The sequence below is a fragment of the Perognathus longimembris genome, chromosome 2 (assembly GCF_023159225.1).
Source record: "Perognathus longimembris pacificus isolate PPM17 chromosome 2, ASM2315922v1, whole genome shotgun sequence".
Classification (NCBI taxonomy): domain Eukaryota; kingdom Metazoa; phylum Chordata; class Mammalia; order Rodentia; family Heteromyidae; genus Perognathus; species Perognathus longimembris.
The window spans coordinates 26,787,751-26,902,926 of NC_063162.1; the positions used below are offsets into that span (position 1 = coordinate 26,787,751).

A 115,176-nucleotide genomic window follows, 5' to 3' on the forward strand; every position below is an offset into this window, starting at 1 on the left:
AGATTTGTTCCCATGGGTTGTAGTGGTCCTAAGGGTAAGAGAGGCACACAGGAGGAGCAGGACCGAATCATGTGTTTGCATTGTTGGTGCGTTAAATCAGGAAATAACTGTTTGATAGTGGTTGCTGGTAAGTGGAAGCGACCATGCAACGCTCGGGCCTGGTCCATGGATGTATTGGTGAGTAACACGGCTGGGGTGACAGCATGGTCAATAGCCTCATTACCAGCAGCTAGGGGTCCGGGGAGGTTAGTATGAGATCTAATGTGTTGAATGTACCAGGGTTGGGCACGATTGTCTAGCACAGTCTGAATTTTGAACATTATTTGTGTTACATCATGACCATCATCCCTTAATAAGGCTCCAGGAAGAATGGCAACTGTCTGTACAGCATATAGACTATCAGAGAAAATATTAAGAGGTTTATTGGGAAAGGATGCAAGGGCAACGAATATGGCTAGTAATTCAGCAGCTTGAACAGACAGGGAATGCTGTTGAAGCACGTATTTTTTAGTGTCAGCATTATAAAATCCATAAACAGTTTTGCTAGCATCTGTAAAAAGCACAACAGCCTGAGGGATGGGTTTCCCTTTTGGACGGGGAGGGCACCGCCATAAAAGTGGCAGCTCTTGGGTAACTCTTAACACAGGGTTTTGGGGCATTTGATTATCAATGCTAAAATAGTAGTGGATGACCTGTAAGGCTAATTCCTCTTCAGTTGTCAGGAAATTAAAGATGGTTTTTCCTATAGGCCAGATAAGATGGTCTGGGAATCTGCCATAAGTTTGACGGCATTGTCCCTCACCCTTTATGGCTAAATTGCATAGTATGGTAATAGGCGTGCTAATTTTTGGTAGCTGGGAAGTGGCTAGATGTATCCGTTGTAATATACCATGGGGTTGAGTTAAAGCTGCCAACAGGCCATTATTATTTATTATAATTAGGGTGATTACTTGAGTGGCATCTACAAACACCAAGGGGGTCGACCATAATTGGTCAGCAACCTGTTGTAGAACTTGTTTAGCATCAGGGGAAAATACACTAAGAGAAGTTGGGTCAGAGGGTCCTTGAAGTAACTGAAACAAAGGTTGAAGTTGCTGGGTAGGGAGACGCACAAAGTCACGCACCCAATTGATATGCCCACATAATTGCTATAGTTCAGTTAAAGTATATTGGGGTTTAATAACAAATACTAGGCCAATTTGGGGTAATTGTTTGATCTAAATGGTATCCAAGATAAGTGTAAGGGGCTTTAATTTGAATTTTCTCAGGGGCAATATGGAGGCCCAGCACTGCAAGGTTTTCCTTGAGTTGTGTTAAACAGGCTTGCATGGTGGCAACATCTTTATGTGCCAACAAAATGTCATCCATATAATGGACGCAAAAGGACTTAGAAAGTAAAGGCCTGATAGCACGGGCAACATACATCTGACATAATGTAGGGCTGTTTTTCATTCCTTGAGGGAGAACTTTCCATTGATATCAGTGAGTGGGTAGCTGACAGTTAGGTTCCCATACCGAGAAGGCAAAATATTCTTTATCATTAGGGTGTAAGGGGATAGAAAAGAAGCTGTCCTTAATACCAATAATGGCAACATGCCAGCCTTTGGGTATTGCAGAAGGGTGTGGGAGTCCAGGTTGGAGCGTTCCCATCTTTTTCATATGACTATTAATGGAACGTAGGTCATGGAGGAGTCTCCATTTCCCTTGAGCTCTTTTATTTATTTATTTATTTATTTATTTATTTATTTATTTATTTTTGACAGTCCTGGGCCTTGGACTCAGGGCCTGAGCACAGTCCCTGGCTTCTTTTTGCTCAAGGCTAGCACTCTGCCACTTGAGTCACAGTGCCAAATCTGGCCATTTTCTGTATATGTGGTACTGGGGAATCGAACCCAGGGCTTCATGTATATGAGGCAAGTGCTCTTGCCACTAGGCCAAATCCCCAGCCCCTTGAGCTCTTTTTTGGATAACAAAAATAGGGGAGTTATGGGGGCTGGTGCTGGGTAAAACTAGATATGTCTGCTCAAGAATATAAAGTCCCCAGTGGGGAATTCCCAGGCTGGCCTAAACGGCCTAAAGAAGTGGTTGGGTGGACTTCCTGGGATTGATAGTGTGGGGGAGGCGGCTTGGAAAGCATAGCCGGCTGGCACTCTGAGTCACGAGATGGCAGAAGTTGTTGATCCTCCGCCATCTTGCTGGCATTGTCTGCTGTGCCACAAGAAGACAGAAGTGCCTGAGCAGCTCCGCCATCTTCTGCTTGTTCTGCCTCCTCTTGCAGTGAGGCGTTGAACGCCTGCAAAGTTTCTCCCTCCTCTCTCCCCGACAGATAGGCTTGAATTGCTACTACAATAGGATAAAAAGTCAAGGACAGCTCAGTGCCTTCGCAGACTTCATTTTTATGAGCCGCTTGAAGGACACGGGACCAGCTGTCTGGATCCCAAATGGCCTTGGAGTCAATCCACAGATACAATGCACTATTTCCCATATCAAACTAGCTTCTTTTTCTGATACTTTTATCTGACTACTCCGAAGCAGGGCAACAAGTGCTAAAGATTGAGGCTCCCACGCTGAGGGTGGAAGGTTGCCCATGGAGGCGCTTACCTTGCACTAGACCATCCGTCTGCCGAAAACACTCAAGCCCCACATTGGGCGCCACTTGCGGGGCTAGATCTCTGGCAGGAGGTAAGCGTGAACGAGCGCACAGGAACACACACCAGGAGGACAAGCTTGAAGCAGGTCTCGTTTATTGTTGTGCAGATCAGGAATTATATAGCCCCCAGCAACCCCCACCTCCTGAGTCCTCCCCGGCCAATCACCTAGCGGGGAGTTTAAGTAAGGCACAAGTGGCGGGCACCAATTGGTCCCCTGGGGGAGTGTGGGGAGCATAGACAGATCATGACCTGCAAGCCGGGCAGACGTGCCTGTGGGATATGTCCCCAAGAGCAGGAAGTGTGCTTCTACTGCTTCTGCAGCTGACTCACCAGACCTGTCCAGCTATACCGACAACAACTTAACTTCACACCACCTTCTCAGTCCTTGGTAGTGCTTTATCCATACTCTCTCCTTTATACCATGACAAGGCAATGTGAACACATTTTGACTTCATGGTTTAGTGTCTCTTCAGCTCATGCATTTCTAGTAATCCCCTCACAGGTTCCCTAGACCACCTGATTTGGTGTTTCCCGTCTGCTGGCTATCTTGTTTGGATGAAGCCATTCTTACTCCTTGTGACTCTGAGGTTTTTCTGCCTTTTAGCATTTTCACAAGCAATATTGGACATATGTAAAATTTTGATACAAGAACTTAAATTGCAACCAGGAGTTCTTGAAGAGGCTGAGATTTAAGGATCAAGATGTGAAGCCAGCCTGGGCACAAAAGTCTCTGAGACATTTAGCTCCAATTAACTAGAAAAAGAAAAAGGGAAGTGGAGCTGTGTTTCAAGTGGTTTAGCACTTGCCTTGATGAAAAATGCTGAAGGACATTACCCAAGCCCTGAGTGAGTTCAAACCAGGATCAATAACATAATTGAGGATTCTTGCTTGGGGCTTATCTATAACATCTCTGTCACTAATTTTCCTACTTCTATTACTCAATTTTCTGGTCTTTTAACAATTTGACAAAATTTAGTTATTAGTGTCTTAAATGAGTGGTGAGTTCCATGACCTCAAATACAGTCAGTACCATATGAGTTAGAGTAGGGACAACACAGTAGCCCTGAAACATTAGGCTCAACTAGTGTAACACCCCCACTGTGGTCATTGTTCATTTCTCTTAGTCCTTTTCTTTCCAGGTTAAGCACTGTGAGATACTGTATATTCACTGTCATCACATGGGCTGGTAAATAATATAATTGTATCAAATCCTAGGTGCAGGAAAATCACAAAAAAACCATCAGAATTTACTAAGGAACGTTTGACAGTTGTTGCATTTGATTTATTTGGTGCTAGGACAGAAAAAACAAGCACAACACTGAGATAGGCCCTGCTGCTCCTGACGAAATACCCCCATGTCACAGGTAAGAACACAGGTAGAGACCTAGGCAATTTTCAGGAAAATACAGGAAAGATGCTGCTAGTGATTTTCATTGTCAGATATGTCTCAGAGTTCAACATCCTGTGCCACCAGCTGTAATCAGACAGAAGTGATGAGAACAAGGCAGGGGGAAAGGCAATAAGACTCTGTTCTGGTGTCTGGGTTTGATGGCATGTAATTGTTGGAAAATAGCTCTAGCATAAGTTGACATAAGTTATATATTGGTTCTAGATGAAAATTCCAGTTTTTTCAACAGATAAGTTCTTCTATATACATTTTGTTGGGGTCCATCTTTCTCGTCTTGATGGAAGGGGCTTGATGCACCTCCCCCAGCCCTGGGGAATGAGGCCCTTCTACCCCCTCTGGATTGGAATCCAGAGGAACTGGTTGGGCAAACAGCCCCCAACCTTCTAGCCAGCCCGGCGCGCTCGAGTGACGTTAGCCCTTGGGGGTCAGGTGATACCTTTCAGCCTATCGACATCCTGGCCAAACCCCTCCCTCGGAATCATCTCCCCTTGTCCTTCTCTCAATAAAGTTAGTTCGCTCTAAGAAGCTAGCCCTGTAGCAAATGTACGCCAGCGTCCAGGGAAAGGAGGCGGACACAACTACGGCAGGCCACGTGCTTGTCAGGTCGGAGCGACCCCCACGTCCCACTCTAACTTACCTGCAGGCCGAGGGTTAGGGGAGAGGACAAAGGAGGGTGGAAAGAAAGAAGGAAGTGTCTGAGCCCGGAGGGGCAAAAAACCCCAACACATTTCCTCATTCTGACAATTCTAATTCTGCTATAACTCAAAGGAAACTTTTCATTTATGCATAAATAGTAGTCCTAGAAATTAATGAGGGAGAATGAGATAAATTCCACTCTGGGTCATGTCCTGAAAACAGAGTCTCACTAGCGAGATATTATTGAGGCAGAAGCCATACCTGATAAATGTTACCATTTCAGAATTCTATTTCTGTAAAACTTACGTTTGTGCAAGTTAGAATTTTACAAGGTATTCATAAGTTTATCCTTTACTTATCTTACATTTAAAGTTCTTGTTGTAGAAATAGTGATAAAATAATTTTAGGTTGTTTTTTTTAAACTGTATTTTATTGTTTTCTTTCTTTCTTTCTTTTTTTTTTTTAGTACTGGGGATCGAAGCCAGGACGTTGCACTTGCTAGGCAAGCTCATTGCCACTGAGCTACATCCCAGCCCAAGTGATAAAGTCATTTTAAATGATAATTATTCCTCTGAGGACAAAAAAGAATGGAGACTAGTAAACAGATACCAATAGATACCAAATTACCAAAATTCTGACACATAGAGTGTATGTAATTGTGTGAAAATAACTGAGTCAGACACATGGTTCTTTCACCTAAATGTGGTAACCGGAAAATTTCTGAGGGAATTTCTGTAGTCAGAATGACTGAAACTGGGACGACTTGTCAAATATTATATCTAGTATATAGTTATTAATGAGTTGAGGGGGAATGTGCATATGTATGTATCTCTATGTGTCTATTTGTAGATGTGGCTAAATAAGTAAGACAGAGATGTGAATGCACATTGTGATCTCACATATTAGGAATTCAATAAATATTCTCTAAAAGTGATTAAAAAATTAACTGGACACTGGACACCAGTGGCTGAAGCCTGTAATCCTACCTGATCAGGAAGCTGAGACCTGAGGATGGAGGCTTGAAGCAGCCCAGAGAGGAAAGACTGTGGGACCCTTATCTCCAATAATGAACCCAGAAAAAGCCAGCAGTGGGCATGTGGCTCAAGTGGTAGAATGCTAGCCTTGATCACAAAGAAGCTTAGGCATAGCGCCCAGTCCCTGAGTTCAAGCCCCAGGTCCAGCAACAAGAAACAAAAAGAGCAAAAGGAATGATCATTATTTAGAAATAGGAAAATAAGTGTCAGGAGCAGATATTAGAATGCCCACTATGGCTATCATTATAAAGTGGTTGGATAATGGTATTGTTGTTGCACATTGCATAAAAGCATACATGAAAATACACACACTACTTAAACAGTGTTTTGATAATTATTAACAATAAAAATTAATATTTATTTCTTGTTTTTCTTTGAGCATCATTCCTCCTCCTCCTCCTCCTCCTCCTCCTCCTCCTCCTCCTCCTCCTCCTCCTCCACCTCCTCCTCCTCCTCCACCTCCTCCTCCTCCTCCTCCTCCTCCTCCTCCTCCTCCTCCTCCTCCTCCTCCTCCTCCTCCTCCTCCTCCTCCTCCTCCTCCTCCTCCTCCTTGCCTGAGCACTGTCCCTGGCTTCTTTTTAATCAAGGCTACCACGCTTCTGGCTTCTATATTCGTCCACAGCTTCATGTGTAGGGGGCAAGCACTCTACCACTAGGCCATATTCCCAACCTCTATTATTTCTTCTTCTTATAGGTGTTCATTAGTATATATAAATTGTATAAAACCCTTTAATGCTGGTACTTCCATACATACACAAAAATATTTGAGCCACAGGGCCACTTCCGGCTGTTTTCCATAGATGTGGTGCTGGGGAGTTGAACCAAGGGCTTCATGTATATGAGGAGAGCACTCTTGCCACTAGGCTGTATTACCAGCCCCCTTTGGATTAATTTTTAAGACAGGATATGAAATATGTACCCCAAACTGGTTACCAACTGGATTCTTCTATCTTAGCCTCCTGTGTTGAAATTACAGGTGTGTTCTGGAATTCTCAGATTTACAAATAATTATTTACAAATAATACTTTCAATGATGTATTAGTTAACCGAGTATCTGTATTGCTTTTCACCTCCATAAATTCATTTGCCATGAATTTAGTAATTCATTGAACAAACACTGACAGTTTCTTTTTACAGTTACTAATGCAGTGAATCATTTGCTGACAGTAACATACAAGGAATCATTTCCTGCTTTGATTTTCATTTTTTTTAAAACACCAATTTCAGGCAAACGGATATGTACTGGAGAAGGCCTGGCCCGAATCCGGTGTTTTTATTCCTGACCACCATTTTACAGAAATTCAGCCTGAAAGCTCTGGTGGATCCGCAGGACCTCAAAACCCGTCCAGTCCTAAATGGGTTTAACTCTGTGCCCCCTCCACACCAGCTCTGCATCCTTCCAGTGTAGAGAAGAGCTCTGCTGTCTGCCTCCAGCTGTGCAGTAACCCGCAATTCCCTCCTGTGAGCCATCACTCACCCCCTTCTCCTGTGAGGGATGCCTTCCTGTCCTCCCTTCTCATTTCTCCCCACTCCCTCCAGATCCAGGAAGGTCCAGTCTCCAGTTTGGAGGGCTTCCTGTGTCACTGCATAATCAAAACTGTAGACCCCTATGTTGTATAATAAATTTAAGTGCTAATACTTACCTAATGCTGATTTACTAATGATCTAGTACCACAAAATAATAAAATAATTACCACATGACAAATCAGACTCATTAGTCTGTATTTTCTCAATAATAAATACTTTTTTTCATGCCTGGTGTCATTCTTGGATTGTCCTACTTTGTTTAAAATTCAATGAAACAATGATACAACCTAGAGGCCCACAGTAGCATGTTGTCTACACTATGACAAGCACTGGGAAAGGGAAGGGGAAGGGGAAGGGGAAGGGAAGGGCAAAGGGAAGGGGAAGGGGAAGATGTAGGAAAATCCTTTGTCTATGTCACTTGTCATATGGGGAGATGTGGATTTAGTGAATGTCCAGAGCAATGTCCAGAGCAGCTTCTTGTGTAGTAAAGTACTGTGAGACCCAGATATAGACCGTAATAAACATGAAAGATTAGAGTCCATGTCTCTGGTATTAGTGTAAATAAGAAATAAGAATTGGAATTATTTTTTTGAATTAATGTTTCCAAGTGCAAGCAAGGTATGAGTTTATGTTTTTATATCGTTATCATCTGCTCTATTATTTTATTGATGTACATCACTTGTACCTTTAAAGATGTTTCATATATGTGTATAATACACGTTGACCATATCATTTATTTCTTCATTTTTGGTAGTACTAAGGTTTAAATTCAGAGCCTTGTTCCTCCTAAACCAGAACTCTACTGATTGGACCATATCCTGTGTCTGTTTTATTACTTTGTACACACTGTTTTACACTGGACATGAATGTGATAACAATTATAATAATGGCACTGAAATGATTTCTATCATTTCATTTTTCAAACATTCACAATTGTTCATCTGATGCACAAGTTCCCCTTCCTTCTACTGTGTCATGAATCACATGAGAAGTAAAATCATTCATCCCCTCTGCTGGACTCCTTCCCTGGAGGAAGCCCCTTGGCTCAGCAATTTTTAAGCTAGTATATTAAGGCCTAAATGCATACACAATCTGCACATCAATCAGTGAATAACTATGCATCCTTATATACACAATATGTGTTAATACAGGATATAAACACACATTATGTATGGTTTTTCATAAAGGTATATTGAGCAGGTACTGTTGGCTCATGCCTGTAATCCTAGCTACTCAGGAGACGAAGATCAGAGGATCGTGGTTCCAACTCAGTCCAATAGGAAAATTCATGAGTCTCTTATTTCCAGTTCATCACCAAAATGCTGTTGTGATGTTGTGGCTCAACTGATAAAACAATATTTTTGAGTAAAATTTCACATTAACAGTGCCCTGGCCCTGCATTAAACCCCAGGACCTGCTCCTCAGCCCTTAAAAAGTTATTTTGTACAACTTACTGTTTTCCAGTTGAAAAATATGGCAGAAAACGCTCAAGATATGGAAAAGTGAAACATGCATGTTTTGTATTTGAATTAACTAATACATAAACATACAAAATTATATTTATGGAGCATCCTGTTACTATTTTTGGTTGAATTGGAATTTGAACTTAGGATCCCATATTTGCTAGGGAAACTTTCTTTGCTGGTGTTCTACCACTTGAAACATAACTGTAGCCTGGCTTTTGCTAGTAATTTTGGAGGTGGAGTGTCATGGACGTTCCTGCTGAGGCTGGCTTCAAATTGTAATCCTCCAGATCTCAGCCTTGTGAGCAGTTACTAATATAGGCAAGAGCCAGAAACCCAAAGCTCCATGTTAGGTTGTAATAATTGCATACACCACTCAGGATTTAAATCAGGTACATCTGATACATCTCTTGGAACATGCAGGATATCATATCTCATTTATCTATTTTAAAACCATTCAAAAAACCCTTCTTTGGATCGTAACATGATCTGCAGAATGAGAATAGTCATAGGGAATAAATAATCTACAAAACTTTAGTTTATCCAAACTAAAAGACTGATCTATTGTTGACTTAGAGTGTAATGGTTTAGAGTTCAGAGCTTTCTGAGTTGCAAACACTTTTTTTTTGATGAATGAACCTAAAAAGTTACTGCTTATTTTTATCCTGGATAAAGAGTTCATTTATCATACAGTGTTTGCAATTTCTCAAGATGAAAAGCACCAAATGATCCTAACCCCCATTTCAGTCAATGGATACTGCAATTATGAATCACTTACTTGTTTTGAAAGTCAATGAATAGAGCTGGCAGTGTGGCTTAGTGGTAGAGTGCTTGTCTTGCATGCATGGAGCCCTGAGTTCGTATCCTCAGTACCACATAAACAGAAAAAGCCAGATGGCTCTGTGGCTCAAGAGGTAGAGTGCTAGCCTTAAGCAAAGGAAGCTCAGGGACATAGCCCAGGCCTGAGTTCAAGCCGCTGGACTGGAAAAAAGAAAAGAATTAAAAAAGGTAAAAGAAAGTGAATGAATAGCATGAATACTGAGAAACAGTACAAACTCAAAGAAGATTTAACTTGTTTTAACTGAATATTTTAACTTCAGGGCAGCTCATGAGACTCTGGGTTTTGGGGGTTCTAATTTCACCTCTGCCTCTTGCAGCTCCATAGACTTTGTGTTGTTTTAAAATTAGCCTATCCCCAGAGAAATGTTCCACAGTTATCAATCAGGAAGCTCCCAAATTGAAGCACACTTAAAGAGAACTATCAGTAGTAGTTCTTAACATTTAACAGTGCTTGAACAATGTTTAATTTCCATCCAGTTTAGCTTCCTGCAATGATGTCTGTTCTGCCTGGTGAACTGTGCTACTATTAGAAGGTATTTTGCCATCACAACCTTTGAATGTTTTTATTTGTATTTTAGTAGAAATATTGTTGCATTCACTCTTAAATATATATTAATAACTATTTTCAGATTAAATTTTGCTTTTATTATGGGATGTTAGTTGGGCTTCCTGTTTTTTGTATGCTTCTTTATGAATTTGCAATTGTTTGAGTCACTTCTTTTATGTCTAAAGAAACATTTTCATATATAGTTAAAATGATTCAACTGAGGGTTTTAAAAATGGTATTATAAACATGATTTATTACAAATTTGCTATAGAATTTTACAAATGGTATAGAACTTTCCCCTCCTCTCTAGTAAGACAATTAAATCTAGCTAGGCTTGGGGCTCACACCTGTAAACTGAACTATCTGGGAGGCTGACAGCACAAAGCCCATGGTTCAAGACCAATAAAAGGAAAAGTAAAGAAGACTTCTTAAAAAAAAATGTTGAGATGGGAGGGCACACCTGCCTTTCCAAATGCACTAGAAATAAATAGTAAGATTGCTGTTTAAGGCTGGCACTGGGAAGAAATGCACGATTCTACCTGGAGAAATAATGGAAGAAAAAAAGGGCTTTTCGTGTGAGCCTGCCTAGAAGATGTAAGGCCCTGGGTTTAGTTCATAAACTTGGGGACAGCACCCAGGCCCAGCGTTCAGGCACAGGACTGACTAAATAAAGAAATAAAATGAGTCAAGAGATGCAACTTTGTAATTGAAAGTGAAAACTTAAAAGCACAATAAATCCAATAACAGAAAACACTTGGTTGAAATCCCTACTGATAGGCAGGATCAAGTCAAAGAGGGAAAATCAAAAATTGAAGACCAGAGGGATGAATTCACATATTCAGTGACAAGACAGAAGAAAAGCACAGAGAGACAGATGCAAAAGAGACAATTAGAATATATTTCCAGGCAATGTTAGTTGTTCCAAGTGTGTTAGAGGAATCCAAAGATACAATTTCAAGATAAGTCAGAGGCCACTGTCAAGACTCACAATGCGAGCCCAATAGTCAACATGCCTCTTGCAGAAAACTTAAACACAAGGTGGGGATTTGGGGAAATAGTGACTACCTTGTTGTGCAAAGCTGACCTCTTTAAAGACAAGTGTGTTGTTGCTTCTTTGGTCTCAGGGGGTTATAAGAAAGGGTAATCTGCTGAGACTGAGTTACTTGCAGGCTTGAAAACAAAGTCATAGCTCAGGGAATGTTAGGAGAGCTTACAACAGTGTTTGTGTTGGTGGTGGACAGGGAGAAGGCCTGACACAGAACCACAGTGAAGTTTCAGCAGTTCAAGCAGTGAAGGGTGCAATGGTCAGATTCCTGAAGTTCAGTGTGGAGCCCAAGCACTGAGCTGGTGACTGGTGCAGTCAGTACTGAGGGAGAACAGTCAGTGGGCTGAGTAGAGCTGACTTATTTTGGAGTTTTCTGGGGCTCAGACAGTAATGAAATCTTTCTGACAATCAATGGTAGAACAGAAAAGTGATCTCTGAAAAATCTGCCAAATCACCTGGTTATAATCTTATCTTTAAGGAAAAACATGTAAAAAACAAATTTAGACTACTTGGTTGGTCTCAAATGTTGTTCATATCTTTGCAAGAGGAAATGGTGGTGTGGAGCCCTTACTTCAGCAGAAAGAAGACAAAGCAGAGAAGGGATATCTATTTCTCAAGGCATAAAAAATGCTAATTTTCTACCAAAAACTACTGAGCTGGTTTTATGCAAAATAAGGTGGTGGGATTCTTCATTCATTTAGAGCCAGCTGGGTCAGGCAGCAGGTTAGTGCTCACTTCATTCTACATAAAGGGCTCCCAGGATCTGGGGTCACTCAAGTACTAAAGGCTATACATGCAGACTTTTATGACCTCCATATTAATTATTAACTGAATGTGTATTTATTTGAATGTCTCTAAGAACAAAATCGAATATTTACTCATAGTACACAACTAGCAAATTTTTTGTAAACTCATTTGAACTGAAAGTCTTCCTCAGAGGGGTGGGTATAACACATAGGAGATGTGTATTTTAGCCTCAGCTCTACCAACAGGGGTTTATGTCTTTCAACAATGTCCTGAATATCTAAGACTTAAATTTCTAAGCCATTTAAGAAAAATCATTTACAGTAGGAAAAGAAAAATGAAAGAATGAAAATGGTAATGATAGCCACGTAAGATCTCAGAATCTTTCTCGAACAAACTGATAAAATTGTAGGTAACTGGATTTAACAAGTCTTAAATTTGCATACCAAGAAAGATATGATGAGGCCCAGTACAGTGGCTCAGGCCTGTAATCCCATCACAGAAGGCAACTGCCCCTTAGGAGGCAAAGATTCCGAGGACTGCAATTTTTGGCCAACTTGAGCAAATACCCAAACCCTGCTTCAACAAACAATCCAGACATGGTGGTGTGTGCTCGTAGTTTTAACTTTGGTAGAGGGGTAAGTGCGAAGATTATAGTCCAGAATAGCTTTACTAAAATTAAATATAAGACTCTGTTTTTAAAGAAATAAGAAAAGCAAAGGCAGTAGTATTTCTCAAGGGCTATAGCACTAGGGAGTGCAAGGCTTTGAGTTCAAACCCCAGTACCACCAAAATTAAAATTCCAAATTATATGATGTAGGGGGGCTGGGAATATGGCCTAGTGGCAAGAGTGCTTGCTTACACATGAAGCTCTAGGTTCCATTCCCCAGAGCCACATATATGAAAAAAGGCCAGAAGGGGCGCTGTGGCTCAGGTGGCAGAGTGCTAGCCTTGAGCGGGAAGAAGCCAGGGATGGTGCTCAGGCCTGAGTCCAGGGACCAGGACTGGCCACCAAACAAAACAAAACAAAAAAAAACAACCCTATATGATGTAGTCAATTTAGAGCAAATATGGTATCCTTACAGACATACCTTTACTTAAGCATTACTTCCCTAACAGCTTATGCTATTTTAGTAGTTTCTGAGTCATTTAGTTTTGCATTCTCTGGTTGTTTTGTACTTGAGTTTAAACATCCTTACAGCCCATGGTGACTCAATTATGTCCACAATTAAGTATCTATTGCTCTCTATACTGTCCCTTCTTTACTGTGTATTTTAATTGGCATCAATTAGTTATACAGGAATATTTCATATTGACATGTCCAGTCATGCAAACGTTGTACCTTGTTTTATTTTCATTTCCTTAAAATGAGAGACCCAAATCAGTTTAACATCTTTTCTGGTTGTGAATGAGAAGCAGAGGAGCCATAATTCCCCTCACCTTGCCTTTAAATCATATGACATAGGCTTTCCCCTGGGTTATTCTGAGCAAGTTTCAACTCCGTAATGATGGGAATAGAATTCCAGGACCGTTCTTCAGGAAGCTGTTGTGCACTGCTATAGCCATGAGACAATCTCACTGAAACCCTACATCTTCCATGTACAAGTAACATGGCATCGACACTTCTCCTGTACTCCTGATCGTCCCCACCTCATTAGAAAAAGAAAAACAACAATGATAGTATTTTTCTGTAATGTAATGATCAAAGATCTGCAAATTTGGGTCAGTACTCAATATATATTTGGCTTTTTAAAGGGGATGACTAATGCTAAGTGTTTCACATATACATAGAAATAAAAATGACGAGTCTACTAACTTGTGGAAAAGTCCCAGTAGTGACAGCACATCTCTAAGTGTTGTAGTGAGCACAAACAAGCTTAATTACATGTTTTATAGAGCCATAGAAGATCCTCAAAACCATCACTTCCCAACTTGTCTGTAATCAGAGAATCAAGATTTTCTTTGTCTAAGTTATGTAATGCTAACCCCTCTGTACATCACCTTTCTAATAACAATAAAAAGTAAAAAAGGAGAAATAGGGTTTGAGTAATGTTCTCATATATCAAGTCATTAATTACGGCACTTCTCAATCATGACTGTACACTGAAAGCATGTAGGATTGTATTTTACTTTAGCAATATTTGATCACTAACAAGTACAACTAAACCACAGTCTCCCGTGTGCCTTCTGGAGAGAGGGACATGTGTGCAGGTCATTCAACCTTTATTTTGTGATTAGGACAATGTCTAATCGAAACAGATTGGAAAGTATCTACCTACTTCATTACTAACCCATTGAAGAGGCATGCCAGGCAGTTTTGGGAGCGCGATAAAAGGGAAAGTGGGAGGAGGGAGGGGTGTATGAGGGACAGGGTAACCAACAGTACAAGAAATGTATCCAATGCATAACGTATGAAACTGTAACCTCTCTATATATCAGTTTGATAATAAAAATTTGAAAAAAAAATAAAAAAATGAACGGTCTGCACTGGAAGCTCACAGTGCTCTCAGCAAGAAGAGAAGCCTCAATGGGTCCAGTAGTTGTCCTGGTGCTGGGCCTCTCCTGCCTGCTTCTCTTTTCCATATGGAGACAGAACTCTGGAAGAAGGAAGCTCCCTCCTGGCCCCATTGCTTTCCCAATTATTGGCAATATACTGCAGCTTGATATTAAAGACATCACTAAATCTTTAACCAATGTAAGTACTCTTCATGCTCCCTTCCCCCGCTGTCCCTGACAAGAGATAAATTGAATCATATTTTAAACCTACTGCTGAAGATACAATAGCACGATGAATTATTATAAAGCAAAATCCTTGTATGAAGTACTATATGTCTGATTTTCCAGTTTGTATCTTAATCATGGAATGAAGTAATGTATTATGTGAGTGTGTTATTGTCTATTAGAGTCTCAACCATAAAGTTGCAAATATTATGCTCTGAATTCATGACCCAGGACTGGCAAAAATAAATAAATAAATAAATATTTTATCAAATCTCAATAAAAAAATAATGATGGTGTCTGTTTTGCTCAGGCTCACTTGAGAAGTTAATATGACGTCTTTCATTGATAATTTATCTTCTCATTTCCAGCTCTCCAAAGTGTATGGCCGTGTGTTCACTCTGTATTTTGGCACGAAGCCCAGTATGGTGCAGTATGGATATGAAGCAGTGAAGGAAGCCCTGAATGATCATGGGGAGGAGTTCTCTGGGAGAGGCAGGTTCCCACTGATTGAAAAAGTTAGTAAAGGCCTTGGTAAGTGTACATATGAACGTGTGTGCCTGTGCGCACCAGCAGTTCCCTCTTGTGAACTATCACTCACCTCCTTCTCCTGTCAGGGTTGCCTTCCTGTCCTCCCTTCTCACTTCTCCCAACTCCCTGCAGATCCAGGAAGATCCAGTCTCCAGTTTGGAGGGCTTCCTGTGTCACTGCATAATCATATCTGTAGACCCCTTTGTTTTATAATGGATTTAAGTGCTAATGCTTACCTAATGCTGATTTACTAATGATCTAGTACCACAAAATAATAAAAGAATTACCACATGACAACTCAGACTCAGTGCTCTGTATTTTCTCAATAATAAATACTTTTTTTCATGCCTGGCGTCATTCTTGGATTGTCCTACTTTGTTCAAAATTTAATGAAACAATGATACAACCTACAGGCCCACAGTAGCATGTTGTCTACATTATGGCAAGCACTGGGAAAGGGAAGGGGAAGGGGAAGGGGAAGGGGATTGGGAAGGACAACGGGAAGGGGAAGGGGAAGATGTAGGAAAATCCTTTGTCTATGTCACCTGTCATATCGGGAGATGTGGATTTAATGAATGTCCAGAGCAATGTCCAGAGCAGCCTCTTGTGTAGGAAAGTACTGTGAGACCCAGACATAGACAGGAATAAACATGAAAGATTAGAGTCCATGTCTCTGGTATTAGTGTAAATAAGAAATAAGAATTGGAAATATTTTTTGAATTAATGTTTCCAACTGCAAGCAAGGTATGAGTTTGTTTTTATATCGTTATCATCTGCTCTATTATTTTATTGAAGTACATCACTTGTACCTTTAAAGATGTTTCATATATGTGTATAATACACGTTGACCATATCATTTATTTCTTCATTTTTGGTAGTACTAAGGTTTAAATTCAGAGCCTTGTTCCTCCTAAACCAGAACTCTACTGATTGGACCATATCCTGTGTTTGTTTACCTACTTTGTACACACTGTTTTACACTGGACATGAATGTGATGACAATTATAATAATGGCACTGAAATCATATCTATCATTTCATTTTTCAAACATTCACAATTGTGCATCTGATGCACAAGTTCCCCTTCCTTCTACTGTGTCATGAATCACATGAGAAGAAAATCATTCATCCCCTCTGCTGGACTCCTTCTCTGGAGGAAGCTCCTTGGCTCAGCAAATTTTAAGCTAGTATATTAAGGCCTAAATGCATACACAATCTGCACATCAATCAGTGAATAACTATGCATCCTTATATACACAATATGTGTTTATACAGGATATAAACACACATTATATGTGGTTTTTCATAAAGGTATATTGAGCAGGTACTGGTGGCTCATGCTAGTAATTTTGGAGATAGAGTGTCATGGACTTTCCTGCTGAGGCTGGCTTCAAATTGTAATCCTCCAGTTCTCAGCCTTGTGAGCAGTTACTAATATAGGCAAGAGCCAGTAACCCCAAGCTCCATGTTAGGCTGTAATAATTGCATACACCTTGCAGGATTTAAATCAGTTACATCTGATACATCTCTTGGAACATGCAGGATATCATATCTCATTTATCTATTCTTTCTTTCTTTATTTATTTATTTACTTTTTGGCCAGTCCTGGGCCTTGGACTCAGGGCCTGAGCACTGTCCCTGGCTTCTTCCCACTCAAGGCTAGCACTCTGCCACTTGAGCCACAGCGTCGCCTCTGGCCATTTTCTGTATATGTGGTGCTGGGGAATCGAACCTAGGGCCTCGTGTATCCGGGGCAGGCACTCTTGCCACTAGGCTATATCCCCAGCCCCTCATTTATCTATTCTAAAACCATTCAAAAAACCCTTCTTTGGATTGTAACATGATCTGCAGAGTGAGAATAGTCATAGGGAATAAATAATCTACAAAAGTTTAGTTTATCCAAACTAAAAGACTTTGATCTATTGTTGACTTAGAGTGTAATGGTTTAGAGTTCAGAGCTTTGTGAGTTGCAAACACTTTTTTTTTGATGAATGAACTTAAAAAGCTACTGCTTATTTTTATCCTGGATAAAGATTTAACTTGTTTTAACTGAATATTTTAACTGTAGGGCAGCTCATGAGACTCTGGGTTTTGGGGGTTCTAATCTCACCTCTGCCTCTTGCAGCTCCATAGACTTTGTGTTGTTTTAAAATTAGCCTATCCCCAGAGAAAGGTTCTGCAGTTATCAATCAGGAAGCTCCCAAATTGGAGCACACTTAAAGAGAACTATCAGTAGTAGTTCTTAACATTTAACAGTGCTTGAACAATGTTTAATTTCCATCCAGTTTAGCTTCCTGCAATGATGTCTGTTCTGCCTGGTGAACTGTGCTACTATTAGAAGGAATTTTGCCATCACAAGCTTTGAATGTTTCTATTTGTATTTTACTAGATATTTTGTTGCATTCACTCTTAAATATATATTAATAACTATTTTCAGATTAAATTTTGCTTTTATTATGGGATGTTAGTTGGGCTTCCTGTTTTTCATATGCTTCTTTATGAATTTGCAATTGTTTGAGTCACTTCTTTTGTGTCTAAAGAAACATTTTCATATATAGTTAAAATGATTCAACTGAGGGTTTTAAAAATGATATTATAGACATGATTTATTACAAATTTGCTGTAGAATTTTACAAAATGGTATAGAACTTTCACCTCCTCTCTAGTAAGACAATTAAAACTAGCTAGGCTTGGGGCTCACACCTGTAAACTGAACTATCTGGGAGGCTGACAGCACAAAGCCCATGGTTCAAGACCAATAAAAGGAAAAGTAAATGGGGCTGGGGATATGGCCTAGTGGCAAGAGTGCCTGCCTCGGATACACGAGGCCCTGGGTTCGATTCCCCAGCACCACATATACAGAAAACGGCCAGAAGCGGCGCTGTGGCTCAAGTGGCAGAGTGCTAGCCTTGAGCGGGAAGAAGCCACGGACAGTACTCAGGCCCTGAGTCCAAGGCCCAGGATTGGCCAAAAAAAAAAAAAAAAAAAAAAAAGGAAAAGTAAAGAAGACTTCTTAAAACAATGTTGAGATGGGAGGGCACACCTGCCTTTCCAAATGCACTAGAAATAAATAGTAAGATTGCTGTTCAAGGCTGGCACTGGGAAGAAATGCAAGAGGTAAATTGCCTGCCTAGAAGATGTAAGGCCCTGGGTTTAGTTCATAAACTTGGGGACAGCTCCCAGGCCCAGCGTTCAGGCACAGGACTGACTAAATAAATAAATAAAATGAGTCAAGAGATGCAACTTTGTATTTGAAAGTGAAAACTTAAAAGCACAATAAATCCAATAACAGAAAATACTTGGTTGAAATCCCTACTGATAGGCAGGATCAAGTCAAAGAGGAAAAATCAAACCAGAGGGATGAATTCACATATTCAGTGACAAGACAGAAGAAAAGCACAGAGAGACAGATGCAAAAGAGACAATTAGAATATATTTCCAGGCAATGTTAGTTGTTCCAAGTGTGTTAGAGGAATCCAAAGATACAATTTCAAGATAAGTCAGAGGCCACTGTCAAGACTCACAATGCGAGCCCAATAGTCAACATGCCTCTTGCAGAAAACTTAAACACAAGGTGGGGATTTGGGGAAATAGTGACTACCTTGTTGTGCAAAGCTGACCTCTTTAAAGACAAGTGTGTTGTTGCTTCTTTGGTCTCAGGGGCTTATAAGAAAGGGTAATCTGCTGAGACTGAGTTACTTGCAGGCTTGAAAACAAAGTCATAGCTCAGGGAATGTTAGGAGAGCTTACAACAGTGTTTGTGTTGGTGGTGGACAGGGAGAAGGCCTGACACAGAACCACAGTGAAGTTTCAGCAGTTCAAGCAGTGAAGGGTGCAATGGTCAGATTCCTGAAGTTCAGTGTGGAGACCAAGCACTGAGCTGGTGACTGGTGCAGTCAGTACTGAGGGAGAACAGTCAGTGGGCTGAGTAGAGCTGACTTATTTTGAAGTTTTCTGGGGCTCAGGCAGTAATGAAATCTTTCTGATAATCAATGGTAAAACAGAAAAGTGATCTCTGAAAAATCTACCAAATCATCTGGTTATAATCTTATCTTTAAGGAAAAACATGTAAAAAACAAATTTAGACTACTTGGTTGGTCTCAAATGTTGTTCGTATCTTTCCAAGAGGAAATGGCTGTGTGGAGCCCTTAGTTCAGCAGAAAGAAGACAAAGCAGAGAAGGGACCTCTATTTCTCAAGGCATAAAAAATGCTAAATTTCTGGGGCTGGGGATATAGCCTAGCAGCAAGAGTGCCTGCCTCGGATACCCGAGGCCCTAGGTTCGATTCCCCAGCACCACATATACAGAAAACGGCCAGAAGCGGCGCTGTGGCTCAAGTGGCAGAGTGTAGCCTTGAGCGGGAAGAAGCCAGGGACAGTGCTCAGGCCCTGAGTCCAAGGCCCAGGACTGGCAAAAAAAAAAAAATGCTAAATTTCTAACAGAAACTATTGAGCTGGTTTTATGCAAAATAAGGTGGTGGGATTCTTCATTCATTTAGAGCCAGCTGGGTCAGGCAGCAGGTTAGTGCTCACTTCATTCTACATAATGTGCTCCCAGGATCTGAGGTCACTCGAGTTCTAAAGGTTATACATGCAGACTTTTCTGACCTCTATATTAATTATTAACTGAATGTGTATTTATTTGAATGTCACTAAGAACAAAATCGAATATTTACTCAAAGTACACAGCTAGCAAATTATTTGTAAACCCATTTGAACTGAAAGTCTTCCTCAGAGGGGAGGGTATAAGACAAAGGAGATGTGTATTTTAGCCTCTGCTCTACCATCAGGTGTTTATGTCTTTCAACAATGTCCTGAATATCTAAGACTTAAATTTCTAAGCCACAAAAGAAAAATCATTTAGAGTAGGGAAAGAAAAATGTAAGAATGAAAATGGTAATGATAGCCACATAAGATCTCAGAATCCTTCTCGACCAACCTGATAATATGGTAGCTAACTGTATTTAACAAGTCTTAATTTTACATACCAAGAAAGATATGATGAGGCCAAGTACAATGGCTGAGGCCCATCACAGAAGGCATCTGCCCCTTAGGAGGCAAAGATTCCGAGGACTGCAATTTTTGGACAACTTGAGGAAATACCCAAACCCTGCTTCAACAAACAATCCAGACATGGTGGTGTGTGCTCGTAGTTTTAACTTTGGTAGAGGGGTAAGTAGGAAGATTACAGTCCAGAATAGCTTTACTAAAATTAAATATAAGACTATTTTTTTTTTTTTTTTTGGCCAGTCCTGGGCCTTGGACTCAGGGCCTGAGCACTGTCCCTGGCTTCTTCCCGCTCAAGGCTAGCAGTCTGCCACTTGAGCCACAGCGCCGCTTCTGGCCGTTTTCTGTATATGTGGTGCTGGGGAATCGAACCTAGGGCCTCGTGTATCCGAGGCAGGCACTCTTGCCACTAGGCTATATCCCCAGCCCCTAAGACTCTATTTTTAAAGAAATAAGAAAAGCAAAGGCAGCAGCATTTCTCAAGGGCTATAGCACTAGTGAGTGCAAGGCTTTGAGTTCCAACCCCAGTACCACCATAATTAAAATTCCAAATTATATGATATAGGGGGGCTGGGAATATGGCCTAGTGGCAAGAGTGCTTGCCTACACATGAAGCTCTAGGTTCCATTTCCCAGAACCACATATATGGAAAAAGGCCAGAAGGGGCGCTGTGGCTCAGGTGGCATAGTGCTAGCCTTGATTGGGAAAAAGCCAGGGATGGTGCTCAGGCCCTGAGTCCAAGGCCCAGGACTGGCCAACAAACAAAACAAAACAAAACAAACCCTATATGATGTAGTCAATTTAGAGCAAATATGATATCCTTACAGACATACCTTTACTTAAGCATTACTTCCCTAACAGCATATGTTATTTTAGTAGTTTCTGAGTCATTTAGTTTTGCATTCTCTGGTTATTTTGTACTTGAGTTTAAACATCCTTACAGCCCATGGCGACTCAATTATGTCTACAATTAAGTATCTATTGCTCTCTATACTGTCCCTTCTTACTGTGTATTTTAATTGGCATCAATTAGTTATACAGGAATATTTCATATTGACATGTCCAGTCATGCAAACGTTGTACCTTGTTTTATTTTCATTTCCTTAAAATGAGAGACCCAAATCAGTTTAACATCTTTTCTGGTTGTGAATGAGAAGCAGAGGAGCCATAATTCCCCTCACCTTGCCTTTAAATCATATGACATAGGCTTTCCCCTGGGTTATTCTGAGCAAGTTTCAACTCCGTAATGATGGGAATAGAATTCCAGGACCGTTCTTCAGGAAGCTGTTGTGCACTGCTATAGCCATGAGACAATCTCACTGAAACCCTACATCTTCCATGTACAAGTAACATGGCATCGACACTTCTCCTGTACTCCTGATCGTCCCCACCTCATTAGAAAAAGAAAAACAACAATGATAGTATTTTTCTGTAATGTAATGATCAAAGATCTGCAAATTTGGGTCAGTACTCAATATATATTTGGCTTTTTAAAGGGGATGACTAATGCTAAGTGTTTCACATATACATAGAAATAAAAATGACGAGGCTACTAACTTGTGGAAAAGTCCCAGTAGTGACAGCACATCTCTAAGTGTTGTAGTGAGCAAAAACAAGCTTAATTACATGTTTTATAGAGCCACAGAAGATCCTCAAAACCATCACTTCCCAACTTGTCTGTAATCAGAGAATCAAGATTTTCTTTGTCTAAGTTATGTAATGCTAACCCCTCTGTACATCACCTTTCTAATAACAATAAAAAGTAAAAAAGGAGAAATAGGGTTTGAGTAATGTTCTCATATATCAAGTCATTAACTACGGCACTTCTCAATCATGACTATACACCGAAAGCATGTAGGTTTGTACTTTACTTTAGCAATATTTGATCACTAACAAGTGCAACTAAACCACAGTCTCCCGTGTGCCTTCTGGAGAGAGGGACACGTGTGCAGGTCATTCAACCTTTATCTTATGATCAGTACAAAGTCTAATCAAAACAGATTGCAAAGTATCTATCTACTTCATTACTAACCCATTGAAGAGGCATGCCAGACAGTTTTGGGTGCACTATAAAAGGTCTGCACTGCAAGCTCACAGTGCTCCCAGCAAGAAGAGAAGCCTCAATGGGTCCAGTAGTTGTCCTGGTGCTGGGCCTCTCCTGCCTGCTTCTCTTTTCCATATGGAGACAGAACTCTGGAAGAAGGAAGCTCCCTCCTGGCCCCACTCCTTTCCCAATTATTGGTAATATACTGCAGCTTGATATTAAAGACATCACTAAATCTTTAACCAATGTAAGTACTCTTCATGCTCCCTTCCCCCGCGGTCTCTGACAAGAGATAAATTGAATCATATTTTAAACCTACTGCTGAAGATACAATAGCACGATGAATTATTATAAAGCCAAATCCTTGTATGAAGTATTATATGTCTGATTTTCCAGTTTGTATCTTAATCATGGAATGAAGTAATGTATTATGTGAGTGTGTTATTGTCTATTAGAGTCTCAACCATAAAGTTGCAAATATTATGCTCTGAGTTCATGACCCAGGATTGACAAAACTAAATAAATAAATAAAAATTTTTTAAAAATCTCTATTAAAAAAATAATGATGGTGTCCGTTTTGCTCAGGCTCACTCTGAGAAGTAAATATGACATCTTTCACTGATAATTTGTCTTCTCATTTCCAGCTCTCCAAAGTGTATGGCCCTGTGTTCACTCTGTACTTTGGCATGAAGCCCACTGTGGTGCTGTATGGATATGAAGCAGTGAAGGAAGCCCTGATTGATCATGGGGAGGAGTTCTCTGGGAGGGGCAGGTTCCCATTGATTGAAAAAGTTAGTAAAGGCCTTGGTAAGTGTACATATGAATGTGTGTGTGCATTTGCGCGCTTGAGTGCGTGCGCACGCGCGCGAGCGCCTGTGTATGTGTGTGTGTGTGTGTGTGTATTGAGCAGAGGATATGGGGATAATGAGGACTGAAAAAGAGGCCTGAAGGCTTCTGTAGTCAGAGCTTGCACATCCCTGTGGCTGCCATCTGCTTCTTCCTCTTCCTTGCTAGTGTTCACCATCCATGTTTCTGCTTCCCTTCATTCAGGAATTGTTTTCAGCAATGGACACAGATGGAAAGAGCTGAGGCGCTTTACACTCATGACCTTGCGGAATTTTGGGATGGGGAAGAGGAGCATTGAAGAGCGTGTTCAAGAGGAAGCCCACTGCCTTGTGGAGGAGTTGAGGAAAACTAATGGTCGGTGCTGCTATAAATCACTAATTAGACAGGGATATGAAAGGCTCTGTTAATGCCCCTCTGTCTCAGATATGGAATCTTTTGTTTTCAGAAATCATGACTATGAATCTTTTTGGTTTTAAATTGATCCTAGGAACTTGAACCCTGGGGTCTAAATACTTGTTCAGCTCATGGCTGGTGCTCTACGTGTTGAGCTATACCTCCTGTTCAAGGTTTTTGATAGTGAGAAAGTACAGGTGTCATAGATTTGTATCAAATTGACTTCCCGGGTTGAATACCAACCACAGTTGTCAGATTTAAGCCTTGTGAGTACCCAAGGGTTCCAGTCATGAACAATGCCAGTGTCTGAATAGATTATTTGAGTTTCTTTTCTAAAGGAATAATGCTTCTCTCCCAACATAATTCAGTGTACCTAGTGTTGTCATAACACAGCAATGATTGCTAAATGAGCAGGGTGGTAAGGGCCCTCTCAACCCTCAGAGAGCCCCACACAAATGCAGGTATATGGTGCCCTCATTTTCAGAGACATTTCAGTGATTCCTCAGTGCCCATAACTGTAATTTTGGATAGTCATTGTGTAGTGTAAGGTACAATTTTATTTCCTTTATTTTCTGAATATAATTTGTGTCAAAGGTTATTTCTTTGCAATAATAGTGCAGTTGCTACAGATCAATCTTAGTTATTTCTTCTTACCCAGTACTTCATCATGAATCTCTAAGCCACACAAATTGATTAGACAATTCAACTTGCTAGATTCCAACTATTATGATCAGTTCTTTACCCAATCTTCTCTTAGCACATTTGAGTTCAATTTTCAGTGTTGCTTATCATTGTATTCCATATTTCTTACATCTTATGTTAAAAATCTCTGCCAATCATTTCTTTAATTAACTGCTTTTACCTCTAGTCACAATGAATAGCATTGACAACTTGGATTCTAAATGTCCTAGCCTTTAAATTCATTCTTCCAAGTAAAATTAAGGACTGATAATCAGACTTTACCTGTGAATGAGACACAAATGCAATCACAGAAAAATCTCATCAATTTGCCATGTAACCTTCCCTTTCATAGTAAAAATAGAATTTTTCTGAGAGCTTTGCCCCAGTTCAATTTTTAAGTAGCCTTCATGCGTGCAACTAACTCAATGATGATTGGATAATTCTAATGACCAACACCAATTCACAATTCACTATTTAGGTTCTATGATTTAAACCCAGTAGCACCTTACACATTGGTTATTTGCTCATAGCGATTCCACTGTATGGAGAGTGCAAAAAATGATCATTTTCTTTAATTTATCTGTCAAAAGGTAGAATTTCAGAGATAGACACATTTAAAATATATGGACCATTTATGCCAGAATTCCAAAATTTCAGCCTTGTTCATAAATTAATTTTGGTGTTTGAATAGACGTTTTTCCTAAGGAGAGGAATTCACTTTTAAATATTGAATGCTCCCATTTATTAATTTTGTGTTTTTGTTTGCCTTACCAGAGATTTACATTTAATAAAAGGTTTAAATTTAGTTATTACGTTTACTTTGTCATACAACATGAATGCATTCTGCTTTTTACTTTGGTTCTCTCTAGTGTTTGAAGGTCTGATAAAATCTCTCTCTTTAGTTTCTCTCCATTCCTGATCTTAAAAAGCTACAGATACTTGATAGTCTCTCCTTTTCTTTCTCAGTGCCGTGAGTCTATAGGTTTTGTAAACAGGTACATTAGTACTTAGAACAGTTGACTATTAGGTATATAAAAGCCTTCTTTTTCCAAAATAGCATACAACTGGGATTGAAAGACTTTAGGTAAAGGCAACTAGGAAGAACTGTTGTTATTTTGCTGGTTAGTTTGTACTGGCCAACTTAGGCTTCAGGTAAAGTATTAGGCCAGTTTAATTCATATTGGATATATGGCTGTTAGAGGAATTCATAAGTAACACAGTAATAAAATGCTAAAGATGACAAAGGCTAAGTATTTGATATGCATATTTCACTTTGTTTCTGACTCCTCAGGCTCACCCTGCGACCCCACCTTCATCCTGGGCTGTGCTCCCTGCAATGTGATCTGCTCCATTGTTTTCCAGAATCGTTTTGATTATAAAGACCAGAATTTGCTTAACTTGATGGAGAAATTGAATGAGAATGCCAAGATTCTGAGTTCACCATGGGCGCAGGTGAAGCCAAGATCTTTTCTTCCTAAGAAAAAACTTCTTTCTTTTTCTTTCCCTTTCTTTCTTCCTTCCTTCCTTTCTTCCTTCCTTCCTTCCTTCCTTCCTTCCTTTCTTTCTTTCTTTCTTTCTTTCCTTCTTTCTTTCATTTTTTTCTTTCTTTCATATCTTTCTTTCTTTCTTCCCTCCCTCTCTCCTTGTCTACTTCCCTCCCTCCCTTCTTCTTTCCTTCCTTCCTTCCTTCCTTCCTTCCTTCCTTCCTTCCTTCCTTCCTTCCTTCTTTCCTTCCTTCCTTCCTTCCTTCCTTCCTTCCTTCTTTCCTTCCTTCCTTCCTTCCTTCCTTCCTTCCTTCCTTCCTTCCTTCCTTCCTTCCTTCCTTCCTTCCTTCCTTCCTTTCTTTCTTTCTTTCTTTCTTTCTTTCTTTCTTTCTTTCTTTCTTTCTTTCTTTCTTTCTTTCTTTCTTCCTTAAATAAAAGAAAAACTGACCCCAATTAAATAAAGAATAATTAGTTAAGTGAATACCTGGATAAGACAGTTCTACCTAAAGAATTGTAGAAGGCTGTTCAGGAAATTACTCCCTACGCCAATATTGAAAGTTCATTTTTGGTTAACTTTCCTTCATGTTAATACAGGGAAAGAGACAGAAATCTAGTTCACGTTTTGAAGTTCCAAAAATGGATCAATGATGGTTTTTCTAATTGGTTTGAGAAGCAGACAAGTGAAAGATGAGGGAGAGTAGCAGAGGAGCTGAGTCTGATCTAGGTATATTGTATGGCCAGGCCCTTGTGGCATATGTTTAAAATCCCAGTTTCTCAAGAGACTGAGACCTAAAAGATCAAGGATTGGAGCCAGCCAGGGAAGAGGTGTCTGCCAGACTTCATCTCCCAGATAGCCAGCAAGAAACAGTGCAGGAAATGGAGCTCAAATAGTAGAGCACTAGCCATGAGCAAGAAAGCCAAGCAAGACCCTGAGGTGCTGAGATCAAGCCTGGTACTGCCACCAAAAAGAAAGATATATTTTATTTACACATGGATATGTCAACATGAAAGCCTTTGACAACTAACTGATGCAGATAAAAATGAAAGAAAATGAGTATAAAGTAAACATCTGAGAAAAAATTCTAAGCCTAAATTTTATACCCACTGAAAAAAGTGCAAATATAGGATTGACTCAAGCTAATGAACTCAAGCAATTAATTTGATATTTCTCATAAATCTCAAAGACATATTCTTACAATTGGCTTTGTTCAGTTCCAGAAAGATAACTAGTAGATCTGTGGATATCCAGGTCCTTAGTGAAAGCTTACATTTCCCACAGGTTTGTTTTCCCTACATCTTGTAGTCATATGATTATTGGACAGAGGTATTTTCCTCACAATGGAAGCTACTATGACTGTCTGAGTACAGTCAGAGTGTTTGTTGATTCCTCTGTGATTCTACATGATGAGGGAGCCTGGGCAAAAACAACAAAGTTGAAGTATAAAAATCCTCACAAGGTTGTTTTTTGTGTTTCTTTGTACTGATTTGGCATGCACCAAATTCAGTAAAAAATAATCCCTATATGATCATGGAGAAGTTGGTTAGGTGATCTGGCATGAGGCTGAGTTTTAGGGCATCCTTGAACCCCTCTCACTTTATATGTTCCATTAATGTTTCCCTTCAAGATGAAAACCATGTAACATTTCTATTTACAGCCAAGTTCTCTATAATATGTGTAGTATGAATAGCCGAACATATTTTTATTTAATAAATGAATGTTTTACATTTAGATCTACAACCTTTTCCCTGGTCTCATTGATTACGTACCAGGGAGTCATAAAACTGTACAAGATAATGCTGATCATATTAAAAGTTATGTTTTGAAGAAAGTGAATGATCACACGGATTCACTGGATGTTAACAATACCAGAGACTTGATTGATTGTTTCCTGATTAAGATGAAACAGGTAAAATGAAAAAAATATGCACATTTACTTGAAATCTTGTGCATTTTGGGTCACCTGGAATATTCTGTGTTACTAGAGATGTTTAAACAATTAGACCACCATGTTTGAAAGAATAAGTTATCAGTTATGTAAATGAATCTACACTATGCATCCTGGGAAACTTAAAATTAATTTAAGTAATTAGAATACATTTAATTTTGTCTTTATATAAATTTATATAATAAGGAGAAGCAGAATGCCCAGGGCAGGTGAAATAGAAACAAATACCATGCAAAAAATTGTGCTATTTTATGGAGATGTGTATAATTACTATATACTGCACAGAATAGGAGACCTAATTAGGGTGGACTTACTGCATGTTCTGTAAGTTAGAATGGGCCTTGAAGAAATAATTCTGGAATGATGCTTAATTGGTCATGGTTTTTCTGTTGTTTTTGACAAAAATTACATATTTAATATGTGTGGTAACCCTAGTATTCATCTATGATTATTACCTAATGAATTTCCTTTAAAAATGTATATAAATTAAATGACATTGAGTACAAAAATATAATAATATTAATATCCATATTTATCTGTAGGTTTATGTTCAATAAGGAAATGTGTTTCTTAATTTGGTGTTGATTTATTTTTCAACATGCTTCAGCTGACTCCCCTTAGCACTTTTTTTTTTTGTTTGCCAGTCCTGGGCTTGGATTCAGGGCCTGAACATGGTCCCTGGTTTCTTTTTGCTCAAGGCTAGCACTCTGCCACTTGAGCCACAGCACCACTTCGGGCCTTTTCTATATATGTGGTGCTGGGGAATCAAACCCAGGGCTTCATGTATGCGAGGCAAGCACACTTGCCACTAGGCCATATTCCCAGCCCCCTAAGCACTTCTTGTGTGATAGATCTCTTCATAACCGACTCTCTTCTCTTTTATCTTAAGAGCATTAACTTCTGCACTGTGGTAGGATATGAGATAAAATCAGTGTTTTAGTCCACAACATGGAATCATTAAATTTTTCATTCATTTAGATTTTCATCATTTTTTTCAACATTTTTACAGCCTGGATTATAATACGCTATGTACCCTCCAACTATTAAATCTCCAAATTCATTTTGACATATGGAAATTTTATTATTGGTGTTTGAGCACACTATTCTTGAGTAATTTTACCTTACGATTTAAGTGTAATTGTAACTGGATGAACAAAGCAAAGTAAGCAAAGTTGATGTTAACAAAGTCAATTTAACATGACAAGCTTAAAAAGCTCCCGAAGTTGATATTGTCAAAGGAGATGGCTCTTTTCCTAGCAAGTACAAATGTTGAGAGGTTCAATTTATTTTAATTATCATATTATATACTATTAGATACACTACAGGTAATCAGGATATTATAAAAGCATGATGGATTTAATGCTGGCCAGGGACCAGCTAGAAAAATGATATGATTTGATCACTTAATGATTTTCTCATTCAACATTTAAAAGTGAAGACTTGTTGACAACTTAATTTTACACCACCCACTCGGTCGTCGGCACTGCTTTATCCATACTTGCTCCTTTATACCATGACAGGGTAATGTGAACACATCTTGGCTTCATGGTTTAGTGTCTCTTCAGCTCATGCATTCCTAGTCGTTGCCTCACAGGTTCCCTAGACCACCTGACTTGGAGCTTCCCATGTACTGGCCCATCTTATTTGGATGAAGTCATTCTTATTCCTTGTGACTCCTAGGTTTCTTCTGCTGTTAGCACTTTTTACAAGCACTATTAAACATATGTAAATATTTGTTATAAGAAGTTAAGTTGCAACTAGGAGTTCTTTCCTGAAATCCCAGCTCCTCAAGAGGCTGAGATTTGAGGAACAAGATTTGAAGCCAGCCAGGGCACTAAAGTCCTCAAGACTATCTCCAATTAACAAGCAAAAAGTGAAAAGTGGAGCTGTAGATACTGTAGATTCACTGTCTTCACATGGTCTGGTAAATAATATAATTGTGTCAAATCCTAGGACCAGAAAAATCACAAGGAACCATTAGAATTCACTAAGGAAAATTTGATAGCTGCTGCATTTGATTTATTTGGTGCTGGGACAGAAACAACGAGCACAACACTGAGATACGGCCTGCTGCTCCTGATGAAGCACCCCCATGTCACAGGTAGGTGCACAGGTGGAGACCTAAGTGAATTTCAGGAAAATATAGGAGAGTTGCTGCTACTGATTTGCATTGTCAAATATATCTCACAATTCGACATCCTGTGCCACCAGCTGTAATCAGAGAGAAGTGAGGAGAACAAGGCAGTAGGGAAAGCAATAAGACTCTTTCTGGTATCTGCATTTTATGTGAGGTAATTGTTGGAAAGCAGCTCCAGCATAAAGTGACGTAAGTTACATATTGATTTTAGACCCAAATCCCAGTTTTTACATTAGGTAAGTTCTTCTATATACCTTTCCTCATTCTGACAATTCTAATTGTGCTATAGCTCACAGGAAACTCTTCATTCATGCATAAATAGAAGTCCTAGAAATTAATGAGTGTCTGAGATTAGTTCCATTCTGGGATATGTCCTAAAAGCAGACTCATTAAAGACGTATTATTGAGGCAGAAACCATATCTAAAGGAATTTAAAAATTTTAGAATTCTGCTTCTGTAAAACTTATGTTTGATAAAGTTAAAGTTTTACAAGGGCATTCATAATTATTATCTCTTACAACCTTATTTTATACTTAAAGAGTTCTAGTTGTGGAAAAACTGTGTTAAGTTTTAGGAAATAATGATAAAACAATTTCAAATGAGAATTTGTTTTCTGAGGAGAAAAAGGAGAGGAGAAGAGTAAATAGATGAGAAGTCGTAACCAAAATTCTGCCACTCAGAGTAGATTTTTTTTTTTTTTTTTTTTTTTTTTTTTTGGCCAGTCCTGGGGCTTGGACTCAGGGCCTGAGCACTGTCCCTGGCTTCTTTTTGCTCAAGGCTAGCACTCTGCCACTTGAGTCACAGCGTCCCTTCTGGCCATTTTCTGTATATGTGGTGCTGGGGAATTGAACCCAGGGCCTCATGTATATGAGGCAAGCACTCAGAGTAGATTTAATAGCGATAAAATAACTGAGCCAGATACATGATGCTTTCATCTAAATGTGGTAACAGAAAAAGTTATGAGGGAAGAAAAACCAAGCTATGTCTCTATACTTCCCATATAGTTTCCTATTTAGAAATAACAGGTGTTCAAGAAGATTAAAAAAAAAGAATTTAGAAAACAGACTCTCCATGTTCAAATTCTCGCCACAGCTCCATTTATTGGGTAAAAAACAAATTTGAAGCTGGGAAGCTCTGTACTCAGAAATGTGTGAAGAGGAGCGGTCCAGCACAACCCCTGGTGGTTTGTGATGCACAGCTTTTTTTCTCGTTCCCGGAAATTCTTCCTGAGTGAAGAATTATATGAGCCTCTGTATTTTACAATTTGATAGAAAATTCCCTCCAAATGTCCAGCAGAATAAAGGGAATAAAAGCATTCGCTCAACCTAAGGTTGTACCATTCCAGAACACCAGGATTAGAGAGATCATCACAACTTTCAGAAAGATACAACTAGGTCTTATACAAAGAGACCATGAAAATTGCATCCCAATTATTTTTTTTTCAAATTTTTATTATCAAACTGATGTACAGAGAGGTTACAGTTTCATACATTAGGCATTGGATACATTTCTTTTACTGTTTGTTACCTTGTCCCTCAAATCCCCCTCCCTCCTCCCCCTTTCCCCCATGAGGTGTTCAGTTCACTTTCACCAAACAGTTTTGCACGTATTGCTTTTGTAGTTTTTTTTGTCTTTTTTTACCCTGTGTCTCTCAATTTTGGTATTCCCTTTCAATTTCCTAGTTCTAATACCAGTATACATGGTTTCCAATATACTCGGTGCATCCGAATTCTTTTTTTTTTTTTTGGCCAGTCCTGGGGCTTGAACTCAGGGCCTGAGCACTGTCCCTGGCTTCTTTTGCTCAAGGCTAGCACTCTGCCACTTGGGCCACAGGGCCGCTTCTGGCCGTTTTCTGTATATGTGGTGCTGGGGAATTGAACCCAGGGCCTCATGTATACGAGGCAAGCACTCTTGCCACTAGGCCATATCCCCAGCCCTCGAATTCTTAACAGTAACAGGTACCTATGCAGTGATGAAAAAAGGTGGGAGAATTAGACTTCCATATCAGTCATAAAGTTTATGTCCCATTTTCTCCTTTTTCACAAAATACAGTATAATGCAGCTCATTCACTTATTTAAAACCAAGTGAAAGGAATCATGGACTCTAGAAACTGGGAAAGAAAGGTCGTGGGGTACTCTGAGACAGACACTGAGGCTGCTGGGAACTCAAGTAGAAAACACCCACATCAGAACAAAGCAGAAACAAATGATGCAAGGAGAGAGGGGAGATACTGTTAAAGAAGGAGAATTGGCCAAGTGTCTTACATTTCCCACTTACTGACCATGTATTGCTAGAAGTTTTAAACACTTTTTTGTTGTGTTTTTCCAAATGGATTCTAACTCAGGATATGGAAAATCATGAACTGATGTGAAAAACAAGGGAAGTATAATAAATGAAGAGTAAGTCTACTTTTCACCCTGGAAACAATATTTCTGTAGTCAGAATGATTGATACTGTGACTACTTGTTAAAAACTCAAATATTATATCTAGTATATTGTTATTAATGAGCTGAGGGGGAATGTGCATATGTATGTATCTCTATTTGTCTATTTGTAGATGTGGCTAAAAAAGTAAGACAGAGATGTGAATGCACATTGTGATCTCACAAATTAGGAATTCAATAAATATTCTCTAGAAGTGATTAAAAAATCAATTGGATGCTGGACACCAGTGGCTGAAGCCTGTAATCCTACATGATCAGGAAGCTGAGATCTGAGGATGGAGGCTTGAAGCAGCCCAGAGAGGAAAGTCTGTGAGACCCTTATCTCCAATAATGAACTCAGAAAAAGCCAGCAGTGGTCATGTGGCTCAAGTGGTAGAATGCTTGCCTTGATCACAAAGAAGCTTAGGCACAGTGCCCAGTCCCTGAGTTCAAGCCCCAGGTCCAGCAACAAGAAATAAAAAAGAGAAAAAGAAATGGTCATTATTTAGAAACAAGAAGATAAGTGTCAGAAGCAGACATTTAATGCCCAATATGGCTATCATTATAAAGTGGTTGGATAATGAAATGACTATTGCACATTGCATATATGTACACACAAAAACATAGGCACTATTTGTATAATGTTTTAGTAATTATTAAAACTAAAATTAATATTTATTTATTATTTTTCTTTGGGCACTATTATTTCTTTTTTATATTTACATTAGTGTATATGAATTGTACAAAAGCATTTAATGCTGTTACTTCCATTCATACATACAAATATTTTCTTTTTTCATCATCATTGAATAGTTGTACAAATGGGGTTTCAATTCAACACATGAGCTCATGAGTTACAGTGCACCAATGTCTGTACTTATAATGTACATTGACCAAGGTTAATGTCAGTTTTTATAATGTACTTTCATTCATATTTTTACTTATAGCCTGTTTTATTTTTTTGAAATATACTCCTCTACTCATATCAAGTACAGAAGCTAAACTCACTTTTAAAGACACATCATTTGTTCTTTAAATTAATATGATCTGAAAATCATTTTATAGTAATTTCACCTCTTATAACAGCAAAAACATATCTGAATTATAACAAATTAAGAATAATATATTAACATGCTTAAGTTCATACTTAGAGTTATTTATGTAGCTGTGTAGCCCATGTATTACCATTAATATTTGTGGAGATTTGTGAAATCTAGAGACAAAAGTGAAGATAACAATGTCCCCCAAATATACTTTCATTGTGAATGTTTAATTCCCCTTATTTTGTAATTATGATAATATGCTTCTTATATGTTAAATAGTTATTTTACTTCAATATATAAAGAATAGGCACATGAACAGTTTTTGGGTTTTTTTAACAAAACGCTAAACTCTATGGATATATTAATACATTATAAGACTACTTAATAGTAGCGTTATGTATATATATATTGAAGTATAAGTATTCCATTGGGCATATATATATTTCTACCTTAAATCTTGTTGAAGTTCATTATGACTCTTTATGTAGTAGTTAATAACTGTGACCAATGTGCCACTTTCGTCCTATTCTGCCATTTTTTATTTATGTCTCAACCAGCTAAAGTGAAGGAAGAGATCGACCGTGTGATTGGCAGGCACCGGAGACCCTTCATGCAGGACAGGAGCCAAATGCCCTACACAGATGCTGTGATTCATGAGATCCAGAGATACATTGATCTCTTACCCATGAACCTGCCCCATGCAGTGACCAGGGACATTAAGTTCAGAGGCTACCTCATTCCCAAGGTGGGCTTGTTTCTTCTGTGCTGAGCCTCCACAGGGAGCCTGAGTTCCTGAGTTCACTGTGGGATTCTGCTCCTCCACTAAGCATGAGAGAGCTGAAAAAGTCTCACAGTTGACTGTCTGGGAGAGTTTGTGATATGGGAAGTTTGGGGTATATAACCATGCAATGATAGCCCTGGTATCTAGCAGTGTGAATTTTCCAATTTTGTTCTGCTCCTCTAATTGTTTTATTTCTGTCTTTATTCCTTGCTTTTTGTTAAAGGCTATGCTTAATTTGTGTACTTCCAAATGAATGCACAAGTTTATGTCTATCAATTTCCAAAATACTCTGCTGGCAAGTTTAGTATGTCTACAGTAAAATTATAGATAAATTTTGGGGGAAATGTTACTTTGTTTTCTTCAATTCATGAATAAGTCATTTTCCCAGTTTATCTATGCTTTACTTTATTTTCCAAGGAATAATTTGTTTTCAATAGAGTGGCTAAAAAATATTTTCACAGACCTTCTGTAAATACTGAGTGTTTCCATTGTTATTATTTTATTTTGTTTTTGTTAGGCTTGAACTCTGCAGTTGTCTGTCCCTGAGCTCATTTGCTCAAGGCTAAAGTTCTCCTACTTTGTGCAACATCACCATGTTCACTCTTGTGCTCTAATTGGAGACAAGAAACTCAGGGACTTTCCTGCCTGGGCTTTCCATGGCTTTATGCTCTCCTTGCTTTTAAGGTTTCTGCTCTTGAGAAATCTCATGTTATGCTGATGGGCTTGCCACCATAGATAATAACTTGCTTTTCTTTTGCAGCTTTCAGGACTCCTTAATTTTTCTGAACATTTAAAGTTTAACTATAGTGTGTGGTGTGGTGATTCTTTTCTGATCTGGCCTGTTTGTTGTCCTAAAGACCCCATGTACCTGGATTGCTAAAGATTTAGGAAACATGCTCCTATTAATTTATTGAATATGTTTCCTATTCCTTCATCATGATCCTCTTCTCCTTCCTCTATACTTACGTTTGACAGTTTTGATCTTTCAAGTTTCCCAGGTGGACCTATGTGTTCTTTTCGTACTTTACTTTTCACCTAGTTCTTCATCTGACTATTCTAATAGATCTACTTTGTCCTTGAGCCCTGATATGCTGTTTTCAATTTGATCTACTCCTTTCCATTGAGTTTTTATTTGATTTATATAGCTTTACATTTCCCACAGTATAGTTTCATTCTCTTTTTAAAAGATTTCTGTATGTATGTTGAATTCTTTATAGATATATTATATTCTTTCCTTAAGTCATTCAGATGTTTATTTGTATCCTTTTCATATTCTCTCATTTATGCATTTCATTTCACATTTTACTTGATCATACTTGTAATTATGCCTAAGATTTCTTTGGGCTTTCTTCTTCTTCAATATCCGTGGTGTCTTTTGCTAAGGAATTGTTAAGCTTTGGATGTACTTGCCTTTATTTCATATTTTCTGTGTTGATATTTATGGGCTCTGAAGCCAGTTCATTGGATGAAAGTGTCCATCACCTGTAGACCTAAAGATTGAAATAATTACTTTTCAGTGTTTCTGTCACCTCTATAATTCTTGGTTTTGTTTTCTTTTTTTTTTATCAGTTTGTGGCTTGAACTCAGGCCCTGGGTGCTATCCCTGTGCTATTTTGCTCAAAGCTAGTGGTCTACCACTTTGAGCAACTGCATCACTTCTTTTTCTCCTGAGTAATTGGAGAAATGAGTCTCATGGGCTTTCCTGTCAAGGCTGGCTTAGAAGTGTGATCTTCAGAATTCAGCCTTCTGAGTAGCATAGATTACAGGTCTGAACCACTGGTACCAGGCTTTGCATATATAATAGTAATATATGTAAATATTATATATACTACTACGAATGTATATACTTATATACATATATGTGTATCTGTCTATCTATCTGTCTATCTATCTATCTATCATCTATTTATTAGTCTAGCATATCTCTGTGTATTGTTCCCAGGGTACAACCATACTGACATCATTGACCTCTGTGCTAAATGACCACAAGGAATTCCCCAACCCAGAGACGTTTGACCCCGGCCACTTTCTGGATAAAAGTGGGAACTTCAAAAAAAGTGATTACTTCATGCCTTTCTCGTCAGGTAATAGAATTTTATTTCTATATCTCAAGATTATTTAGGTTTGGAGGTTCAGTTGGAAGCTCTATTGGGGCTGGTATAATTGCACTTTAGTTCATGATTAGGAGCAGCACTCTCCATTCCCACCAACTTTCCTTGTCATGGTGGATCCTTACTGTTGGATCAGATTAGTGGGGCTTCAGTTCTTCTGTGCATTTCTTCCAAATTGAGCAAGGTAAAGCACAGATCCTTTGCATTCTTTCTTTACATATATGATAGTGATCTCTTCTAAGTGAGTTAACTTCACTTAGACAGCAATCACTCACAGTGGGAAAGATGGTCTCATCACAGGACTGTCCCACATCATTTTGTGGCATTTTTCATTGTCAGGCTCCTCCATAGAATGAAATGTCTCCCAAAAGACACAGAAGAGCACCTGGGGTAGCAAGGGAAAAAAATCACAAATTACCAGATAAAAGGATTTGCAGAGGGAGTATTAACTAAGTCATAACTTTCTCATACTCCTATACCAATCATAAAATGGAGGGAGCAATGTTCTCAGACATTCGAGGTACTTCAAAGGGAACAGTGACTGGACAGAAGATAGAGTCAAGCATTATTGGCAAAGCAGTGAACCACAAGAGCATAATACTGACTCTCAAGCAAGAGTGTCTGAAACTGTCAAATAATCTTATGGACATATAAGGAACGTGTAGCAGTTACCCTACACATATCACAACACACCCTGTTCCTCTTTCAACCCAAGAGATGTGTGTTGTATATTGTATCTCCACACCTGCAATATGTGTGCTTTGTGTTTGACCAAGGAGCAGCCTTCCTTCTCTGATGCTGTGATTTTTGTCCTGTTTTGTTTGTCCTTTTTTCTTTTTTCCTGTTTGAGGTTTGGCCTCATAACTTGGGCCTTGTCCCTGAACTTTTTTGCTCAAGGTTAGCACTCTACCACATTGACCCATAGCTCTACTTATACTTTTCTGGTAGCTAAAAAAATTGAAGATAAGTGTCTCATGAACTTTCTTCCCCTGGATTGGCTTTGAATCACAGATCTCAGCCTCCTGAGTAGCTAGGACTGCAGGCATGAGACACTGACAACCAGATAATGATGTAACTTTTGAAATCTGTTACATATTGGCACTTGAAAACCATGGGGAAAGACATGGATCTCCATTAAAAAATTCACTTGCTTTCCACAAAGAAAAACTTTTTAAATAATGAGAACATTATGTGTTCAGATGATTTTGTGCTTCAGTGAAAATCTGAATATGATATTTGGGAAACTGAATGAGGGCAAGATTTTATTGCTTGAAGGGACACAAAGCACAAAAAAGGAAACGACAAGTGGTCTGTGTCCTGATGTCTACAAGGAAAATGCATCAGAGCCAAAAGGAATGCATATTATAATACTTTAAACTTGTGTACGGTAGAATGATAAAATGGACAGTTAGGCTGTAAACATTAAAATGCAAAAAGTATTCACTGAATATTTTCTGGGAAGAGGTCACATAATCAAAATGTATGTGTTTTCTTAGAAAAACACATGTGTTTCTAGAACATACAAATTTTATCCTAGAAATGTGAAACTCAAATTTTGTATAAATAAAATAATGAAACCCTCATTAATATATAATAAAGAAAAATCGATTATTACATTAATTCCTCACCAACACTGCATGAAGGAATCATTAGCATGCCCATTTAATATATGAAGAATCTAAGGCTCAGATAGTTAAGTAACTCAGCCATGTGGTTAATAAGTTTCAGAATCAAGATTTGAGTCTGTGACTTGGAAAGCCCTGTTTCTCACCACCACTGCCATGTGAGAAATTTCACGTGGAGTCTAGGATAGGTCTATGTCCTCTATCACTGTGTGTATATCACTCCACAGACTCCAAAATGTGGAGGAAATCCCAAAGTCATGGTCACATGGACAATACTAAGAAAGAAGGACTGAGAGTAGGCCTTTTTGGGTAAGGACAAACTGTATTAAAACGTCATTTCAACCACAAGGAAAAAATACTATTGGAAGTATAATTGTCTTCTAGAACTATGATCCCTCTCTTTAGCAGAAAATTATATATTAGAGTAACTGACATAATAATTTAGCAACCTCAACACAGCATAGAGAGAAAGAGAAAAGGGGAAAGAAAGGAGGAAATATTTTTTAAAACAATATTTATCATGTATAATACGTAACAAAATGTTTCCATATAGATGGTAATCTGTTTGTTTAACCGTAATTTAGTTAAGGATGGTTTACTTTTCGATTATTTTTGAACACAGGATCGTAATTATGTAGCTCAAACTGATTACCAGCTGAAGTTTCTTCTATTTTAGCTTACTGTGCTGGAATCACAGGAGTGCTCTGGAATTCTCAGATTAAAAAAAAAGTTTTCAATGATGTATTAGTTAAGATAACAAATTCATTATGAATCTTTAAAAATCTTTCATCTCCATGAATCCATCTGTCAGTAATCCATGAATCAGTAATCTGTCATGAATCCATCTGTTCAGTAATTCACTGAGCAAACAATAATATTTGCTCTTGGCAGATACAAAGTCAGTGCTTCACGCACTCACACTTACATACAAAGGAGCCTTTCCTGCTTTGATTTTCTTTTTTTCCCCTCTCTTTCTCTCTTTCTCTCTCTCTCTTTTTTACAAAAAAAAATTTCAGGCAAACGGATGTGTGCTGGAGAAGGCCTGGCTCGGATGGAGCTGTTTTTATTCCTGACCACCATTTTACAGAACTTCAACCTGAAAGCTCTGGTGGATCCACAGGACCTTGATACCCGTCCAGTGGTGAAAGGGCTTCTTTCTGTGCCCCCTCCATACCAGCTCTGCTTCCTTCCAGTGTAAAGAAGAGCTCTGCTGTCTGCCTCCAGCTGTACAGTAACTAGCAGTTCCCTCCTGTGAGCCATCACTCACCCCCTTCTCCTGTCAGGGATGCCTTCCTGTCCTCCCTTCTCACTTCTTCCCACTCCCTCCAGACCCAGGAAGATCCATTCTCCAGTTTGGAGGGCTTCCTGTATCACTACACAATGATACCTACAGTTCTCTATGATGTATAATAGATTCATTCACCACCCCAAGCCCTCAGCTTATCTAATGATAATTTTCTAATGATCTAGTACCACAAAATAATAAAATGAACACACTATGGCATTACTCAATGACTCATTACTCAATAATAAATATTGTTTTAATCGTAAATATAATTTTCTCAATAATACATATTATTTTTCATGCCTGGGGTCATTCTTGGACCATCCTAGTTTGTTCAAAATTCAGTGAAGCAGTGATACAAACCAGAAGTCCAAAGTAGCTTTTTGTCCACAATTTACTGAGCATTGGGAATGGGAAAGGGAAAATGGTAGGAAAACCCTTTGTCTATGTTACCTGTCTATCGGGCGATGTGGATTTAATGAATAACAGCAATGTCCAGAGCAGCTACTCTTGTAGGGAAATACTGTGAGACACAGACATAGACAGCAATAAGCATTAAAGGTTAGAGTTCATATCTTTGGTGTTAGTTTAAACAAAAAGAAAAATTGGAACTATTCTTTTCAATTAATGTTTCCAACCGCAAGCAAGGTATGAGTTTATGGTTTTGTACAGCAGATCATCTGCTCTATTATTTTTATTGGTGTATATCACAAGTCCTGGGCCTTGGACTCAGGGCCTGAGCACTGTCCCTGGCTTCTTTGTGCTCAAGGCTAGCACTCTGCCACTTGAGCCACAGCACCACTTCTGGCTGTTTTCTGTATATGTGGTACTGGGGAATCGAACCAAGGGCTTCATGTATTTGAGGCAAGCACTCTAGCCACTAGGCCTTATCCCCAGCCCTCACTTGTAACTTTTAAGATGTTTCATATATTTGTACAATGAACTTTGACCATATTTTTTTCTTCATTTTTGGCAGTCCTAATGTATAAATAAAGGGCCTTGCTCTTCCTGGACAAGAACTGTACTGATTGGACCATGTTCAACACTTGTTTTCCTACATTCTACACATTGTTGTACACTTGATATAAATGTAATGACTATTATAATAATGGCACTGAAATCACTTCTCTCATTTCATTTTTCAACCATTCACAACTAGATGCACCCAATTTCCCCTTCCCCCTACCTTAGAAAGTATCAGTACTGAGACCATTACCTTTTAAAATAGATACACTTTAGTTTGATTGAGAATATTACCCCTTTTTTATGATAACAGATTTTAAGCATCAAAATATCAGATAATTTTGAACATGCTTACACACATACACACACATATACACCTTTGTACTCAAGGTTTTTAAGGCACACATATGTTTTCAAAATAAAAATTGTCCATAAATTGTTTTGGAATTCCAATGGCAAATGTTATTTTTGCCCAATATGATAGAACCATGTGGTATTAGACAGACAGATAACATAAAACAAACTAAGAGAGAAAGCACAAAACATAAAGTTTTTGTTAACAATAAATGGCATTTTTATAGATGATTAAGACCTAGATGGTAAAGAACATACTATGTTTAGGCAACTTTTTTGGCAAGGCATATTAATATATGCATCAATCGTTGCATATTTTAACGTATATCTGAAACATTTTATCATATATAGGATTGTCATTTGTAGCCTCCATGGGGAGCAAAGCCTCTAGTTTACCAAATTAGCATTATCAAAAGTAAATGTTTGGAGAAGTAAAATTTTCAAGTCAATTTGTAGTACAGCTTTACAAAGATTGTCTTTTAACCTGGCTATGAAATCAACATAAGGTTTCAGGCCTCCCTGATTGATTTACAGAACAGATAGCTGTTTATCCTGCTTCTGTTATCTCTTTGCCTGCTCTGCCCTTCTGATTGATTACTTGATCTCTGTATTGTCCATCAGCGGGGGGCTTGTCTTAATTTTGGGCTGCGGGCTTCCTCATTCCACCACATTTGGATTCGTAGATGTTGACTGGGTTTTTGGCAGGTTATGCCCAAGATTTTCCAGTTGTGGAGAATTAGACGCTGGGCCTCTGCTAACCCCCTGAGAAAGCCCATAGTGTCAGGGGATGTGGCCTTATAGGTGCTTATGGCCTGTTTATGGAAGCAGCATTTAGTGGGATCTTTACCCCCCTCTTATCTAAGTGGTTGTAACTTAATGGGCTCCACCAAAGGCATTTTAATGTGAGCTTCCAGTTCCCCTTGTTGTTGATCTATAGGCCGGGCAGATGGCTGTACAGGAAGGCATGGAGGGGACTGAATCTGGTTACATGTCCCATCCTGGCAGGAGCCAGAAGAAGACTCCTCTTGACCGCCCTCCCAGGCTTCACAGTCCTCATGTCCCTTATTACCAGATCTTAAGCCTTCACTCACATCTTCCTGACTTTTGCTCCAAGACTCCAGGCTTTCTGTCACGCCCTCTGCTGACAAGTGGCCAAAAGGAGATGATGCATGGCAGGAGAGAAGGGGAGGCCCCAGCCCAGCCCGATCTAGAGCAGGGGCAGAGAGGTGTGGCCAGGTGGATTAGGATGTGACCTCAGGGAAGGGGGAAGTAACTGCCTCCAGGTCTGCCAGTAACACAGGTAGCTGGTGGAGACAGCCAGATGGGGGCATCTGCATGGAGCCCTCCCAGGGCGGACCTTACACTACATGTTTCACAAATAAGATTATATTTGTGTATCTGTTTAGTACTATATGTTCTACAAGTGTCCTATTTTTTTTTTTTTACCATTCATCTTTTGGTGCTTGTGCAAGATGTCTCTGTCTTATGCATAGCATTATGGGCTACACTTATGTCATCAACATAATCTTTAATTTTCTCTTGTAATATAGAAGCATTGGGACTGTTGGATGCTATGATGGTTCTTTATTTTTTTTAATTGCTGAGTTCACAGACCATTTTATAGAATGTCTATAGTATTTCAAATTCACGCCAGTATGTATAAGACTTCTTAATCAAAACACTAACCAGCACTTGTTTTGTATTTTCTTTTTGACAATAACAATTCTTAGGGAGATGAATTATTATTAGATGTGTTGTTTGGGTTACTTTTACCCAACTTAGTCTCAAAAAAAATTCACAAGTGTGTTGAATTATTGGATCACTAACTTTCATAGTGTGATACTCTGAGTTCAAACTTCAGTATTGTTAATATATTATTAAGTTATTAAAAATATATGCACATATTTATGCAACAGAAAGAAGATGTGGTGGATATCAGTGCTTTACTCCTATAATTGTAGTTACATTGGAGGATGAGATCAGAGAATTTTTGGTTCAAAACTGGGGAAGGAAAGTCTATGAGACCCTTATCTCTAATTAGCCACTAAAAGAAATTAGAAATAAGGCTTTGTGCCATGACCAAAAATGCTCAGGGACAGCATCCAATCCTAATTCAAGCCCCAGGACTGCCGCAAAGAACAGAAAGAAGAGATAAGATAATAATGGGTGATGTTGCTCACCATTCTTTCTTTAAACACACTCAATAGACACTCTTTACTCTCACAACCAACTGGTGACAAAGCTGCTGTGGAAGGAAGTGCTGTTGAAAGGTAGTTTTGATTTCATCAGCAGTCATGAGTGAGGCCATACTGAGGGAAAAGGAGATCCATAGACTGTGGAAATAGAAGCCGCGAGGCTCACTCAGAGGGCCCTGAGGCCTGAGCACATTCCATGGGAGGACACCCCCAGCTCAGTGGAAAGCCAGCTAGACACAACAGACAATACACAATGCATACATAGGAACCTATGCTGAGTACTGTAACACGCAAATATCATATGTATGTATTATTAATCTATCAGGAAGAGTAATATGACTACTTTTGCAAAGAAATAAATAGACCTGGAAAAAATTCGCATTGAATGAGTTAAAGAAGCCTCAGAGAGACATAAAATGCATGCTTCTCTCACATATGAAAATTATACTTAAATATAAATATATATTAAAGCATAGACAGGAACACATACACATATACACAATCACACAAAATAACACATGGTCCCCATGGTGTAACAACTTTGAACATTGAAGTGAAAGTTCAACAAAATGTCGGAAGCTGAAACATGTCATTTGTGATCCAGGGTACAATGGAATGGTAGGAACAGACACATGGACTCATGGAGAGAGGACTAGAAAGTGAATGTTGTCCTGTCATGCCCTGAGAATGGAACCAGAAAACTGGAAGAGAATCATGGGAACTGGATAGATGGGAGAGAGAGAGGGAGAATGAGGGAAGGGCTAACTGATCCTATGCATCACACACATAGAGGGGTGGGTTACATGAGAACTCTTTGATACATCTAGTCAAATGTAATAAAAATGCTTCTAACTATAGTGAATGGCATCAAAGAGGCCATGAATAAATGAGTGAGCTCAAAGAGAAAAAAATAAACAGCTACATAACATTAAGAAGACATGGAAGATAGAAAGAGTGGCTCAAGGAAGTGGTGCTGTAACTGAAATGGAAGAGGGCTTTCCTTGAGCAAAAGAAACTCAGAGACAGGGCCAAGGCCCAGAGTTCAAGCCCCATGATTGGCAATAAATAAAAATTAACAAACAAAGAATGAATAAAGAATGACTCAAGAGATGTGACTTTGTAACTGAAAGTGAAAAATTTATAGCACAACAAATCAAGGGAAAATACTTGGTTGAAAGCCCTACCAATGGGAGGAGGAAATCAAATAGAACAAATTACAAATGGAAGATAAGCAGTATGAAATCACATATTCAGGGACATGTTAGAAGAAAAGTGCAGAAAGACAGATGCAAAAGAGATAAGTAGAAAATAGTTCCAGGCACTGTTAGTTTTCCCAACAAGTGAGTTAGAGGAATCCAAAGACACAATTACAAGATAAGACAGATGCCACTAGCAAGATTGAAAATCTACCCACACAGTAAACAGGCCTCTTAAATTTAGGGTAGGGATTTGGTGAAATATAGACTACTTTGATGTATACGGCCGATTCTCTAAAGAAAAGTGTGTTGTTGCTCCTCTTGTCTCAGGGGGTTATTACAATAGGCAATCTGCTGTGAGTGAGTTAGTTGCAGGCTTGAAAACAAAGAATCATAGATCAGGGAATCTTAGGATCGCTTGCACCAGTGTCTGTGTGAAATCTGAACAGAAGAGTTGGCGGTTGGTTGGTTTCACATTCAATCTAAATGATGCCAAGAACCTAAGTTATTATCCCATGAACCTGCAGACTATAAACAAAGTGTACATCTAAAACCTAACGGCAATTCATTTCCTTTCTCTTTATCTTAAAATATTAAATGTAACATAATTGCTTACTCCACTTCCTTTTCTATCCCAATGGGAAAATCTTTTTCAGGCAGCTTGTAGTTAACATTTGTGTCTATGTGGATATGCACGTTTGTACATACCTGAGTACACAGACACAGATCTACTTGTTATACATGTTCTTTATAGATATGCTTTTATAAGTATAATTCTTTGCCAAAATTTATAGGTCCTAGTGCATGAGGCTTTGTACAATGTGTTGTTGGCCACTTAACTATATGCCAGAAAACCTTCACATTATAAATATATCAGACATGATTTTAATATTTAAGCTAATTTCAACTGATATATTAACAAAGTATTTAAACTTATGGTATGTTTTAGATTTTTTTGAAGCATATTACGAAGTGCATTGTACAAAGTTCGTATCAAGTTAAACATTGGCATCCTTACATATTTATAATTTCTTTGTGGTTAATCATTCACAGTTACTTCTTCTATCTTTAGAAAATAAGCATTGTATTATCATAATGAAGTTCATCTACTGTGATAATACATTATGGGTTTTTATAACTGTGTGTTTTTTGTACTAGTCCAGGAGCTTCACCTCAGAGCTTGGGAGCTGTTCCAGACGTTTTTGCTCAAAGCTAGTGCTCAACCACTTGTGCTACAGTTTCACTTCTGCATTTTGATAGTTAATTGTTGTTAAGAGTCTCACAGATTTTCTTGCCTGGGTAATTTCAAACCATGGTTCTCAGATCTCAGTCTCCTGATTAGCTAGGAACACAGGCATGGACCACTGGCACCCAGTTGTTTTTATTCCTCTCTAATTCTCACTTAATACCTTTAATCAAACATCCCAAACTCTCATTCTATACAACAATCACCATTTTACAATCATTATCAGAGTTCAATAATGCAATAATTATGTTTATGTCTAGGCTATTTCAATAATGCAATATTTCCACTTCTGCATGTTTCACCAATAAAATTAAATTTGTATGTCTAGTACTATATATGGTATACATGTATCATATTTTTTTTACCTATTCATCTTTTGGCGCTTTTGCAAGATGTCTCTGTCTTAGGTATAGCAATATGGGCTACAGTTATGTTATTAACATAATGTTTAACTTTCTGTGGTAATTTGGAAGCACTGGGATTTTGCAACAGTATGATGGTTCTCTTTTAAAAATAATTGCAGAGCCAAGACAATATTGGAGAATGTCTGTACTACTTCAAATTCACACCAGTATGTATAAAATTTCTACTTAATCCAAAACTCCACTAGCACTTGTTATGTATTTTCTTTTTGAGAATAACAATTCTTAGCTGTATTGTTTGGGTTAGCTTTTACCTGACCTAGTCTCAAAAATAATTCACAAGGAATTTGAGTTATTGGATGACTACGTTCATAGTCAGTGTGATACCTTAAGTTCAATCTTCAATATTATTATTATATTATTAATTTATTAAATGTGTACACACATATTTATGCAAAAGAAAGAAGATGTGTTGGTTATTAGTGGCTTACTCCTATAATTGTAGTTATATTGGAAGTTAAGATCTGACAGTTGGTGGTTTAAAACTAGGGAAAAGTCCATGAGACACTTAGCCCTAATTAGCCACTAAAAAAATGGAAATAGAGCTTTGTCTCCAATGGAAGGGCACTAGCCATGAGCAAAAATACTCAGGGACAGAATACAAGTCCTAAGTTCAAAACCCAAGGCTGGCACAAAGAATAGAAGAGATAAGATAGTAATGGGTGATGTTGCTCACCATTCTTCCTTTAGACACACTCAATAGACTCTCTTTACTCTCACAACCAACTGGTGACAAAGCTGCTGTGGAAGTAAATGCTGTTGAAAAGTAGTTTTGATTTCATCAGCAGTCATGAGTGAGGCCATACTGAGGGAAAAGGAGATCCATGGACTGTAGAAGTAGAAGCCCCGAGACACACGCAGAGGGCACTGAGTCCTGAGCACTTTCCATGGGAGGACTGCTCCAACACAGTGGAAAGCCAGCTAGAGACTCAGCAGACAATAGACAATGCATACAGAGGAACCTATGCTGAGTACTGTAACATGCAAATATCATATGTATGTATTATTAATCTATCAGGAAGAGCTATATGACTACAGTATTTACAAAGAAATGGATTGACCTGGAAAAAATTCACCTTGAATGAGTTCAATAAGCCTCAGAGAGACATAAAGTATGTGCTTTCTCTCATGTATGGAAATTACACTTAAACTATAAACATATATTAAAGCACATACAGGAACACATACACATATACACAACAACACTGAATAAAACATGGTTTCCATGGTGTAACTCTTTGAACATGTAACAGGCAGTTCAATGAAATGAATACTAGGAAGCTGATACATGTCTTATGTGAGCCAGGGTACAATGGAATGGTAGGAGCACACTCATGGACTCCTGGAGAGAGGACTAGCAAGTGTATGCTGTCCTGCCATGCCCTGAAAATGGAACCAGGAAACTGGAGGAAAATCATGGGAATTGGATAGATGGGAGAGAGAGGGAGAATGAGGGAAGGGGTAACTGATCCTTTGCATCACACACATAGAAGGGTGGGTTACATGAGAACTCCTTAATACAACTAGTTAAAGGTAATAAATAATGCTTCTAATTATAGCCAATGAATACAAAGAGGCCATGAATAACTGAATGAGTTCAAAGAGGAACAGCTACACAACATAAAGAAGACATGGATGATAGAAAGAGTGGCTCAAGGAAGTAGTGCTAAGGCTGAAATGTGTTGGGGCATCGGCTTGGCAGGTCCTGAGAGATCGCCCCTTTCTCCCACCCTTGGGCTGTGTGGCTGTTAGCCGCTTCTACCCCCTTCTGGGTTGGAACCAGAAGAGGCCCAAAGCAGCCCCACCTCTCGTCTCGGAGCACGCATGAGTGTGTCAAAATGGTGCTGGCTGGAGCCCAGGGAGCGGTCCTGTGGGCTGTGATCTTCGCCTGGGGGGGAAGTTCCATGACATCACTATGATGGACAGCCCACATCAGCCTATCCCTCCTGACTCAAGATCCGTCCTCTTCCTGCTGCCATTACTGTCATATAATCCCCTCCCCTGAGTAAACTGGTGGATTTCCCAGAAGTTTTCCTGAGTCAGCCTGGGTGTCCTGCTTCCTTATTCTTAGCAAGTGTGTGTGTGTGTGTGGGGGGGGGGTTGTCTTCTGGCCACATGCACCAAGGCTTGCACGTAGCCCTCCCTCCAGCTTTGCCATCTGCGGGACAGGTGGCTTACGCTTGAGGGTGAAAGGGGACTACACAGGAGGTAATAAGGCCGACATAATGGCACTGTAACATGGAGCAAAAAGTCCACGGGGAACGTAGACTGAGCTACCGGTAAGCCCTTGGTTCGTGGAAGGTTTTTCAGGTGTGGGGTCCCCCCCATGGGCAGGGAGATGGGGCAGAGCCAAAGTAGATTCACGCTCCAAAATACCGGATTGGACGTGTGGGACACTTGGGCAAAGGACTGAGGGATTTCAGAACATGATCCTGGCCTTTTTAAATGGGCTGCTAGGGAGAGGAACAGATTTTCTGCTGCCTGGGGGGACAGGCTAGCGTGCCGGTCCCACCACGGCTTCAAGGCGAGCGGGGCAGGCGATGCAGATCCCGCGTCCAGCGCGGTGGAGAGGCACTGGGGGTGGTGGCGGCTGAGGCGCTAGTGGCGGCCAGGGCCCCGACGGTGCCTGGGGCTGGCACGGTGCACAAGGCACAGACAGCGGCAGTGGTTGAGTGTGGATAGTGCCGCTCCCGGGCCGCAGGCACGGAGCAGGTGTTGCTGGATCATCGTGCTGTTTTTGGCCCGGCAGCCCTGGAAAGCGGTGGTGGTGGAGGCTGGAGGCCAGCCACGCCTTATGGCCCGGCGGAGCTGGGGTGTCAGAGGCGTGTACCGAACTCCCGGATGGGCACACGCCACTCTTGGGCTGCCTTGCCCTTGCGCTTGATCCCTTCTCCCCGCACCCCCCCCCCCAGGTCTGCTAGACAAAAAAGGCTTTAGATTTTTATTGTTAATGTTTGATAGGTTTGGGGGTGGCCTCCTCCTGCCCTCACCCCAGGTGATGGGCGTGCCAAATCCCCCAAGGCTGGGCAGGGGCTTAATGATGTCTTGCTGTGTTACGCCATGCCACGTATCTGTCCTGTTAGTGTCTCGTCTCCCATCTCCTGGACCTTCTCCGGTCGTAAGAGCTGAACTGGCTTTTTCAAAATGTGGCTTCTTCATTTCCTTGCCAGATAAACTGTGAAAGTTTTTGTTTCCTAGGAAAGGTTTTTTTTGCCTTTTTACTGACCACATGGTTCTAAAATATAGGCAAAATAATATCAGTTTGCCACTGGAATTCCAGTAGACTTACATGGCCAATTCAGATATTTTTCCTAAGAGCGCTCAAACCCTGTGCACAACCGTTTGTCTGTGTATGTCTGTCTATCCGTTTGTCTGTGGATAAAAGCATATAAAATCTAGCATCATGGTTTAAAAATAACTGTTTCTTTAACTACTGTGTTAACCTGCTTAAGTTCTGTGTTAAACTCTCCCTTGCAGCCTGTAGGTAGGCTTACAGCAAGGAAAAACCCCAGGTTTTTAACCCAAACGGATTGTTTGGGGGGCAAGCAAACATGTCTAAGAAAAACTCCAAAAGGTTCTAATATACAGCAATGAGTGATTGACTGGAATCTCTAAAACTGCCCCTTGAGAGATACTAAGAATTGGAAAAGGTTTTCTTTTTTTTTTTTTTTTGGCCAGTCCTAGGCCGTGAACTCAGGGCCTGAGCTCTGTCCCTGGCTTCTTTTTGCTCAAGGCTAGCACTCTGCCACTTGAGCCACAGCGCCACTTCTGGCCATTTTCTGTGTATGTGGTGCTGAGGAATTGAACCCAGGGCCTCATGTATAGGAGGCAAGCACTCTTGCCACTAGGCCGTATTCCCAGCCCCGGATAAGTTTTTCTTAATGGTTAAAAAGTTTATTTATCTGATGTGATTTGATTCCTATGCTATTTTTGTAATTTAGATATACTGAAAACACAAAGATGCTGAAACCGGATTTCTTGTGTTTGTAATTCCAGTGAACACTGGTAAAAGTACTTTTGTTACAATTGTTTTGGATATCAGTCTGATGATTCAGGTACTAAATTATATGTGTATACTGTGATGTTAATGAGTAAGACTCCTAACTACGTTAAGTTACATATAATCAGGCAAGTATTTTAAAGTATGTATAATAAACTAATGGGGATAAAAGTAAATTCTCATTAAATCTGTATGAAAAAAATGGCAAAGCAATCTAATGTTTCTCACTAATTTATTGGAAAGCTGAATGGATAAGTGTTTCTAATTTTGTAATTGTAATTCTTGCATTAAGGAAAAATTGTCATTTGAGTTCAAAGGTCGTACAGTAGCTGGGACTAAAGAAAAAAAATGCTTCTTTTAAAACAGGCAGCTAGGAGGCTAGATGCCCCCTGGGTTCCAGAGTTTTTCAGATGCAAATAAGGCTGAGGCAAAGGTGTAAAAGCCTCTCTCTCTACCTTTAAGGCTTAAAGTACATTTCTAGATAAAGAATTTGAACAACCAGAGTGCTAATATTTTGCTTCATAGAATACAGGTTAACATGTGTGCTAGCAGTGTGGATTTTGTGACTAGGGAAATCTTTCTACCCTGCTTGAACCAGAAGGGCATCTGCCTATGAAAGCCAGAGAGTACTCAGAATAAGCAACCAGGGAATACTGGGAGATTTCAAATAACCAGTCTGTGTAGAATTTTGCAGACAATCCAGCAGGAGGTGACAATCTATCCAGAGGATTCCAAGAGGTGCCCCTACAGCCTTGCCCAGATCTCTCCTGCCTGGCTCCATCACATGTGGCTAATAAAGCCTGCTAATCCAGGATGGAGGACACAGACACTGCTAAAACTGAGACTTTTACATTATCCTGAACATTTTCCCTCTCAATTGTTATTCATTTGTGTTCTCTTCTATCCTCCAGTAGGGTTAAATGATGATATGATTTGATAGCACATGGATCTCATTCATCTCATTCAGTCTGCTGTTCTCTGAGTGTAAACTCTGACAAGTGGTTGTTGGTCAATTCTCGACAAGCTGCAGGTGAAACTCTGTTCCTATTGTTCTCCTTGTTGCTTTAATTGGACAGAAAAAGGGCTCTTATGGCTAGAACTCCTTGGATTGCAGTTCGAAGCCAGCCCGGGCAGAAAATCTCTCTAAAACTCCATCTCCCAATTAACCGGCAAAGAGCCAGGCTGGAAGCTTGACTCAAGAGAACCAGAGAAATGCTGAAAGTGGCATCGTGGCTCAAGTGGTAGAGCACTAGCCTCGCATAGAAGTGCTCAGGGACAGTGCCCAGGCCCTGAGTTCAAACCCCGTGAATGCCAATGGGAGCATGCCATTCCAGCAACAAGCACCTAGACCCCTGGGACTCAGCCAGTCCAGGGAACAAGGATCATGGAGAGGAGTAAGAGGAGAATGATGGTACATCCTAAACGGAGTCACCCTTTCAAAACTAATCAGAGCTGGGAGATCAGGAGGAATAGTTGGTCACCTACCCAATGCCCATACCTGTCCATTTTCCTTTTGATTACTGGCGTGCGCCACCACGGCTGGCCCACTAGCCCTAAACACTTCCTTCAGTTATTCCTCCTTCCTTGATAATGCACCACAATTGGGGTTATGTTCTGAATGGAACTTTTCTGGCTATGCCCAGGTTATGTTGTCCTATGTCATTCATGTTAACTGGTCCTGTGAACTTGTCAGCCTTTTGCCTGACCTTTTCAAAAGTCTCTTTTAACAGGATAACATCCCTCACTAAGGTCACCACCTGGGAACTTGCAGTTAAAGGCCATCATCTTTCTATACTGCTGTTCCCAGTGCAGATCTGGACCCTGGAGGCCCCCAGCCCTAGGGACTTCCTAATGTGCCTAAGCTACAGAAGGTAGCCAGAGGAGACCATGACACCCTCTGGCCCTGATAACCATTCTCGTGGTAATAATGAGGACTTTTACCAACCACACTGGATGGCACCAGGCCATATGACAAATCAGGAGCCCCTGACTACTTCGCTCCCTTTCAGCAGGAAGTAGTTCCAGAAGAAATGACCTCTGCCCATACTCCCAGCCTGGTGCCCTCCTCTATTATTAATTAAAAAAAAGGGGGGGGGAACAGCCCCCATGACCAGTTAAGGACAACTATGCTTACATTAAATATCTTAAATTTACACACACAAAATTTTTTTAAATCTCTCCAAAACAGCGCGGGAAGGGGTTATATGTCTTCCTGATCGGGAAACTAAGCCTAGAGCACTTGCTCTGGAGAAATGTCTTCTTCTTGTTTTCTCTAGGAAAACAAGGGCCGTGGTGGGTTCCTCCCTGTTCTTCCATGGAAATAAGGGAAGGCTGCCTGCTTGCATCAGCGGTAGACGACACCAGAGATAGCCAGCTTCCCTTCCCTGTTTGCTCCCTGGGCTCCGCCTTGGCGTCTTTCTGGTGCAATGTTTTGTGGTGGCAATATTGCCAATGGCGTTGCAGAAGAACTGGAAAGGAATATTGTTTACCTTTTGCTCTCCCCCTGCTGCTAAACTTAGGGGGTTCCCCCTGGAGGGAAATAGGAGCTGAGGGTTTTGATACCTTGCTTCAATGTTCATGATAAAATATTTACAAGATAGGCGTAAGGATTTAGCACCTTGCTTCAATGTTTATGGTAAAGTATTTACTAACCACATGTGTGTTAAGTTACCAGCGCCTAGGCTGCTGTGGACCACCAGAATCGCCGGAGCTCCAACCTGCTTCTACCTCACCGCCAGAAGAGGGGAGTGTTGTATGCATTATCTTGAGTGGCACAGAAACAGGCTAAGGACTCCAATTTCTCTGGACTGAGCCAAATGGATGGCCCCTTCACCTACCACTCCTTGTGGAAGAGGCCCCACATATATCTTATGTCAACATTTGCCTCATGCCTACACATGCCTTATGTATACAGCACCTCCTGCTATTTAAAAAAAAAAACAAAAGGGAGGGATGTTGGGACATCAGTTTGGCAGGTCCTGAGAGACCGCCCCTTTCTCCCGCCCTGGGGCTGCGCGGCTATTATCCACTCCTACCCCCTTCCAAGTCAGAACTGGAAGAAGCCCAAACCAGCCCCGCCTCTTGTCTTGGAGGATGCACATGTGTGTGTCAAAATGGTGCTGGCCGGAGCCCAGGGGGCGGTCCTGTGGCTGTGATCTCTGCCTGGGGGGTGGGGAGGAGGAGTTCTGTGACATCACTGTGATGGACAGCCCAGATCAGCCTATCCGTGGTGACTCCAGATCCCTCCCCTTCCTGCTGCCATTATTGTCATATAAACCCCTCCCCTGAGTAAACTGGTGGATTTCCCAGAAGTTTTCCCAGAGACAGCCCAGGTGTCCTGCCTCCTTATTCTTAGCGAGTGTGTGTGTGTGGGGGGGGGAGTCTTGTGGTCACACACGCCAAGGCTTGAACTTAGCCCTCACTCCAGCTTTGCTGTCTGCGGGACGGGAAGCTTACACTCGAGGGTGAAAGGGGACTACACAGGAGGTAATAAGGCCCGACAAAATGGAAGAGGCTATCCTTGAGCAAAAGAAACTGAGAGACAGCACCAAGGCCAAAAGTTCAAGCCACAGGACTGGCAATAAATAAAAATAATCTAACAAAGAAAGAATAAAGAATGACTCAAGGGTTGCAACTTTCTAAATGAAAGTGAAGTTTTTAAAGGACAATAAACCAAATAAAGGAAAATACTTGGGTGAAAGCCCTACCAATGGCAGAAGGAAACCAAATAGAGGAAATCAGGAATGCAAGACAAGTGGTATGAATTCAAATATTCAGCAACAAGTCAGAAGAAAAGCACAGAGAGACAGATGCAATATAGACAACTAGAACATAACTCCAGGCACTGTTAGTTTTTCCAACAAGTGGATTAGAGGAATCCGAAGACACAATTACAAGATAAGACAGGTACCACAGGCAAGATTGAAAATCTACCTGCATAGTAAACATGTCTCTTCCACAAACCTTAAACCCAGGGTGGGGATTTGGGAAAACAGAGACTACTTTGAAGTGCAAGGTTGACTCTCTAAACAAAAGTCCTGTGTTTTTGCCCCTCTTGCCTCAGGGGGTTACAGAAAGTGCAGTCTGCTAGGACTGAGGTAGTTACTCAGGGAATCTTAGGTCGCTTGCACCAGTGTTTGTGTGAAATCTGAACAGAAGAGTTGGTGGTGGACAGGGAGAAAGCCTGACAAAGGATCACGGTGAAGTTTCAGCAGTTCAAGCAGCGAAGGGTGCAGTGGGCAGAAGCTCTAAGGTCATGGTGCAGAACAAGCACTGAGCCTGTGGCTGGCGCAGTCAGTACTGAGGGAGAACAGTCAGAAGGCTGAGTTGACTTATCTTCAAGTCTTCTGATGTACATACAGTAAATACAGTAATCAAGTGTTTGTGATAATCAGTGGTAGAACAGAAAAGTGATAGATGAATGAAAGCCTAAGATCTTTGAGAAATCTCTCAAGTCATTTGGTGACAATCTTACCTTGTGGCTTGGGCTTATTCCTTAGGGAAATATTTAAAAACAAATTTAGACTGCTTGTTGGTCTCAAAGTTCGTTCATAGCTTTTTGTAAGAGGAAAAGTTCATGTGGTGTCCTCATTTCAACACAAACAAGATGAAGGAGAGAAGGGACATCTATTTCTCAAGGCATAAAAAAATGCTACTTGGTGGCTCAAGCCTATAACCCTAGCTAATTTGGAGGCTGTGATCTTAGGATCAGGTTTCTTGGACTTTTATCTCTAATTAGTTCCATAAAAGAGCTGGAAGTGTAGCTGTGGATGAAAGTGATAAGATATTCACCTAGAGCAGAAGAAATTTAGGGACACTATCCAGCCCCTGAGTTCAAGCCCAAAAGCAGAAAAAATAAATAAATAAATAAATAAATAAGATGCAAAATAGTATACAAGTTTGGAAGAGAAACCCTTTCCCTCATGTGTACAAATGATAGGATCATGGAGAACAGAGGGTCATTTGGAATCTGCCTTGGCATAGTGACTGATTAACCAAGATGGGATGGCAATTTGGTATACCACTCGTTGTCTCCTGGCGAGTTGGGAAAAGCACATGGGGAGGTGCTTCCAGGAGGATGAGGAATTCATATTAGTCATTTAAATGACTAGGCGAGATGGTTTTTATGTATGTATTTATTTTAGAATGAAGAGCATATTTGTGTGTTGCCCCATTCTGCATGAGACTAGCATCACACAAGGTGAACACCTGCCTGACAGCAGGTCAGGTCCTCCTGGTGGGCCACCCAGGAAGATATCGCCTGGTGCTCTTTATTCTGGAAACCATGCCTTGTTCCCTCAGCCTGTCTGGGCAATAAATCCTGCTTATTGCTTAGTGAACAACAAATGCTTACTTCTTCCCAAGTGACATGTGGTGAGAAGAATGGCAGGTTTGTTATACTGCTCAGACATTTTGGGTTTTCTTCCTTTTTCTTTGCTGTCCCAGATTCTCCCTCCTGCCCCCCTTCTAGGCCTACTTTTTAACATTTTTCTTTTCTCTTTCTTGGAGGTACTGGGGTTTGAACTCAGGGATTTGAGCTTACCAGGCAGATGTTCTATCACTGGAGCCTTGTATACCTAAGTCCTTTTATGTTTCCATTATTTTTCCAATAAGGATCTGGTGTGTTTGCCAGTCTTACGTTTGCCTCCCTATGTTGCTGGGATTACAAGCATGAGCTGCCATTATAGGCCTTGATGATAGTTTGGTTTCTCTCTCATATGGTCCTAAGCTGAAGTTTTTCTATGATGTTTCAGAAATTTTTCCTGCCATTCTACCTGTCTTCTTCCTCCTCTCAAATGAGACACAGCAGATAGTATTCCCCAAAGAGAGAACTAGGCCAGTCCCATATCTCTTAAACTGCCACTAAAAATATGTCTTGCACTTGAGGTTAGAAGACTCCATTACAGACTAAAATCTTACACATTTTATGGTGAAAACTTTACTGACTTTTTTTTATGAATATAAGGCTTGGTGTGATTATTTATCAGATGAGGATATTGTTTTGCTGGACATGATAGCTGGAGGAGAACTGGATTACATAATTATTTATGCAGGCTTCACACTTTGATGTCCATTGTGGTTATTATAAATGTGCAAGGAGAGGTTATAATTCTCCTTTTAAATAGTTGATACAATGTTTTATAAACAAAATAATGCATGTGAATTTAAAAAATGCTACTTCAAAAACTCCTGAGCTTGTTTTACACAAAATATGGTGGTGGGATTCTTTATTCATTTAGAGCTAGCTGGGTCAAGCAGCAGTTTAGTACTCACTTCATTCTACATAATGTGCTCCCAGATCTGGGGTCACTCAAATTCTAAAGATTATAAATGCAGACTTTTCTGACCTCTATATTACTTATTAGTTAAATGTGTGTTTATTTGAATCACACTGATTACAAACAAAATCAAACATTTAGCCCTAGCACACAACTAGCAAATTATTTGTAAACCCATTTGAACTGAATGTCTTCCTCAGGGAGAAGGATATGTAGGAAATGTGTGTTTTAACCTCAGCCCTACCAACTGGGGTTCATGTCTTTCACCAATATCACTTAATATCTAAGACATAGTTTTTAACCTCTAAAAGGAAAACAATTATTTACCATAGGCAAAGAAAGTTAATAGAATGAAAATGGTTAGGATACCCACATTAGATCTCAGATTCCCTTTCCAACAGGCTGATAAAATGGTAGGTAACTGAGTTTTAACAAGTCTTAATTTTGCATGCCAAGGAAGATAAAAGGCTCTGGTCCATGATCTCATTGTAAGAGGCAATTGCCACTTAACAGGCAAAGATTTAGAGGACTATAGTTTGAGGCCAACTTGAACAAATAGCAAAACCCTGTCTGAACAAACAAGCCAGACATAGGGGTGTGTGCTCCTAGCTTTAATTTTGTGTAGTGATGGATAGGAAGATCACAGTCCAGAACAGCTTTAGAATAAATAAACATGAAGCCATTAAAAAATGACTAAAGCAAGGACAGAGGTATATCTCAAAGTTTATAGCATCTTTCACTCAAGAATGCAAGGCCATGAGTTCAAACCCTGGTAACACAAAAATTAAATTTTAAGGGAACTGGGGATATGCCCTAGTGGCAAGAGTGCTTGCCTCGTATACATGAGGCCCTGGGTTCAATTCCCCAGCACCACATATACAGAAAATGGCCAGATGTGGCGCTGTGGCTCAAGTGGCAGAGTGCTAGCCTTGAGCAAAAAGAAGCCAGGAACAGTGCTCAGGCCCTGAGTCCAAGCCCCAGGACTGGCAAAAAAAAAAAAATTAAAATTAAAATTATCTGCTATATTTAATTTAGAACAAAGATGATATCCTTATAAACATACTTTACTTAAACATTGCTTTCCTAACAATGTGTGTTACTTTAGTAGTATTTGAGTCTTTCAGTTTTGCACTCTGTAGTTGTTTTTACTTGAGTTTAAACATCCATGTGACCCAAGGTGACTTAATTATGTGTAAATAATTAAGTAACTACTTCTCTATACTGTTGCTTCTTTACTGGGTATTTTAATTGGCAGTAATTAGTAATACAAGAGGATTTCTTATCGTCCATTTATACAATCGTTGTTTCTTGTTTTATTTTCATTTCCTAAAAAGGAGAAACCAAAATCAGCATTACAGCTTTTCTGGTTGTGAATTAAAAGTAGAGAGGCCATATTTCCTCCTGCCTTGTCAATAAACCACACGACTAAGGCTTTCCCCTCAGTTATACTGAGCAAGTTTCAACTCTGAAATGATGTGAATAGAATTCCAGGAGTATTCTTCACGAACCTGTGGTTCACTGCAATGGCCATGAGACAATCTCACTGAAACCCCAGCTCTTCCACAAGAGCTACGCGGCATTGAGAGTCCTGTACTCCTGATTCCCCCTCACCTCATTAGAAAAAGAAAAATAACAATAAAAGAAGCTTCACATTTTGTGTTATATTATGGCCAAATAACTGCAAATTTGGGTCAGATCTTAATATATATTTGGCTTTCCAAAGTGCATGACTGATGCTAGGAATTTTACACTGTGATTCAAAAATTTTACATATACTTAGAAATAAAAATTGTTGATTCTACTAATTTGTGGAAAGGTCCCCCAGTAGTGACAACACATTTGTAAGTGTTATGTAGAGCAAAAAACAAGTTTAATTATAGGTTTCATAGAACACACAGAATATCCTCAAATCCATCACTTTCCAACTTGTCACTAATTTGAGAATGTTTGTGATTCTAACCCCTCTGTACATCACCTTTGTAATAACAATAAACAGAAAAATAAAGGAAAAATAGTTTTTGAATAGTTTTTATATATCAAGTCATTAACTTCAGCACTACTCAATCATGACTGTACACTGAAAGCAGGTAGGTTTGTATTTAAAGTTAGCAATATTTGATCACCAACAAGTGCAACGAAACCACAGTCTCCTGTGTGCTGTCTGGAACGAGGGACATGTGTGCAGGTCATTCAACCTTTACCTCTATCATCAGGACAAAGTCTAATCAGAAGTGATTGGGCAGTATCTACCTAATGCATTACTAATTCATTAAAGAGGCATGCCCTAGAGTGTTGGGAGCACTATAAAAGTCTGTGCTGCAAGATCACAGTACTCTCAGCAAGAAGAGAAGCTTCAATGGGTCCAATAGTTCTCCTGGTGTTGGGTCTCTCCTGCTTGCTTCTCTTTTCCATATGGAGACAGAACTCTGGAAGAAGGAAGCTCCTTCCTGGCCCCACTCCTTTCCCAATTATTGGAAATATACTGCAGCTTGATAATAAGGACATCACTCAATCTTTAATTAATGTAAGTACTCTTCATGCTCCCTTCCCCAGGTGTCTCTGATAACAGATAAATCAAACCATATTTTAAACCTACTGCTGAAGGTACAATAGCATGATTGAGTATTATAAAGAAAAATCCTTGTAGAAAGTATTATATGCCTGTGATTTTCCAGCTTGTATTTTAATCATCAAAGTAATATATTAAATGAGTGGGTTATTGTCTCTTCAATCTCAGTCACAAAATTGCAAAAGTTATGCATCCTTCTCCTCATCTTAGTCGTGTTTATTTATTTATTTATTTGTTTTGCTGAATATCCACAGTAAGGAAGGTTTGGTGTTTAAATGTTCAGTTCATGAAAACTTATACCTTATTAGACATGGCTTTTGATTCAGAATCATCATGGAAGTTAACTTGTCTGATAAGCAGTGGATGACTGAAAGGAAATATCTGTGAAGATGAGATAATATAAATGCATAAGACCATTTAGGGGAAATCCTGACAGTGTCAGAATCCACTTGGATTATTGCACACAACCTTTGCCTGGGGCCAAGAATACTGCTTGGTGAGAAGTATTTTTGGAAGATGTGTCACATACATGGGCTGTCTCTGTGGGCCCAACCTCTGTCTTCAATGCCCGTAGATCCCAAAGTATACTTGGCTATAGAAGCAGCTATGCTGACTTTAAAATGCCATTTTCTCTGGTTTTCCTCAAGCAGAGATTCTCAACAGTAAGAGCTTCACAGGTTATCCCCAAGTAGTCATCTGGCTACTGGTTTGTGTTCAAACAGAATCAAACAGTTCTCAAGAATGGAATGTTCAATAAGCAGAGGTTCAACTATGAGTCTCTATTCACTTTCCATGGGGCTCTAGAAATGAATTTAAATCCAAAGATCTCTCTTTCTTTCTTTGTGAAACAGGATAAGCCTGCTCTGTGTTTTGAACTGAATTACTGCCTGGGCCATACATGGCACATTGTAGGCCATCTCTAATTGGCAGCTATACAAATATCACTTATAATGCATGAATTTCAGAAATAGAGTTGTATTGGAAAAAGAAAAGAAGCATAAAAAATAAAATCATGGTACGTGTTTTACTGAGGCTCACTCTGAGGAGTAAGTAGTAATATCTTTCCCTAGTATTCTTTTTTCTTCTCATTTCAAGTTCTCAAAAGTGTACGGCCCTTTGTTCACTCTGTATTTTGGCATGAAGCCCACTGTGGTGCTGTATGGATATGAAGCCCTGAAGGAAGCCCTGACTGATCATGGGGAGGAGTTCTCTGGGAGAGACAAAGCCCCAATGGTTGACAAAGTTAATAAACGCCTTGGTATGTGTACATCTGCATGTGTCTGTGTGTGTGTTTGTGCGTTGGGAAGAGAATGTGGGGATAATGAGGATGGAAAAAGAGGCCTGAAGGGTTCTGTAGTCAGAGCTTGTTCAGTTTATTTTAATTATTTTATTACATATTATTAGACATACTACAAGTTATCTTGATATTGTGAAAGCATGGCGGATTTAATTCTGACCCAAATAACAGCCAGAAAATGATTCAGTTTGATTATTTAATGATTTCCTCATTCAAAATTTAAAACTGCAATCTGTTGACAACTTAATCTCATACCTTCTTCTCAGTCTCTGTCACTGCTTTATCCATACTCTCTCTCCTTTATACCACGACAAGCTAATGTGAACACATTTTGTCTTCATGGTTTAGTGTCTCTTCAGCTCATGCATTTCTAATCATTCCCACACAGGTTCCCTAGACCACCTGACTTGGAGCTTCCCATCTGCTGGCCCATCTTGTTTGTATGAAGCCATTCTTACTCCTTGTGGCTCCTAAGTTTTTCCCCACTTGAACATTTTCACAAGCAATATTGAGTATATGTAAAATTTTGATACAAGAAATAAAATTGCATTGGGGAGCTCATGGCTGTAATCCTAGCTACTCAAGAGGCTGGGATCTGAGGATCAAGGTTTAAAACCAGCCTGAGCACAAAAGTTCCTGAGACTCTTATCTCCAATTAGCTAGCAAAAAGTTGGAAGTGGAGTTGTGGTCAAGTGGTTTAGCATTAGTCTTGAGCAAAAATATATCAAGGACAACACCCCATCCCTGAGTTCTAACCCTAGGATCAGTAACATCAACAACAACAAAAAGGTTTAAATCCAGAGTCTTGCTTCAGGCTTATAAGTTTCCTACTTCTGTTACTCACTTTTCTGATCCTTTAAAATTGGAGAGAATTAAGTTATTGGTAGTTTAAATGAGTAGTGAGTTTGGTGTCACAAATACAGTCTCAGTACCATATCAGTTAGAATGGACAGCACAGTAGCATTGAATCATTACTCTCATATTGTGTACCACTCCATTATGTCATTGTTCATTTATCTTAGTCCATTTACTCTCTAGGTTTACCACTCTGAGATACTGTAGATTCATTGTCATCACATGTGCTGGTAAATAATATAATTGTGTCAAATCCTAGGAACAAGAAAATCACAAGGAACCATTGGAATTCACTAAGGAAAATTTGACAGTTGTTACATCTGATTTATTTGGTGCTGGGACAGAAACAACAAGCACAACACTGAGATACGGCCTGCTACTCCTGATGAAGTACCCCCATGTCACAGTTATACAGGAAAGATGCTGCTAGTGATTTTCATTGTCAGATATGTCTCATAGTTCAACATCCTGTGCCAACAGCTGTAACCACACAGAATTGATGAGAACAAGGCAGGGGAAAAGGTAATAAGACTCAGTTCTGGTCTCTGGGTTTTATGTCAGGTAATTGTTGGCAAACAGATCTAGCATAAGTTGACATAAATTAGACCAAAATTTCCACCTCTTATAGTAGATAAGTTCTTTCCTTATCCTGTACCTTTCCTCATCTTGACAAATCTAATGCTGCCATAGGCCATAGAGAACTCCTGTCAATGATGCAGAAGTTGATGTCCTAGAAATTAATAAGGATATATGAGAGAAATTCCATTCTGGGACATTTTCTAAAAGGAGAGACACATTAGAAAGAATTAGTGAGGGAGAATCCATGCCTGAGGGAATTTTAATTTCAGAATTCAATTTCCATAGGACTTATGTGTGATAATCTTAGCATTTTTACAAAGGCATCTGTAAATTTTATCTTGTATAATGTTATTTTACATTTAATGACATCTACTTGTAAAAACATGTAAGGATTTAGGAAATAATGATAAATAATAATAAGGAAATAATGTAAATGATAGTTTGTCCTCTGAATACAGAAAGGAAGAGGGGATAGAAAACAGATAAGAAATCTTCACCAAAATTCTGACACATAGAGTAGATATAATTGTGATAAAGACATATGATGCTTTCAACTAAATATTGTAACAGGAAAAGTCCTGAGGGAAGAAAAACCAGGCAATGGTTCTAAAATTCCCATAAAATTTGCTACTTAGAAATAATGAAGTCAAATATCCTTCAGAGTGAAGTACTATATGAACCTCCATATTCTTCCAATTTGATAGAAAATTCTCTCCAACTGTCCATCAAAATAAAGGGAATAAAAACCTTCACATAGTATAAGGTTGTAGGATTCCAGAACACCAGGATTAGAAAGATCATGGCAACTTTCAGAAAGATAAAGCTAGGTCCTATTTAACGAGAAAATAGAGATTGCACTAGAATATCAAGTATGACTACTACTTATGTATTGATGAAAAAAAGTGGGAGATTGAGATTTCCATATCAGCCATTAAATTATATACTCCATTTTCTCTCTCTTTTTTTATTTTTATAAAATATGATTAATGCATACCATTCTTTTGAACATGTAATAGGCAGTTCAATGAAATGACTACTAGGAAGCTGATACATGTCTTATGACAGGAGCAGACTCATGGACTCCTGGAGAGAGGACTAGCAAGTGTCTGCTGTCCTGTCATGCTCTGAGAATGGAACAAGGAACCTGGAGGAGAATCATGGGAATTGGAAAGATGGGAGTGAGAGGGAGAATGAGGGAAGGGGTAACAGATCCTTTGCATCACACACGTAGAGGGGTGGGTTACATGAGAACTCCTTAATACAACTAGCCAAAGGTAATAAATAATGCTTCTAATTACAGTCAGTGAATTCAAAGAGGCCATGAATAACTGAATGAGTTCAAAGAGGAACAGCTACACAACATAAAGAAGACATGGATGATAGAAAGAGTGGTTCAAGGAAGTGGTGCTGTGGCTGAAATGGAAGAGGCTTTCCTTGAGCAAAAGAAACACAGACATAGTGCCAAGGCCCAGAGTTCAAACCCTAGGACTGGCAATAAATAAGAATAAACAAAGAAAGAATAAAAAATGACTCAAAGGTTGCAACTTTCTAAATGAAAGTAAAGTTTTTAAAGCACAATTAATCAAATAAAGAAAAATAGTTGGTTGAAAGCCAATGGAAGAAGGAAATCAAATACAGAAAATCAGGAATGGAAGACAAGTGGTATGAAATCACATATTCAGGGACCAGATAGAGAAAAAGCACAAAGAGATGCAAAAGAACTAGAAAATAGTTCCAGGCACTGTTAGTTTTTTCAACAAATGGAGGAATCCAAAGACACAATTACAAGATAAGAGAGATGCCACTTGCAAGGTAGACAATTCTACCTGTATAGTAAACATTCCTCTTCTACAAACCTTAACCCAGGGTGTGGGGGGGGGGGTTGGTGAAATAGAGACTACTTTGATGTATTCAGCTTATTATCTAAAGAAAAGTGTGTTGCTGAGGGTCTCAGGGGGTTATTACAAAGGGCAATCTGCTGAGACTGAGTGGGTTGCAGGCTTGCAAACAAAGAGTCATAGATCATGGAATCTTAGGATTGTCTGCACCAGTTTTTGTGTGAAATCTGAACAGAAGGGTTGGTGGTGGACAGGGAGAAGGCCTGACATGGACGCACAGTGAACTTTCTGCACCTCAAGTGGTAAAGGGTGCAGTGGACAAAAGCCCTAAGGTCATGGTGGAGCACAAGCACTGAGCTCGTGGCTGGCGCAGTCAGTACTGAGGGAGAATATTCAGAGGGCTGAGTTGACTAGTCTTCAAGTCTTCTGGTGTTCATTCACTAATCAAATCTTTGTGATTATCGATGGTAGAAAAGAAAAATGAGCAGAAGATTGAATCTCAGGGGCTGAAGATTCCCTAGAAAGTATGGATAGAGATGAATCATCAATACCAAACCAATCTAATTGACAAAACAGATCATTCCATGTGCTCCAAGATGTAATCAGGAAGCCCAATTTAAGGCTAATAGGTATTGAGGAAAACCTGGAAAAAGAAGTTAATGGAATAGGCAACCTATTTAACAGAATATTAGCTGAGAACTTCCCAAATATCCAGAAGGAAAAGCCTATACAGATACAAGAAACATTTTGAACCCCAAACTGACAAGACCAGAACAGGACATCCACCGACATACTGTGATCAAAACAGGATCAATAGAGTCCAAGGAAAGAATCCTTAAAGCTGTTAAGGAGAAGAAAACAATTACATATAAAGAAAAAGCAATCAGAATTACCCCAGACTTCTCAGCAGAGACCATGAAAGCAAGGAGAACCTGGAATGAGGTATACCAAACACTAAATAAAAATAACTACCAACAAAGAATACTGTAACCAGCTAAACTCTCATTTATAGCCAAAAGTCAAATAAAAGTCTTCCACAGTAAGGAAAAAGTGAAACAATATATCTCCACCCAACCAGCTTTACAGAAAATCCTCAAAGATGTACTATACAGGGAAAATAATCAAGATCCCAATACAGACAGAGAAATGAACCCTAAATAGTAAACCAGAATATCAGATCAAAAAATGGGAAGACACAACTTTTAACAAGATAGTGACAATGAAAGGAACAAACGATCATCTCTCAATCCTAACTCTCAACATTAATGGACATAATTCTCCAATCAAACGACATAGGCTCATAAGTTGGATCAAAAATCAAGATCCATCTTTCTGCTGCCTCCAAGAGACACATCTATCCATCAAAAGTAAACATCTTGTAAAAGTGAAAGACTGGAATAAACTCTATCAAGCAAATGGCCCCCATAAGCAGGCTGGAGTTGCAATCCTAGTATCAGACAAAATTGATTGCAAATTATAAAAGGTAAGAAGAGACAAAGAAGGTTACTGCATGTATCAGACAAAATTGACTTCAAATTAAAAAAGGTAAGAATAGACAAAGAAGGTTATTACATACTAATAAAGGGATAACTCCTACAGGAAAATATAGCCATCCTAAATATCTACACACCAAATATAGGAGCACCCAATTTCATCAAACAAACACCCCTGACTCTAAAAACTCTCATAGACCCAATCACATTGATAGTTGGGGAATTTAACACTCCACTGTCACCTATGGACATAGCAACATGCCAAAAACTGAACAAAGAAACCACAGAACTAAAGAGTTGCATAGACCAAGTAGACTTAACCGACATCCACAGAATATTCCACCCAGCAACAACAGAATACACATTCTTCTCAGCATCACATGGAACATTCTCCAAAATAGATCACATCTTAGAGCATAAAGAAAATCTGTAAAAGTTCAGAAGTATCAAAACCATTCCCTGCATTCTCTCAGACTACAATTCAATAAAATTAGAACTCAACTCAAACAGCCACCACAGAAAATCCTACAATTCATGGAGACTAAACAACACACTGATGAACCATCAGTGGTCATGGAAGAAATTAAAATGGATATTCAAATGTTTATGGACTTCAACCAAGATGAGGACACAAAGTACCAGCTCCTTTGGGACACAGCAAAGGCAGTACTCAGAGGAAAATTTATATCTCTGAGTGCATACACCAACAAACTGGAGAAACAGCAACTCAATAATTTAAGAAAGCACCTTAATTTCCTTGAAAGAGAACAACAAGCCAAACCCCAAGCCAATAGACGGAAGCAAATAATTAAAATCAAATCAGAGTTGAGCTCTAATTTTATTCCATTGTGGTCTGAGAGAATGCAGGGAATGGTTTTGATACTTCTGAATTGGTACAGATTTTCTTTGTGCCCTAAGATGTGATCTATTTTGGAGAATGTTCCATGTGCTGCCGAAAAGAATGTGTAATCTGTCCTTGCTGGGTGATAATTCTGTTGATGTCGATTAAGTCTAGTTGGTCTATGTAATTGTTTAGTTCTGTGCTTTCTTTGTTCAGTTTTTGGCGTGTTGATCTGTCCAGAGGTGATAGTGGAGTGTTAAAGTACCCAACTATCAATGTGTTTGGGCCTATGAGTGATTTTAGAGCCAGTAGCGTTTGTTCGATGAAGTTGGGTGCTCCTGCATTTGGTGTGTAGATATTTAGAATGGTTATTTCTTCCTGTAGGAGAGATCCTTTTACTAGTATGTAGTAACCTTCTTTGTCTCTTCTTACCTTTTTTAATTTGAAGTCAATTTTGTCTGATACTAGGATTGAAACTCCAGCCTGCTAATGGGGGCCATTTGCTTGATAGATTTGTTTCCAGCCTTTCACTTTTAGAAGATGTTTACTTTTGCTGGATAGATGTGTCTCTTGGAGGCAGCAGAAAGATGGATCTTGATTTTTGATCCAACTTATGAGCCTATGTCATTTGATTGGAGAATTAAGTCCATTAATGTTGAGAGTTAGGATTGAGAGATGATGGTTTGTTCCTTTCATTATCACTATCTTGTTTAAAGCTGTGTCTTCCCATTTCTTTATCTGATGTTTACTAATTAGGGTTCATTTCTCTGTCTGTATTGGGATCTTGATTATTTTCCCTGTATAGTACATCTTTAAGGATTTTGTGTAAAGCTGGTTTGGTGGAGATATATTGTTTCAGTTTTTCCTTATTGTGGAAGACTTTTATCGTGGAAGGTCAACTTCAGCTATGAAGGAGAGTTTGGCTGGGTACAGAATTCTTGGTTGGTAGTTATTTTTATTTAGAGTTTGGTATACTTCATTCCAGGCTCTCCTTGCTTTCATGGTCTCTGCTGAGAAGTCTGGGGTAATTCTGATTGCTTTTCCTTTATATGTGATTGTTTTCTTTGCCCTAACAGCTTTGAGTATTTTTTCCTTGCACTCTGCTGAAGCTGTTTTGATCACAATGTGTCGATAGGATGTCCTACTCTGGTCTGGTCGATTTGGGGTTCTAAATGCTTCTTGTATCTGTATAGGCCTTTCTTTCTGGATATTTGGGAAGTTCTCAGCTAATATTCTGTTAAATAGGTTGCCTATCCCATTAACCTCTTTCTCCAAGTTTTCCTCAATACCTATTATCCTTAAATTGGGCTTCCTGATCCTGTCTTGAATCTCCTGTAGTGATCTGTTTTGTTGATTGGACTGGATTTGTATTGATTTTTGATCTTTCTCCATAGAATCTAAGGAATCTTCAGCTCCCGAAATTCGATCCTCTGCTTCAGTTAGTCGGGACTGTAGGCTAGTTACTTGATTTCGAATCTCTTTTGCTTCTGACTGGTCTTTCCTGATAATTTCCATGTCATTTCTTAGGTCTTGTATGGACTTCTTTACTTCATTAACTTCATTACTTTGGTTTTGAGAGTTGTCTCTCAAATCGTTAAGCTGGTTAGCTATCTTTTCATTTGACTCTTGAAGTTCATTTATCTTTCTATTTGTGGATGCAATGAAATTCTCCATTAATTTTTGCTTTGCCTCCTCACGCTCTAGAATAATTGACTGAAGAGATTCGAACTTTCCATTTATCATGTTTATCATAAGACTTTGTAGAGCATTTTGAGGGTTCTCTTCTATGTCTTTGATTGGCTGCTCTGCTTCCTGCTTCTTTTGATTGGGGGATAAGACTTCATTGTTTGCCATCTTTCTTGTGTTCCTTCTGCCCATTTGAATTGGGACAAGGTAACAAACAGTACAAGAAATGTATCCAATGCCTAACATGTGAAACTGTAACCTCTCTGTACATCAGTTTTATAATAAAAACTTAAAAAAATACACTAAAATCAAAATTGAATCAATCAGAGACAAAAAAAAAATCATCGAAAGAATCAACAAAACAAAGAGTTGGTTCTTTGAAAAAATCAACAAGATAGACAGACCCCTAGCAAACCTGTCCAAAAAAGGAAGGCAGCACACAAATAAACAAGATAAGAGATGAAACAGGTAACATTACAACAGAAACAATCAAAATTCTGAATACAATAAGGGACTATTTTGCAAACCCTTATACCAACAAATTCGAGAAGCTGGAAGAAATGGATTATTTCCTCAAAAAAATTGATATCCCCAACCTCAACCATGAAGATTTAAACCTTCTAAACAGACCCATATCCAGCATTAAAATAGAAACAGCAATAAGTGATCCAAGAAAAGCCCAGGTCCAGACGGATTCACAGGTGAATTCTACAAGGCCTTCAAAACAGAACTCACACCAATATTTCTCAAAATCTTCAATGAAATTGAAAGAGAACGTTCACTACCGGACACATTCTATGAAGCTAGTATTACCCTCATCCCAAAACTGGGCAGGGACTCATCACGGAAAGAGAACTGTAGACCAATTTCCCTCATGAGCACAGACGCAAAAATTCTCAACAAAATTCTGGCCAATTGACTTCAACAGCTCATCAAAAGTATCATACAGCACGATCAAACTGGATTCATTCCAGGGATGCAAAGTTGGTTCAATATATGCAAGTCAATTATTGTAATCCACCACATCAACTGGAGCAAGCTAAAGAACCACATGGTTTTATCTCTGGATGTGGAAAAAGCGTTCTATAAAATCCAGCGCCCATTTATGCTAAAAGCCCTGGAAAAGCTGGGATTCCAGGGAACACTTCTGAATAAAATAAATGCACTGTATGACAAACCAACAGCCAGCATAATTCTAAATGTTGAAAAACTAAAGCCATTCCCTTTAAAATCAGGAACAAGGCAGGGATGTCCACTCTCTCCCCTTCTCTTCAACATAGTAGTAGAACTCCTAGCCAGAGCAATTAGGCAAAAAGAGAATATAAAGGGGATACAAATAGGAAAAGATGAAGTTAAACTTTCTTTTTTCGCAGATGAAATGATCCTATACCTAAAGAACCCCACAGACTCTACCCCCACGCTACTAGAGCTGATCCAAAACGTTGGCAAAATTGCAGGATATAAAATATGCCCTCAAAAATCAATGGCATTTCTATATGCTAATGGCCCAAACGCTGAGGCAGAAATCAGGAACGCAATTCCTTTTGCAATAGCCTCAAAAAACATAAAATACCTAGGAATAACCTTAACCAAAGAAGTGAAAGAACTCTATGATGAGAACTTTAAAAACATGAAAAACGAAATTAAGGCAGAACTAAGGAAATGGAAAAACCTCCCATGCGCCTGGATTGGGAGGAATAATATAATCAAAATGGCAATACTGCCAAAGGCTATCTACAAATTCAATGCAATACCCATTTATATCCCAACACCAGTTTTAAATAAAATAGAGGAAACAATCCAGAAATTCATATGGGACAATAAAAGACCCCAAATAGCAAACACAATCCTAAGCAGAAAGAACAGTGCTGGAGGAATTACAATACCCAACTTCAAGCCGTATTATAAAGCTATAGTAATAAAAACAGCTTGGTATTGCTCCGGGACAGGCCTGAAGACGAATGGAACAGAATTGAAGACCCAGAAATGAACCCACAGATCCACGCCTACTTAATCTTTGATAATGGAGCTAAAAAAATTGTCTGGAAGAAAGACAGCCTCTTTAACAAATGGTGCTGGCAAAACTGGTTCAAAACATGCAACAAATTACAATTAGATCCTTATATATCACCCTGCACCCAAATCAATTCCAAAGGGATTAAAGACCTTGGAATCAAAACAGATACCTTGAAAACTCTAAAGGAAGGAGTAGGAGAAACATTGGGCTCCTTGGCACAGGACAGAACTTCCTTAACAAAGACCCAGAAAGGCTACAAATCAAAGAAAGGTTGGACCAATGGGACTGCATCAAACTGCAGAGCTTCTTCAGGGCAAAGGACATAGCGCGCAAGATAAACAGAAAGCCCACAGTTTGGGAGAAGATCTTTAACGGCCATACAACGGATAAAGGCCTCATATCTAAAATATATGCAGAAATAAAAAAATTATATTACTCCAAAACAAAACTGCAAAGAACCAATAGCACCCTCATCAAGTGGGCTAAAGACTTAAAAAGAGACTTCTCTGAGTAGGAATTGAGAATGGTCTAGAGACATATGAAAAAGTGCTCTACATCACTGGCCATAAAAGAAATGAAAATCAAAACAACATTGAGATTTCATCTCACCCCAGTAAGAATGTTCTATATCAAGGAAACCAACAATAACAATTGTTGGCCGGGATGTGGCCAAAAGGGAACCCTATTTCATTGTTGGTGGGAATGTTAGCTGGTTCAGCCACTCTGGCAAGCAGTATGGAGATTCCTCAGAAGGCTAAACATAGAGCTCCCCTATGACCCAACAGCCCCACTTTTGGGTATCTAGCCAAATACCACAAACATAATCACACTAAAGCCACCAGCACAACATTGTTCATTGCAGCACAATTTGTCATAGCTAGAATCTGGAACCAACCCAGATGCCCCTCAGTAGAAGAATGGATCAGGAAAATGTGATACATATACACAATGGAATCTATCAGAAAGAATGACATTGCCCCATTTGTAAGGAAATGGAAGGACTTGGAAAAATTTATACTAAGTGAAGTGAGCCAGACCCAAAGAAACAAGGACTCTGTGGTCTCTCTTATAGGGAATAATTAGCACAGGTTTAGGCAAGTCAAAGCAGATGATCACAAGAGCCCAATAGCTATACCCTTATGAACACATAAGATGATGGTAAGTGAAATGAACTCCATGTTATGGAAATGAGTGTTATATCACTGTTGTAACTACTTTCAATGTGCTATATATAACTGTAGCTTCTATTATTGATGATCTTCATGTATTCCCTTCCTGTGGTAGTACCTACACTATCTCTGTATCTTATCTGAGTATATTGGAAACCGTGTATACTGGTATTAGAACTAGGAAATTGAAAGGCAATACAAAAATCGAGAGACATAGGGTAAAAAAGACAAGTACAAAAGCAATACTTGCAAAACTGTTTGGTGTAAATGAACTGAACAATTCATGCGGGGGGGGAAGAGAATGTTGCAGGGGGAGGGGGAAATGAGGTACGTGGCAACAAACAGTACAAGAAATTTATCCAGTGCGTAACGTATGAAACTGTATTCTCTCTGTACATCAGTTTGATAATGAAATTTTTTTTTTTTTTTTTGGCCAGTCCTGGGGCTTGGACTCAGGGCCTGAGCACTGGTCCCTGGCTTCTTTTTGCTCAAGGCTAGCACTCTGCCACTTTAGCCACAGCGCCCCCTCTGGCCATTTTCTGTATATGTGGTCCTGGGGAATTGAACCCAGGGCCTCATGTGTAGGAAGCAAGCACTCTTGCCACTAGGCCATATCCCCAGCCCACAAAAACTTTTTTAAAAAAGAAAGAAAATGTAAACAAAACAAAGCCAGAATATTAACAGGTAGAGCTATATTTGGCATTTACGTCCATTGAGTTACATTTTATTTAAATTAGGCTTCTAAATCTCTTACTAACGTGAGTGCAAATAGCAAAGTGAAAAAAGAAGTAACATTTACCCAAGCTCTAAAATGAAGAGTAATTGTACTCCTTTTGATTACCATCAAGTCTATAGGCTTTAGCTTTCATGTAAATTAAGTATTGAAGAAGGATGGATTTATTTGACAGTTTGTTGAGGAGCTCCTCGGAATTGCAATATTTTTTGTTGATATGCATGTGTATGAGACCAATGACTTTGAAATGTATCTCTGGATCTCATGAATCACAGCATCTGTGTAGGGCATTTATCTCCTGTCCTGCATGCAGGTGCTCCAATGCCTGCCAATCACATGGTCGATCTCTTCCTTCACTTTAGCTGGGTGAGACATAAATAAGAAATGGCAGGGGGGGCTGGGAATATGGCCTAGTGGCAAGAGTGCTTGATTGGTATAGATGAAGCCCTGGGTTCAATTCCCTAGCACTACATATATAAAAAATGGCCAGAAGTGGCGCTGTGGCTCAGGTGGCAGAGTGCTAGGCTTGAGCAAAAAGAAGCCAGAGACAGTGCTCAGCCCCTAAGTCCAAGGCCCAGGACTGGCCAAAAAAAAAAAAAAATGGCAGAATAGGAGGAAAGTGACACATTGGTCACAGTAATTCACTACTACATAAAGATTCATAATGAGCTTCAACAAATTCAGGGTCGCCTCCTCTGGCACGGGGGGTCAGGCTCTATTCTACTCTAATCACTCCCTTTCTCACCCTCTCCCCTGGTCACCCGACCTGCAGGTAAGGCCAGAGTGGAGTGGGGGGCTCAGGAAGGACCTCAGGTGCACGTGGCCGTTCGAGATTGCTTTACCTCCCTCCTTACCAGTGAAGAAAGCCAGGCAAAAGCGTATCTCGGAGACGCTTCAAGAGCAAATCTGATTTAATAAGGGAGTGGCTAGCAGTTGATATATTAGTGGGCAACGAGAGAAGGGCCTGACTGGGCCCTGAAGCTTCCTGTAATTACTGTCAATGTGAAGCTTGAAGAAAATGCAGTCTAAAATAATCAAGGTAGCCAGAGAGACTTCATTTGACCAGAGGTCAGTTAAAGGTAGGATGGTTTAGCCATTGTTTGTAAGACGTTTCACTGCCTTGTTTGATAATTGTGCTGTGTACAGGAATATGTTTCTCATAGCTGTGATTAACTACTAACAAAGTTCTGTTACTATGTAAGGGCCAATAGCTTCCCCTCACCTCAGTGACAAAATGCAGACTCTAGGAAACTAGTCAAGGACCCAAATTCCAGGAAAGGTGTAAACTCCCCAAGCAACAGATCAGCAGATAGATATTTGAAGTTCCAGGTGCTCCACCAGGCAATTAAGATAATTATTAATGGGATTCTGAACAAGTTACTGCCCCAATAAGTAACTAATGCATACATAGTAGGAGGGGTCTGATGCCAAAAGTCCCTTGCAGTACCCCCCCACTAACAGTCCTGAGGTTGATAACAGGAGAAGGCTGATGCCAGATGTCTTTTGCAAACTTTGACTGTCTTGCTGTCCAGCTAATCAGGAATAGATAACACACTAAGGGTTAACCAATTACCTGTCTTTTTAACTGGGAATCCCCTAGACTTGTTTACTATAAAAACCTGGTGTAATCTGTGCTGGGGGCCTTCGTCCATCTTGGCTGTGTCCATGTGTGCATAGGTCTGAGCTCGAGTTTGCTAATAAATGACTCTTTGCTTTTTCATTGGAATCGGCTTCTTGGTGGTCTTTGGAGGGTGGGTCTTGAGTTTTGGGCATTTCAGCATCATTACAATAGTCAGAATGAGGAAAAGTATATAGAAGAACTGACCTATTTTAAAAGCTGGAAATTTTGGTCTAAAATCAATATGTACATGTATGTTAATTTGTGCTGGAGTTCTTTTCCAACAAGTACCTGACATAAAATCCAGAGGCCAGACGAGAGTCTTATTGCTTTCCCTACTGCCTTGTTCTCATCATTTCTCTCTGATGACAGCTGGTGGCATAGGATGTTGAATTGTGAGACTTACCTGACAATGCAACCCCTAGCAGCATCTTTTCTATATTTTCCTGAAATTCACTTAGGTCTCTACCTGTGCACCTACCTGTGACATGGGGGTGCTTCATCAGGAGCAGCAGGCCGTATCTCAGTGTTGTGCTGATCGTTTCTGTCCCAGCACCAAACAAATTCAATGCAACAATTGTCAAAATTTTCTTAGTAAATTACAATGGTTCCTTGTGATTTTCCTGCTCCTAAGGTTTGATACAATTATACTATTTACCAGCACATGTGATAACAGTGAATCTACAGTATCTCACAATGATACAAACCTGGAGAGTAAAGGACTAAGAAAAATGAATAATGACATAGTGGGGGTGGTACACTAGTTGAGGCTAAGGCTTCAGGGCTACTGTACTGTTCCTACTCTAACTGATATAGTACTGAGACTGCATTTGAGGTCAGGACTCACCACTTATTTAAACCACTAATAACTAAATTTACTCTAATTTTTAAAGGATTAGATAATTGAGTAATAGAAGTAGGAAAATTAGGGACATAGGTGTTATAAGCTTGAAGCAAGAATATGCAATTAAACCTTGTTTTGTTGTTATTGATACTAGGGCTAGAACTCAGGGCTTGGGTGTTGTCCTTGAGATTTTTTGCTCAAGGCTAGTGCTAAACCACTTGACCCACAACTCCACTTCCAACTTTTTGCTAGTTAATTGCAGATAAAAGTCTCAGGGACCTTAGTGCTCAAGCTGGTTTCAAACCTTGATCCTCAGATCTCAGCCTCTTGAGTAGCTAGGATTTCATCCATGAGCTCCCTGTTACAACTTAACTTCTTGTATAAAAAATTTATATATTTCCAATATTGGTGGTGAAAATGTTAAAAGGCAGCCAAACTCAGGAGTCACAAGGAGTAAGAATGGCTTCATCCAAACAAGATGGACCAGCAGATGGGAAGCACTGAGTCAGGTGGTCTAGGGAACCTGTGAGGGAATGACTTGGCACGCATGAGCTGAAGAGACACTAAACCATGAAGTCAAAATATGTTCACATTACCTTGTCATGGTATAAAGGAGAGAGTATGGATAAAGCAGTGCCAAGGACTGAGAAGGTGGTGTGAAATTATGTTGTCAACAAGTTTGCAGTTTTAAATGTCGAGTGAGGAAATTAATTAAACGATCAAATTACATCATTATCTAGGCAGTACCCGGGCCTCCATTAAATCCATCATGCTTTTATAACCTCCAACGACTTGTAGTGATGTCTAACAATGTGTAATAAAATAATTAAACTTCATCTCTGAACCTTTGTAGTTCCTGGGGAATGTCATCTCCTTTGATAATATTGACTTCATGTGCTTTCTAAACTGGCTAAATTAAACAAACTTTGGTATTATCCAGTTTCAGTATTTTCTAGGATCATCACATTGTCATTGTCTTAAATCTTAAGGTAAAATTACTCTAGGATAGTGTGCCTAACCACCAATATTAAAACTTCCATCTGTCAAAATGGCCTTATGAACACATAAGATGATGTTAAGTGAAATAAACTCCATGTTATGGAAACGAGTGTTGTATCACTGTTGTAAATATTTTCAATATGCCATGTGAAATCATAGCTTTTTTTTTTTGTTGATGATCCTCCAGTATCCCCTGCGTATGGTTGCCCCTGTGCTGTCACTATATCTCATCTGAGTACCCTGGATACTGTATATACTGGTATTAGAACTAGGGAAGGGAAAAGGAATATCAAGATTGAGAGACAAAGGATAAAAAGAGAAATGACTCCTAAAGCAATACTTACAAAACCATTTGGTCTAAACCAACTGAGCAACTCATGGGGGGAGAGGGTAAGAGAGAGGGGGAGTGGGGAAATGAGGGAGGAGGTAACAAATTGTACAAGAAATGAACTCACTGCTTTACATATGAAACTGTAACCCCTCTGCACATCACTTTGACAATAAATAAGTAATTATTAAAAAAATTGGAGATTTAATAGTTGCAGGGCTCATAGCCTATTATATTCTGGGCTGTATAAATGTTAACAAAATAATGAATATCTAATGATTCCATGCCATGAACTAAAACACTAATTTTAGCTCATATCCTTATGAACATGCAGGGGAAGTTAATACTCCTAAGACAAATAAAAGAAGAGAATCTGTCATGAATAGATCTACCATAGTAGAAGTGCTAAGGGGAGTTAGCTCAAGTAGAAACTAAAGCCTATTGAACAATAAATCAACACAATTTCAAGAAATGTATATGCTTATTAAATATTACCTTACACATAAAAAAAGGATGTAATTGTATTATATATTTATTCAACCACTTTTTAGTTCATATACATTTTCAAGGAAATGTATGGGACAATAATTATGGATGGATGCTATGGGTACCCAATACAACAAGGATGTAATTTGTGAGAAAAAAAAAAAAAACTAAGAAGGTTGAAGTTTAATTTGCGGAGGATTAAATGTGTAGCCAGAAAGTAATTTGCTGTAATTTCGCACTAGATTTTCATAAATTTGTTATAGTTGTCCCCATGGTAACTAATAAGGAATCAGCTGCACTTAGTTGATTTCAGAATATGTATATATACACACACAAATTCACATATGTATAGTACTACATATGAATTATCTATGTGCATTGTACATCTATGTTAGATATATAGTGTATTCATTGCATGTTACGTGAAAATATCATAATGAAACTCACTAAAATCTATATACAAAGAATAAAGAGGACTTAGGAAAAATAGAAAAGGTGAATTTGACTAAAATACCCTATATGCACATAAAATACCATAATGTAAGTCTTTGTTCAATTAATTTGTCCATAAAGTATACAATAATGTGACACATATATACATATTTTAATTAAACAATGAAAAGAAAACTTTGTAAGGATGATGAACCATGACCAATTAAGGATCATTCCAGAATGATTTCTTCAAGGCCAATTCTGACTTACAGAACATGCAGGAAGACCACCTTAATGAAGTCTTCTATTCTATACATCATAAAATAATGACACACATCATTATATGATACAATATTTTTCATTGCAGTTGATTCTATTTCACCTGTTACCACTTCATTCTGCTTATCCTTATTTAGATTATTTTTATATAAAGAAAAGAGTGTATTTTAATTAATTAATAAATTAATTTAAAGTTTGCCAGATAATTAGGGTATACTCAGTTACATAATTGAGAACTTATTTTTACAAGCACTGCTGGTGTGATTGTTTAAATATCATTAGTAACACTAACTATTCAATGTGACAGAATATGTTCAAGATTTCAAATAACTGTGAGGATTTTTCACATTTTACCTGTTTCATTTTCATCAGGAAACAATCGATCAAATCCCTAGGATTGTTAACATCCAGTGATTCCTCATGGTCTTTCACTTTCTCCAAAATATAACTTTTGATATGATTCAAAATTTTTATTACTGTTTTCTGACTCCCAGGTACATAATCAATGAGATTGGGGAAGAGGTTGCAGATCTAAAAATAAAACATTATTTATTGAATAAAAATGCATTTGCAATAAATACTATACATATTATAGAAAACTGGGCTATAAATAGAAACATTCTATGGCTTCCATCTTGGAGGGAAATACTGATGGAACATATAATGTGAGAGGGGTTCAAGTATACCTAAAACTCAGCTCCATGCTGGAGCATCTAGTGAACTTCTCCCCGACCACACAGTTATAATTTTTATATTTTATATTACATTATTATTTTTATATTTTATGTTACATTCTTATAGAAATTAGGTCATGCTGAATCAGTACATGAGAAAACACTGTGAAGATTTTTTTGGGAGGGGTTGGGTGATAGTTTATTGGTCCTTAGCAATGCATCTTAATTACCAAGATAAATAATTCACATGAACAACTGCAGGTAAAAACATGTCAAATCATATAAAAAGAAATCAAAGGCTACTTTTATATATTTACTGTATTAAGTAGCAAAATAAATACTATAATAAGCAAACAGTTTTATACTGTGAGGATTATTTTAGAATTCAATTTTGTCATTTGTTCCCAGACTACCCAATCATCTAGGACCACAGTGGAATCACCAAATACTCTGATTCTACTCAGTGATTTCTAATAGCTTCCATTGTCCCAAATATGCTTGCTCTGTGAGGGAAAATACATTTGCCCAGTGAACATGAGAAGTCTGATTGGAAAACAAATCTGTGGGAAATATAAGCTTTCACTAAAGACCTGGATATCCATGGATTGACTAGGCATCTTTCTGGAACTGAACAATGCCATTTATAGGAATATCTCTTTGTGATTTAATGGGAAACATAGAATGAATTGCTGAGTTGACTAGCTTGAGCCAATCCTATATTTATATTTTTCAGTGGGTATAAAATATTGACTTAGACATCTTTCTCAGATGTTTATATTCTTTTTCTTTCGTTTTTCTTAACATAGTTACTTGTCAAAGGCTTTCATGTTGACATGTCCATATACAAATGGAATACGTCTTTCTTTTTGGTGCTAGTATTGGGGTTTGAACTCAGGCCTCAGAGTTTTGTTTGGTGTTCTTGCTCATGGTGGGCACTCTACTATTAGAGCTGTATTTCCTACCCTAGTTTTTGCTGGCTATCTGGGAGATGGAGTCTGGCAGACATCTCTGCCCTAGCTGGCTTCAAGCTTTGAACTTAAAGGTCTCAGTCTCATGATTATATAACATTTTAGGCATGAGCCAACATGGACGGACCATGCAATATATCTAGATCATACTCTGCTCCTGTGTTACTCTCCCTCATCCTTTCCTTCCCTCCTTCCCAAACTAATTCCTACAAACATCATTGATCTATTTTGGAACTGCAGAAAATGAACTACAAGCTTACCTCATGTCCTGTGGTAATATCAAATGAACGATGATCAAGGATCTTAACATAAAACCTGAAACTTTGGAGATACTACAAAAATACAATGGGAAGACCAGATGAACACGTTGGCCTAGGCAGTGACTTCCTGAATAGTACTCTACAGTTCTTTAGGTTGGACTGTCATGTCCAGGTAGTCACCTTACTATTTGCTTTTTATTTAATTTGGGTCTGTTAAAATAAAAAGTAAAGATAAGTGCTTTCTTAGGAAGAAAAGACCTTGGCTTTACCTGTATCCAGGGCAAGCTCATAATCTTGGCATTCTCATTTAATTTCTCCATCAAGTTAAGGAAGTTCTGGTCTTTATAATCAAACCGATTTTGGAAAATAATGGAGCAGATCACATTGCAAGGAGCATAGGCCAGGATGAAGGTAGGGTTGCAGGGTGAACCTGAGGAATTAGAAACAAATTGAAATATACATATGAAATGCTGTATTTAGGCTTTGTCTTCTTTACCAATTTTATTACTGTTTTATGTATAAATTCCTCTAACAGCCAAATATTCAATATCAATTAAACTGGTATATCAATTTACCTGAAGCCTGAGTTGGCCAGTACAAACTAAGTAAGAAAATAACGAAAGTTCATACTAATTGCTTTTACCTAAAGTCTTTCAATCCCAGATGTATGTTCTTTATGGAAAAGAAGACTTTTATATACCTAATTGTCAATCATTTGGGCTAGTAATATATCTGTATGCAAAGCCTGTAGACTACATGACACTGAGAGAGAAAGGGACAGAATATTAGGTGCCTGTAGCATTTTTGAAAAACCAATGGAGAGAAGTGAAAGAGAGAGATTTTTAGCAGAGTTCAAATACTAGAAGGAATCAAAGTAAAAACTTGAATGCATTCATGTTGTATGAGAGAAAAATAATAACTAAATTTAAACCTTTTATTAAATGTAAATCTCAGGTAAGGCAAACATAAACGTAAAATTAATACACGGGAGCCTTCTTTTTCATTTCAATATTTAAGAGTGAATTTCCCCTCCTTAGGAAATAGACAGTGAGTCTAATTAAACACCAAACTTAATATATGGACGGGGCTGAACCTTTGAAATTCGGGGATGAATAATACTTTACATATATTTTAAATTTGTCTGTCTGTGAGATTCTATCATTTGACAGATAAGTTAAAGAAAAGGATTATTTTTTGTACTTTCCATACGGTGAAATTGCTGTAAGCAAATAATAAATATATAAGTTGCTACTGAGCTTAAATCATAGACACTAAATAGAGAATTATGAGTTGGTGTGGGTCATTTGGGTTATATATTAGTTGGTAAGTTGGTTGCATGTGTGTAGGCTACTTAGAGATTAAGTCTAAGCTCTCAGAAAAATTCTATTTTAACTATGAGAGGTTTGGTTATTTGGAAAATTGTTGAGATTTTCTGAGTGTATCTGTTTGTTGTTGACAGATTAAGTCAGATTTTCACTCTTCATTTTATTTGGAAGAATAAATTTAAACAGTTACTTAGAATCGAAGTGGATAATCATATCCATTATGACTGTAGGTCAGTGGATTTATTTATGGGAGTAATTAGCATGAGATTTTTAACATAAAATCTAAGAAACATGGGAGAAAGTGATAGGCAAAACTGAAAATTGAGCTAGGATACACTAAGAGAAGACTATAACAAACTGATCATAAGAGGTGAAAATTTTTAATTGAATCATTTAATCCATTTGTGTATTTTACAGACTCCTGATAAAGCACATAGTTACTCAAAATATGTAATAAAAAATCTAAAAAACTGGATAAGAAGAAGTAACTAATGATGACATGAAGCAATTGCACCATGTTTACTGAGCAATATTTTGTTGTGAATTAAAGTAAGAGACAATAAAAGAAATAAAATTATATTTTATAGCACAGCATGACTATCCAAAAGTATAGGAATGGGTACTTAGGAATGACAAATGTCAATGAAAATGAGCATACTATATAGCTTCCTCTCTGCAGCAGTCTCGAACGTTGATAGGGTCATTACCACCCTGTTCATTTGGCAAGCACTCCTATGTAATGACTATACTAGGTACCTTGAGTCGGGATATGAGCAATTAATTTTCCCTAACTCTTTGGACGAGAAACCCCAAAGATCTATCTACTCAGATATTGGTGCGGTTCAACTAGAACCCTAACTACTCACCAGGTTGAAACATAAGGATTGTGCTTGGGACCCAGCCCAGGAAAGCAAAGCTGAGCAAACCTATGACATGTATGGTAACTCACCAGAATAATGCTTGAACTGGAGGTTTAGATCAAATGATAGAGCACCGAGCTCCCGCCGTGAGCGGAAGTAACTTAAAGCCCAGATTTCAAGCACCAGTATCAGCATAAAACAACAAAAGAAATTACATTCGTGGTTTCTGATGTGAAAACCAAAAAATCCAAATCTGAGACAGAAGGGAATTAGAGGAGCTATTTATATTCCTTGTCTAAAGTAGTGATATAAAGCAGCTCCCACCGTTGGTTTTCCTCAACTACTCCACAAGGCAGCGGGCTTCCTCTTGAACACGCTCTTCAGTGCTCCTCTTCCCCATCCCAAAATTCTGAAAGGTCATGAGTGCAAAGCGCCTCATCTCTTTCCATCTGTGTCCATTGCTGAAAACAATTCCTGAATGAAGGGAAGCAGAAATATGGATGGAGAACACAAGCAAGGTTGTGGAAGCAACAGATGGCGGCCACAAGGATGGGCAAGCTCTGACTACAGAACCCTTCAGGCATCTTTTTCCATTCTCCTTATTCCCATATCCTCTGCCCAACACACAGACACATGCAGACATACAGATACCAAGGCCTTTATTAGCTTTGTCAATCACTGGGACTTTGCCTCTCCCAGAGAACTCCTCCCGATGATCAATCAGGGCTTCCTTCACTGCTTCATATCCATACAGCACCACAGTGGGCTTCGTGCCAAAATACAGAGTGAACACAAGGCCGTACACTTCAGAGAACTGGAAATGAGAAGAAAAAAAATACTAGAGAAAGACGTCACCATTCACTCCTCCGATTGAGCAAAACGGATACTATCATTGTATGTTTTTATGCTTCTTTATTTTTGCCAACACAACTTTAAATATTTCTGAAGTCCATGCATAATGAAGGAGGATTGTTATAGCTGTCACTTAGAGATGGCCTACAATGTGCCATGTAATGAGCCAGGCAGTTGGCACACCATTATAATTCATCTTCACATCAAAACACACAGCAGGTTTGTCATGTTTCACAAAGAAAGACACAGAGGACTATGGTTTCTAAATTCATTCCTAGAGCCCCATGGATATTGAATAGAAGACTCATAGTTAAACTTCTGCTTATTGAATATTCCATGCTTGAGAAATGTTTGATTCTCTTTTGACCATATGACTGCTTCTAGACAACCTGTGAATCTCTTACTGTTGAAAATCTCATTTCCTGCGACAAACCAGAGAAATTGCCATTTATAAGTCAGAACAGCTGCTTCTATAGTCAAGTGCAGTTTGGGATCTATTGGCATTAAAGACAGAGGTTGGGCCCCACAGAGGCTGCCCCAGTACATGACATACCTTCCAAAGCCATTTCTCACCAAGCAGCATTGTTTGCCCCAGACAAATGTTTTCTGAAAAAATCGAAGTGGATTCTAACACTATCAGCACTCCCCTAAATGGTCTTATGTGTTTACGTTATCTCTTGCCACTAGGCCATATTCCCAGCCCCTGTTTACGTTATCTCATTTCACACATATTTCCTTTCAGTCATCCACAACTTCTCAGAGAAGTTAACTTCTGTGATCATTGCAAATCAAAAACCATGTCTAATGAGGTATAAGATTTCAAGAACTGAACATTTAACCACAATACCTTTCTTACTGAGCATATTCACAAAAACAAACAAACAAATATCAACACAATTGTTAAACTAAGATGGGGAGAAAGCTGCAACATTTATAATTTAGTGACTGAGACCATTGGGGGAGGGAGCATGAAGAGTACTTACATTGGTTAAAGATTTAGTAATGACTTTAATATCAACCTGCTATATATTGCCAACAATTGGGAGAGGAGTGAGGCCAGGAGGGAGCTTCCTTCTCCCAGAGTTCTACCTCTATATGGAAAAGAGAAGCAAGCAGGAGAGACCCAGCACCAGGACAACTACTGGACCCACTGACACTTCTCTTCTTGTTGAGAGTCCTGTGAGCTTGCATGCAGACCTTTTATAGTGCTCTCAACACTGTAAGGCATGCCTCTTGAATGCATTAGTAATGAATTAGGTAGACACCTCCCAGTCTCTTCAGGTTAGACTTTGTCCTGATGATAGAGGTAAAGTTTGAATGACCTGTACACATGTCTTTCATTACAGAGGACACATGGGAGACTGTAGTATTGGTGCACCTTTTGGAGATCAAATATTGCTAAATTGAAATGCAAACCTACCTGCTTTCAATGTACAGCCATGAATAAGAAGTGCTAAAGTTAAGGACTTGATATATAAGTACTTTACTCCAAAACTGTTTGTCCTTTTTTCGTTGTTATTATAAAAGTGATGTACAGGGGCTGGGGATATGGCCTAGTGGCTAGAGTGCCTGCCTCGTATTCATGAGGCCCTGGGTTCAATTCCCCAGCACCACATATACAGAAAATGGCCAGAAGTGGCGCTGTGGCTCAAGTGGCAGAGTGCTAGCCTTGAGCAAAAAGAAGCCAGGGACAGTGCTCAGGCCCTGAGTCCAAGCCCCAGGACTGGAAAAAAAAAAAAAAAAGTGATGTACAGAGCACTTAGAATTACCTAAGTCAGATACAGAGTACATTTCTTGATTCTAAGATTAGTGAGAACTTGGGAAGTAATGGGTTATAAGGATGTTTAAACTCAAGTACAAAACCACCACAGAATGTAAAAGTAAAAGACTCAGGTCCTACTATAATAACATATCTTGTTAGGAAAGTAATGCTTAAGTAAAGGTATGTTTGTAAGGATATCATATTTGCTCAAAATTGACATCAGTTAGTTTAAAATTTTAATTTTGGTGGTATTGGGGTTTGAACTCAAGGCCTTGCACTCTGTCCTTGCTTTAGTGATTCCTTTTAAAACAGAGTCTTTATATTTAATTTTACTAAAGATATTCTGGACTATAATCTTTCTACTTTTCCCTCTACCAAAGTTGAAACTACAAGCACCCCCTCTCCCCCTGCTTCATGTCTGGCTTGTTTTTTGAGGCAGGGTTTTGCTATTTGTTCAAGTTGGTGTCAAATTTCAGTCCTCTGAATCTTTGCCTCCTGAGGGGCAATTGCCTCCTATGATGGGATTACAGGCCTGAGCCACTGTTCTTGGCCTCTTATCTTCCTCAATATGGAAAATTAAGACCTGTTAAAATCCAGTTGCCTACCCTTTTACCAGCCTGGTATATAGGGACTCTGAGATCTTATGTGGCTATCTATCTTAACCATTGTCATTGGCCCATTTTTCTTTGCTTGTGAAATTGTTTTCCTTTAGGGCTTTGAAACTTGAGTCTTAGGCATGAAGACATTGGTGAAAGACATAAACCACAGCTGGTAAAGCTGAAGCAAAAACACACATTTTCTACATCTTACATCCTTCCCCCTAAGGAAGGCATTTGGTTCTTCTGAATTTGTAAAAAAATTGCTAACTCTGCACTATTACTAAATACTTTATTTTCTTATTAATAAGTGACTTCAAATAATCCTGAATTCAGCTAATAATTAATATAGATGTCAGAAAAGTTTGCATTTATAATTTGTAAAACTTGAGAGACCCCAGATCCTGGGAGTACAATATGTAGAATGAAGTAAGTACTAACCTGCTGCCTGACCCACCTAGCTGTAAATGAATGAAGAATTCCACCACCTTATGTTGGGTAAAACAAGCTCAGTAGCTTTGGTGGGAAAGTAGCATTTACAAAGACGTGAACAACCTTTGTTTTTAACTTAGGAATTAGCATATTCTAACCAAATGACTAGGTAGAGTTTTCAAAAATACTTTCCTTCATGAAAATATTCTCTTGGCTTTCATTCATCTATCACTTTTCTGTTCTATCATGGATCATTAGAAAGACTTGATTACTGTATGCGCATCAGAAGACTTGCACTTATGTCCACTCTACTCAGCCCTCTGACTTTTCTCCCCCAGTACTGACTGCGTCAGCCACAGGCTCAGTGCTTGGGCTCCACCCTGAACTTCAGGAATCTGACCATTGCACCCTTCACTGCTTGAACTGCTGAAACTTCACTGTGGTTCTGTTTCAGGCTTTCTCCCTTTCCATTAGGACAGGTTTGTGCAACTAGATTTGTTAATCTTGTCAGTGTCATGTGTCTTACCTTGTAACAAATTTCAACAAATTCCTCCAACCCACTTGTTGGAAATACTGACAGCCCCCAGAATGATTTTCTAATTTCTCTATCGCTCTTGTCTCTCTGTGATTTTCTTCTGTCTTGTTACTGAATGTGTGAATTCATCCCCCTTGTCTTCAATTTTTTATTTTCTTTTTCACTTGATCCTGCTTCTCCATAGGGATTTCAACCAAGTAGTTTCTTCTGTTTGATTGATTGTCCTCTTAATTTTTTTTTGGCCAGTCCTTGGCCTTGGACTCAGGGCCTGAGCACTGTCCCTGGCTTCTTCCCGCTCAAGGCTAGCACTCTGCCACTTGAGCCACAGCGCCGCTTCTTGCCGTTTTCTGTATATGTGGTGCTGGGGAATCGAACCTAGGACCTCGTGTATCCGAGGCAGGCACTCTTGCCACTAGGCTATATCCCCAGCCCTTAATTTTTGCCTTTAATTACAAAGTTGTATCAATTGAGTCATCATTTATTTATTTATTTATTTATTATTTTTTACTGGTCCTAGGGCTTGAACTCTGGGCCTAGGTACTGTCCCTGAACTTCTTTTGCTGAAGTTGAGGGCTCTACCACTTTAGCCACAGCACCACTTCCCTGAATCACCCTTTATGTCATAAATTGTCTCTTTTGGTTATGCAGCTGTTTATTTTATTCTTTTTGGCCTCATCCATTTATTCTTGGCCCCTCAATTTCATTGGCAATAGTAATAACCATTTTTAATATCTTTGAGTAGTTGTACAAAGGAGTTTTCATGTGTGTGATGCATTTGATCACTTACCCCTTCCCTTATTTTTCCTCTCTCTACCATCTATTCAGTTCCCATGATTCTCCTCCAGTTTCCTTTTTCCATTCCTAGTGAGTGACAGGACAGCATTCACTAGCCATTCCTCTCTCCAGGTGTCTGCTGCTCCCATTGGATTGTACCCTGGCTCAGACAAGACATGTTTCAGCTTCCTAGTATTCACTACTTTGAACTGCCTGTCAAATGTTCAAAGGAGTTATACCATGGAAACCATGCTTTATTCATCTTGATTGTGCCTATATGTATATGATTCTGTATGGGCCTTAATATATATTCATATTTTAAGTGTACCTTGCATATATGAGAGAACGAGTGCACTCTTTAACTCACTCAATATAAATTTTTTCCAGGTCCATCTATTTCACTGTAAATGATGTAATATTATTTTATCTGTTAAATTAATAGTATACAGAGTATATGTGTGTGTGTCTGTGTGTGTTACATTAACTCAGCAAGGGTTCCTATGTATACATTGTCTAATGCCTACTGATTCTCTTGCTGGTTTTTCCACTGAATTAGAGGAGTCCATGCTTGAAATGCTCTCAGGCTTCAGTACCCACTGTGTGTGCCTTGGGTCTCTAACTTCTACAGTCCATGGATCTGCTTTTCCTTCAGTATGGCCACCTTCATGATGCAATCAAAACTACTTTTCCATAGCACTCACTTTCATAGCAGTTTGGTTAAGAATTATGTGTGAGAATAAAGAGTATTGCTGTAGATGCTGTAGTCGCTGCCAGCCAGCGGCTTGGGGGACAAGCGGAGATGGAGTCACGAAAACGAGGGGGCCCAGGCGAGACAGACACTGGAGACCAGACTCGAGGTGCAGATCAAGTTTATTGCGCAGTTTCAAAGCCTATATAGGCAAATCACCCAGTATATGATGTAATCAACAGCCAGTGGGTAGCAAAATCTGTACTTAGGGACTCTGGAAAAGGGATTTTCCAGGAGGTGCAGGCCTGGGGCAGACAGAGCCAACTCATGCCTTAGTGTCCATCGGGTTTGCCCAAGAGCGTGTAGTGACTCTGCTGTTTGCAGCGGAGTTCTGAGCTCCCCTGGAGCGTTCTCCACAGAGTATATACAGAGTGTATTTATAGGGAAAACAGTGAAAAATGTTACTCTATAATCTTCTTATCTCTTCTTTCTTTTTTTTTTCTTTTTTTTTTTCTTTTTGGTGCCAGTCTGGGGGCTTGAACCATACACTGTTTGCCCAGTTATCTATGAAAAATCCAGAAGTGGAGTTATGGTTCAACTGGTAGAGTACTAACCTTGAGCAGCAAAGTTCAGGGACAGAACCAAGGCCCTGAGTTCAAGTTCCCAGTACCAGTACAATTCCCCCGAAACACACTCATAGACAAAAATACACAGTGTATAATACACAGTAGAGAAACTTGGTTATGATAATATAGTGTCTATTTTCCAAAGATAGAAAAATGACTGTGAATGGTTTACCATGAAGAAATGATAAATATGTGAGGATACGAACATGTTTAACCTGATGTGAACTTCATACAGTATATGTATGCTTCAAAATATTTTGAAATATACCATAAGTTTAAATAATTTCCAATATATCAGTTGAAATTAACTATTAAAAATCATATCTTGCCGGGTGCTAGTGCTTCACACCTATAATCCTAGCTACCTAGTAGTCCGAGATCTGCCATTTGAAGCTGACTCGGGCACGAAAATCTTATTTCTTATTTCCAATAAACTACTCAAAAGAGCCCAAAGTGGCACGGTGGCTCACATGGTAGAATGCTCACCTTGACCAAAAGAAGCTCAAAGACAGTTCCCAGGCCCAGAGTTCAAGCTCTAGGATTGGCAAAAAGATATCTCATGTTTTTATAATTTTGAAGGTTTTCTGGCATATAGTTTAGTGGCCAAACATCATGTTTTACAAACATTGTGCACTAGAAGCTGCAAAGAATTCTGTAAAGAAGTAAATTTATAAAATCATATCTATAAACTGTATAATATGTGAATCTATGTCTGTGTACTTAAGTATGTACAAATGAACATATCCACATAGACACTAGTGTTACCTACAAATTGTCTGACAAAGTCATTTTCTTTGGGAGAGCGGAGGAGGTGGCAAGAGAAGTTACTTTGCATTTAACATTTTAATAGGAAATGAAAGGAAAATAATTGCTGTTCTGTTTTAGGTGTTCACTTTGTTCATATTCTGCAGTCTCATGAGAGAATGACTTCAGATTCTTGCTGTCATCATTTAGATTGAATGTAAACAATACTTGGAAGGTAGAAAAATAATAGAAAAGGAGATTTTTGTCTTCATGGGAAGAAAGAAGAAGACTCAAAAGATATGAAGAATAACATTCAGAAACATGAAAGCATACATTCACACATGACTTTTCTTTCTTGTTCACAGTAACAACAAAACAGAGTCATGCATTCTAACCTTAATGTATTTTCCTTCCTTTGACTCATTCCCATCCTATTTCCCTACAGGCAGGGTCAGCATCTAAGAATTCTCACTCTGTTGTGAAGTCAAACCTCTAGAAACTCTGGCTGACAGCTCATGCTTTTATCATCCTCCCCTTACATTCTCTATACTTAGCTCAGAGTAGAAAGCAGCTTCTTTGCATTTCTAGTGCCTTTCATCTTCCTTGACATGGCAAAGGAAATCTGAGGACAGACAGAAAGTCAAGAATGTTTATTATCAAGAAAATAACAGAGGCTGGGGATATAGCCTAGTGGCAAGAGTGCCTGCCTCGGATACACGAGGCCCTAGGTTCGATTCCCCAGCACCACATATACAGAAAACGGCCAGAAGCGGCGCTGTGGCTCAAGTGGCAGAGTGCTAGCCTTGAGCGGGAAGAAGCCAGGGACAGTGCTCAGGCCCTGAGTCCAAGGCCCAGGACTGGCCAAAAAAAAAAAAAAAAAAGAAAATAACAGAGAATAAATGGCTCCAGAAGATCATCTGTAGGATATTTTGCTGTTTTTCAGTGATAACAACGTAACTACACAGCTGTAGCCGTGCACTGGAAACTGGCATGATCAAAACAAGTGCGATGAAACACTCGGAAGAGCAGGTGTGTTTGTGCAGAGGGGTGAATGAGTCCCTGGATCTTGAGGACAGGGGTGACATGAGCGTTGAGGGGAGGGCAGGCATCCAGCATGAGGGAAGAAGCAGCCAGTGACCTGGAGGAAGAGCCGGCACAGTAGCAGGCAGACAGTGCTTCTCCTGAGACAGGAATGAAGCAGAGCTGGTACAAGGGTGGCAGGGAAGAAAATTCTTTGGCTACTGGGATGGTGTCCAGGTCCTTTGGGTCAACTCAAGATTTTAGATTAAAGTTCTGTAAAATGCTAGTCAGGAATAAAAACAGCTCCATATGGGGCAGACCCTCTCCTACATAAACCTGTTTTGCTAGAAAGACAAAATAAACACCAGGAGTGTAGTTACTCCTGGTTTGTAAATGTTACAACATGAAGCCCTGTGTTTGCATCTTCCCCAGACACTATGGTTGTTGGATGGAATTTTGAATGGCTGTTACACAGGCAAATGTACTAACGGTATTCTATCTTCTTGAAGTTGCCACTCTTATGTAGAGAGTGGCCAGAAGAGTCAAACCTTTCTGGGTTGGGGAATTCCTGGCTATCATGTAGCACAGATGTCAGAGATGTCAGTTGTGCCCTGGAAACAACACACATGGAAAACCAGGTGAATAAAGAAATCATGGGAGTTACATTGGAAATCTCTTAGTTCTAGTTTCCAAGAAAAGCTTATGACATTTCCAGTGAGGCAAGGATCATCAATGGAAGCAAAAGCAGAGAGAGGGTAACTTAGGTATTTCCACCAAAGATTAAATTTTTGCCATGTTTGCATAACAACACATAAATACTGAATATCTACCATAGATGAATCTGCCAGATATCACCTTATTTAATGAAGGATTTAGTATACATGGTAGTGTAGCAGGTCACATTATTATCTCCCTCCCCCTACTGATATAATTGATTGTCATAGTATGCAGTCTTCATTATGAATTATATCTGGAATCTAATCCATAAAAAATAGTGACACAATCACCTTTAGGAACTTCTAAATGATGCTTGTTTGGTGCTTTATGAAGGCTGACATACTGGAAGAAACACTCAAAAATAATGGAATGATTCTTGATTTAGGCGAATACGAAGTAGAGGCATCGGTGGGGCACTGGTGGCTCCTGCCTGTAATCTTAGCTACTCGGAAAATTGAGATCTGAGGATCCCAGCTTGAAGTCACATGGTAGGAAACTCTATCTCACAAAAAAGTAATTAAAAAGAAAGATATCTAAATTGTAATAACAAGGAAAATGTCATTTATCCAGGAATAACAACCTAACAAATGTTTGCAAGCTACAATGCTAAAAGCACATAATTACAAAGAAAATGAAGCATAGTCAAAATGAAATAGAGACATAGTGTTATCTATCAGTTGAAGCAAATAATAAGCTCTTTTCAAAATTATGTATAGATCTTTGTGTTCATGTGTACCAATCCTGGGGTTGAATTTAGGGCCTAGGCATTGTTCTTGAGAGGCTTTTACCCAAGGCCAGAATTCTACCACTTGATCCACAGCTCCACTTCATTTTTTTTTAGGGGGTGGGAAGGTAGTTTATTGGAGATAAGAGTGTCATAGACTTTCCTGCTGAGGCTGGCTTTGAACGACGATCTTCAGATCTCAGCCTCTTGAGTAGCTAGGATTACTGTGTGAGCCATCAGAACCTGGCAAAAGTATGAATAATTTTAATAATAGCTTGACAAAAATCTCATATGCATCTTTTAGGAAATGAAAATTGAACATTTATTTTGAATTCTTTACACCTGTGAATATCCAGAAACAATTCTAAGTAGTCAGAAAAAATGTGGAAAAACCACACCGTAAGCTATAGAGACCTATGGAGAAGGTTAATAGTACCAAATTGGACACTGCACAAAATCTATCATGCTGCCACATGAAATCAGTTCCAGCTTCTGTCTTGTGTGTTGGCAGATATCTGAAAGGGCATTGTGAATTTGCGAACACCAGGGGGCGCAAAGGGGCAGCAGAGAAAATGGCTCATCCTAAGTAGCCTCTGAACTTTGTGTCACAGGTCACTGCATGGGGCAAGTTGTTGGGTGTATGAACTCAATGTTTCTCTGGACCTTGTGCAGCACAGCCTCTGTGTAGGGCATGCGGCTCCTGTCCTGTGTTCAGGGGCTCCAGTGTCTGCCAATCACATAGTCAATTTCTTCCTGGATTGTAACTGATAAGACATAAATAATGAACAGTGATATGTTGACAGGAAACACCAGATATTTTCCCATACCATCAGAACAGTAACATTTATGTATATATGTATGAAATATTTCATGATTTTTTGTCTTCAGGTCAGGTGCTAAGAAATAGCATGACACCTTGTCTTGGGTAGGTGCCCTTTATGTCTTTAATTTTGGTGGGAACCTGGGGAAACATTTTGAATAAGATGATAACATAGAGAGGATTTTTGTTCCTCCTCCTCCTCCTCCTCCTCCTCCTCCTCCTCCTCCTCCTCCCCCTCCCCCTCCCCCTCCCTCTCCCCCTGCCCATCCCCTTCCCCCTCCTCCTCCTCCTCCTCCTCCTCCTCCTCCTCCTCCTCCTCCTCCTCCTCCTCCTCCTCCCCCTCCCCTTTCCCCTCCTCCCTCTCCTCCTCCTCCCCTCCCCCCCCCCTTCTTCCTCTTTCTGCCAGTTCTGTTTGGTACTCAGGGCCTGAGCGCTGTCCCTGGCTTCTTTTTGCTCAAGGCTAGCACTCTAGCTCTTAAGTCACAGTGACACTTCTGGCCTTTTTCTATAAATGTAGTGCTGGAGAATGGAACCCAGGGCTTCATGTGTACTAGGCAAGCACTCTACCACTAAGCCATATTCCCAGACCTGTTTGGTATTTTTAAAAGCTATATAGAAGTTTATCTGGTTGCCACATCCAGGAATTATGAGTAAGAAAAACAGGAGATGATTTGTCAAAATTGAAGATAAGCCTTTAACAAACATTCCTAATTAGCCCAATGTACACTCTTTCCCTGTTAGCACAAAACCCAGTGTACTGGGCTTTTCAGGCTCAGTTTCTCTCCAAAGTAACCCTTTCCTCCTAGAGGAGGAAAATCAGTTTCCTGAGGAATGGATATTTGTATGTCAGTTTCTTCCCTGAGGAGGGTGACCATCACAATACAGAATTTCCTCCGTGAAGATCTTAGAGTCATACCACTTTCTTCCTGGTAGGTGAGGAACTTGGTTTCTTTTTTTTGTTTTGTTTTGTTTTGTTTTTGTTTTGTTGGTCCTGGTGCTGGAACTCTGAGCCTGGGAGCTGTCCCTAAGCTCTTTAGTGCAAGTCTAGCACTTTACACTTTTGAGCCACAGAACCATTTCCAGTGTTTCTGGTTGTTAATTGGAGATAAGAGTCTCATGGACTTTACTGCCTGGGCTGGCTTTGAACCATGATCCTCAGATCTCAGCTTCCTGAGTAGCTAGGATTAAAGCATGACCCACCACAGCCCGGCTGGGTGAAGAACTTTTAAGTGGTTTTAGCTTCTAAGGAAAGATCTTCATTACCTCTGTGATGCCTCAGGAGAATGCAGACAACTGTCACTGTAGCTTTCTCACGTTGTAAGAAATGTGTCAGTAATCTAAATCCATCCTATTGTAGCCACCAATGAGAACCCACCATTTGTAGTATGAGTCCATTAGCTTTGGGAGTGTGTTCTGATGCATGAACAAAGAGTAGGTCTTCCAGCTCCAGAGAAGATGCCCCCTAAGCTGTAACAGATCACCATAAGCTGCTTTATCTCCTGAAACATACGAAAAATTAATTTCTCTTACCTGTTGAGAAATGCATGAAGTAGTCACTTTTCTTGAAGTTGCCATGCTCATCTAGAAAGTGTCTAGGGTTGAAGTCTTTTGGGTTAGGGAATTCCTTATTGTTATACAACACAAATCTCAGGGATGTTAATAATGCGGTACCCTGGAAAGAGCACATAAATATGAGCTACATTATACAGAAATGGAGAAGCAGAAAATTCCAGTGGAAATCACTTAGGTCAAGATGTTCTTGGGTTATAAATGGGAAAACCAGGCCAGAGTAGGTCTATGGCATTTCCAAGAAGACATATCACATGACCAGTAGGACTGAAGTCTGAGGCAGTGCTAGTGATCTTGCTGAAGTGACCTTTAACGGTTTTCACGTACTGATTGTTTGGGTATTTGGCACTTAAATGACTGTATCTCTTCTTATTATCAAGCTTGGACATTGCTTGTTGTCTATACATCCTGTTCCAATTTATCACTTCCCCTTCCGTGCAACTCACATGGATTCTGATTTTTAAAGGAAGATAGTGTCACTTCTAATTAATAAATATCTGATTTGTTTAGCAATGTGATTTTTCTGGACAGAAAATGTAAAAACAGATTCAAAGAAATATACAACCAATTTATAACATTGCTATGCAGTTTGTCCTCAATTGGACATGCAGGAGTTCTTTGCTATTATTATTTAATGTGGTATTAAAGTGTCATACCATCGATTTGAATCAAGTACACATAAAAGCCCAGTCTTAATGATGGAGAGAACTAGAAGATATCTACTTACTAAATGAGAAGAGTAGTACAATAAGTAATTACAGAAGGGTTGTTAGTCTCCACCTCAACAGTGTGATTCAGAGTCACATGTATAGAACACACGTATTTTTCTTTAACAGTATCTTATCAGAATCTACTTTATTGACAACAATGGCACAAAGCCATTCTGAGGGACATTTCAAATGACTGTTGGCTGGATTCTCTGTTAATATAATAAAAGGAAACAAAGGAAAAAAGAATTGCTCTAGTATATGAAGACATGATGTTCATGCTAATCCAAACACAATAATAAAGGTTGAATATGTGTTCTAAGAAGAGGAAAAAATTCCCTATATGTTGAATGACATTTACTAAAATCTACTTAAGCCATCAATCTTGGGAGTGAGGTAGTAAGGCCTTCGAACCTCTCTTGTGAGAAAGAAGAATTCCCACTCACACAAGTCTTTCCAGCATTGTTCCGGACACCATAGCAGGTATAGTAAGGTGTTCAAAAAAGTTAAAGACCTTTTACCAGTGAATCATTCCTATAACGATCATGACTCCTAGTTAAGCCCTTCCACCATTACACACAGATCTATTGCTATTCACATTAAAAACCCCGTAGAAGGGCTGGGGATATGGTCCTAGTGGCAAGAGTGCTTGCCTCATATACATGAAGCCCTGTGTTCGATTCCCCAGCACCACACATGCAGAAAATGGCCAGAAGTGGCACTGTGGCTCAAGAGGTAGAGTGCTAGCCTTGAGTGAAAAGAAGCCAGGAACAGTGCTCAGGCCCTGAGTCCAAGCCCCAGGACTGGCAAAAAAAAAATAAAATCCCATAGAAGACTTTACAAGATTAACCAAGTGAACATGCATCATCCCTTGGAACTCATAACACCTATGAATAGCCAAATAATTTCAAAGAAGTAGAACAAATTCAGAAGACTCATATAGCCAGATAATGAGATCTGGGTTAAAGTTTTAAAAACACAAAACTGGAAGTAGCTCCAAATTCTTTCAAGCTGATACAGGTAGGATTATTCTATGGATCTGGGAACATCAAGAGCACTGAAGTGCAGTTGACAAAAGTTGCTTCCTTTGGGAATGAAGTAGTCCCTGAACTTAATGTCATGGGTCACTGCATGGGGCAGGTTGTTGGGTGCATGAGATCAATGTATCTCTGGACCTCATGCAACACAGCTTCGGTTTAGGGCATTTGGCTCCTGTCCTGTATGCAGGGCTACGGTGTCTGCCAATCAGATGGTCAATCTCTTCCTGGGCTTTATCTGGCAAGATACAAGCAAGAGATGACTAACAGAAATAGAATGTATACTGGTCATCAATCAATTTGAAACATTAGTTTGAACCTATAGGTTACCATTCATGGAGATGATTTCGATAGAATTAACAAAATGCTTAAAAAATAATCAGGTGAAATGCTGGTGGTATACACCTATAATCTTAGCTACTCATGAGACAGAGGACTGAAGATAGAAATTCAAATAAAAAGGCAGACAAATCTAAGACACTCTTATCTACAATTAACTAGCAAAGAGCTGGAATGGGAAGCATAATTCAATCTGTACAGTGCCAGATGTGAGCGCAAAAATTGATCAAGAGCCTTAGGTCATAGGTCCAAGCCCAGCTACTGGCATTAAGCAAATAACAAATAAATAGAATCAATATAGTGTGGAGAAAAAGGTACAGTTGACATAGAAAGAGAAACTAGAATCAAATGCTAAATTAAATCAAAATGACACTTGAAAAAGAGTATCTTTTAGGTATCTTGATCTCACAGGCTTGTGTTAGATGCTGTTTCCCCAGAATTGATTTCACCCTGCTCAACTGTCCAGTCCCCACAGGCCACTGTAGCAGTGGTCCACATGTGTCTGTGCTCAGCCTAAAAGTGGCAGAATGGCTGCTTAGCAAGTGTGACACCCTGAGTTCAATCCAGTTTCACCAAAAGCAAAGAAGAAGAACTAAGAAGAATGAATTTCTTCTAAGACAAACAAGCTGAAAGATGCTAGTAGTATCTTCTCACTATCCTTCGGTAATTGGTCCTACCTGTGACATGCAGATGCTTCATCAGGAGCAGCAGAGCGTACCTCAGGGTCCTGCTGGTTGTCTCTGTGCCAGTGGCAAACAGATCAGTAGCGCAGGTTACCAAGATTTCATAAGTAAATTCTGACTGTTTGTTGTGCTTTTCCTAGGAAGACATAGATGAAATTATTCCATAAATGACTTGCTAACAGAAAATAGAATAAATAAAAGATGAAAAGTTAAAAGTAGACACTAGCAAGAAGAAGAGATAAGCAACAAATATAAGACATAACAGGGAGTACAGCAAAGGATGATGAAGTACTTGTCCCCAGAGTGCCAGACATACTAATGACAGAAAAGAGGCAGAATATTGGAAGAGTTAATAGCTGAATGGTTTCTGATTCAAGGAAAGTCATGCATGAAATTCATGTAGGAAATTCAACAAAAGTTGTGACAAATAAACCATAGAAATTCATACCATTCATACATTTAATCAATGTTTAAAATTAAAACCAGTCCTGGGCCTTGGACTCAGGGCCTGAGCACCATCCCTGGCTATTTCCCGCTCAAGGCTACCACTCTGCTACCTGAGCCACAGCTCCCTTTCTGGCAGTTTTCCATATATGTGGTGCTGGGGAATCGAACCAAGAGCATCATGTGTAGGAGACAAGCACTCTTGCCACTAGGCCATATTCCCAGCCTCCAAAGAAAACTCTTGAAAGCAGCAGGAGAGAAGCAATTCCTCAAGTACAGTAGCTTCAACAGGAGTAAATGGCTACCTTTCCTTTAGAAACTTTAGAAGTTAGCAAGTGTTAGCATAATATGTTTAAGATGCAGACAGAAAACATTTCAAGGAAGAATTCTTCATCTGGCAATAACACTTCTGTGAAATAAGGTTGTTTTGGGGATGGCCTTCAGCACCTCCTCTATATTAATCAAGTATTCTACTACTTGAGCCACATGTTCAACCCTTTGGTTTGAATTTCATTCCTGGCTTAAACCTATAATCATTCTGCCTCAACCTCTCAAATACCAAGGATTATAAGAATCTACTATCATGCTTTTAATATAGAAGTTAGTAAGATATTCTAAGCTAATATGAAATAGTAGAGTAATCTCATATGCAGATGTGAGAAATGATAAAGGGAGTTAGCTTGCAGGCTAAACCAGAAGGACACTGGACAATAAAGTACTACTATATCAACAAACAAAATTTCTTGTATAAACATTAACATTACTGTTCTTTTGTGCTTAACTGTCCTGGTTTCTATACACTTTTAAGAGAATTCACAAGACAATCATTGTAAAGGCACATTGAGGATACATAATGAATAATTGTAGAAATCATAACAACCCAGTACAAAATGGGAATTTATGGGATGATAATCATAATGTGTAGGTGGAAGAATTATTTCCAACCATTCTATGTCTGGGATGTTACCAGTAAAGTCTGTTAAGGAAATAACTTTCAAATACACTGAGAACAAAATCAAGAACTTTAAGACTTCAGTCAAGATTTTATTGCATGAATCACAAAATTAATAAAAGTAAGGGAATGGTAGGTTGAAGAGGAAAGAGAATGTTGAAGGGGCTGATGAAGATGCATTGTGTTCATAAACTGCTTTGTTAAATAGCACCTGCCTTGACTAACTACTTAAAGATAAGGTAATTTTTTTTTAAAAAAGAAATCATTTAAGAGAAAGATGCTATTGGCTCACACCTGTAATGTCAAAATATTTTGTATTTTTTCAACTCATTTTAAGTAGTTTCTATTTTGCCTACTCTTTGTGGTCAGTTTCTCCTCAGTGAGGTGACTTTTATGTAAAGAAAGGGAATATGTCCTAATTATTGAACACATTTCTTTTATGTTTGTCAGGGTGCTTGATGTAGATTCACATACATAATAAATATTTGAAGGGCTTTGGATCCTTTCTGGCCTGAGCCAGTGATCCAAAGAATGTTCAAGCAACCAAAGGACTGAGCTGATATAAGCATTTTACCTGCTCCAAGCGTGTCATGTCTCATAGGTCTGAGGTCTGAGAATTCTAAACTCATTTCCAATGTCCCTTGACTAATGAATAGAAGATCAAGATTTGAACCTCTGTTTAGTCAACTTTTGATGCTTGAATAATTCATCATCCCTTTAGGCTCCATTTGAAGGGGATGTCCCTATGAACAACTGCTTCAGGATGAACTGTGGTACTGTGGCTGTTGAGAACCTAGCTGTGAAGCCCTATCAGCAGTAAGGGCTTGCTACAACATGTGACTTTTACTTCCCAGAGAAGATTGGAATATACTGATGATGTACCAAACACAGGGAGTACCCTGCAGCCCTGAAGCAGGCAGGGCATGAAGCACCTCTTGGAAGAATAATCTCTTCCATATCCAGCCTTCTCTGGTGCAAATAATAAACTAAGTTTATTATTGTGTTTTTAAACATTTTGTGATTCATCCTCACAAGTGACTTTTAGGATGAACATGAACTTAGTTAATATGTATAGAAGCAAACTTCCCAAATTCTCATTCTATATAACTCTTCCCAAATTGTATTAATCATCATTTTACACTCAATTTCAAGGAATTCAATAATGTAACAATTATGTTTCTCCTTAGATTATTTCAATATGCAATGTTTCCACTTCTGCATGTTTCACCAATAAGATTATATTTGTGTATCTATTTAGTAGTGTATTGTATATACGTAGGCTATTATTTACCTTTTTATCTTTTTGTGCAAAATGTCTCTGTCTTAGGTGTAGCAAAATGGGCTACAGTTATGTCATCAACATAATATTTTCCTTTTCTGTGGTAATTTAGAAGCATTGGGATCGTTTGATCCTATGGTAGTTCTTTTAAGTTTTTGCAAAGCTCATAGATAATATTGAAGAATTCTATAGTAGTTCATATTCATACCAGTATGTACAAGAGTTCTACTTAATCAAAAGCCCACCAGCACTTGTTAAGTATTTTCTTTGTGAGAATAAGAATTCTTATGGGGATGAGGTATTAGCTCTGTTGTTTGGATTAGCTCTTACCTGACCTGGTCTTAAAACTAATTTTCAAGAATGTTGAGTTATTGGGCCACTAGCGTTTGTAGCCAATGTGAGGTCTGAGTTCAAACTTTAGTATTATTAATATATTATTAAGCTATTAAATGCATATATATGCAAAAGAAAGGAGATGGATTGAGTATCAGTGGCTTACTCCTGTAATTCTTTTTACATAGGAGGCTGATATCTGAGAATTGTTGGTTGAAAACCAGGAAGGAAAGCCCATGAGACTTAATTCTTATTAACCACTAAAAAAATGGAATTAGAGCTTTGTTTCCTATGGTGGGCAATAGCCTTGACCAAAAATGTGCAGGAACAGCATCCAAGTCCTAAGTTCAAGCCCCAGGGTTGGCACAAAAAAATAGAAGAAATAAGAATAATGGGTGATGTTGCTCACTATTTTTATCTAGAAACACTCAATAGACACTCTATATTCTCACACCCAAATGTTGACAAGCTTGCTGTAGAAGTAAGTGCTGTTGAAAAGTAGTTTTGATTTCATCAGCAGTCATGTGTGAGGCCACACTAAGGGAAAAGGAGATCCATGGACTGTGGAAGTAGAAGCCCCGAGGCACACGCAGAGGGCACTCAAGCCTGAGCACATTCCATGGGAGGACTCCTCCAACTCAGTGGAAAGCCAGCTAGAGAATCAGCAGACAACAGACAATGCATACCTAGGAACCTATGATAAGTAATGTAACATAGAAACACACATTATATATATATATATAATGTATATATTATTAATCTATCAGGAAGAATATTCTGACATTTTCAGAGAAATGCATGGAATTGGAAAAAATTCATACTGAGTTAAATCAGCCTGAGAGAGACCAAAAGTACATGCTGTCTTTATTAATGGGAATTATACTTAAAATATAAACATATTAAAATACATCCAGGAATACATACATTTAGACACAATCAAATAGAATAAAGTATGGTTTCCATGGTGTAACTTCTTTGAACATGTAACAGGCAATCCATCGAAGTGAGTACTAGGAAGCTGAAATATGTCTTGTCTGAGTCAGGGTACAATCTAACGAGAGAAACAGACCTGTGGGTAGAGGAATCGCAAGTGAATGTTGTGTTGTCACTCACTGAGAATGGAACCAAGAAACTGGAGGAGAATCACGCGAACTGGATAGACAGGAGACAGAGGGAGAATGAGGGAATGGGTAACTGATCATATGCATCACACACAGAGGGATGGCCTACATGTAAATTCTTTTACACAACTATTTGAAGATAAAAAAAAATGATTATAATTATTGTCAGTGAAATCAAAGAGGCCATGAATAAATGAATGAGGTCAAAGAGAATAAAATAAATAGCTATGTAATATAAAGAAGACAATTTGTGGTGTAAAGATTGGCTAACAGAAATGCACTGTGACTCAAATGGTAGAGGCTTGCCTTGAGCAAAAGAAACTCTGGCGCCATCCAATGCCTAATGTATGAAAATGTAACCTCTCTGTAATTCAGTTTGATAATATATATATATATACAAAAGACAAAAAAGGAAAACACAAAAAAGAAACCCAGGCCCAGAGTTCAGGCATGGGACTGGCAATAAATAAATAAGTAAATAAACAAACAAAGAAATAAAGACTCAAGAGATGCAACTTTGTAATTGAAAGTGAAAAATTTAAAGCAGAATAAATCAAATAAAAAATATTTGGTTTAAAGCCTTACCAATAGGAAGGTTCATGACAAAGAGAAAATCAGGAATGGCTTAGCAAGGGGATGAATTCATATACTCAGTGACAAGACAGAAGAAAAGCACAGAGACACAGATGAAATACAGACAACTAGAAAACAGTTCCGGGCAATGTTAGTTGTTCCACAAGTGGGTTACAGGAGTCCAAAGACAAAATTACAAGGTAAGTCAGATGCCACTGGCAAGAATGACAATGCTAGTTACAGAGTAAGCAGGCCTCTTCCCCAAACCTTAAACCCAGGGTGGCGTGTAAGGCTGGTTTCTATAAAGAAAAGTATGTTATGGCTCCTCCTGTTTCAGGGGGTTATAACAAAGGGCAATCTGCTGAGACTGAGTTGCAGGTTTGAAACACACAGTCATAGCTCAGAGTATCTTAGGATAGCTTGCAAGAGTTTTGGGGTAAAATATGAACAGAAGAGTTGGTGGTGGACAGAGAGAAGGCTTGGCAGGGAACCGCAGTGAAGTTTCTGCAGCTCAAGCAGTGAATTGCTCCTTGGTCGGAACTTTGAAGGTTACCGTGGAGCCCAAGTATTGAGTATTGAGTCTGAGGCTGGCGCAGTGTGTATTGAGGAAGAACAGAAAGAGTGCTGAGTAGAGCTGACTGGTCTTCAAGTCTGCTCATGCACATACAGTAATCAAGTCTTTGTGATAATCAATGGTAGAATAGAAAAACAATAAATGAATTAAAGCCAAGAGAAGATTTTTCACAAATAGAGGAGAGCCATCTTTGACAAAACCTATGCTTATAATTGTTTTTTTTTATACCCGTGAAGATGTACTTTAAGGAACGTATCATGATTAAATGTTCAATTACAAAGATCTTAAAGCATATTAGACATGGCTTTTGATTCAAAATCCTTATGGAAGTTAACTTCTCTAAGAAGTTGTAGGTGATTGAAAGGAAATATCTGTGCAGATGAGATAACATAACTACATAAGACCATTTAGGGAATCCTGATGGTGTCAGAATCTACTTGGAATTTTGCATAAAACATTTGTCTGGGGCAAACAGTGCTGCTTGGTGAGAAATGGCTTTGGAAGGTGTGTCATGAACTGGGGCAGCCTCTGTGGGGCCCAACCCCTGTCTTTAATGCCAGTAGATCCCAAACTGCACATGGCTAAAGAAGCAGCTGTGCTGACTTAAAAATGCCAATTTTTCTAGTTTGTCACAGAAAATCAGATCCTCAACAGTAAGAGACTCACAGGTTTTCTAGAAGCAGTCATCTGGCTACTGGTTTGTGTCACAAGAGAATCAAACATTTCTCAAGCATGGAATATTCAAGAAGCAGAAGTTCAACTATGAGTCTTCTATTAAATATCCATGGGGCTCTAGGAATGAATTTAGAAACCATGGTCTTCTGTGTCTTTCTTTGTGAAACATGACAAGCCTGCTGTGTGTTTTGATGTGAAGATGAATTATAATGGTGTGTCCACTGCCTGGTCCATTGCATGGCACATTGTAGGCCACCTCTAAGTGACAGATATAACAAACCTCCTTTATACTGCATGGACTTCAGAAATATTTGAAATCGGGTTAGCAAAAATAAAGAAGCATTAAAAAAAAAAAAACAGAACGATGATGGTATCCGGTTTGCTCAGGCTCACTCTAAGGAGCATATAGTGATATCTTTTGCTAGTATTTTTTTTTTCTTTTCATTTCCAGCTCTCCAAAGTGTATGGTCCTATGTTCACTCTGTATTTGGGCATGAAGCCCACTGTGGTGCTATATGGATATGAAGCAGTGAAGGAAGCTCTGATTGGTCATGGGAAGGACTTCTCTGGGAGAGGCTCATTCCCATTGGCTGAAAAAGTTCGTAAAGGTCTTGGTAAGTGTACATACGAGTGTGTGTGTGTGTATTGAGCAGAGGACGTGGGGATAATGAGAATTGAAAAGGAGGCCTAAAGGGTTCTGTAGTCAGAGCTTGCCCATCCCTGTGGCTGCCATCTGCTTCTTTCTTGTCCTTGCTTGTGATCTCCATCCATGTTTCTGCTTCCCTTCATTCAGGAATTGTTTTCAGCAATGGACACAGATGGAAAGAGATGAGGCGCTTTACAATCATGACCTTGCAGAATTTTGTGATGGGGAAGAGGAACATTGAAGAGCGTGTTCAAGGGGAAGCTTGCTGCCTTGTGGAGGAGTTGAGGAAAACCAAGGGTGGGAGTTGCTTTAATACACTGATCTCAAAGCTCCATTAATTCTTTTCTGTCTCAGATACAGATTCTTTTGTTTTCACATCAGAAATCATGAATGCAAATTTTAGTTTTTGTTTTACGCTGATACTGGGGCTGGAACCCCAGGCTTTAAACCCTTGCTCAGCTCATACTTGGTGCTTTACTACTTGCGCTACACCCACAGATCAAGCTTTTTGCTGGTGAGACACTACAGGTGTCAAATATTTGCACAAATTTGACTCCCCGGGCAGGGTACCAACCACAATCATTAAATTAAGCCTCGTGAGAACCCTAGGGTTTAGTCATGAACTCCACCAGTGTCTGAAGTGATAGATGGTTTGGACTTCCTTTCTGAAGAGCTAAGGAACATTGCTTTCCTCCTAACGTCATTCAAGGTACCTAGTGTCATCATTACATGAGAGTGATCGCTAAATGAGCAGGGTGGTAAGGGCCCTCTCCACTCTCTGAGACCCCCACATTGATGCAGGTATATGGTATGCTCATTTCAGTGACATGTCAGTATTCCTCAGTACCTGTGCTTATAATTTTGGATAGTCATGGTAGAGTGTAAAGCATGATTGTATTTGCTTTATTGTTTGAATGTAATTCACATCAAAAAGTATTTCTCTGCAAACATAGTGCAATTGCTTCATATTAACATTATTTATTTCTTCTCACCCAGCACTTTATTCTTTTTCTGTATATATTTTGAGTAACCACGTGCTGTATCATGATTGTGTAAACAACACAAATTTGTTAAAATTGCTAGATTTCAACTATTATGATTATTTCTTTATTCAGTTTTCTCTTAGTGTATCCTAGCTCAATTTTCACTTTTGCCTATCTGTTTATTCCATGTTTATTCGATTTTATGTTAAGATCTCATGGTACTCACTCCCACAACTAAATCTACTAACCTATAGTCACTATGTATAGGATTATCTACTTGGATTCTAAATGACCTATTCTTCCAAATAAAATGAAGGGCTGAGAATCAGACTTAACCTGTGAATACACACATGCAGTCATAGAAAATCTCAACAACTTCCCAAATAACCATCCCCTTCATAGCTATAAAAAAACTTTTTTCCTGATAGCTCAGACTCAATTCAACTTTTAAGTAGCCTACACACATGCAACCAACTCAATAACCATTCCATGAATCAAACGACTCATACCAATTCACTACTTAGTGTCTATGATTTAAGCTGAGTAGCACCTTACATATTGATTATTTGCTCATAGAAATTTCACTTTATGGAGAGTGCAGAAAATACTCCTTTTCTTTATTTATCTGTCAAATAATAGAATCTCAGACATAGATAAATTTAGTATATATGTAATCCATTATTTATCTCAGAATTTGCAAAGTTTCGTCTTGTCCACAAATTAAATTTGGTGTTTGAATAGACTTAGTGTCTACTTTTTCCCTAAGGAGGGGACATTCACTTACAAGTATTGACAAGAAAAAGAAGACTCCTATGTATTAATTTTACATTTTTGTTTGCCTTACCTGAGATTTACATTTAATAAAAGGTTTAACTTTAGTTATTACTCTCTTCCTTCATACAACATGAATGCATTCTGCATTTTACTTTGATTCCTGTTAGTATGTGAACTCTAGTACAATCTCCTTTTAGTTTCACTCCATTGATGATTCAAAAAAGCTTCAGTTACCTGATATTCTGTCCCTTTTTTTTTCAGTACTATGTAGGACATGCTTTGCACACAAATATATTACTACTCTGAATGGCTGACTATTAGATATGTAAAACTTTTCTTTTTCCAAAATAGCATACATCTGGGATTGAAAGACTTTTGGTAAAAGCAATTAGTATGAACTGTTGTTATTTTGCTGGTTAGTTTGTATTGGCCAACTCAGGCTTCAGGTAGGGCGTTATGCCGGTTTAATTCATATTGGATATATGGCTGTTAGAGGAACTTATAAGTAACACAGTAATAAAAACCGTAAAGATGATGAATGCTACCTATTTCATATGTATATTTCAATTTGTTTCTGATTCCTCAGACTCACCCTGCGACCCTACCTTCATCACGGGCGGTGCTCCTTGCAATGTGATCTGCTCCATTATTTTCCAAAATCGTTTTGATTCTAAAGATTAGAATTTCCTTACCTTGATGGAGAAATTCAATGAGAACCTTGAGATTCTGAGCTCACCATGGGTACAGGTAAAGCCAAGATCTCATTTTCCTAAGCAAAAACATGTGTTTCTTTTTTTTAATGAAATGAAATGACGTTGAAAAAAATTATACTAAGTGAAGTGAGCCAGATCCAAAGAAACATAAACTCTATGGTTTCCCTCATTGGAATCAATTAGTACTTGTCTAAGATAGCTCAAAAGCAATGTACATATGATCACTTTAGATGATCCTAAGCAAAATGAAACAAGTAGAAATAAGTGGTTTATCTTTGTTGCTGTTAATTCTAATGTGTACTATGAAATTATGCCCTTTTCCTATGTCTTTCTTTCCCGTTGTTTTACCCCTGATGTCACTGCAACTGACTTTGGTATACTGGGTATTGTTGTTTTGTTTTTTGCCAGTCGGAGGCCTTGGACTCAGGGCCTGAGCACGGTCCCTGGCTTCTTTTTGCACAAGGCTAAAACTCTACCACTTGAGCCAAAGTGCCACTTCAGGATTTTTCTGTGTATGTAGTGCTGAGTAATCACACCCACGACTTCATGCATACTAGGCAAGCACTCTACCACTAAGCCACATTCCCTGCCCTACACTGGGTATTGTATCTACGTTTATCGGAACTAGGGATGGGGAACACCAAAATGGAGAGACAAAGCAAAAAAGATGAACCAATGCCACAGCAATACTTACAAGACAATATGCTGTGAACCAACTGAACAACTTGGGGGAGGGGGGAGGGGTGGAGAAAAACCAAGGAGGAGGTAAAAAGGTTGATGAGAAATGTACTCATAAGGGGCTGGGAATATGGCCTAGTGGCAAGAGGGCTGGCCTCATATACATGAAGTCCTGGGTTTGATTCGCCAGCACCATAGATACAGAAAATGGCCAGAAGTGACACTGTGGCTCAAAGTGGCAGAGTGCTAGCCTTGACTAAAAAAGAAGCCAGGGGGGGCTGGGATATGGCCTAATGGCAAGAGTGCCTGCCTCGTATACATGAGGCCCTCGGTTCGATTCCCCAGCACCACATATACAGAAAATGGCCAGAAGTGGCGCTGTGGCTCAAGTGGCAGAGTGCTAGCCTTGAGCAAAAGGAAGCCAGGGACAGTGCTCAGGCCCTGAGTCCAAGCCCCAGGACTGGCAAAAAAAAAAAAAAAAAAGAAGCCAGGGACCCTGCTCAGGCCATGAGTCCATGGCCCAGGATTGGCAATAATAATAGTAATAGTAATAATAATAATAATAAAAACCCAAAGAAATGTACTCACAGCCTATGTATGAAACTCTAACCCCTCTGTACAATACTTTGACCATAAAAAAAGATTCAACATAAAAACAAAACAAAACAAAATAAAAAAACTCATCCCAAATTAAGATCAATTAGTAAGGTGACTGACTACCTGGATATGATAGTCCTACCTAAAGAATCGTAGAGAGCCATTTAGGAAGTTATTACCTATGGCAATGTATTCTAGTGATTTTCCTATTCTATTTTTGTAGTATCTTCAAAGTTTCTGGTTTTACATCAAGATCATTGATCAATTTTCAATTGGTATAACTACAGGGCAAGAGATAGGGATGTTGTTAATTTTCTGCAGCAACAAAATGGATCAATGAAGCTTGTTGGAATTGGTTTGGGAAGCAGGGAAGGGAAAGATGAGGGAAAGTAGCAGAGGAGCTGAGTCTGATCTAGATATATTGGATGGGCAGGACCTGTTGGCTCATGCCTAAAATGCTACATAATCATGAACTGAGACCTGTAAGATCAAGGATTGAAGCCAGCCAGGACAGAGAAGTCTGCAGGACTCCAACTCCCAGATAGCCAGCAAGAAACAGTGCAGGAAATGTAGCTCAAGTAGTAGAGCACCAGCCATGAGCAAGAAAGCCAAGCACCAGCCTGAGGCCCTGAGTTCAAACCAAAAAGAAAGGTGCATTTCATCTGTATATGGACATGTCAATATGAAAGCCTTTGACAATATTGATGCTTATAGAAATGGGAGAAAAAGAATATAAAGCAAACATCTGAGCAAAAAGTCTAAGTCTATATTTTATGTTGTTTTTGAAAAGTGCAAATACAGGATTGACTCAAGCTAATGAACTCAGCAATTAATTCGATATTTCCTATTAAATCACAAAGGGATATTCCTATAAATGACTTTTTTTTTTGGTTCCAGAAAGATGCCTAGCAGATTCGTGCATATTCAGGTCCTTAGAGAAAGCTTACATTTCCCACAGCTTTGTTTTCCAGACATCTGGTAGTCATGCTATTACTGAGCAGAAGTATTTTCCTCACATAGGAAGTGTATTTGGGACAGTGGAAGCTATTACAAATCACTGAGTACAGTCAGAGTGTCTTATGATTCCACTGTGATTCTACATGATGGGGTAGCCTGGGTAGAAATGTCAAAATTGAATTACAAAAAATTGCTCCCAATATTTTCCCTTGTACTGATTTGTCCAGCCCCAAACTCTATTAAAATAATAACGATATAATCATGGAGAAGTTCTTTAGATGCTCTGGCATGAGACTAAGTTTTAGGACATCCTTGAACCCCTCTCTCCTTATATGTTCTATCAAAATTTCCCCTCAAGATGGAAGCCATAGAACATTTCTATTTACAAAAAAGTTTTCTATATTGTGTATATGCAAATACATTTAATAAATTAATGTTTTACTTTTAGATCTACAACCTTTTCCCCAGTTTCATTGATTATATACCAGGGAGTCATACAACATTACTCAAAAATACAGATTATGTGCAAAGTTATATTCTGGATAAACTAAAAGAGCATGAAGAATCACTGGATATTAACAATCCAAGAGACTTTATTGATTGTTTCCTGATTAAAAAGAAACAGGTAAAATGTTAAAAATCTATACGGTTATTTGAATCCTTGAGCATGTTGTAACACATTAAATAGTGTGTGTTATAAGAGATGTTTAAAAAGTCAGACCAGCAATGTTTGAAAAAATAAGTTATCAATTATATAAATGAACCTACCCTAAGCATCCTGGGAAATTTAAGAATAATTTGTTAAATAATTAGAATACACTTACTCTTTTCTTTATATAAAATAATCTGAATAAGGAGAAAACAGAATTCAGAGAGCATGTAAAATAGAAACAATTGGCATTCATAATATAAGTTCATTATATAAAGATAGGTGTCATTATTATACATTGGATATTAGAGTAGACTTAATAAATGTAGACTTCCTGCATATTCCATAAGTCACAATTAGCCTTGAAAAATAATTCTGGAGTGATCCTTTATTGGTAATGGTTATCATCCTCAAAAAGGATTTATAATTGTGGTTTGCAATATATGTGTCATAGTATTATATTATACTTTTCACATTTTTACAAACAAATTAACTGCACAGAGGCCCCTATTGGGATAATTTGTAGATGCATTTAGTGTATTTTAGTCAATTTCATATCTTCTGTTGTGTTTACTAACTCCTCTTACTCTTCATATATAGATCTTAGTGGTTTTCACTATGTACTATGCTATTTTCATATAAACATATAATGACTATTATATATGTAACATATGTGTACCATGAACATAGATAATTCATAATGGATGTTTATGCACATATATATGTACTGCAATCAACTAAGTAAACTGATTCCTTGTTTGTTACTAGGGAGATTACTATTTCAAATTTATGACAATGCAGTGTGAAATTACAGTGAATTCGTTTCTCAGTACACATTTAATCCTCTGCCCCCCTGTAATTACATCCGTCTTAGGTCGCTTTTGCCACAAATTACATATTTAACACATTGGTACCCAGTGTGTTAACCTATGATTATTACCTAATGATTTAAACCTCTACATGAACTTAAAATCATTGAATACAAAAATATAGCATAATTAACTTTCATCTTTATATGTAGGGTCATATTTAACAAGGACATGTATTTATTGATATAGTGTTGATTTATTTTTCAATATGTTTCAGTTTTTACTTAAAAGCTGACTACCCTTAGCACTTCTTTTTTTTTTTTTTTTTTTTTGGCCAGTCCTGGGCCTTGGACTCAGGGCCTGAGCACTGTCCCTGGCTTCTTCCCGCTCAAGGCTAGCACTCTGCCACTTGAGCCACAGCGCCGCTTCTGGCCGTTTTCTGTATATGTGGTGCTGGGGAATCGAACCTAGGGCCTCGTGTATCCGAGGCAGGCACTCTTGCCACTAGGCTATATCCCCAGCCCCCTTAGCACTTCTTATATGGTAGATCTATCTATTCATGATAGACTCTCTTCTCTTTTATTATCTTAGGAGTGTTCACTTCTGCATGGTGGCATGATATGAGATAAAATTAGTCTATGAGATGGAATATTAGATTTTCATTCTTTTAGATATTCATTATGTTTTTCAACATCTATACCACCTGGATTATAGCAGGGTATGTGTCCTGCAACTATTAAGTCTCCAAATTCATTTTGACAGATGGGAGGTTTAATATTGGAATTTAAGCCCACTATTCTAGAGTGATTTTACCTTTTGATTTGAGTTTAATTGTAACTGAATGATCAAAGGAAAGTATACAAAAATGATATTACCAAAATCAATTGAACTTGATGAGATTAAAAAGCACCCGAAGTTGATATTGTCAAAGGAGATGGCCCTTTTCCAAGCAAGTACAATTGTTGAGAGGTTCAGTTTATTTTAATTATTTCATTACATATTATTAGACACATGACAAGTCATCTGGAAATTATAAAAATTATAAAAAGCATGAAAGATTTAATGCTGGCTCAGGGGCCAACTAGAAAATGATGTAATTTGATCATTTAATGATTTCCACATTCAACATTTAAAACTGCAACATTGTTGACAACTTAACTTCACACCACCTTCTCAGTCCTTGGCACTGCTTTATCGATACTCTCTCCTTTATACCATGACAAGGTAATGTGAACACATTTTGTCTTCATGGTTTAGTGTCTCTTCAGCTCATGCATTTCTAGTCATTCCCTCATAGGTTCCCTAGACCACCTGATTTGGTGTTTCCCATCTGCCGGCTATCTTGTTTGGATGAAGCCATTCTTACTCCTTGTGACTCAGGTTTTTCTGCCTTTTAGCATTTTCACAAGCAATATTGGACATATGTAAAATTTTGATACAAGAACTTAAATTGCAACCAGGAGTTCTTGAAGAGGCTGAGATTTAAGGATCAAGATGTGAAGCCAGCCTGGGCACAAAAGTCTCTGAGACATTTAGCTCCAATTAACTAGAAAAAGAAAAAGGGAAGTGGAGCTGTGTTTCAAGTGGTTTAGTAATTGCCTTAATTAAAAATGCTGAAGGACATTACCCAAGCCCTGAGTGAGTTCAAACCAGGATCAATAACATAATTGAAGATTCTTGCTTGGGGCTTATCTATAACATCTCGGTCACTAATTTTCCTACTTCTATTACTCAATTTTCTGGTCTTTTGACAATTCGACAAAATTTAGTTATTAGTGTCTTAAATGAGTGGTGAGTTCCATGACCTCAAATAAAGTCAGTACCATATGAGTTACAGTAGGGGCAACTCAGTAGCCCTGAAACATTAGGCTCAACTAGTGTAACACCCCCACTGTGGTCATTGTTCATTTCTCTTAGTCCTTTTCTTTCCAGGTTAAGCACTGTGAGATACTGTATATTCACTGTCATCACATGGGCTGGTAAATAATATAATTGTATCAAATCCTAGGTGCAGGAAAATCACAAAAAACCATCAGAATTTACTAAGGAACGTTTGACAGTTGTTGCATTTGATTTATTTGGTGCTGGGACAGTAACAACAAGCACAACACTGATATACACCCTGCTGCTCCTGACGAAATACCCCCATGTCACAGGTAAGAACACAGGTAGAGACCTAGGCAATTTTCAGGAAAATACAGGAAAGATGCTGCTAGTGATTTTCATTGTCAGATATGTCTCAGAGTTCAACATCCTGTGCCTCCAGCTGTAATCAGACAGAAGTGATGAGAACAAGGCAGGGGGAAAGGCAATAAGACTCTGTTCTGGTGTCTGGGTTTGATGGCATGTAATTGTTGGAAAACAGCTCTAGCATAAATTGACATAAGTTATATATTGGTTCTAGATGAAAAATTCCAGTTTTTGCAACAGGTAAGTTCTTCTATATACATTTCCTCATTCTGACAATTCTAATTCTGCTATAACTCAAAGGAAACTTCATTTATGCATAAATAGTAGTCCTAGAAATTAATGAGGGAGAATCAGATAAATTCCACTCTGGGTCATGTCCTGAAAACAGAGTCTCACTAGCGAGATATTATTGAGGCAGAAGCCATACCTGATAAATGTTACCATTTCAGAATTCTATTTCTGTAAAACTTACGTTTGTGAAAGTTAGAATTTTACAAGGTATTCATAAGTTTATCCTTTACTTATCTTACATTTAAAGTTCTCGTTGTAGAAATAGTGATAAAATAATTTTAGGTTGTTTTTTTTAAACTGTATTTTATTGTTTTCTTTCTTTCTTTCTTTCTTTTTTTTTTTTGGTACTGGGGATCGAAGCCAGGACGTTGCACTTGCTAGGCAAGCGCATTGCCACTGAGCTACATCCCAGCCCAAGTGATAAAGTCATTTTAAGTGATAATTATTCCTCTGAGGACAAAAAAGAATGGAGACTAGTAAACAGATACCAATAGATACCAAATTACCAAAATTCTGACACATAGAGTGCATGTAATTGTGCGAAAATAACTGAGTCAGACACATGGTTCTTTCACCTAAATGTGGTAACAGGAAAATTTCTGAGGGAATTTCTGTAGTCAGAATGATTGAAACTGTGACGACTTGTCAAATATTATATCTAGTATATAGTTATTAATGAGTTGAGGGGGAATGTGCATGTGTATGTATCTCTATTTGTCTATTTGTAGATGTGGCTAAATAAGTAAGACAGAGATGTGAATGCACATTGTGATCTCACATATTAGGAATTCAATAAATATTCTCTAAAAGTGATTAAAAAATTAACTGGACACTGGACACCAGTGGCTGAAGCCTGTAATCCTACCTGATCAGGAAGCTGAGACCTGAGGATGGAGGCTTGAAGCAGCCCAGAGAGGAAAGACTGTGGGACCCTTATCTCCAATAATGAACCCAGAAAAAGCCAGCAGTGGGCATGTGGCTCAAGTGGTAGAATGCTAGCCTTGATCACAAAGAAGCTTAGGCACAGCACCCAGTCCCTGAGTTCAAGCCCCAGGTCCAGCAACAAGAAACAAAAAGAGAAAAAGGAATGATCATTATTTAGAAATAGGAAAATAAGTGTCAGGAGCAGATATTAGAATGCCCACTATGGCTATCATTATAAAGTGATTGGATAATGGGATTGTTGTTGCACATTGCATAAAAGCATACATGAAAATACACACACTACTTAAACAGTGTTTTGATAATTATTAAAAATAAAAATTAATATTTATTTCTTGTTTTTCGTTGAGCACCATTTCTTTTTCTCCTCCTCCTCCACTTCCTCCTGCTGCTGCTCCTCCTCCTCCTCCTCCTCCTCCTCCTCCCCTGCCCCTCCCCCTCCCCCTCCCCCTCCTCTTTCTCCTCCTCCTCCTGCTTGAAATCAGGGCCTGAGCACTGTCCCTGGCTTCTTTTTGATCAAGGCTACCACTCTTCTGGCTTCTATATTCGTGGCGCTGAGGAATGGAACACACAGCTTCATGTGTAGGGGGCAAGCACTCTACCACTAGGCCATATTCCCAACCTCTATTATTTCTTCCTCTTTTTATTATTTCTTCTTTTAGGTGTTCATTAATATATATAAATTGTACAAAAGCCTTTAATGCTGGTACTTCCATACATACACAAAAATATTTGAGCCACAGGGCCACTTCTGGCCGTTTTCCATAGATGTGGTGCTGGGGAGTTGAACCAAGGGCTTCATGTATATGAGGAGAGCACTCTTGCCACTAGGCTGTATTCCCAGCCCCCTTGGGATTAATTTTTAAGACAGGATATGAAATATGTACCCCAAACTGGTTACCAACTGGATTCTTCTATCTTAGCCTCCTGTGTTGAAATTACAGGTGTGTTCTGGAATTCTCAGATATACAAATAATTATTTACAAATAATACTTTCAATGATGTATTAGTTAACCGAGGATCTGTATTGCTTTTCACCTCCATAAATCCATTTGCCATGAATGTAGTAATTCATTGAACAAACACTGACAGTTTCTTTTTACAGTTACTAATGCAGTGCATCATTTGCTGACAGTAACATACAAGGAGTCATTTCCTGCTTTGATTTTCATTTTTTTAAAACACCAATTTCAGGCAAACGGATATGTATTGGAGAAGGCCTGGCTCTCATGGAGGTGTTTTTATTCCTGACCACCATTTTACAGAAATTCAACCTGAAAGCTCTGGTGGATCCACAGGACCTCGATACCCGTCCAGTCCTAAATGGGGTTATCTCTGTGCCCCCTCCACACCAGCTCTGCTTCCTTCCAGTGTAGAGAAGACCTCTGCTGTCTGCCTCCAGCTGTGCAGTAACCAGCAGTTCCCTCCTGTGAGCCATCACTCACCCCCTTCTCCTGTGAGGGATGCCTTCCTGTCCTCCCTTCTCACTTCTCCCCACTTCCTCCAGATCCAGGAAGATCCAGTCTCCAGTTTGGAGGGCTTCCTGTGTCACTGCATAACCAAAACTGTAGACCCGGGCTGGGGATATAGCCTAGTGCCAAGAGTGCCTGTCTCGGATACACGAGGCCCTAGGTTCGATTCCCCAGCACCACATATGCAGAAAACGGCCAGAAGCGGCGCTGTGGCTCAAGTGGCAGAGTGCTAGCCTTGAGCGGCAAGAAGCCAGGGACAGTGCTCAGGCCCTGAGTCCAAGGCCCAGGACTGGCCAAAAAAAAAAAAAAAAAAAAACAACAAAACCTGTAGACCCCTATGTTCTATAATAGATTTAAGTGCTAATGCTTACCTAATGCTGATTTACTAATGATCTAGTACCACAAAATAATAAAAGAATTAGCACATGACAACTCAGACTCATTACTCTGTATTTTCACAATAATAAATATTTTTTTTCATGCCTGGCCTCATTCTTGGATTGTCCTACTTTGTTCAAAATTCAATGAAACAATGATACAACCTACAGGCCAACAGTAGCATGTTGTCTACATTATGGCAAGCACTGGGAAAGGGAAGGGGAAGGGGAAGGGGAAAGGGAAGGGCAAAGGGAAGGGGAAGGGGAAGATGTAGGAAAATCCTTTGTCTATGTCACCTGTCATATCGGGAGATGTGGATTTAATGAATGTCCAGAGCAATGTCCAGAGCAGCTTCTTGTGTAGGAAAGTTCTATGAGACCCAGACATACACAGGAATACATGAAAGATTAGAGTCCATGTCTCTGGTATTAGTGTAAATAAGAAATAAGAATTGGAAATATTTTTTTGAATTAATGTTTCCAACTGCAAGCAAGGTATGATTTTATGTTTTTATATCGTTATCATCTGCTCTATTATTTTATTGATATACATCACTTGTACCTTTAAAGATGTTTCATATATGTGTATAATACACGTTGACCATATCATTTATTTCTACATTTTTGTTGGTACTTAGGTTTAAATTCAGAGCCTTGTTCCTCCTAAACAAGAACTCTACTGATTGGACCATATCCTGTGTCTGTTTTCCTACTTTGTACACACTGTTTTACACTGGACATGAATGTGATGACAATTATAATAATGGCACTGAAATCATTTCTATCATTTCATTTTTCAAACATTCACAATTGTGCATCTGATGCACAAGTTCCCCTTCCTTCTACTGTGTCATGAATCACATGAGAAGTAAAATCATTCATCCCCTCTGCTGGACTCCTTCCCTGGAGGAAGCCCCTTGGCTCAGCAATTTTTAAGCTAGTATATTAAGGCCTAAATGCATACACAATCTGCACATAAATCAGTGAATATGCATCCTTATATACACAATATGTGTTTATACTGGATACAAACACACATTATGTATGGTTTTTCATAAAGGTATATTAAGCAGGTACTGGTGGCTCATGCCTGTAATCCTAGCTACTGAGGAGACTGAGATCAGAGGATCATGGTTCCAACTCAGTCCAATAGGAAAGTCCATGAGACTCTTATTTCCAGTTAATCACCAAAATGCTGTTGTGATGTTGTGGCTCAACTGATAAAACAATATTTTTGAGCAAAATTTCACATTAACAGTGCCCTGGCCCTGCATTAAACCCCAGGACCTGCTCCTCAGCCCTTAAAAAAGTATTTTGTACAACTTACTGATTTCCAGTGGAAAAATATGGCAGAAAACGCTCAAGATATGGAAAAGTGAAACATGCATGTTTTGTATTTGAATTAACTAATACATAAACATACAAAATTATATTTATGGAGCATCCTGTTACTATTTTTGGTTGAATTGGAATTTGAACTCAGGATCCCATATTTGCTAGGTATACTTTCTTTGCTGGTGTTCTACCACTTGAAACATAACTGTAGCCTGGCTTTTGCTAGTAATTTTGGAGATGGAGTGTCATGGACTTTCCTGCTGAGGCTGGCTTCAAATTGTAATCCTCCAGATCTCAGCCTTGTGAGCAGTTACTAATATAGGCAAGAGCCAGTAACCCCAAGCTCCATGTTAGGTTGTAATAATTGCATACACCATGCAAGATTTAAATCAGGTACATCTGATACATCTCTTGGAACATGCAGGCTATCATATCTCATTTATCTATTCTAAAACCCTTCAAAAAACCCTTCTTTGTATCGAAACATGATCAGGAGAGTGAGAATAGTCATAGGGAATAAATAATCTACTAAAGTTTAGTTTATCCAAACTAAAAGACTTTGATCTATTGTTGACTTAGAGTGTAATGGTTTAGAGTTCAGAGCTTTGTGAGTTGCAAACACTTTTTTTTTTTTTGATGAATGAACCCAAAAAGTTACTGCTTATTTTTATCCTGGATAAAGAGTTCATTTATCATACAGTGTTTGCAATTTCTCAAGATGAAAAGCACCAAATGTTCCTAATCCATTTCAGTCAATGGATACTGCAATTATGAATCGCTTACTTGTTTTGAAAGTCAATGAATAGAGCTGGCAGTGTGGCTTAGTGGTAGAGTGCTTGTCTAGAATGCATGGAGCCCTGGGTTCATTTCCTCAGGACCACATAAACAGAAAAAGCCAGAAGGCTCTGTGCCTCAAGAGGTAGAGTGCTAGCCTTAAGCAAAGGAAGCTCAGGGACATAGCCCAGGCCTGAGTTCAAGCTCCTGGACTGGAAAAAAGAAAAGAATTTAAAAAGGTAAAAGAAAGTCAATGAATAGCATGAATACTGAAAAACAGTACAAACTCAAAGAAGATTTAACTTGTTTTAACTGAATATTTTAACTGCAGGGCAGCTCATGAGACCCTGTGTTTTGGGGGTTCTAATCTCACCTCTGCCACTTGCAGCTCCATAGACTTTGTGTTTTTTTTAAAATTAGCCTATCCCCAGAGAAAGGTTCAGCAGTTATCAATCAGGAAGCTCCCAAATTGGGGCACACTTAAAGAGCACTATCAGTAGTAGTTCTTAACATTTAACAGTGCTTGAACAATGTTTAATTTCCATCCAGTTTAGCTTCCTGCAATGATGTCTGTTCTGCCTGGTGAACTTTACTCGTATTAGAAGGAATTTTGCCATCACAACCTTCGAATGTTTTTATTTGTATTTTAGTAGAAATTTT

General features: G+C 38.9%; 3 protein-coding genes, 1 long non-coding RNA gene and 2 pseudogenes across 4 annotated transcripts; 4 read left to right on the forward strand and 2 right to left on the reverse strand.

Moving 5' to 3' along the window:
* Positions 1–7,349, forward strand: part of LOC125343849 — a 17,353-nt pseudogene extending 10,004 nt beyond the window's left edge.
* Positions 7,350–14,422: 7,073 nt separating this feature from the next.
* LOC125343858 (cytochrome P450 2C28-like) lies at positions 14,423–15,328 on the forward strand. Its single transcript, XM_048336432.1, has 3 exons — positions 14,423–14,590; positions 14,985–15,147; positions 15,231–15,328. Exons 1-3 carry the CDS (start codon positions 14,423–14,425, stop codon positions 15,326–15,328), a joined length of 429 nt encoding a protein of 142 aa, XP_048192389.1.
* A 6,937-nt stretch (positions 15,329–22,265) lies between these two features.
* On the forward strand, positions 22,266–39,097 carry LOC125346234 (cytochrome P450 2C5-like). The gene is made up of 9 exons (XM_048338635.1): positions 22,266–22,440; positions 22,838–23,000; positions 23,244–23,393; positions 25,405–25,565; positions 27,328–27,504; positions 29,497–29,644; positions 33,705–33,892; positions 35,871–36,012; positions 38,681–39,097. Exons 1-9 carry the CDS (start codon positions 22,273–22,275, stop codon positions 38,860–38,862), a joined length of 1,479 nt encoding a protein of 492 aa, XP_048194592.1. The 5' UTR covers positions 22,266–22,272; the 3' UTR covers positions 38,863–39,097.
* An 18,862-nt stretch (positions 39,098–57,959) lies between these two features.
* Positions 57,960–103,413, forward strand: LOC125346250 (cytochrome P450 2C29-like). The gene is made up of 4 exons (XM_048338661.1): positions 57,960–58,127; positions 100,781–100,943; positions 101,123–101,272; positions 103,319–103,413. The coding sequence occupies exons 1-4, from the start codon at positions 57,960–57,962 to the stop codon at positions 103,411–103,413; spliced, it is 576 nt and encodes a 191-aa protein (XP_048194618.1).
* Positions 70,964–96,366, reverse strand: LOC125342125 (annotated as a pseudogene).
* On the reverse strand, positions 98,408–114,196 carry LOC125346254. Its single transcript, XR_007209886.1, has 3 exons — positions 114,057–114,196; positions 111,973–111,982; positions 98,408–98,420 (listed from the first exon to the last, which is right to left on the reverse strand). It is a non-coding gene; the product is annotated as an uncharacterized LOC125346254 (long non-coding RNA).
* Positions 114,197–115,176: the final 980 nt, after the last annotated feature.

Bases quoted from the DNA above. Each gene is read 5' to 3' on its own strand.
- LOC125343858 (XM_048336432.1), top strand. From the start codon at position 14,423: ATGGGTCCAGTAGTTGTCCTGGTGCTGGGCCTCTCCTGCCTGCTTCTC. The intron at 14,591-14,984 runs GTAAGTACTCTT...TCTCATTTCCAG, and splicing joins TCACTAAATCTTTAACCAAT to CTCTCCAAAGTGTATGGCCG. The intron at 15,148-15,230 runs GTAAGTGTACAT...TTCTCCTGTCAG, and splicing joins AAAAGTTAGTAAAGGCCTTG to GGTTGCCTTCCTGTCCTCCC.
- LOC125346250 (XM_048338661.1), top strand. From the start codon at position 57,960: ATGGGTCCAATAGTTCTCCTGGTGTTGGGTCTCTCCTGCTTGCTTCTC. The intron at 58,128-100,780 runs GTAAGTACTCTT...TTTCATTTCCAG, and splicing joins TCACTCAATCTTTAATTAAT to CTCTCCAAAGTGTATGGTCC. The intron at 101,273-103,318 runs GTGGGAGTTGCT...CTGATTCCTCAG, and splicing joins GGAGTTGAGGAAAACCAAGG to ACTCACCCTGCGACCCTACC.
- LOC125346234 (XM_048338635.1), top strand. From the start codon at position 22,273: ATGGGTCCAGTAGTTGTCCTGGTGCTGGGCCTCTCCTGCCTGCTTCTC. The intron at 22,441-22,837 runs GTAAGTACTCTT...TCTCATTTCCAG, and splicing joins TCACTAAATCTTTAACCAAT to CTCTCCAAAGTGTATGGCCC. The intron at 23,394-25,404 runs GTCGGTGCTGCT...CTGACTCCTCAG, and splicing joins GGAGTTGAGGAAAACTAATG to GCTCACCCTGCGACCCCACC.